Source organism: Manis javanica, chromosome 5 (assembly GCF_040802235.1).
Source record: "Manis javanica isolate MJ-LG chromosome 5, MJ_LKY, whole genome shotgun sequence".
Classification (NCBI taxonomy): Eukaryota; Metazoa; Chordata; class Mammalia; order Pholidota; family Manidae; genus Manis; species Manis javanica.
Window position 1 is genome coordinate 71,330,260 of NC_133160.1, and position 138,076 is coordinate 71,468,335.

The window sequence follows — 138,076 nt, forward strand, 5'->3', positions numbered from 1 at the left end:
ATTTTTCATCAAAGTATTAATGTGAGTTAATTTTTTAATGTTTTTAAATGTTCAATTCTAATTTCTCATATGAAAATATCAACACACAACTTCAGTAAACAAAAGGTCTTTGGAGTCCTGAATAGTTTGTAAAGGGCCAAAAGTTCGAGAATTACTTTTGTGAGCTAACGTCGGTAACGGTGCAATCTAATTCTTTGAGGGACCCTTTGCAGCGTCAGTGGAAGAAGCCAGAATCTGCACAGGTTTCACATCAATCTGCTACACACCGAAAGGGACAGGAAGTGAGGCTTGAAGTGGCGGTGCGAGGTGAGCCAAGGCTGCGTCTCTGGTCTCCCTGGAAACATCCTCCTCAGGTCTTCGGGTACATGACCTCCGTTCCTCTCCGCCTCAGATTGGAGCAGGTTAAGTCGGTGGGCGGCCCGTGGGGAGGGGGCGTGGCTCCACTTTCGTCACGTGGACGTATTGCCGTCACGCAGGCTGCCACTGCTTCGAGACCCCGCCTCTGCGTGTCCCGCAGAGGCGGCGGAAACTGGGGTTGCCCCTCAGAGGGGATGTGAGCGGTTTCCTCTCAGAGGCCTGCGGTCCCGCAGCCTCCGCCCCTCCTGTCCCAGTTCGGCGGTGCCCAGTGCATCCGTGCCGCCGTCATGGATCTGAATTTAAACCGAGCGGATTATTTACAGGTAAGCCCGAGGGGGCGGTGGCTGGTCCGTGACGGTTCACGGGGTCTGAGAAAGAAGCGGCTCTCGCCCCGTGGCGCTGGCGCCTGCCGGGCCCTGAAGGTGCCCCGAACGTCCCGACGCGATCTGGGGCTCCTCCCCGGGGCCGCTCCTCTCGGGCTGCAGCTACCTGTAGGCCTCTAGCTCCTCAGTCCCATCTCTACCCGGGCCCTTCTCCCGAGCGCCCCTTACTTCTTACCGTGCGCTGGACCTCACCTGCCAGATAATGATAAAAGCAACAACCGCCATTTATTGAACATCTAGTTTATTCTAAGGGCTTAACATCCATAAATATTTAGTCCTTATAAAAATTATCAAAATAGGTAATAGTACAGTTGGGAACCCAGGGGTAATTTCCTTGCCAGCGAAAAAAGGATAGAGTTCCTCTTTGAAAGAGTCTCTGATTCCTGCTGGTGTTCTTCCTGTTAACACCATCCTGTGTGTCAGTATTGCAGCCGTACCCTTTCTCTCTCTTTTCTCCATCAACTCTTTATGTAGTCAAATTTTGGAAAATGGTACAAGTATCAGTTTCCCTGGGAACTTTCCACTTTAATATCTTCCATATCCAGCTGGTTACTGTATGTTGCTGCTGCTTTGATTTAAATATCTCTTGAATCTTGAGTCCTATTTTCATTATCTCCATTACCCCTCATTCAGGTTCTCGTCTTCTCTTGATTTTATAATTGAAATAGCTTCCTAATTGGGCTCCTAGCCTCCAGCCTCACCTCCCTCCAAGCTTTCCTTCCTGTCACTTGCTAGATTGCAGTTTCAAAAATACAAATTCTAAACATTACATAAACTTCAATAGTACTCCATAGATACAAAATAAAATTGTATATCTACACTATATGTAAATACTTTCATGATCTGTTGTTTTCTCCAATGCCTCCCCCATTGTTCCCATCCTCTAAGAACCACTAGTAACAATTTCCTGCTGAATAAGCCATGCTGTTGGCATCTTCTGTACCTTTTGTAAAATAATCTTTATCATCAGTTAAATTGGAGGTCATTGCCGTCAGCATGTTTTAGCAAACTCTTACATGTTGCATTTTTAATATAACTGTAACCTATTTCCAAAATTTTTTAATCACTTTACAAATAAACTCCTTAACAAGCATATGAAGTTTTTAATAGAAGGCTTCTGGAAAGTTTTTTTATAAAGTAGCTTACCAGAAATGTCACATTATTTTGGGGTTGACAGTTTCATAGCATAAATTTTACTATTTTTGGTTGTTTCCCATGTTTTGACTTTTGTGGCATATTTCATTAGAAAATAAGTTCATTGCTGATTAATAACATCACTAATTAATTGCAATAAAAATACGGCTCATTGATCTGAATTTGCTGATGTAGTAACTTCAAATAAGTGTATGGGAGAACATTCATTAGGTGTTTCTTTAGGTGGGCGTGACCTCTCAGAAGACTATGAGACTACTTCCTGCCTCAAGACAAAGGGGTACACAAAAGGTACTGTAGAGATACTTGATTTCTCCATTATCTCTAGCTCTAACAGAGGAGAGTTCTGTATTTCCTTCTTTACTGAGAAGTTACTCTTTTTAAAATAGTGGTAAAATGAAAATGAACTTCCTCTCACTTGAAAAGAGGTGGGAATATCAAGGAACATTTACAAACAATTTTATTGGACGTTATTTTTATGTACAGTTAGTAAGTAGTATAAGCAAACTGTTGAAAACCATATTCCATTTTCCTGGTAATAATTCTTTCTCTGTACATTATACCTTTCTCCACTCACATACATTCTTCACTACCAAAGATATGTGCACCTAGCTGAAATGCTCACTTTTGAGTGTGAATTATTCCTATTACCGAATCTTATAGATCCCTAATACCTACAGTGGAAAGTTCTGATAATCCACATCAGAGGCCTTTAACATTGACCACCATTATAAGGATATTAAATTCTGTTACTAACCAACTTAGTGACCCTCCTGGGAACTCACTTACCCTTTCTGTAACTGTCTTCATCTGTAAAATAGAGACAACCCTTGCTATGAATGCTTCACTGGGTTTTGAGTCTGTAAGTCCGGGGAGAGGAAACCCTGGGAGCAAAATACCTCTGAAAACCAAAATTAGTCAAAAGGAGAAATAAAGTTTAAAACCTGTTTATTGCTTAAAAAAAAAAAAAAGAAAGATTGATCCTATGATTTCCACAATTATAATTTCTTAGACTAGTAGGATATATAGTATCTGTGAAATGAATACAGTATTCTGATGTGTTAACATTTTATAAAGATAAATCAACAGATTTAAGACTGAAATTTATGTATTCAGTGTACTATATCAGCACTTCTCAACCTTTTTGGTCACAGACTGCTTTTACATTCTTAAAAATTATTGATGATCCCAAAGAACTTTTGTTTATGTAGGCTATAGTGATGTTTACTATATTAAAACTAAAACTGAGAAAGGTCTTCCAGACACCCAAGTGTTAACAACTTGTTATTACTAGTTGTTAATAGTTGTCAGTTCTTTCATTCTTAAAAATGGTGTTCCTTGAAAAACGTGGATAATTCAGCTCATAACTCAGTTATACAGGTGCCTTTTAGTATGCAAGAAAAGTACTTTATTCATACTTCCTATGTCCTCACACTGAATTTTAAAAAGAGGTACTCAAGTGTCATAATATAATAAGAGTAATCATTTTTGTTACTTCATCAAGGACAGTCTTCTATGACAGTGGATTTTTTTCTTTCTTTTCCAGTAGTGGTGAAGATTATAATAACTACTGGTGTAGTTTGCTCTAGTTGTTCTGGTTCTTGACAGACATCAACAACCCTACCCACCACTGCATCTGCACCATCACTCTAAGTATTAACCTAGTTGAAAAGGAAAATAAAGACTTATTTGGAAAAAGAGTTTTGACCTGGCAAATTTCCTAAAATCTGTTCCCTAGTGGGAAACCTTTTTAAAAGGTTCTCATTGACCCCAAGAGTCCAGGAACCACCCTTTGGGAATCTCTGTAATAGACTATTGTTTATAGAAATTATTGGAATAGTATGTTGTCAGAAAATTCAAAACCTTAACTATTCCTACATATTCTTTCTTCTGAAAAAAAGTTCTGCCAATAGCAGAGATCCATAAATCTCCTGAAAATGTGTGCATAATGTTTGTGAATGTTCATTGTTCTGGGGAAAACTCCACAGCTTTCATCATATGCACAAAAGGGGTTTGTGATCCTTCCCAGAATGTTAAGAATCAGAAACTAAGAACATGGTCTATGAAATATCAACTTTTTGATATTTAAGATTAATTTTATGTCATAACATATGATCAATTTCCTAATGTCCCTGTGTGCTTGAAAATAACATTTTAATTGGGATGAATGACTTGATTGTTCATATACATTGCACACACACACACACACCCCTACACATACAAACATGCACACATATATACATATGTGCATATGTATTAGATCAAAGGTAATTGTTTTTCTAATCTGTATCCATATCTGTTTGATTATATTTATTTCAAAATAATCCATTGACCACATGTGATAGATGAAGCTGAGTGATGGATACATGGGAATCATTATAATATTCTGTCTACTTTTGCACGTTAAAATTTTCCCATTAAAAAGGTTTTTAAAATATCAATAGGTCAGTCATGACCTTATTTGATAATCCATTTAAAAAATTGATCTTAGAATGTTCTTTGCTCCATTTAAGAAAAAAACCTACCTCCCTGCCGTGTTTGTCCCTAGTCTCTTATTCTATTTTCATTATAAGAATAGAATATATGACCAATTACTTCCATAACAACTCTCCATAGCCTCCTCTTTGTTCTTTCTTATAATTCTTTGAAATAATATTTCCTGGATTTTCTGATCTCTACTTTTAAAATGAGAATTTATATATTGAGAATCTTGTTCTCCCCATATAAGCTAATAGGGCCTAATAATAGTCATTTTAGGTTTTCTTCAATCTGTTACAGGTGGTTATTGGTGATCAGGATGGGGTAGTTATGTGCTTTGGCATGAAGAAAGGAGAAGCAGTGGTATGTACAACTTTTTTTTTTTTTTAGGGGAAAAAAGGATTTTCTGAAAGGGAAATGCACTACTTATTAAATATACCTAGGTAAAAATTTTCTAAAACAATGAAAAGTGGGTTGTGAGGATGGTAGTTGTATGAAGAATGAGGCTTCAGGCAGCACGATAGTCATGTGCTAGCTAGCCAAAAAACAACCTTTAACAGCCTTAGGTAATGTATTAGTTTTCTATGCTGTGTAACAAATTACCTCAAATTGAGGACCTTAAAACAACACACACTGATTATTTTGCATTTTCTGTGGGTCATGTGTCCATGCTCAAAGTATCACCTGGCTGCAATGTAGATGCCAGCCAGGCTATATTCCTTTCTCGAGCTCAGGGTCCTTTTCCTAGCCCAAATGGTTGTTGGCAGAATTCAGTTCCTTGCTGATGTCTCCATTTTAGTGCTTGCTATCTGTCATCCAGGGCCTACTCTCAACATCTTGAGGCCCCCCACAATTCCTTCCTGCATGGTCCTGTCACAGGCCCTCTAACAACATGTTGACCTTCTTCTTTAGTTCAGCAGGAAAATCTCTCCCGTCTGCTAAGATGGAGTCTTACATAACATAATACAATATGGAAGTGACTGTTCCATCACTTTTGCCACTTTTATTGTAACATTATCGGAAGTGATTATTGCATCATCATATACACAAATCATTGTTTATAAGTGATAGGTCTGAGATGTGAATTCTTACATTCGTTTCACATTGTATGGAAATTACAAAAAGATGAAAATGGTGAAAAGTGTCAGAAGCATGTTTCCATTATTTATATCTCCTCCCAGATATTTTATTCTCTGTATAAAGTCATTGGAGGGGAAGGGAAGAAATGTGCCAATAATAAAATGGAAAATAACCAGGAAGAAATAAATAATAAAAGTGATGTCCCCAGTTAAATAGAGAAATACTAGGTTATACATTCAGGTTTTCAGTAAGTTCTATAGTCCTTAATTTATACTAGTAAAATTTATAAAAATTGTAAAGAAAGCGAGAGATTCGTTTATATTAAGGTGATTAGAAGTATAAAAGCATGTTCATTGGAACCAGTTGGGGAATCTTGTTAAAATCTAGATTTTATTCATGGGCCTGAGATTCTGCATTTTTAATAAAGTGAGTGATACTAATGCTGCTTCTTAGTGAACCCACTTTGAGGTGCAAGAGTTTAGGTTTCAATGGTGATGTTGAAATATGTGTGTTAATAAATATTCCAAACTTTGAAGATATGTAGTAAGAAAACAAAAGACCCACTGAAGCAAATACATTTGTTTCTACAGCTGTTTCTGTATAGTAGAACTATAGTATTTTGTAAGTTTAAAATCACAGAATTTTTTATAGTAAAGGAAATGCTTACAGTAAATTTGTGTGCTTAATTTTTTCCCCCAATTATTTTTGCAGACAGTGTTTAAGACCTTACCAGGGCAGAAGATTGGAAGATTGGAACTTGGAGGGGTTCTTAACACACCCCAGGAGAAAATTTTTATTGCTGCAGGATCTGAGATTAGAGGCTTCACAAAGAGAGGAAAACAGTTCCTCTCTTTTGAAACAAACCTCACTGAAAGCATTAAAGCTATGTATGTTTATTCTCTTTTTTATTTTTACATATACATTTATAATATTTTGGATAGGTGACAAACATCTACTTGAGTATTGTATCTTAATCTTCTGGGAAATAAAATTGACTAAAGCTACTTTTTTAGTCAGAAATGAATTGATATACAATCAATACAAAACTGGTTGTTGAAATGTTTTTCTCTTTAAGACTCCTATAGTATTTTTACATTTATTTTTGACTAGTTGGTTCAGTTATAATTTATGATGAAACTATAAAGGAAAAAAAGTAAATCCCCAAATATTTACCTTTCTGTTTCTTTGCTGTCTCTAATAGTTCTGGTTTTGAGGTAGCATCATTTTGTTAAAAGCCTGGCCATCAAAATTGGTGACTACCAATAAGGTATAATTTCAGGTGAATCAGATAAAATTCTAAGTGAAAAATAGCTCCCTTAATGGCTTCCTGATAAGTGAAGTTTTGCATTAAAAATTTTAGTTTTTAATTGTTGGGGCTGGAAAGGGCTTTAAAGTTCATCTAACTTACTGTTCCTAAAGCCTGCTACTTAGGAGAATCCCTCAGAAGCTTAAAACAACCATTTTTTGTCCTACCTCCTACCTGCAGAGCCAAAATTATTAGGAGTAGGTTAAAATAAAAAAAGTTCATTTGAATCTGATGCAGCCAAGTTGTATAAGCAGCCAGACCTTGGTTCAAAAACTACTGATTCTGTCCCAAGTCTCTGTAGTGCACAGTTATCCTGTATAATTGTGTATAATGCACAGCACGGGCCCTGATCTGGGCTATAAAACTTCACCTCGATGAGATTCAACAAGAATTAAATAATGGCAAGTGGAAGTAATTTCAGTGGTTTTGAATACAATACTTAGAAGATGCTTTTGAAGATAGGCATGGCCAATGATAATTGTTAAATACTAAAATCAAAGTAATAAGTTATTAGAACATATCCATATTCAGAAAGGTGTGTGGACAGATGTGAGAAAGATAAGGGGTTTCCCATCCAAAAATCTCTTTAGCCAGTTTCTGAGATGTTTTTACTGGAGAGGCAGTGAGGGATCAAAAGGTTCTTTACTTAATTTCTGAAAATTTATTATCTGAATCTCCACATTTAGAAGGTTGTATAGCTTATATCTTGAGACTATACAATAGGGAAACTGACCACTTATAAACTGGTTATCACTCACACATCCTTCCCTGCTTAATGCTTCCATTTATCCCCACTCTTGACCACAATACTGATTGCCAAGTATTACTTTGGACAGTATGATGCAGGTGTGACACGGATGGATTTCAAAATGAAATTTCAGATCTTGAAAAAGATACAGAATTACATTAGGTTGATAAAAATGATAGTAAGAGGTCTGCTGAAATCATGTACAAAGCCGCAAAGTGAGGCCTCTTAATAATTGAATAGAAAATCGCTGAGACCCATAGGATAAGAAGTAATTTTAGTATCAAAAAATTTTTAAATAAGAGTTTAAAAATGGAGAAATAGGAGAAACCTTCAAATAAAATTGTTCTTTTTATGACTACATGGTGATAGCAATTTAAAAGTGAAGGATAATACACTAGTATGTAATTTTTTCAAAAAATCTGAGCTTCTCCAATGAAAACTTGTTCAATCTAAGAAGTATAACACTGTTGTGATTATTGCCTAAATTTTGTTAAATGTACTTTGAAATGAATGTGTTTTCATTCCTTTAAGATAAAACTTGATTGAAATTATTTTTCCCATTGTTTATCAATTAATTTAAAGTAGATTCACTTCAAATAGCCTTTTATAAGCAATTTAGTTTAGTAGAAAGAAAGCTAACTCTAGAGCTAAAAACTACCTAATTGCAATCGACTCTACTGTCTACTAGTTGTCTGCTATTGGGCAGGTTACTTAACATTTTATTATTCCCCTGCAAAAAGGTATAATTATGGTCCCTAGTTTATAGAGTTTATGAGAATTGAGCTAATACATGTAAATCACTTAGGACAATGTTTGGCACATAGTAAACTTTCAAAAGAGCTATTTTTTGGCATATTAATTTTTTTCAGATATAGACAATTAAATTACTGTTATCTTTGTTTTCAGTTTTTCTGAGCTCAGTTTTTGAGAAGTCTGAGCCCTGAAGAGCTTCCTTTTCAGCTTTCAAAATCAGTATAAAACAAAAAGGCTAGAAATTAAATGGTAGAAGTGAAAAAAAAAGTTCTCAAAGTCTGTGATAAAATGATAAACTATAAATGAACTTTTATTTTCATCTCTGAAAAAAATCAGGAGTTTCCTATGTTTATTTCTTAAAATATGGGTATCTTAAATTATTTTTAATGTTCTCAGGCACATATCTGGCTCTGACCTCTTTCTCAGTGCAAGTTACATCTATAACCATTATTGTGACTGCAAGGATCAACATTATTACCTTTCTGGGGACAAAATCAATGACGTCATCTGCCTTCCAGTGGAAAGAGTACTTCGTATTACACCAGTATTGGCCTGCCAGGACAGAGTACTCAGAGTTTTACAGGTTTCTGTTATTTGCATTTTTATAGTTTTTTGTAATGTAAATATTGATGAGAAATGTTTAGGTAAATATTGACAAACAATGTTTACTTGAGACAAATTACTTAGTGATTACTACCACTTTAAATGTCCTACTTAAAATTACTCATGGGAAAAATTATTTAATATTTTAATTGATAAACTTTTATTTTTTTACTTGAGGCAGATGAGATCTTTGGCAAGTTTTTAGAGAGGCACATACAGATACTTTCCCCATTCATAATTCTGAACTAGTACAATTGGAATGGAGTGTCTTTGTTACAGAGAGCCCTTTCCAGCTTTTTTTAAAAGTCTTCCTCTGTCACCCTCCTTTCTCCCAAAAAATCAAATTACAAGAGGAAATTGCACTGAGGAGAGAGTATTAAGCTTTAACAAGGCATAGTTGAGGTCTAGATTGTATCATTTGCCTTTATCCAGCATTTATGGTAATATGAGGAATAGAACAAGCACTCATGTAAGTAAATAAGTAAAAGTTTGTTGGATAAGTGAATGATAGAGGGAAAATCATTTTATTGCCCTTATATTTCTATTAAAAACCATGATAGGCTAAAACAACTGCTTAAGGCCATTGTTATTAGTAATAATAGTTACAACTATGTCTTCTTGAAAGTGACTTTCAAGAAAATACTCAAAAGACACACACACATACCAGGACCCATAAGATAAAAGTTTAAATAACATATAACAGGTGGATTAATTGGACCAGAAATATAGGCTGATGAGAGTGCAACTGAACAAAAAAATTTAGCTGTTTATTCTGTGCCACTGCAGGCTATTTCAACTCTTCGGAATTTCATATCTAGATGACCATTTCTTGGCATCAGCCCTTTTATAGAAGTAAAAATCCAGTGGTTCTATGAAGTCTTTTCCTCCTATGCTGAATTCTAAAGGCATGAATGATCACTTTCTCCCCTACCCTGTGTATACTTATTCAAATATGAGTTGTTTGAATAAGGCTTTTAACAGGAGCTGGCTTAGTCATTGTGAAATTGATCTGGCTGAATTCTAGGATTCTGCTTTGTTTAATAAAAAGAGATCCATATGCTTATTACAGAAAAAACAAAAAAACAACAAGGATTTATGGAAGTGAAAAACTGACATCTTTCTTCTGCCTTACATATCTCTTCCTGAGTCCCCATCTGCCTTTGTAGACAATCCATTCACCCAGATGTAGCCTTTTTTTTACACAGCTTTGTGTGTATTCTTTTGTGTTTATGTAGTTATATGTAGATATCTGTGAATTTTTAAATGTTATTTTAAGTAAAAGATAAAGCATATGGCTCTTTTATATAATAGTATACCATATTCACTATCATTTTGCAAATTTTTTTCATTGAATAAATTCATCATAGATATTTTTCAATGTGTTAAGTAGTTCTGCCTCTTGCTGGAGTAGGCTTTAGAAATACCCAAAGGCAAGGCCAAAATTTTCCTTGGGAAGTATCTTTGAGTCTGTTTAAGTGTTTGAATGTGCTCCAAGTGAAAACCCTCCAACTAGAGCAAACATAGGAAACAACTTGCTCCTAAAAGTTTTGAAAGGAAAATTTACCAGTGTCAAGTTTTCAGGCAAAGTATTTAAAATGAAAAGTATTTAAAATATAGAATATTTTAAATATTTCTCTCCTTAGTCTTCCCATTTTGCATTTATTTTATTTTAAAATGAGTTAACCTATGCAAAATTGCTAATGAATGCAAGTTAATATTAACCAGATTTTTTTCAGCACTTTTATTCTAGAGTTCTTACATGAATATTGTTATCTATGAGTGCCTATACTATTTTAAACTTGTATTCTGTTTTAGTTTTAAAATACTTGTTCTCCTTCAGGGATCTGATGTGATATATGAAATTGAAGTTCCTGGCCCACCTACTGTTTTACAACTGCACAATGGAAATGGCGGTAATAGGATTTCATTTTTCATGATCAAATAAGGGAGTGCAGTATGTTGTTTAAGCCTAGATTTTTCAGGTTTTTAATCATTTAACCATATGTTAAGTGGAGATGGGACATTGAAAAAGAACATGAACTCTAATTGAGACAGTGGTCTTCTGACAACTTGCCAGTAATTACAATAATGAGCTATTTTTGAACTTTGTGGTTTCCTCTTCTTAAAATTAGATGATGAGGAAGGATCTTATCTCTTACAGTTATAAAATTTTGTGACTCTATAACCATCCTCCCAAATGAAGTTTTATGTCTTTTTATAACTTTTAAGTAAGATTTTTTACATGAAAGTAAATTAACATGAACATATTAAAATGATAAAGAAATATGAGTTGTGAGATAATATGCTGATTTTAATTATAACTAGGTGACTCTGGAGAAGACCTTTTGTTTGGAACATCAGATGGAAAACTTGGACTTGTTCAGATTACTACATCCAAACCAATACACAAGTGGGAAATTCGAAATGAGAAAAAGAGGGGAGGTATGTTTTTGATGTAGTTCAGATTGTGAAATTTCAGTGTTTATTAAATAAAATATCCAAAGTTTTTAGTTTATTCTATTTTACTTGTTCATAGTGTATAGCAGACTTTAAATTCACAGAGCCACCTCAAATTTGTTTACTATTTGTTTATGTACCAGGTCTATCATACTTTTGGCATAATTTTTAAAAGTAAGAAATGCTAATAGTAAATTAGGGCTGACAGGCTTTTATGGGCTAATATCCATCTATAATATAATTCTGTGCTCAAATCTATTTTCCATTATTTGATATAGAGAATTAATTGGAATTTGGGAGTACTTGGTGTGAGGCAAGGAAGAAGTACAGTGGGTTAAAGAATATCCCTATTTTCTAAGGAATCTATACATTTCTAAGGGGAATATTTATCTGACTTGGTGTGTAGTGAGGTGGCTATTTATAGGTACAGCATGTTTATTCATCTATTCATTTATGCTTTCACAAATACTTATTTGTTAGGGGAGACAGAGGATAAACAAATGAATAAATAGGGTCCTTCAACTAGTCACCTAAAGAAAAATATAATAGGGTAATGTGTTAGAGAGTCATGGGTAGAAGGGGGAGGGTTACTTTTAGATTGGATGGTCGTGAAAGTTGTATAAGAAGTGAGCTGAGATCTGAACTGATAAGAAAAGGAGTTAATAAAAGATCTTGGGGGAAAGAATGTCCCATGGAGAGGAAGAAATAAGATAAGGGAGAGGACTTGAGGTAGAGGTAAACTGGATTCATTTGAGAAGCAGTGGGAAGACCAGTGTAGCTAAATTCATTAATACGGCATGAGAAGAAGTCAGAGAGATAGGGTAGGGCAAAATTGTGTAGGTCCTTAGGAGCCTTGGAAAGGGATTTGAATTTTAATCTAAATGCAGTGAGAAGTCATTGGAGAATTGTAAGTAGGAGTATGACATGATCTGATTTAACAAAACAAAACAGTGCATGGAGAATGGATTTTGGGAGCAACAAGTCAAAATTGGTGGTATGGAGATGAGTTAGGAAGTCATTGTTATGGTTCTTAGAATTTATCATAACAAGAACATTGTTCTAGGTCTTAGAATTTACTGTAAAGATACTAGCAGACTGGACTAGGTTATTGGTGGTTGGAAATGGAAAGGAGACACATATTTTGGAGATAGAGCTGATAGAATTTGCTAATGGGTTAATCAGAGATGCAGTCTAGATTTTTGACCAAAGCAAATGGGTGGTATCACTGAAATGAGGGGTGACTGAGGAAGGAGCATTATTGATGGGGTGTGATAAAGAAGAGAATAAAGACTTTTGTTTGAGGCATGGAAAGTTTGAGATGCAAATGGATGTCTCAGAGGAGATGCTGAGTAGGAACTTGGATAAATGAGTCTAGAGCTCTAGGGAGAGGCCAAAACTGGAGATAAAAACATAGGGGCCATTGCCATATAGATTATATTTAAAGCGTTGGAAATGGATGAATGTGGATGGAAAAAGAGAAGGACACCTGATTCCACTCAAAGTTTTCATGTTTGTCCATTCTGATTTGATATACATATGTTTTTTCATTCTTACTTGGTATGTACTTGGCTATAATATCAATTTTATTAGTAACTTTCACTTATATCTTCTTTAAAGGTATTTTATGTGTGGACAGCTTTGACATTGTGGGTGATGGGGTTAAAGATTTACTTGTTGGGAGAGATGATGGAATGGTGGAAGTGTATAGTTTTGATAATGCAAATGAGCCTGTTCTACGATTTGATCAGGTAAGTTCATTAAAAAAAGACTATATATACTTATTTTTCATCAAATAATTATAGATATGAGTGTGATGGTTTGGGGTTTTATTAAATGAAATATTAAAGTCTTGGGTTTGACTTAAAAAATTGCTGCTCTGATGTTATCAAATCTTCTTCAGACTACTTACTCTTATGTCTGAATAATGGACTGTTGCTTTCCAGTGGAATAAATATTACTTCTTTATTGGTTCCTAAATATTGCAGATATAAACTATTAAATATTTTGCCTTAGTTTATATAATACATAATAGATTACAGGAGTAACATTTATATGCTTGGGTAACAAATGAGATTGTATTGTTTTAAAGTAGTAAGATTTTAGGAATAAACTTCGTATTGTTAAGACAATACCAAAATTATCCTTAAGCCAAGAGAGAAAAGTAGCAATTTCACTTCTTGCCACCTAAGAAGAAATACTAGATAAGAGTAATTTTTAGTTAACAGATTTTAAATGTAATCAAGCTTGTTTATCTCAAGGTACAAAGTCACATGGAGAAGTATTCTGGAATAAAATGAATCTTTCATTTTCATGAAGTTGTGTTCTCCAGTCCAGGGTTTTCCCACCCTGCCTGCTGCATTGAAGCTGTAAAAAAAAAGCCACAAAATATCAACTTTTCTTTGTCTAATTTCTCTAATAGTGGTACCTCCCAGTCCCAGCATTAACTCCTGATCAGCAAATAGAGATGTTTTCTTGCATAGATAATAAATATTATGTAGATAATATGTGAATAAAAACATTAGATGACTTATTATCTAGATTTATTTCGTATTTGTTCTTACTTTGGTATAAAAAGTCATCTTGCTAATGATGCAAACAATAGGCTTAAAAATATATATAATCCTTCGTTAATGATCTCCTGTTTTTTTCTCATCATCTTTCCTATTTAGACCCAAATCTTCTCTTTTAATTCTGTTCCAAACCCCAGTAATAACATAACATTTTCCTCTTTTGCAAGGTGTGGCATTAAGAAATTCTGTCTTCCTTCTCTTTCATCTGTTTTGTCAGATGACTGAAGTATTGCTTTATAGTCAAGTTAAGGTTGCAAATACGCTGCCTCATCTTAGATTCCGGATGTCACTGTCTCTGTTGTTTTCCTAAGCAAGAGAAATCCTCTGATCTGACACAGTCTGGATTGTCAGATGTTGTAACGTTAAAAAAACATTTTTGATGGTGGATCAGTTGGTGATTTTATGTATATAACTTAGAAAACATTTTAATAGTTCAGTGAAGTTTCTACAATAAAATTTCTTTTATTCTCATCAACATCTTTGGTTATTAAGGTTGATTAGTGCTCCTATCTATAAAAATGGAAAAATTAGGAATTGAACTGATGTTCAACTGAGTGTTACTCTAGCAATATATAAATAATATTCATTTGTGGTACAAGAATAATTTAGAAGAAAAAAGTTCCATTCATATCACGAGATACATTTCCTGTAGAATTTGCTTTTGTGATGATTTACTAAAACTTACATATTTGTCTTGATCAATTGTGTAATACCAGTAACTGTAATGATAGAAACTCCTCTAATGCTTAGATCTTTATGATCGCTGAAAAATTTCAATTGATCTTTTCTTGGTTGCATAAAAGAATTTAAGCATATGAGTACATTACATTAAGATAAATGTATGTGGGAGGAGTGGAATGAAAATAAACATTCAAGGAAAAAAAGGAACAATGATAAATTTCCCACTGTTATAGGATTTGTTTTCCCATTTTTTAGGTCAATGATTGTGTGTATACATTTGTACTGGTATTTAGATTCATTGGGTATGATTATATGATGTGACAGTTTTATTCTAAAATGATAATCTTTAAAACTTCCAGAAATTACATGCTTTTTAACTATTTAAAGTTGTGTTGGAAAATCTAAAAGTCAGCTTAAAAATGTACAGGGGGGATGCATAGTTTTTTTTCCAGAATTACTGTAGTGGGAACTTTAAGAAAAAAAGTCTGAAACTTCTAATGAATGTCAGATCCCCTGGGACACTTACTAAAAATGCACCTGTGAACCTAACTATATGCAAACTTATAATTGACTTGGGTTACTGAATCTCTCAGGTAATTAGCCTCAGGGACAGCTGAAACAGCCTGATTGCAGAATAGCTCAGGAGATTTTTCTTCTTCAGGGAGGGTGAAGAGAACTGGCATTTTTAATGCATCCATTCCTTCCACTTTCTCTATTAAAACAATGGTTCTCAGCCTTGGCTGATAAGAGTTACATAGCAGAGTTTTTCAGACTACCAATCAAAACCAATGCATTTTCTTAAATGAAATATAATAGATTAGAACATGTCAGAGTGTGACACAAACCTTTTATCTGTTGCTGTTCATGAATGTATACCAGTTTGCAATATAAAATTTATTCCTTGCTTTCCAAATAGCTTGAAAGCGACTGACCTAGAGTGCTTATTTAAAATAGATTTCTAGTTGACTCACTCAAGTGGTTATTGTCAGACAAATTTGGGAAGTATTGTTTAAAAGAGATAAAAACCCTGAACCCATCTGAAAAACTTGGTTTCTCTCCATAGTAGTAAATTCCCTAAAGGTTCCTTATAGGCTATCATCTTATCTGTTCATCTAAGAAAACTATTTGGAGAAAACACATGAGAGGTGGTATATGAAATTCAGATAATACATTAAATATATTGAGAGTTTTACTTACATATTTTTTTTGAACTTTATATAAACAAACTATTTTTGCTCATTAGACGACTGCTGTGGCTGAGTGATACACACAAATATATGAGTCATTTTCAATCTTCTTTCCCTGAATTTAAAAACTGGAATTTTCTGCTATTTGTTCAGGATTTTTATCTTTCTGGTCTCAGTGCTTGGACATAATAAGTATTTAATAAATATATGTTGAATATCTGGAGACAGGAAAATAAATTTTGCAACTTATTTTAATATTTCTGTGAAATTTTTAGCTATTAATGAAGTGCTTGATCCTAAATTTATTTTAGATGTTGTCTGAAAGTGTCACATCTATCCAGGGTGGTTGTGTAGGGAAGGATGGCTATGATGAAATCGTGGTATCCACATATTCAGGTAAGGTAAATGGTAATACATAGTTAATAAACAGTTGGAGAAAGACCAATAATAAAAAATAATAATTTAATTAAGTACCTTTGAAGACTACTTTTTAAAAAAAGTTTATTAGTAAGTTACCCTGTAACATTAAAAGCTTTGTTGATTAAAAAATAAGGAGGGAAGGAGTGGGAATTATAAAACAGTTAATATTTGTACAATATTTTTTAAGAGTGATTAGCATGTCTCTAGTATCTTTGAGAATTAAATGATATTCTATGGATTATAAAGAAATATTTACTGAAATTTATGTTTTATTACCATGTACATTTCTTACAGAAACTTGCCTGCTTTTGAGTTGGTCGTTTTTGCATTCTCAAAATAGTCATACAAGAGGATAACTTGCCGTGAAAATAATTTTTGAAAGACAATTCTTATTCATTAGCTGTTTTTTCATTTGTTCAAATGTATTGACCTCATGTTTAAAAACTAAAACTGTAAATTAAGAAGTGAAAGATTTCTTTAATCATAGTATTATAGTTTTTGAGGAAAAACAAAAACAGTATCACAAAATGCTTAAGTAATTTATGATTTGCTTATTTCCTAGCTTGATTTCTTTTGCTTTCTGCTTTGTGTTGTTTTGTTTTTTAAAGAGGAATAAGTCCTACGACTAAGTGAGGTTGGTGGACAAAGGGGCATGTATATTGGGATTTTTTTGAAGACTAACAGCACTTAGTTATGCATGATTGTAATTCATCTCTACAGGCTGGGTTACAGGTCTGACAACAGAGCCTATATATAAGGAAAGTGGACCAGGAGAAGAACTAAAAATTAATCAGGAGATGCAGAATAAGATTTCTTCTTTACGGTAATTTTGGATTTGTTGTTTGCCTTTTTTTTCATTTCATGAAGTGTGTGGTTTTTATTATAAATATTTTATTATAAGGAATTATGCAATTAATCACCTCTAAAATGAAAGTTTGTGAGTTTAAGATAATTAGCATTAAGTGCTGATTAATATTTTATTTAAAGTTTGAAATATACTTTTTGTGTGCTTTATTCTATATTGACTTTCTTAATTCAAGAATTCTATTTTTTCATTTGTGTAGTTAGAGATTAGTGTTCTGTTTCTTTTTCACAAACATCAGAAAGAAACCAACACAAATGGCTCTATTCCTCATTAATTCTAATGTTTACTGTTCCTGTGGACCCTTCTGAATCTGTAACTTTGGCTTATAAGTTTTCTTACTAAAAATTGATAATGTTAACTTCCTTAGACATAGTGATAGCTTTTGTGGCCTGTTCAGTGTGACAAATCCTGTGAAAAGGGACCCCAGCCTCAAGTAAAATTCCTTCATACAGTGAAAAAGTGGGAGTTGCTTGAAACTTTTAATGATTGCTCTCCCTACTTCAATCCTTGCCAACCTCTTGGGAGAGTGAGGGCCATTCTTTTTTGGTGACAGATGAGGGCCATAGAATTTTTTTCTTAATTAAGGTATCATTGATATACAATCTTACAAAGGTTTCACATGAGCATCTGTAGTTACAACATTCACCCATTTTATCCAGTTCCCCCTCCACCCCATTGCAATAACTCCATCAGCATAGTAAGATGCTATAGAGTCATTACTTGTCTTCTCTGTCCTATACAGCCTTCCCCTGCCTATATTGTGTGTGTTAATTATAATGCCCCTTAATCCCCTTCTCCCTCCCTACCCACCCTCCCCAGCCCCTTCCCTTTGGTAAACACTAGTGCCTTATTGGAGTGTGTGAGTCTGCTGCTGTTTTGTTCCTTCAGTTTTGCTTTTAGGTTATACTCCACAAATGAGTGAAATCATTTGGTACTTGTCTTTCTCCACCTGGCTTATTTCACTGAGCATAATACTCTCTAGCTCCATCCATGTTGTTGCAAATGGTAGGATTTGTTTTCTTTCTATGGCTGAATAATACTCCATTGTGTATATGTACCATATCTTCTTTATCCATTCATCTACTGATGGACACTTAGATTGCTTGCATATCTTGGCTATTGTAAATAGTGCTATAAATAGCATATTGTAAAGACATATGCTATTTTAAAGGGTGCATATGTCTTTTTGAATCAGGGATCTTGTTTTCTTCGGGTAAATTCCTAGGTCAAATTATATCTCTGTTTTTAGCTCTTTGAGGAAACTCCATATTGCTTTCCACAATGGTTGAACTAATTTACATTCCCACCAGCAGTGTAGGAGGGTTCCCCTTTCTCCACATCCTCACCAGCATTTGTTGTTTCTTGTCTGTTGGATGTTGGCCAACCTAATTGGTATGAGGTCAAGTCTCATTTTGGTTTTAATTTGCATTTCCATGATAATTAGCTATGTGGTGCATCTTTTCATGTGCCTGTTGGCCATCTGAATTTCTTCTTTGGAGAAGTGTCTGTTCAGATCTTCTGCCCATTTTTAATCAGTTTATTTGTTTTTTGGGTGTTGAGGTATATGAGCTTTTTATATATTTTGGATGTTAACGAGGGCCACAGAATTTTTTAAGGCAGCAAAATGTTTCTTCACAAGCCCACCACAGGTCAGTTCCCCAAAGCTACCTGGAGAACAATCTCTAATATTCATGCAACAAGGATGCCAAGTAGAGTTAATGACTGCTATCTCACATCCTCAGTACAATACCTTATACTTGTAACAAAGTCTACCCCTTTCTCATTCCACTGGAATATAAGGCCATGAGAAGCTTCAGTCTGTTTTGCCATTCAGCACCTGGAACATAAGTACATATGAGACACCTGTAAATACTTCTGGAATAAATGAATCTTTTCCTTTGCTTATTACACAGATTACTCTCTAGACTTTTCCCTCTAAGTTGGGTCTAGCTAAGCCTCATGTTGTTCTGCCTCAGGTACTATTTGCTTCATTTGCATATACCCTTTCCCCTTACCTGGAGTGACTCTAAGCAATGCCTGTATAGTTCAATCTCAGTAGAATCCTCTCCAACACTTGTACCAGTGGCTCATGATCACCTTTATGGTCCCCAAAATGTTAATACTCTGCAGCCTTCTTCTTATTTTTTCTATCTCCTCTAATATCTTACTGAAAGGTACATGTTTACTGCCTTCACATGTTTTGTTCCTTCTCATAAAACCTTGTGTTAAACTTTCCCTGCCCCAGTATAATCAGTTTCTCTTCTGATATGAAACTGTAACCAGATCCATAGATTATTTGCAACCAGCCTTCATACTTACAATTCTTTATTAATATTACTGGTATGGAACTGAGTAGATGTTTTAATTTTTAGGTTGGAAATAAATAATGTGGAATCATTTGGTCAGTCATGGAAGCAAAAATTTTGCTCCTGTTAGTGGTATAGTTCTAGTCCACCCAGTAAACTCCATTTTGCAGAAGTAAATATCTCAAATTTTTATAAACAATACAAGGACTTCAAATGTTTATACTTACAGGTGACAGAATTGTTTATATTTTCCTCTAGGAATGAGTTAGAACATTTGCAGTATAAGGTACTACAGGAGCGAGAGAAATATCAACAGTCTTCTCAATCAAGCAAAGCAAAATCAGCAGTACCTTCATTTAGTGTAAACGACAAGTTCACATTAAATAAAGATGATGCCAGCTACAGTCTTATCTTAGAGGTTCAAACAGCAATAGATAATGTCTTAATACAGGTAAGCAGAATGTCTAATTCCTTTGTTTTATGGCTGTATTTTTTGCAAACCAGTCATATGCACTAATTATTACTGAACACTTTTAGTTTCAGACAGTAATTTTAAATGTCCTTTAAATGTTATATTTAGATAGTAATTAAAGGTTTATCTTAATCTTCCATTAGATAGTTCACTCATAGATTATCTAATTATATCTTTGCTTTCTTTTAATCTTATACATATTAAATAAAAGACTGATGGACTTATGTTTCAAAAAGTCAGAGAGGACATTGAGGACAAGAAAGGCTAACCTTTCTTACTTAACATAGATGCGACTTAGAAAACTGCACCATTTAATGGCCTTATTAGAACTTTTTGTTAAGTTCCAAAAACTACAATGTAACTTAAAGTACAGCTTGCTCATTAGCCACCAGTTTCTAGGTAAGTAAGTAGGCAAAGCATGTAATCCCAAAGGATAAAATCAAGGCCATAATAATGTATAACTCCATTCATCAAAATATTTGATTATTTTTCTTTAAATTGGAAGATATTCAGGAATTGAAAAGGGAAGGTAGTAGGACAAATGGAAAAAAAAGGAAAAGATGGAAAACCCATCAGAAAATGAAAAAACAATACTGATGAGGAAGAGGACAAGGTTTAAAAAGATATGAGGGAGAGATCAAATTGTTAAAATTTAAAGGCAGAACTCTCTCTTAAGTAATGCCAGCCAGCTCAAAGACTGCTGCATCAAATAACTATAGGAGCACCATTCATACAGAACACAATGTGGCAGCACTGTCCTAGAAATGTCTCCAAAGGGGACTAAAAATCATCTTTCTGTGTTACAGGTGAAATTAAAATAGATAAAAAATGAATGGATGTAATCAGAATGGCCATATGATTATTTGCATCCTGTGGTAACATTTTTAGCACTGACAAAAATAGGAAGGTGATACTTTTAAAGGGGTGGTAGAAGATAATATTCTATGATCTCTGGTAATCCAAACTAGAAAAAAAGGTCATTGTGATATAGCCTTTATTCTTTGTTATATTTATTTTCTAGAAGTACATATTATCAAATATAAGTTAAGAGGATTCATACTCTCAAATTAAAAATGAACATAAACTATAAAGAGAACCTTTAGAAAAGTATTTTGTGAAAATGTTTAGTTTTCCATCTGAACCTTTATTTTTTTGATATTGACCATAGAGTGATGTTCCAATAGATTTGCTTGATGTGGATAAAAATTCTGCTGTTGTCAGCTTTAGCAGCTGTGATTCTGAGGTGAGTAAAAAATATAAAAAATTCTTCAAATGCTTTCATTTCTGTTATGTCATTTTGAATAAACCCTATAAATATTACTAGGGTTTTAAGTTCCTTCAGTCTTCCCTTTCATAAGCTTTTCCTCAAAGGCTGCTTCTGCTTTCTTTATCCTCAAATAATCCAGTACTAAGAGTTCTTCCTTTCTCTGATCTGTTAAATCTAGTCAGTCACTAGTTTCTGCCAGTTCTTCACTCCTGGCTCCTAATCCTTTACTCTACTTCATTTTCACTTCTCTTAACTTTCAAAGCCTTCATCTTGCTTGCTTGAACTACTTGTCTACCAGTTTCTCTGCCTCCAGTATTCTCTCACCTCCAGTATTCTCTCTGCCTCCAGTATTCTCCCACCTCCAGGCTATGCTGTGCACTGCCACCTGACAGATTTTCCTGAAATAAAAGCATCACTATGTCATTTCTTTTCTCAAAACCTTTAAAGATTATTTCCTGCTGCATGTAAGTCTAGATTCCTCATTTTGGCATAAAAACTTTACATGTTTCAGATCTTGATTACATCTCCAATGTATTTCTCACCAGCTGCTACCTTCCCTCCCATGTACATTATTTCTGCCAAACTGAAGTTACAAAAATTTCTTGAAGATGCTATTGCTTTTCACACATTCCTACATTTGAACACATTTAATCTGTTCTTTCTTCCTGCCCTTCCTCACTTTTTTGGGCTTCTTGAATCTTACTTAACCTTCATTCAGCAGATATTTACTGAGCACTTACTATGTGCAAAGTACCTGGGAATAGATTGTGTCAGAGCTTTTGAACATGCTTAGTATATCATTTCTTTCTGCTTAGTACTAGCAGACTAGCAATATCAGAGTTTGTTGTGGCTCCTGAAGAGAAATTAGGGTAAAGATAAGGTCTGGAGTAAACTGCCTTGGAGAAGGCAAGCCAGAGCAGGACATGCAATATCATGTCATCTGCAAACAGTGACAGTTTGACTTCTTCCTTACCAATCTGGATGCCTTTTATTTCTTTGTGTTGTCTGATTGCTGGGGGCTAGGACTTCCAGTACTTATGTTGAATAACAGTGGGGAGAGTGGGCATCCCTGTCTTGTTCCCGATCTTAGAGGAAAAGGCTTTCAGCTTCTCACTGTTAAGTATGGTGTTGGCTGTGGGTTTGTCGTATATGGCCTCTATTATGTTGAGGTACTTGCCCTCTATACCCATTTGTTGAGAATTTTTATCATGAATGGATGTTGAATTTTGTTGAATGCTTTTTCAGCATCTATGGAGATGATTATAAGGTTTTTGTCCTCCCCTTTGTTGATGTGGTGGATGATGTTGATGAATTTTCGAATGTTGTACCATCCTTGCATCCCTGGGATGAATCCCACTTGGTCATGGTGTATGATCCTCTTGATATATTTTTGAATTCAGTTTGCTAATATTTTGTTGAGTATTTTTGCATCTGTGTTTGTCAGGGATATTGGTCTGTAGTTTTCTTTTTTTGTGGTGTCTTTGCCTTGTTTTGGTATTAGAGTGATGCTGGCTTCATAGAATAAGTTTGGAAGTATTCCCTCCTCCTCTATTTTTTGGAAAACTTTAAGGAGAATGGGTATTATGTCTTCTCTAAATGTCTGATAAAATTCAGTGGCAAATCCCTCTGGTCCTGGCGATTTGTTCTTGGGTAGTTTTTTGAGTAACCTCCAATTTAATTCCACAAACATATATTGAATGCCTGCAGTATGCAAGGCACTGTGCTGTTTACTGGGATTACAATGATGATACATTTCTCAGTCCTCTATAAGTATTTGTGAAAATCAGGGATATTCAACATCAAACATTGATGTTTTTGTCTTTATAATATAAACATTAGACATCTGCATTGTCAGTTAAATTTTTAGAAGAACAATTAAGTGTTATTAGAGAGACTCTAGATGGAAAGAACATGAGCTTAGAGTCTTAAAGATATGAATTAGAATTCCAATTTCATTGCTTACTAGCTTGTGGGAAATTTATCTAATCCTCATGCCTCAGTTTCTTCATCTCTTACAATTTACTTAGTAAAACTTACTGCACAGGGTTATTTGTAGGAATAAGAAAAATCTTATTTTTTATGCAGTTTTTATTGTTAAAAACATGGATTCATCTTTTTCCTCAACTTTAAATTCTTTCCAGTCAAATGACAACTTTCTTCTCGCCACTTATCGGTGCCAGGCAAATACCACAAGGCTGGAACTCAAGGTAAAATGTTTGAAATTACCATTACTTGAAAGTTTGAACTTCCTTTTTTCCTTGGTATGTCTTACAATATATGATATCATTTCTTTGCATTAAATTTCTTCCTGAAGTGAGTCATTTTGGAGTCATGACTTTTGAATGACCTATTAGATTTTAATTCAGTCCAAACCTCTGTCTCTGTTATTGGCACTTTACCAATCAACTGTACAATTACCAATCCTAAATTTCCTCTAACTAGAATTTTTTTTCCTAATTTTCTATTATGGAAAGTTTCATACTTGTGAAAGTAATGACTGCAGCTTCAGCAAAGATCAGCTCATGGAAATCTTGTTTATAACGTCACTGTGCATTCCAAATTATTTTGAGACAAATATATTTTATAATTTAATTTGTAAATATTTCAGTACATGTGTCTAAAATATAGGAATTCTTTTTTTAAACATAACTATAATATTAGCACACCTAAGAAAAATTAACAATAATTCCTTGATGTCATCATGTATTTAGTGTTTGATTTCATTGATTTTTCTTAAGTGTCTTTGATCCAGTCAGTGTCCAAATAAAGTAATTTGCTTATAAAGTACCTGAGCATTTGCCCTATGTTTTCCTACTATCTGAATTTTTCTTACTGTGTTCTAGTGATGTCACTTATTACCATCTATTCTAGAGAAAACCTTTTAATGTTTTCTTTAGCAGTTTTATTAACATCTTCATTTTTACAATTAAATACTAACTATAGCACACAACTATCTAATTTGTAGTATATAGATTTTTAAAAATATGTTTGACACATTGATGATCTAAAATTAAGGACTGTAAATTTTTTCCTGGTGTTGCTGATGCTCTGAGATTCAAAGTATATTTTTTTCAAGAATGCTGTTACACAATAATTTTCTCACATTGGTTAAGGAAGTCCCAGTTAAATGTAATTTTTTCTCTGAGCAATTTATTTTAGTATGCTAAAAACCCTTTTAATGTGTTTTGAAAGAAAAATTAAAAACTGGGATAAACTGATCTCTGAAGGAATATACATAAGCATATTTTATGGTAACCTAATTAAATATTTTAAATTATATTTTTATTGCTCAAGATTGTGCCAATAAAGTAGGAAGTAGGCCTAAAAAATATTAAAAAGTTATGTTCTTTTTAATTGGGTACAATAATTTTAAACTTCTGAGGAAAGTATGAATATCTGAAAAGAGCCAAAAAAAAACTATGAAAAAGAAGAAAAGGTGGAACTTATTTTGCCATATAGCAAAACAAACTAGTATAATAAAAATAATATAGGGTATTTACAAGGGCTACAAAAAAGGCCATGCAACAAAATAATCTAGGAATGGAGAGGCCAGCACACATTTATGGAAACTTAGTGCATGACATTTTTATGTAGTGAAAATTCTATTCAATTACTGTTTCTTGAAAAATTGGTGTTGGCACAGCTGGTATCCATATGGAAGAAAATTGAGTGGATTTTTATCTTATGCCATATATAAATAAATTCAGATGAATGAAGTACCTAGTTATTTAAAGAAAGAAGGAAATCTAGTTGGGTGAATATTAATAAAATAAAAAGACTGCCTATAAGTTGTTATAAAGACTGTTCAATAAGGAAAATAGGCAAAGGTTACGGATAGGCAGTTCACAGAAGAGGGAATCAAAATAGCTAACAAATATTAAAGGAAAATGTTCTACCTCATTATTAGTTAGGGAAACCCAAATTAAATTAAAATTAAGAAAAAAGTTTCTGCTTGCCCAACAGATAGGCAAAAAAATTTAAAGAGCAATATCACCAAATGGCAGTGATAAGGAAAAGGATGGGTGTTAGAAATAAAAACAAAGATGTCAATGATATAAATAGAATTTATTTATGTGAAATTATGCATTTGTTTTTGTATTTCTGCATAAGAGATACATAAAAAGATGACCTCCAAAATAGCAGGTCTGATCATCTCTGGGTGGTAGAACTTCAGGTGACTTGTGTATTCATCCTAATTTTTCTTTACTGTTTGAATTTTTTAATAATGAATATGAATTGTTATGTAATTAGAAAAAACATTTTGACTTTTTAGTGTGGAAAAAACTATGTTCCAATATGAAACCCTAAAGTATAAGTTTATCAGATATATTTAAAATTTTTCTTTCTGTATTTTTATTCTTTATGTTTTTCTCTATGTTCTCCTCTCATTCAGAGCAATATTTATGGAGTGAAATTTTTAAAAAATCTTGCTTTAAACTTTTATTTATGTCTCCCATTTAGGTAAACCATTGATTTTTTTTTCCCCCCCTCACATGCCCGGAAAAGTGTGAGTTAAAATGTCACTTAAATTAGGAACGCTAACCTTCATAATGCAAGAAGTACTACAGTCCATCCCATGAATTCCAACAGAGTCTCTGAAAGGGGGCTAGACAGGAGAAGCTGGATAGCTTTCCAGCTCTTCTAAAATTAGGTCTTCACACTTTAATGAATTATTACTTTCTGTTAAGTGTTTTGAATTCTGGTAGGATATCTAACCAGCTGTATTCAAGGTAGCTCAGAAGAATTTTCTAATTCAAATATGTCATAATTATGTTGAGTATGCTTCTCTGTTTTCATAGAAAGTCAAGAAATAGGTTCTTGGAAACATTTTTTCTATCGATAGATTTTTATAACAACAGCTCTATGCTATAACATCCCCATTTCTGAGAAAATGAATTATTCCATATAAGTTTCAGTTATTCAGATATCCCTTCAACAAAAATGTCTAAATTTTAACCATTTTTGATGTGACTCTTATAAAATATATTACACACCTGTGTTTTTAGGTGTGATAGGGTAGTATATGAGAATGTGTATTTTTTGGAAAGGCATAGCATTGCTAATGGTAAATATAAATCACCTAAGAATATGTGGTTAGGAAAACTTTTATAGATGGATTAATTTTGCTTTTGACTGCTAGTTCTTTTTTTCTTATTGAAGTATCATTGATATACAATCTTATATCTGTTTCTATGTGACTTTGGATAAATAATTTAATCTCTCTGGGTTTTAGTTTTTGCATCTGCAAATGAGAGGGTTGGTCTGGATAATCTCTAAAGTCCCTTCTAATTCTTAAGTTCCTTTCAGATATGCAACACAGTGGTTCAACAGTCACCCATATTACTAAATCCTCACCCCCACTGGTGCAGTTACTATCTGTCAACATAGGAAGATGTTACAGAATCATTGGCTGTATTCTCCATGCTGTCCTACCATCCTGTGACCAACTTGTATTATGATTGAGAATTTTTGTGCCCGTTTATCCCCCTCACCCTTGCCACCCACCTACCCCAGTTCCTCCCCTTCCCCATGGTAACCACCCATCATTTCTCAGTCTGTGTTGACTGTCAAAATATTTTTAAATTTTTGTTTACTCTGGTGGTAAAAAGTAATTGATAGAATATCATTATTTCCTTCAAAACATTACAGAAGTGATTAAGGCCTAAGTACTTGATTACTTGTGTTGAACATTTTAGAGATAACACTTATGTTGCTAGATTATTCTTATTTTCTTTTCTCTTGTGTTGAATCAGATTCGCTCAATCGAAGGCCAGTATGGCACACTTCAAGCATATGTAACTCCGAGGATTCAACCCAAAACCTGTCAGGTCCACCAGTACCTTATCAAACCCCTTTCACTCCATCAAAGAACTCACTATATTGATCATAACAGGTAAGACCAAGAAGAGGGTAACAGTTTATTTTTAGTTTATTACATGGTACAGATAAACTTGCTAGTATAAATTCTAGTAGCTATTTGCACATTTAAAAACTTAAATATTTAAATGCTGTGGACTAATATTTCTAATAGATAGGAAATTCTTTGTCTTCTTTTAGAGGCTGGTTTAAGTTGGACTTTCCTATCGTTCTCATATTTTATTACCATTCTGAGATTAGTACAGTGAGAGTTCTCTCACACACCCATCCTGAGCAAATACTGTTCAGCATTTGAGTTCTCTGTGAACAGGACCTTATTTTTTTAGCTTCAAACATTATAATTTCCTTTCTATTTCCCTTCAGGGAATACTGGTAGAACAGTTGGTGGTGATAGTCCCTGTTATTTCTAGCTTGCATTCCAGTTTAACCATCCTCCTCCTGTTTGTAGTTTTTCATTTTTCTTTCCTAGAAGTGAGAGACCATGGGCTTAAATGAAAGAGAAGGGAAAGAAATGAACAATTATTGAATACTTTCCCTGGGCTGTGTAATGTGCTAGATGCTTAGGCATTATCATTTAAGTCATACAGCAAGACAAGATAGTAATGTGTCCATTTTACAAATGAGAAATAGAGGCTTTGAAAAGTAAGTAACCTGATGATGTAAGAAACAGCCCTGATTTGAGGCCAAAGCCCATGTTCTTTCCTATCGCAACTTGTAATTTTAAAGATATGTAATTTAAATAAGGTGTAAGGAGATATATTCTTAAGGAAGATTTTTTAGAAAACATTAAAGAGAGTAGATTCTTTTTGGGTGTCTTCCTGTTTAAAAGTCTAAGTTGTTAATGGGAGTAGCATGGTGTGCTGGAAAGAACAGCAAGTGGGAATCAAGAAACTCAGATCATAATCTTATATCTGTTTCTATGTGACTTTGGATAAATAATTTAATCTCTCTGGGTTTTAGTTTTTGCATCTGCAAATGAGAGGGTTGGTCTGGATAATCTCTAAAGTCCCTTCTAATTCTTAAGTTCCTTAATTCTGTATCCTCTTAAAATTCTTTCTGAAGCTTTAATTCCATCAACTTTGCATTTCCTTAACCCTTTGTAATTATCCATTTGACTTATTTTAAATTTATTTTACAACCTTGCATGTGTTTGTGTGTGAGTGTATATGTGTGATTTTTGCAACATCAAAAGTATTATTCCATATCCACGTAAGATAGAAGGTATTATTCCCTAAGTTGTCCAATGGCACACAGCTACCAAATAAGCAACATTTCAAATCCAGGTCTCTTACTTGAAAGTCCAATTCTTGGCCTTCATATTATGCTGATTCTTTTCCTAAGGAGATTCTTGTGTAAGTATGTTTTTTAGTTTATGTGAAAAATACTAGATGAACTTTAAAAAATGAAATCTACCTGAATAAACTGAATTTTATTTTTAAAGCATATAATCTAGAAAAAAATAGCTTGAAAACAAGCTATGTCACTTGACTGAATATTAAAAGCCCAAGTACAGGTAAACTTTTTTTTCATGAAATTGAAGTGTTGTTCATTTATCTGATGGATAAGGTTAATCTGAGAAGATTTAAATGCACAGCTGTATTTGTTTAGCTTTTGTTGCACAATTCTGTTTGTTAATGTGTTGTGTACATGTAACCCTTCATGTATTCCCATACACAAACGTGTACCTCTGTTATTAAATTACAGACCCATGAATACACTGACTTTAACAGGCCAGTTCAGTTTTGCTGAAGTTCACTCCTGGGTGGTTTTTTGCTTGCCTGAAGTTCCTGAAAAACCTCCAGTAGGAGAATGTGTGACATTTTACTTTCAGAACACTTTCCTGGATACACAACTTGAAAGTACCTATAGGTAAATAGAGCTTTACTGGGTAAGGCTGCTAAATTTTCATTTGTTTTAAGGCAGGAATAATATGCAAATAATGTGATTGAAAACCTATCCTGTTCAAGAGAATCTATTAAAAAAGAAGTAGAATTACTGGGTTTTTAAAAATTATTAAAGATGAATATGAAAGATCAGTACCTTTTCTTTCCCAACAATAACCAGTTAGAAAATAGTTTAAGAAGACCCTTTCAGAGTAGCAATAACAATAGCAAAATATCCAAATAAAATCTATAGGAACATTCTTTAGTAGAAATATGCAGAACTTATATGAAGAAAACTTAAAAATTTTATTGACACAAAAGACTTGATTAAGGGGAGTAATAGATCCTACTGTCATCCATATGAAGACATTATAAACATGGTAGGGCAGTCTTTCCCAAATTGATTCAAACATCCTAATTCCAATAAAAATACCAATTGAATTTCTTTATACAAAAATATAGGAAATGGCTCAATTACAGAGCTTAGAACATGCAGGCTTTGGAAGTTATCATGTTAAGAGTTGACAGTCATTATGTTCAGCCATTATGTTCTTTACACTCTTCTCAAACCCCCAGTGTACTCCTTCCCCATTTACTGTCACTTCCCAGTCATCTCACATAGGCTGCCACAATTTCTATTTCTGAACACAGTAGAAGCTCAATTTTCCCTCTGCTTTGTTCCTATCTCAGAAGGTAAAATGACCTACTTCCTGGGTAAGGCTAATTTCTCTACATCTGCTCTTTGAGCTTATATCCTCAGACTTCTTCAGGGTCTTGGCATTCTCATTCTCTCTCACATCTTTAGGTTGTTTTTTTTGTTTTCTTTTGTTTTATAATTTCTTTTTGTTTGGAGGGGAGGGGCCTTTATATCCTTTCCTGTCTCTCTCCTAAGGATTCTTTCTCTCAATTTGAGGTATTATTGAGGTATTCTACTTCCTACTTCCTAGTTGAGACTTTACTATGCTACGTTCTGGAAACAATGAACACATAATTTTACCTGAGACTGCAACCTTTTGGGACCAAGAACTTTCCAGAAATCTAACTGGTTTTAGCATCGGTTCTATGGAAATATTTGACTTTACCCTCCAAGGGAATCTTGTTTGTGTCTAAACCTATAATAATGTCTCCTGTTTTGAAGTACCACAGTGAACCTCACATTTTAATCATAGCAGACAATTCAACATGCTCACAACATACTATATATTTTTATAGTAGCTTACCTTTGCTCTTTACCATTCTGTGTCCTTAAATATTCTTTCCTTAACAGTCAAAACTCAACTTATCCTTCAAGGCCCAACTCAATAGCTACATTTTTTATTCCTTGGTTCTTTCTTGATTTTCTTCTCTGTTCCCATAGCATTTTATTCTTATTTGTTTGAGAAATATAATATTTTTACATTCTATATTTATAACATATAAATACATATATATATATAATATAATTTTTCTGCAAGCTTGTCTTTATAAATTAGACACTAAGCTCCTCGTGGGCAGAGTATATTTCCTAATTGTCTTTGTTTCCTCCAAGTATCTAATAAACAGCTTTGAACATGGTAGTGCTCAGTAGATGCTTTTTGGGTGCCTGAGTAAAATACATAAATATGGAGAAAGTAAAGAAGTGTGTGCGTTGGAGGCAGACATACATACTTGAATACAGGTTTGAATCTTGGCTCTGTGACTCACCAACTATTTGACCTAGCTTGAACACTTAATTCTTTGAGCTTCAGTTCTCTTTTCAGAGGAAGGAAAATAATAGTACTTACTTAATTGAATTGTGATTATTGAAAAAGATGAATCATAACAGTCATTTCACAGTGCCAGCTACTGTGTATTTAATATTAAATGTCATCAGTTAAAATTAAAGACTGGTGAAAATCTCATGAGTTCTAAAATACAGCTGAGATCAAAATGGTAAGTATATATGTTCATCCATTTAGAAAAAAGAACTAGAATTTGCCTACAGCTAGTTAGTATAAATTATTTGTATGTGTAAAAAACAAATAAAAAGGCAACACTGAATACATGAAAGATGGTATATATTAATTAGGAAACTTTGGGTCATCATAAAGAGAAGCCGAATGCAAGCAGCCTTAAACAAAGAAAAGGAATTTATGAGCTCATAGAACTTAAAAAGTCCAGCAGTCGTCTGTCTCAGGCACAACTGGATCAGTGTTTTAACTAATATCATCAAGACTTTATTCCTTTCTATTGCTCAGCTGTGTTTTTGTTTTTTCTTGGCTTTCCTGTGTAGTTCCATAGTGGCCACTAGCACTCCATCTACCTTTATGTCTTTTCAGCTACCATAGAGCCTCTTTTCCCCACTTAGTTTCAGTAAAACTCCCAGGACTAAGTATCATTGCCAAGCCATAATCCACTGTGACCAGGGGTTTGGAATGCACTGCTAAATGCTTCCTCCTGAAGTCCCAGAAGTGGGGCTTAGGCTAGTGCAGTGAAACTACATGGACTGAGAAGAATGAGAAAGGAGTGATACCCTGAAGAAAAAAAGGATTCTGTGACCATAAAAGGTGGCAGTAGATGCTAGATGTGGAAGAAGTTACATTTAGTTTTAATGTCAGCTTCCTTTTGAAGATGTAGTCATGCTGTAATTTATGTGATTACATAAAAGAAAAACATGCTTATATGTAAGTAAGCAATTCTGAATGTATTTTATATATATAAAGGGTTAGCTGTTGGAAATAGTGAGAATGAAGAAAAAAGTTGTTTTCAATGATGGACTTATATAAATTCTCATATCTTTAGAAGGCATATATCTAACATTTTGTTTGTTTTATAAGTATGTTGGGAACTTGAATTAATAGAAAAAGGTTGCATGTTTAAATATGCTTTATATTAATAATGAAATATGTTTACAAAGGAATCTAAAATCAAATGATATCTAAACACTAGGTACCAGTCATAAAATATGTATTTGCTGGACATAGTTACTGTATGTATTTCCATCTAAAGTTGTTCTTTAAAAAAATTGTTAATTCTATAGAAAAGGAGAAGGAGTTTTTAAATCTGACAACATTTCTACTATATCCATCCTAAAAGATGTGCTCTCTAAAGAAGCTACAAAAAGGAAAATTAACCTCAACATATCATATGGTAAGGAAGAAAAATGAATAATTTGGGGGTTTTTTTTGTATGGTTTTTTTTGCTGTTGTTGTTACATTAAGAATGTTTTTATCAAGGTGATTACCTAATTATGCCTGGCTTATTAACTCCTTCTAGAGATAAATGAAGTATCAGTCAAACACACCTTAAAGCTAATCCACCCAAAGCTGGAGTACCAGTTACTTTTGGCTAAGAAAGTGCAGTTAATTGATGCTTTAAAGGTAAGTATATGTATCATGGACTCATTATCATTATATTATTGTGATGGAATTTCTAAAATTGTAAAGTCTTTAAAGTTACACTGGATTGAATTTTGAAGACTAAGATGCTTCTACTTTTTTAATTTTAAATAAGGAATTGCAGGTTCATGAGGGACATACAAATTTTCTGATACCAGAATATCGCTGTATTCTTGAAGAAGCAGATCACCTACAGGAAGAATATAAAAAGCAACCTGCACATCTTGAAAGACTATATGGTTAGTGGACCGTTCCAGAACAGCTTGCCATATTTCTTTTCTGCTAGCTATTTGCAAAAGATCATGTGAGAAAAGATGGGAAGGAGGTGATAGGGAAAGATTACAGCAATCATAAACCAGTGACAACCAATTTATTGCACAGAATATTTTGTTGTTTTAATATTTTTACTTGATAAGATGAAAATAAAAATTGAGACAAGTGTAATACAATAAATTTATCTATATATATGAAGAAATCTGGTGTGACATGAATATAAACTATGAAACATTAAACTTTAGGCCCCATTTCACACAAGTAATTTTCTAGTTTGGTTATGAAATATGAAAATGCAGAATTTAATACTGCTTAGGCAAAATTTAATGAGTGATATATATGTGCTGTGTCAAATTTCAGTTTAAAAGTTGTTTGCTTTGGTGGTGAGAAGTTAGGTTATAAATGTATTGAAAAAGCAAGAACAAGGGGAACATGAGAGGAGAAAAAGAAGAAAGAAGGAACAGCTTAAAAACATTTTTTTGCTGTAAGATCGATTGTGCATAGCACACCTATTTATTTATAACATTTTCATAATTGGTTGGGATATTTAATCCTTAAAATAGCTCTGCAAGGTGGATGGTGTTATCTCCATTTTTCACATGTTTTACTGAAATCTGAGACTAAACAATTTGTTGTCCACAGAGGTGGTTACTGGCAGAGTCTTTATAAGAAGAACCTTCTGGGCCCAAAATGCATGCGGTTTTCGCTATGCCAAGTCTTCTGTAGTGTCAGTTGGTATCATTAATCCATATTGATCCTTAAGCTTCCTAATGAATTTCTGACTTACACCAGGGACTTGCTCACAAACTATAACAGTAATATCTAATATCTTAATTACTATATAGCAACACATGATCTTTTATTCTAACTTAGAAGGTGGGTGGTACAGAACCATCTCTTATCACCAGTTCAAAAATCCAGAAATCTTTGAAAACCAAAGCTTTTTTTTCATAAATTAGTTGACAGCAAATCTGACTTGATCTGAATCAATTTAATGACAAAAATCTCAAACTAGCATGAAGTTATTTATAGTCTTTTTTCTTCCATTTCATGTGAATATTTATCCATATATTTTATTGCATAAACATTACTATGTTTTGTTACCAGATGCTCACTGCCCTTGGGTATTATTTATGCCAAATATTATATATTTCATTTATTATCTTACTAAAATATGGAAAGTTCTGAAACAAATCTTACATCATGGGTTTTGGATAAAGGATTTACAGCTTAAATTATTCCCATTTTACATATAAGAAACTGAAAGGTGAAATTATTTGCCCGGATCTTTGAACCTAGGAATATTTACCTTCAAGTCAAATCTCAAGAATGGTCCAGAGATAGATGGAATATTTTAATTCAAATAAAGCTGTTAGGAACAGAATCTGTGTACCCTTATGTCAAATTAGTCAACTTAGGAAAAATATACTGCTTGTGATTTTAAATATAACAGTAGCAGTTCAAAACTGGCCAGCAGTTGATTTGTCTGAATTAATAGCCTATCACCTGTTTTTAAGAGGGTTATTAACCAAATGATTTGTATTCTGAAACTTGCCTTAAAATCCCAAAATATTTTTTAAAACATCAGTCCTTTTTGGTTTGTGCATTTAAAATAATGGATTAGGTGCTTAGAAGTCTATTCTCAAGCAATCACTCATTTTCATTAAATATTAGAACAAACATTCAGTTAGAATTAATTAATAACATGACGTAAACATTTTTATTTATAGGTATGATCACCGATCTTTTCATAGATAAGTTCAAGTTCAAAGGCACCAATGTGAAAACCAAAGTACCTCTTTTACTGGAGATTCTGGACAGTTATGACCAAAATGCATTGATTGGTTTCTTTGATGCTGCATGAAATATAAACAAGGTAAAGTTCCAAACAGTTGTCTGTTTAAATTACAAGCTAACTTTATAAACTTTTATTTCAAGTGATTTTTAGTATTATCAAAAAATATCAAGATATGGCTTTTTTTAGTAATACCTCTTTCTTTTGAGAAACAGAACTTTTTTAAAATTAGAATTTTTATTTTTAAAACAAGTAGAATGATTATAAGGGATTTTAATGAAATTTTTAGAAGTGGATATTTTAACTTTTAAGTTGAGAAATAGTATTCAGAAAATAATATATTCAAATATTTGACAGGCTATGCACACATACATATGTAAACTCCTTTACAGTTTTCAAAATATTTTTATATACATTACTTAACTTAATCTTCACAATATATATTTATTTCTGTTTTGTCAAAGCATTTAAGAAAGCTGATTCTTAGTGAGATAAAGTGATAAAGAGGACATGCTATTACTTTGTAAAGCTGGGATCAGAACCCAAGTTCTGGTGCCTGGCTTGTGTCCTGATTACTATGTATGCTGTCAACCAGTGGAAATAACATACCAGTTATTTTTTGCAGGAGTTGAGATTGACCTGCAACAGATTTTGCTCTTGTAGGTAATGTTTTGTGTCCCATGTTTATTTTGTGGTAGGCTTGAGTTGGCTTGGTACTGTAAATTGTGGCCAGGGAAATGAACAGAGTTTATACAGATTGGGAGCATCTTAATTTGATGTGCTGTGACCTGTAAAGCTATACAAGTGTACTATATTGAGTAGTAAAAAAATAGTGATGGCCTCTTTAGATTTTCTTGCACTAGTGTCCACTCATTTCCTTTTTATTATATATGTAGGAAAATATGACCTTAAAACTACAGAATTTTGTCCATTAATCTTATTAATTCATATTATTCATATTCAGGGGAATATTGTATTTAAACATTGTCTTAAAATGGTTTAAAGATTATAGTGGAAAACAAGCCATTTGTTTTTAAGAAGAACATACTTATGAACTTGTCAGAAAACAATAATGCTTAATTATATACCCTTATAGTTAATACTGATGTACAAGCCTTTTGTGTATTAAATGTGAAAACTTGTATAAGGCACATATTAATAAAAGTTTTATTTTAATAAGGTCATATTGTTTTTATTTAAAAACCTTCATTTCTAAGTAGAACACATAATTTAAGTCACTAGAATTTCACTGGGTGCTTTTTGTTGGCTGCCATAGTTTGGGGGAAAATAGATAAAAATTAATGACTATAGTTGAATTTCTTGTAGTATATTACTCCTTTTTATATATATCAACAGTAGTTCAAGGTGCTCCTTAATTGCATCCTCATTAGGAAAAATAAACATAAGCCTGAAGAAACATCTAAATGGTAAGAAGACATACCACTTGAGTATCACCTGCTGTGTAATAGACTTATTTAATCGTAACACCAAACGTATGACGTGTAAATATTATTACTCCCAGTTAACAGAGAAGAAAACTAAGTAAATTGATCAAGACTACCGGGCCAGTAAGTGGCTGATATTTTAGACCTTGGGAAACATGTCACTCAAGCTGACGTTCCCAGGGCTGAAGGACGGGGCACCCCACTAATAATTGCTAAAGTTTAACTCAGTTTTCCCTAGAGACCTCCCTTGCCCTGAGCAGAGGAACCGACTAGTGAAATCACCGTAAACTCAGACCCCGCCTCCCCGTCCGGGATGCAGGCGTTGTCCCTTCCGCCGCCGTTCGACGTTTCTCCGCCCCGCCCCTGTTGGGGGGGCTTTCGCTGCCGCTTTCACTACCCCGCGACCGTGTCGCCTCGATTGACGTAAAAAGCACTGGCCCTTTTCATTGGCCCATTTCAATAGTCGCGGGATACTTGAACTGCATGAACAGCCGCCGCTCCGGCGGGCTGCGAGCCTCATCTCGGGGGCGTCATTGACCCTTTACGCCTGGCAGTACCTACTTGGGCTCTTCACAACCTCCTCGGACCTACGCGATCCCGAGGGGGCGAGCGGGCAGGCTGGCTCGGGCTGCGGCGGGCGGCTACGGCTGGAGCATTCCTCGGCGGGACGGAGTGCACGCTGCTTGGCGCCGCAGGCTGATCCCGCCGCGCCCCCAGGAGCAGTGATGTTGGGCAGCTCAGCGGCCCGCGAGGCAGGCTCGGCGCTGCTAACACTGCAGAATGCAGCGCTCCAAGAGGACCAGGAGAACATCAACCCCGAGAAGGCGGTGGCCATCCAGCAGCCCCGGACCCGGGCGGGACTGGCTGTATTGAAGGCGGGGAACCCGCGGGTTCAAGCGCCGCAGCAGAGGCCCAAGACGCGCCGGGTAAAAAGATGAATGAGATACCTGCGAGAGGGTGGGCCGAGCGGGATTTTTGCATGAATTTAGCAGGCAGAGAATAGTGGCTAGAGCCGGTTCTCTGGGCTTTCTTAGGAAGGCCCCGGTCTGGAGTCTTCTTGATCCCTGGTTTTCTTGTGTGTGGGAAGCCACTGATAGTTTCTCCCATTGCTCTCCCAGCCAGCACTGTGCATTAATACTGCCTGTCTGCTGTCTACTGGGAGTATTTTTTCCATAGGTAATGCGAACAAACCAAGCCTTAAAACCCGAGTGTGGCCTTTGCCTGCCTCCGCGCCTTTATTTCCGCTTTTAAACCCCCGGCACTGAAGTAAGACCCCAACCTTCTGCTTCCTCCCATATGGTTAAGAGATTACCTCTAATTTAAGAAAGGATGTGAAAATACTTTGCTTTTGCTAAATTCCGCCATTTTACCGCATTTGCTCTGTTGCTCCACCCTGGGGTGAAAGTAGTGAACCAACACCTTTTGCCACTTCTTTCCTAAACTTGTCATCTTTCAGCTTGCCACTCTATTCATCTTGTGGCCTTGATTGGTTTTGCATAATTCCACTTAGTATGACTGTTTTTATAACCTTTGTAGGAATGTCTGTGACAAATTGGAACATCCCTTCTTTCTTCAGCTGCTCAAACTTTGTTGCCTGGGTTTTGTCCCACAGAGTCTAATTTTCCTTGACAGAGTATTTGGGAGTAAAAGCAGAGGCTGAGATCCAAAATGGGAAGAGAGCAATACTCCATGTAATAGGCTCAAAGCAAGTTATTCATTTGTTTTTAGGTTGCACCTCTTAAGGATCTTCCAACAAATGATGAGCATGTCACTGTTCCTCCTTGGAAAGCAAACAGTAAACAGCCTGCATTTACCATTCATGTGGATGAAGCAGAAGAGTCTCAAAAGAGGCCAGGTGAATTTAAGAAAACTGAATGTGAAGATGTCCTAGCTTTTAATTCAGCCATTACTTTACCTGGACCAAGAAAACCTCTGGTACCTCTTGATTATCCAATGGATGGTAGTTTTGGTAAGTTTTAAAGAACAATCTGAATCAAATCAATGTAATCAGTTATTAAATATTATCTTACATGATCCCTACTATATAATGAATTCAGTTTAATGTAACAAGTTTAGAAAGTGTGCGATTTTAGACCTCACAGCTAATACATGACCTAGTGACCTACCAAAGGACTCAAATCCTGATCGGGTGCTCCTTCTTATACTCTACCAATCACATCAATTTAATTAGATCTCAAGTACTTATTTTAATCTGACCTTGGAAATGTTTGCTTGATTGAGAGAATAAATTTCAGTTGTATTCATAAGAATCAGTTTGTACATACCACTTTATAAATAGAGTGCATTTTGAGGATGCAGCTTTAAATATTGTGATATCCAACATCTCTTCCAGCTTTAAAGTTTTGTGTCTATAAAACCAGTCTGAGTGAGTATCTGATACCAGAGAGGAACATTGTCCTCCTGTAAGTTAACAGTTGAACCATGGCTGTTTGCCCTCAACCACATAAATAAAGCTGCCATAAACAGCTCTCCCTAAAGTTTGCAGTTTTTTTTATCATAGGGCTAGTGGGTTCTCACTGGACAGTTCACTAAATCTAATCTTGTTTACTTTTAGTTCTGTTCTTGAGAGATGGTCTGGTAGTAGTAGGAAGGTCCTTTCATAAAATGAAAATTTGCAATAAATTTTTACCTCAAACTGAACCTTGAAGTGAAAAGAATAATGTATGATATTTACCTCAAAAGATAATTGAAAGTACTAAAAAATGAATCAGTTGTTGCAGTGTTTATTTGAACTGCCCATAACAAATCTAATTTTCTCATTAATATACTTGTTAGCCCTGCTTCTAGTTAATGTTTTGATTGTGCTTTGAATATGTCAGACTTTGGGATCTGCATGTGCAAACTTTCTTAGAGAAAGTCCTAGATATTATCTCAAAACTTGGATTTTAACTGTGCTTACAGAACCATGTCATCTGCTCCAGTCTCATAGAAAAAATAATGATACTTAATGATCCTCAAAATCATTTTCCTGTTAGTGGCCTGTCAGTATTTTTTCTTGTTATTTAAAATCATTCCAAATCTAAGTGGAGAGAAGTACGAAAACCAGAGTAAAATAGTGTATGTACTTTGTCATGAGAAGCTGTTTTTAAGGTGAAATAAATGCTTCAGTAGTGTGGGACTCCTCACAAGAGCAATCACTTTCAACTATTAACTTAAATAGAAAATTAAACAATGAACTTAATCATACCTTTGAATTCCCCCAGAGTCACCACATACTTTGGACATGTCAATTGTATTGGAAGATGAAAAGCCAGTAAGTGTTAATGAAGTACCAGACTACCATGAGGATATTCACATGTACCTTAGAGAAATGGAGGTAAAGGCTCTCTGAATCTATGCTTTATACTATTATTTAATGTGACAAAATTGGGAGGATAATATTTTTAAGTTTTTAATTGCTAGTGATTTACTCTGCCATACGTAATGTTTCTGGCATGTAGCATCTTTGTTGATGATAGGAATAATCTGATTGCAGTTTTAATACTGTACTAAGTAACTTTCTCAACAGGTTAAATGTAAGCCTAAAGTGGGTTACATGAAGAAACAGCCAGACATCACTAACAGTATGAGGGCTATCCTTGTGGACTGGTTAGTTGAAGTAGGAGAAGAATATAAACTACAGAATGAGACCCTGCATTTGGCTGTGAACTACATTGATAGGTTCCTTTCATCGATGTCTGTATTGAGAGGAAAACTTCAGCTTGTGGGCACTGCTGCTATGCTGTTAGCCTCGTAAGTCCAACTTGGTTTGTTGGATTAAGAGCGATCAGTACCTTTCTGTGTAGGGAAGGAATTTTAATTTTTGACCATGTGACATTTTAACATTCTGTGCAAGGCAGAGTTGGTGACTACTTTAGGGGTGGCAGTGTGTATGAAACTGTTGTCTAATTTAGGAAATTAATTTTCCCAGATCTGGATTCCAGTGTACCTTCTTGACTGAACATGGGGACTGGCTACATTTCAATACAGTAGGACAAGATTATGAAGTTGAAACGTGTGGTTCCTTCCATTAAAAAGTTTTCTTGCATATAAGCAAAATCTTATCTTTTCCCTATTAAGCCATAACTAAATTTAAAACTAAAACATAAACATTTATTTCTCTAAGAAAGTTTCCTGTGTTTTCAGTTACTTGGTGAGCTCTGGTACTTTTCCCATCTTGGGAAGTCTATCTCTCTTATTTCCTTTGACTGAACTGGGGAAAATGTTTCAAAAAGCCTTTATTTCTTTGGGTCTTTCAATTGTGTTTACCCAGTCTCTGCTAGAAATGGTCAGGCATTAATAACAACAGGCAGTGGGTGGAGAGTGTAGGTTTTGTATACATTCCGTGTATTTACTAAAGGGAGTTCAGACTTGGGATAAACAAACTTCTCTTAAAATGACTGATTACTTAAAACTTTTCTCATTGTAGAAAATTTGAAGAAATATACCCCCCAGAAGTAGCAGAGTTTGTGTACATTACAGATGATACTTATACCAAGAAACAAGTTCTGAGAATGGAGCACCTAGTTTTGAAAGTCCTTGCTTTTGACTTAGCTGCACCAACAGTCAATCAGTTTCTTACCCAATACTTTCTTCACCAGCAGTCTGCAAACTGCAAAGTCGAAAGTTTAGCAATGGTAAGTTCTTTTCATTTTGTTGAATGAAGATTCTTAGGTCACAGTTAAGGGCAAGTCCCAGTTTCATTATACAGCTTTGGTCAGGGGCTTACAGTTTTGGGGGAAGAATAATATAGTATGGAAGAAAGCCTGCTACTGGCTAAATATAAATTGTGAAAGCACTAAGGGTAGTGGTATGAGGATTAAGTCTTGAGAAATGGTAGCCAGAAAAGTTGTTCTTAAAGTCATTGAGAGGAAAAATGCAGGATGAGAGTGGATCAAAGCACTGAGATACTGGATATGTTTGGAGATGAAGCTATGGAAATTTTTTCCCATGGTTGCTATAAGAGCCTATCTTGAAAACAGGAAAATATTTGGTCAGAAGGCAAGGCTTTGAGATCTGAATACTATAGCTCTTGTGATCATAATATATATTTACCTTTTTCCAGTTTCTGGGAGAGTTAAGTTTGATAGATGCTGACCCCTACCTAAAGTTTTTGCCATCAATTATTGCTGGAGCGGCCTTTCATTTAGCACTCTACACAATCACAGGACAAAGCTGGGTATGTATTATGATGTCTTTGCACATATCTGCCTTGTGATTTAAATACTTGTGCCAGGTAAGTAATTGTCCTATACAACTGATGGCTGTTTCCATGTACTGACCTAGAAAACTTCAACTACATTGTTTAAAGTGCCTTGCCTGTTTAATAGCATTATGTAAAGTGCCTTGCCTGTTTAAAAGCATATTAAAGCATATGCTTGCTAGGTAGAAAGCTTCATTATTACTTACATTTAAAAGGTGTGCTTAAAGAATTAGGGCTCTAAGACCTGTTGCGCTAAGGGAAAGTAGTAACATTGATCAAAGTCAGCATAAAAGAGATGGAATAATGACTCACAAAAACTGGAAGATGTTAGTTGGAGGTTAATACTGAAATTTAAGAAAATTCAAGCTTAATGCCAGCTACTAACTCATTGTATTTAGTGTCTGTTACTAAAAACAAAACTCAATGGTTCTTTACTCCCTCCTCTGTAGCCTGAATCATTAGTACAAAAGACTGGATACACCCTGGAGAGCCTTAAGCCTTGTCTCATGGACCTTCACCAGACCTACCTCAGAGCACCACAGCATGCACAACAGTCAATAAGAGAAAAGTACAAAAGTTCAAAGTAAGAATTAACCTGAATAGATATAAAAGAAGCTTGCTTTTCTAGGTGATCACATGGTTGAGAGATCTTAACATTTTAACTTTATCAAAGGATTCACAAAACAGGCACAGCCTCCTTAGAATCTGTTCTCTTAGCAGGCCATGTGTTTTGAGTAGGTACTAGATGTGCTTTCCTGCATAAAAGGAGCGAGGGGACGGGGCACATGTGCTTGTTCTGGGGACCAATGATTTTATGACCATTCAGTCATACAAATAGCATTTTTGAGTTCCTAGTATAAGTATCAATCCATGATCTCCTTCACCTAAAGACTGTTTACTAAAGATGGGTTTTTTTCCTATTTACAGGTATCATGGTGTTTCTCTCCTCAACCCACCAGAGACACTAAATGTGTAACAGTGAAAGACTGCCTTTGTTTTCTAAGATGTAAATCACTCAAAGTATATGGTGTACAGTTTTTATCTTAGGTTTTAATTTTGCAATCATTCCTGAATACAGAAATTATGGTCAAGTACAAATTATGGTATCTATTTTTCAATGGTTTTAATTTGTATATCTTTTGTATATGTAATTATCTTAGATACTTGGCTAATTTTAAGTGGTTTTGTTAAAGTATTAATGATGCCAGCGGTCAGCATAAGAATAAGAATTAATAAATTGATCTGGAAAACTTGGTTTCTAAGTTAAATTTAATTTGAGGTAAAAATTTGACTTAAGAATTTCACTCAAAAATTTGGTTTACTATATAAGGGGAATGGGAAGGCTTCTGAAATTAAAAAAAAAAAGCAACAAAAGTCCTTATTCATTTTCCTAAGCAACTGAAACAATTTGCTGACTTGAGCATAACCTAGGGTATTTGGAATAAATCTGTTTATCAGTCATGATCCTGCGTTTATTTCAACCCCTGAACAACACTATGAAATGCTTTTCATCAGCCTTTACACTTTACCAAAGGAACAATCACTTAAAACCTGTTATGAAGTTCTCCAGTTTTATCCTAAAGCATAGTGTTAAAAAACTATATTAAAAAGTGACTAGATTTTAATGATAGCAAAATTAAAAAAAAAAGTGACTAGATTTTATAATGGATTTGTGAATTAAAAATACCCAAGTTTATTAGTGCTGAATAAATATCCTTTTAACAGTTACATACACAAATATACAACTTAGTTTTAATTAGTAGCTCTCTTCTTTTTTCTCTTTCTTACTGGCTTTTTGCTTGGTGCTTTTTCTTGTTTTTCACTGATAGTTTGTGTTCTGTGAAAAAAGTATATTAACAGTTTACTACTAACAGTATTAGTACTAGAAGCTGATCCCACAGATGATTTACAACTCATACCATTTTGCTTGTTAAAATTTTCCATCACCAGAATAGAAGGCCTTACTTAATTTTTTCTAGTAGGATGTAACATTTGCCAACTGTGAGAGTTAAAATGCTCTAACCTTGACAGACTTCTAAACAATTTTATAGAATTATGTCCTATCTAATGTTTACAAATCTCAGGTTGAAGAAACCATGGAAGGCTGGATTTCAAACGAAAAAGGGATGTTTTTGTTTACAGTAGGGTAAGATAAGAGTAAAACCAGAGAGCAAGTCTCTAATAATCTTGAGTATGTGTGTACATTGAAATAAACCACAGATTTGTTACCTTATTTTCTTTGGATTCTTGTCTGGTTCTAAAATGATCATTTCTTCTTCTTCACTGTCTGAGAGTACTATAGGGGCATCTTTAAGAAAATGTTAAGAAAGCAATATAAGTTATCTCTTGGAGAATTTCCACATAGGTTTATGTCAGCAGTTCTAAATTTCCATACAAACAGAGCTCAAGCTTCTCTTTGGGTGGAGCCTTAAGAAATATTTTTATTTCTTAAAAATTATTTAATTCCATAATCATTTAATATGTGCTTCTCTAAAGAAGGTACCACAGTTTCTCTTAGAATTTGCTAATTTTGAAGATCTAAATTTAAAATTTCTCTCTATTAAAACACCAGAAGGAAAACAGCTAGGAGCAGAATTGTTGGGTTGAAAGGCATATTTTTGCCAACTGCCCCCAGAAATTCCAAGATATAGTATATGAAGAACCCATTTCCTATATACCCTTAACCAAAGCTGGTATTTTTAAAATTGCCTAATAAAGTAGTCAAAAACTGTCTCATTTTTTGTTTTGAATTTATTTCCTTTATTACTACATGAAATGTGTTCCTGTCCACTTGTATCTCAGAATTATTTTATTTTTCCCATTTTTCTCCTGAGCCCTAGTTATGATATATATAAAATGTAAAATTAACTCTTCCCAGATGGTAGTATGTCTTCATATTTTGAGTTTTCAGTTAATTTCTTCCTTTGTTTGTGTACTTTAGAGAGGCTTCACTTGCCTCATCCTCCCAATTATCTTAGGTACACCTTCATTGTTCAGTTGAAAATACTACTGTTCAGACCAGCATCAAATGTCTAGCTATTAACCTCATTAATCTTAGAAAATTTATTTCACAAGTATATAAAGAGGCATATGCAAGGATGCTTACTGTAGCAGTGTAATACAAAAAAATAACACATTTAGTAATTAGAAATGATTAAACCAACTAGTTACCTTCAACTCTACAGAATTCTATGCAGCACTTAAAAAGATGTGGCTATTCTATATGTCATAACATGGAAAAACTTCCCAAGATTCATTCACAGTTCCTGTGTTTGAGCAGCTTACAATGGTGTACGTAAGAGTGAATAAATAAAGCTGACCCTTGAATAACACAGGATTTGGGGTGCCAACCCTCCATCTAGTCAAAATCCACATATAACTTAAATACTCCCCAAATACTTAAATGCTAATAGCCTACTACTGACTGGAAGTCTACTGATAACAGTTGATTAACACATACTTTTTGTTTTATACTTAATATATACTATATTCTTAATAAGCTTAGAGAAAAATATCTTCAAATTGTTGAAAATCTTAAAAGAAGATTCCAATATATTTACTGAAAACTGCATATAAGTGGACCCATGCAGTTCAAACCTGTGTTGTTTAGTGGTCCAGTGTACATGGAACAGGTCTGGAAGAATACCAGATAGAAGCAAGCACTGGGAAACCTGAATAAGGGTCCTAGTTGATGGATATTTTTCATCTTTAGAAAAAGCACCAGCAGGCTCTCAGTATTGTTTACAGGCAATAATTTTATTCCTTGAAAGGCAGGTAGGTATATGCATTACTCACTGAACAATATCCCCTTCCCTATTTTCTCAGCCAGGTTTAGTAAGTACATCCTTTAGTTCTCTGCCAGCCTAGTTCCTAGATCCATCTTTGTATGATTTCTATTCTAACTACATAAAAAAAATTCATGATTATTTTCTAGTAGGGTCCAAGCAAGAATTTCTCTGAAACAAAAATGTCCACAGCTGAAAACAATTTTTCCAGTTCTACAGCTTTCAGAATGCAAGGAACATAGGATTACCAGTATTCCAGGTAATTCTAGAATTCTGGGTTCTCATACTGTTCTAATATGGTAGTAATATGTGGCTATTTGATTTTATAGTAATTAAATAAAATTCAGAATTCTTCAGTCACAAGCTACATTTCAAATGCTCTATTGGCTACACGAGGCTAATGGCTACTATATTTGACTGTTGATATTAAACATTCTGTTAAAGTTCTATTTGGACAGCGCTACTCTTAATAAACATGATATGGGCTTTATGTTTGAGTCTACAACTAGAAAAGACAGCATTCAGACAAGAAAAAACAGCATTCAGGAATGAGATTGTTAAAAACTTCATCACGTTAAAACTGGCCTAGATATATATATACAAAAAGAACAAAACATTTTTTAATTAAAAATGCCACTACATATGGACACCAATGAGTACCACTACTCCACAAAGATAAGTGTATTCTTTTAGAAAATAACTGAAGTTAGCATTTTGGCCTGAAGAGTGTAGTTAAAATTAATCACAAAATATTTCGCTACTCTAAAAAAGGAACTGCTACCTAAAATCGGTAAGTGAAATAGATATGTATATATTACATAAAAACCATGAAGTATCCCCTACCTTGGCTTCCAATATTGGAAACTTCTACTCCAGTGTCCATTTTGACACTGTCGAGAATGACAGCTTCATCACTGCCACCTTCATTCTCATCTTCCTTGTCAGAGTCTTCAGGATCACCCCAGGAGTTTTCTATTCCCTCTCCAATCTGGGCAGTTCCAGGAGTCCACAGTACAGGTTGAGAAACACTTAGTAAGTTAAAACTGAATAACAGAAATATTGCTATTTGATACAGTGTTGAAAAAGGTAAGAATCAAAGTTTTCTTCCTTTAAAATTCAGTTGCCTCAAATTCTTATGAAAAAATATTTACTGGTAGCCATACTATGGATGGCTGAACAAAGAGGCAAAAAGAAAAAATTCAAACTCAGGATTTTATGGACACACTGGTGAGAAATATCAAGGGACAAACTGGCTCTCAACATACTAGTTGTAATAAACTTGGTGAATAGATGAATAATTTCAAGAACAATGTGTAAAGTGTATAAAGTACTTGACCATGCTATTGAAATTAAAGAACAATTTTCCAAAGGGAAATGAAATGCTATAAATTGGTTCTTAAAAGTAGAGAATTCTGGGTTTCTACAGGATAGCTCAAGAGGTGGTGGACGTTATCCCGATGACTTAATATGACTCATCAATACCTTGCAGCATGAATGTTTTCTCTAACGAAGTACAGTTGACCCTTGAACACACAGGGATAAGGGGCACTCACCCACTGTAGTCAATAATCTGTCAATAATAACTTTTGACTCCCCCCAATTTAACTATTAATAGCCACTGTTGATGGAAGCCTTACCAATAACATAGTCAATTAACAAACACATATTTTGTATATGTATTTTATATGTATTATATACTGTATTCTCAGAGTAAACAGAATTTTTTTTCCAAATTGCGACAAATCTCCAAAACACTTTCTGATGTATTTATTGAAAAAAATCGAAGTATAAGTGAACCTACAAGGTTCAAACCGGTCTTGTTCAAGGGTCAATTGTACAGTGTTTCAGCAAACAAATTTCAGTATGTATAGCCCTAATAATGCCAAAAGTATTATGAAACTTCTTGTTACTAAAAAAAACCACCCAATAAAGATACACTTCTGAAGGAGGTTCAGCTTCAGCAATGATTTCTTCTGCTTTCTCCTCTACATCAGAGGTATCGATAGGAGCCTTTTCCATTTTAAATGCTGTGATTCTTTGATTTGCTATAGACTCTGCAAAACCAAACTTTCCACCTTCTTTCCTGTGTGGAGATTTTTGAAGTGGGAGGGGAATGACACATGGGAGAGAAGACAGGAAGGGAGAAAAAAGTTAACTATTTTATCTTTTTGATGTATGAGAAACATAAGAGTTATTTTACTAACTTAATGTCACCAAGAGAAATAATAAAGTTTTTATTATTACCATTTACTGAACCATGTGCCAGACATGTGCTAAGTGCTTAAAATGTATTATTCTCTAATTCTCAAAGAGCCCTACCAGGTAGGCATTATCACTTCCCATACAGAAGATAGAACTGAAGTGCTAGGTTACAGAAATTGCTTAATAATTTCACAAAGTAAGAAATAGAGATAGTAATCAACCCATGTGTGTTCTTTACATTAAATTGACTTGCTAGATTTTTTTTCCTAAGAAAATGTATATTTTTAAAAGGAAAAATGTAGCTTTTAAATACAGATATTTAAATTGAAAATATAACAGAGGCCAATCAACTTACCAAAAACATTGTTATATTCAATGAGATTAACAGATGAGGAAATATGAAGTGTGAAAATTACATGGTTACCCTTATGCAAAAAAGATCCTTAACAAAAAAATCTATATAAAAATCTATTTAATTTTTTCTAAAAAAAAATTAAACTTACCTAACTTTCTGGTCATTCTCCAAAGCTTTCTGTATTAGCTCTGTAATTTCTGCTACTTTCACACCAGCTATTTTACTACATCTCAAAACCTATTTATAAAAGTGAGTAAGTGAATTCTGTTACTGAAAGATGACAAGCCAAATAGCTTTCTGTAACAAAACTAAAAACATAAGATTAGTTCTTCTACCATTATAATTAAAGCCTGATTTTTTTCTTCAAATATGAAAAAATAATACGTGTAAACACAAATTAAGGCAAGATGTGAGAGTTTTAAAAAGTGTGAAAGACTATCATGTTAAGGGAACAGACCTGAAAATTTTTTCTATGACAATGTAAAAGATACCACTGAAGAAGCCACAGACAGACATTATATGCTCAGGGATGCACTAACTTACTTCCTTTCTGTGTGGGTGATCCACAGCACCAGTTCAAGACATGGCTGTAGTGTCCCCTGGGGAAGCTTTAAAAAAGCAAAGATTCCCAGGCCTCAGGGACCTCATGGATCAATCTCTGGAGACAGGGATCTGTTTATGGTCATGATGCTGGTAATAATGACAATGATGGCAATAGTAGAAACTAACATTTACTGCACACTTAATAATATACTACACAGCGTAATATATCCATATCTAATTATCCTTATATCCTTCTAATAACAAGGTGTCAATAGTAACATTATTCCCTATTTTATAGATAAAGAATCTGGGGCAAAAAGATACCAAGTCATTTGCCGAAAGGAAGTTAGTGTATAAGGCAGAGCTGGAATTTCAAATAAAGCAGCCTCTGTACTACACGCTACCTGGCAATCTGCTTTCTAAAAGCCCCCATGTGAATCTGATATGTAGCTGGATTTGAGAACTTCTGTTCATGTAACCCAACTTCTAAGAGTAAAACTATCTTTTTACCAAATTTCTACTTTTTGACACTCATTTTTTGATAGGGACAGGAATCTCTTTCCTCAGTAGAAAGAAAAAAGCGTTCCTCTATCTAGAAGTAGACTCTGGAGGACGGTACATGGATGCTGCAGCAAGGAAGGATGGAGGATACCTTGTAGCTACCAGTAAACAGAGCATCATAATAGCACTGAAACCAGATTCTAACACATCCTAGAAGCAATTGAAAATATTGTTGGATTTCAGTAAAAAACAAAACCCTCTAAAGAGACCCATTCTTTATGGAACAATAATAAAAGCACTAACTTGATCTTTTAGCAGCATTATCCCACCACTGGACTGGATGGTACAAATCTCTCGATGTTTGTTCATGGCAATTACCAGCAAGCCATCCATTACACGTTCTTCTCGTTCATTGGGATCCACCAATAAATATGTTCTGCAATGCACGTTAAACAGACCAGAACAAATGAGGCTGAATACTTGCCAATTTTAAGATAATGAATGTTTTTAAAAGATGAATTAATAAAGCCAACACAGTGAAGGTCTGAGCCTGTGTATCTGACTAACTTTAATGGGAAAAGACAGAAGAGAATTATATCTTTTGGACACAAAATAAATGCTAAGTGGAAATTGCTAGTTATTACAGTAAAATTGCATTAAGTTCATATTGGTCTTATTTAAATAATACATAATGTAAACCTGATGCTATCTCTTGATTAAATTATTTGTGGCTCATTAATGAAAACTTAGATAACATTTATTTGGTTAATTTTAACGCTTCCCTAATGTCCTGTCCTCTGAAGTTCTAGGCTCTACTAGTGGCTCGTTAAAAAACATGCTATTTCTGCACCGTCCAATGTTAGCCTCTAATCACATGTGATTACTGAGCCCTTGAAATGTAACTAGTTCAATCTGAGATGTACTAAATTATAAAATACTGGATTTCAACAACTTAGTAAAAATAAACGAATGTAAAATACCTCACAAATAATTTTTAAGATATGGATCACATATTAAAATAATATTTAAGGTAGGCAAAATAACATGTATCAAAATTAATTTTACCTAGCTTTTTAATGGGGATACTGGAAAATTCTGAATTCCATATATAGTTCATGTTATATTTCTACTAGACAGTGAGTGCTGTTCTATTTCTAATGCAATTCAATGCTATACTGTTGGAAACTTGAAAGATTTTCTCTAGTTCTTACGCATAAATTATTAAAATATTTATATCTCCCTTTGTTTCTAAAGAAATTTAAGGTTAAAGCTTTCATTTAAATGCACCATTGCATGAACCTAAGACTCCAGGTTTTCTACTGAAGGAGGAAATTGCAGAGTTGTGGTAAAACTGCGGGAGAACTAAAGGAAATGAGATTTTTTTTCCCATTTGTGAACCACTCTCCTGTGACCTACTCCATGTAATAAACTACTATAATATGATCTAAAGTCCTCTGCCTTTCATTAATCCAGTTATTCTCACGTCACTTTCCCAAATTAGAGCCTAGCACACAATTCTCTCAACACTTGTACTTCTCTAGGAAAGATAAGACACTACCATGTGGCAATAAATTCATATTATAAGTATTCCATGAAATGAAAAACATTATTAAGTCTCTTCATTATAGAAGAGTTTGTCACCTCTATTGAGAAAGCTCTTTGCCAACTAATCCCTTACGAAGAAAGGAAAGAACTGTAAGGTGCTTTAATACTGGAGAAGGGGTTTGGTTCATTTGTCCATGGCACATTCGAGTAGGACAAAAAAGTTCCTACCTGCATTTATCACCTTAGCCCATGACAAGGATGAGACTTACCCTTGTTGGAAGAAGGCAAAACTGACACAAATGGGCATGTGGTGGATGCTTAATGGTACAGGATCACGCTCTTCAGGTGTATACTGTTTGAAAATAAAAGTTTGAATAATTATAGTCACTAAGTTCAAAACATACAAAAAAACCACCTTGGACATTAAATATGAAAATAAAAAATAAAACTCCGCTAATCCTCAGTGAGTACCTAGATAAGTCTTTTATAATTACCTATATGACTTTGCCACTCATGTTCCTTAAAACTTTGTCAAAGAACTTTATAGAGGTAAAATTTAAATACCATAAAATCCACTCTAAGTATATGATTCACTGATTATCAAATGTATGGTTATGTAACTACCACCTCAATCCAGTTTTTTTTTTTAACACTTCCATTACCTGTCAAAATTCTCTTGAGCCTGTTTGCAGTGAATTCTCACTTCCACTTCCGGCCCCAAGCATCCACTGATTTACTTTCTGTCTCTATAAAACAGCCTTTTCTGGGCACTCCAAGTAAGTGGAATTAAACAGTTTTTAGCCTTTTGTGTCTCCCTCCTTTCAACTTAGCATGTTTCATCCATTTTGTAGTACCTATACATAGTCTGGCCTTTTCTTACTGCTAAATAGTATTCCATTGTGTGGATATAACATATTTTGTATTTCCATTCACCAATTGATGGACATTTGGATTGTTTCCAGCTTTTGGCTACTAAAATAATGCAGCTATGAATGTTCACATGAAGTTGTTGAGTGAAAATATACTTTCATCCCTCCTGAGTAGATGCCTAGGCATGGAATCACTCGGTTGTGTAAGTGTACACTGAAGTTCTTAAGAAACTGCCAAATTTTTACAAGGTGCCTACATCATTTCACATCACAACTAACAATAACTCGATAGTATTTTTTTTGGTATTATTAATCTACAATTACATGAGGAACATTATGTTTACGAGACTCCCCCCCATCACCAAGTCCCCCTGACATACCCCATTGGTCACTGTCCATCAGCGTAGTAAGATGCTGTAAAATCACTACTTGTCTTCTCTGTCTTGCACAGCCCTCCCCATGCCCCACGCCACATTATATATGCTACTCGTAAAGTCCCCTTTCTTTTTCCCCCCTTCTCCCTCCCTTCCCACCCATCCTCCCCAATCCCTTTCCCTTTGGTAACTGTTAGTCCTTTCTTGGGTTCTGTGATTCTGCTGCTGTTTTGTTCCTTCAGTTTTTCCTTTGTTCTTATATTCCAAATATGAGTGAAATCATTTGGTACTTGTCTTTCTCCGCCTCGTTTATTTCACTGAGCATAATACCCTCTAACTCCATCCATGCTGTTGCAAATGGTAGGATTTGTTTTCTTCTTACGGCTGAATAATATTCCATTGTGTATGTACCACATCTTCTTTATCCATTCATCTACTGATGAATACTTAGGTTGCTTTCATTTCATGGCTATTGTAAATAGTGCTACGATAAACATAGGGGTGAATCTGTCTTGTTCAAATTGGGCTGCTGCATTCTTAGGGCAAATTCCTAGAGGTGGGATTCCTGGGGCAAATGCTATTTCTATTTTGAGCTTTTTGAGGAACCTCCATACTGCTTTCCACAATGGTTGAACAAATTTACATTCCCACCAGCAGTGTAGGAGGGTTCCCCTTTCTCCACAACTTCGCCAACATTTGTTGCTGTTTGTCTTTAGGATGGTGGCCATCCTTACTGGTGTGAAGTGATATCTCATGGTGGTTTTAATTTGCATTTCACTGATGACTAGTGATGTGGAGCATCTTTTCATGTGTCTGTTAGCCATCTGAATTTCTTCTTTGGAGAACTGTCTGTTCAGCTCCTCTGCCCACTTTTTAATTGGATTGCTCGCTTTTTGTTTGTTGAGGTGTGTGAGCTCTTTATATATTTGGATGTCAAGCCTTTATCGGATCTGTCATTTATGAATATATTCTCCCTTACTGTAGGATGCCTTTTTGTTCTATTGATGGTATCCTTTGCTGCACAGAAGCTCTTCAGCTTGATATAGTCCCACTTGTTCATTTTTGCTTTTGTTTTCCTTGCCTAGGGAGATATGTTCATGAAGAAGTCGCTCACGTTTATGTCCAAGAGATTTTTGCCAATGTTTTTTTCTAAGAGTTTTATGGTTTCATGACTTACATTCAGGTCTTTGATCCATTTAGAATTTACTTTTGTGATTGGGGTTACACAATGATCCAGTTTCATGCTCTTAGATGTAGCTGTCCAGTTTGGCCAACACCAGCTGTTGAAGAGGCTGTCATTTCCCCACTGTATGTCCATGGCTCCATTATCATATATTAATTGACCATATATGTTTGGGTTAATGTCTGGAGACTCTATTCTGTTCCACTGGTCTGTGGCTCTGTTCTTGTGCCAGTACCAAATTGTCTTGATTACTGTGGCATTGTATTTGAGCTTGAAGTTGGGGAGCGAGATCCCTCCCACTTTATTCTTTCTTCTCAGGATTGCTTTGGCTATTCAGGGTCTTTGGTGATTCCATACAAATTTTAGAACTATTTGTTCCAGTTCGTTGAAGAATGCTGTCAGTAATTTGATAGGGATGGCATTGAATCTGTAGATTGCTTTGGGCAGGGTGGCCATTTTGACAATATTATTTCTTCCTAGCCAAGAGCATGGGATGAGTTTCCATTTGTTAGTGTCCTCTTCAATTTCTCTTAAGAATGTCTCATAGTTTTCAGGGTACAGGTCTTTCACTTCCTTGGTTAGGGTTATTCCTAGGTATTTTATTCTTTTTGATGCAATTGTGAATGGAATAGTTTTCCAGATTTCTCTTTCTATTAGTTCATTGTTAGTGTTTAGGAAAGTCTCAGATTTCTGTGTATTAATTTTGTATCCTGCAACTTTGCTGTATTCCGATATAAGTTCCAGTAGTTCTGGAGTGGAGTCTAATTTAGGGTTTTTTATGTAAAATATCATGTCATCTGCAAATAGTGACAGTTTGACTTCTTTACCAATATGGATTCCTTATATTTCTTTGTTTTGTCTAATTGCCGTGGCTAGGACCTCCAGTACTATGTTGAATAGCAGTCGGGAGAGTGGGCATCCCTGTCTTGTTCCCGATCTCAGAGGAAATGCTTTCAGCTTCTCACTGTTCAGTATGATGTTGGCTGTGGGTTTTTCATATATGGCCTTTATTATGTTGAGGTACTTGCCCTCTATACCCATTTTGTTGAGAGTTTTTATCATGAATGGATGTTGAATTTTGTCAAATGCTTTTTCAGCATCTATGGAGATGATGATGTGATTTTTGTCCTTCTTTTTGTTTATGTGGTAGATGATGTTGATGGATTTTCAAATGTTGTACCATCCTTCCATCCCTGAGATGAATCCCACTTGATCATGGTGTACGATCCCCTTGATGTACTTTGAATTCGGATTGCTAATATTTTGTTGAGTATTTTTGCATCTATGTTCATCAGGGATATTGGTCTGTAATTTTTCTTTTTGGTGGGGTCTTTGCCTGGTTTTGGTATTAGGGTGATGCTGGCTTCATAGAATGAGTCTGGAAGTATTCCATCTTCTATTTTTTGGAAAACTTTAAGGAGAATGGGTATTATGTATGTCATCTGTGTATGTCTGATAAAACTCCACAGTAAATCCATCTGGCCCAGGAGTTTTGCTCTTGGGTAGTTTTTTGATTACCAATTCAATTTCGTTGCTGGTAATTGGTCTGTTTAGATTTTCTATTTCTTCCTTGGTCAGTCTTGGAAGGTTGTATTTTTCTAAGGAGTTGTCCATTTCTTCTAGGTTTTCTAGCTTGGTAGCATATAGTTTTTTGTAGTATTCTCTAATAATGCTTTGTATTTCTGTGGGGTCCATCATGATTTTTCCTTTCTCATTTCTGATTCTGTTAATGTGTATAAATTCTCTTTTTCTTTTTATAAGTCTAGCTAGGGGCTTATCTATTTTGTTTATTTTCTCAAAGAACCAGCTCTTGGTTTCATTGATTTTTTTCTATTGTTTCATTCTTCTCAATGTTATTTATTTCTTCTCTGATCTTTATTATGTCCCTCCTTCTGCTGAATTTAGGCCCTATTTGTTCTTCTTTTTCCAGTTTCAGTAATTATGACTTTAGACTATTCATTTGGGATTGTTCTTCCTTCTTTAAATATGCCTGGATTACTATATACTTCCCTCTTAGAACTGCTTTTGCTGCATCCCACAGAAGTTGGGGCTTTGTGTTGTTGTCATTTATCTCCATATATTGCTTGATCTCTATTTTAATTTGGTCATTGATCCACTAATTATTTAGGAGCATGTTGTTAAGCCTCCATGTGTTTGTGAGCCTTTTTGCTTTCTTTGTACAATTTATTTCTAGTTTTATACCTTTGTGGTCTGAGAAGCTGGTTTGTAGAATTTCAATCTTTTTGAATTTACTGAGGCTCTTTCTGTGGCCTAGTATATGGTCTATTTTGGAGAATATTCCATGTGCACTTGAGAAGAATGTGTATCCTGTTGCTTTTGGGTGTAGAGTTCTGTAGATGTCTATTAGGTCCATCTGTTCTAGTGTGTTTTTCAGTGACTCTGTGTCCTTATTTATTTTCTGTTTGGTGGATCTGTCCTTTGGAGTGAGTGCTGTGTTGAATTCTCCTAAAATAAATGCATTGCGTTCTATTTCCTCCTGTAATTCTGTTAGTATTTGTTTCATATATGTTGATGCTCCTGTATTGGGTACATGTATATTTATAATGGTTATATCCTCTTGTTGGATTGACCCCTTTATCATTATATAATGTCCTTCTTTATCTCTTGTGACTTTCTTTGTGTTGAAGTTTATTTTGTCTGATACTAGTACTGTAACACCTGCTTTTTTCTCCTTATTGTTTGCATGAAATATCTTTTTCCATCCCTTGACTTTTAGTCTGTGCAAGTCTTTGGGTTTGAGGTGAGTCTCTTGTAAGCAGCATATAGATGGGTCTTGCTTTTTTATCCATTCTATTACTGTGTCTTTTGGTTGGTGCATTCAGTCCATTTATATTTAGGGTGATTATTGAAAGATATCTACTTATTGACATTGCAGGCTTTAGGTTCATGGTTACCAAAGTTCAAGGTTAGCTTCTTTACTATCTTACTGTCTAACTTATCTCACTTATCAGCTATTATAAACACTGTCTGATGATTCTTTCTTTCTCTCCCTTATTCCTCCTCCTCCATTCTTTGTATGTTAGGTGTTTTTTTTGTACGTGTGCTCTTTTGTGTTTCTTTTGCCTGCTTTTGTGGGTAGTTGATCTTATTTTTTGCCTTTAGTTAGTATTTGATTTTTCTGCTTTCTTTGCTGTGATTTTATTTTCTCTTGTGACATCTGTTTAGCCTTAGGTGTACTTCCATCTAGAGCAGTACCTCTAAAATACCCTGTAGACATGGTTTGTGGGAGGGAAATTCTCTCAACTTTTGCTTGTCTGGGAATTATTTAATCCCTCCTTCGTATTTAAATGATAATCGTGCTGGATACAGTATCCTTGTTCAAGGCCCTTCTGTTTCATTGCATTAAATATATCATGCCATTCTCTTCTGGCCTGTAAGTTTTCTGTTGAGAAGTCTGATGATAACCTGATGGGTTTTCCTTTGTAGGTGACCTTTTTTCTCTCTCTGGCTGCCTTTAATACTCTGTCCTTGTCTTTGATCTTTGCCATTTTAATTATTATGTGTCCTGGTGTTGTCCTCCTTGGGTCCCTTGTGTTGGGAGTTGTGTGTGATTCCGTTGTCTGAGAAGCTATTTCCTCCCCCAGTTTGGGGAAGTTTTCAGCAATTATTTCTTCAAAGACCCTTTCTATCCCTTTTTCTCCCTCTTCTTCTTCTGGTACCCCTATAATGTGGATATTGTTCTGTTTCGATTGGTCACAGTTCTCTTAATATTTTTTCATTTCTGGAGATACTTTTATCTCTCTCTGCATCAGCTTCTCCGCATTTCTGTTCTGATTTCTATTCCATTAATGGCCTCTTGCATCTCGTCCATTTTGTTTTTAAGTTCTTAGAGATTGTTTTATTTCTGTATTCTCCCTCCTTAGCTCTTGCATATTTCTCTGCAAGTCCATCAGCATGGTTATGACCTTTATTTTCAATTCTTTTTCAAGAAGATTGGTTAAATCTATCTCCCCAGATTCCCTCTGAGGGGAGGATGTCTGGATTATTCTGGTCTGGATTAAATTCTTCTCCCTTTACATGGTGATAGAGGTAGTCGTAGGCAGTTGGCGCATGTGTCAGCTGGGAGAACCAAGTCCCTCTCCACTTGCTTCTTTTCCTGGGAGAATAGCGACCCCAAGTGGCTTGTGCTGGACAGTTGCACTCAGATGCAGTCTGATTCTTGCCCGGGCCGCTGTGAAGGAAGGTATGCATGGCTGCTGTGGGCGTGGCCAGTCTCAGGCTGCTACTCCGCTATGGTGGGGCTGTGCTGGAGGGGGAATGGGCGGGAGGCTGTTTATCACCGTGAGGGGCCTCAGAGCTGCCCTGCCACCCAGGAGGTTAGTGCGCCTGGAGTTCCCCAGGATTCCCAGCTGCTCAGCTGAGTGCGCCAGGATGCTTCTGTCCAGCTGTGAGGCTCTTGTCCCTTTTAGACTTTTAAATAGATTCGCTTTTCTTTTGTCCCAGGGGTCTTGGCTGTGGGAACCTGCTCACAGGTTTTACTGTTCCATTTCCCTAGTATCCAGCACAGCATGCACTGTATGTCTGCGCTCCCACTGCGGATGACTAGGACTGGGTATTTAGCAGTGTTGGGCTCCCTCTCCCTCCCCGGTCCGACTCCTCCCGCCGGTGAGCTGGGGTAGGGGTGTCACTCGGGTCCCACCGGGCCGCGGCTTGTATCTTACCCCCTTCGCGAGGCACTGGATTCTCGAAGATGTAGATGTAGCTTTGCTGTTGCCCTGTATCTTCTGGTCTCTCTTTTAGGAATAGTTGTATTTGTTGTATTTTCAAAAATATATATTTTTTTGGGAGGAGATTTCCACTGTCCTACTCTTGCCACCATCTTGGCTCCTCTCCAACTCTATAGTATTTTTAATGGCTATCTTTTTTTTTTTGTCTACTAATCACTCACTTTTTTTTTGTTTCCTTATACCAACTCCCTTCTCTGAAGGAACATGGCTGTACTGTTAATATACCTTTGTCCCTACCTCTTAATATTCAGTCTCTCTCCAGTCTAATGCCTGCAAGTAGCATCATCAATAACTGCTCAGAGAATTTAGGCATCTGAGGTTTCCTTTTACAACTTCAGGACTCAAACTACCATGACAGTGCATTTTCATTATTTTACATGCAACTGATATAAACTGAAATAGACACACTCAGCATAAGAGACAAAGTACATACTATAGTCAATCATTTTCAAAACGTGGTCCTTGCACCAGCACCATCAGTACACCTGTAAGGTCAAATTCGTACGTCTTACCCCCATCCTACTCTAAGGGATGCTTAACAAGCCTCCCAGGGATTTCTGGTGGACTTTGCCAGCATAAGCCCAGACATCTCACTGTGCTCAGAATCATGTATTCTGGGAGCTTACCAATGTTACTTCATCTCCTTGGACAGAGACATCAGGTCTTCGGAAGTGACACAAGGCTACAATTGCAGCAATGCTGGCAGCATCTATAATATTTCCATCATGATTTAACAAATGCAGGTCTACACGTATTTGCCAAACCTGAATGTGAATTAAAACAAAAATAAATTCTAACTGATCACATCCAGTGGCTATTTATAAGGAAAAGTTAACAGAGTATGCAGATTCTTCTCTTGATGCTAAAACATACAATTACTCCTTCTACTGTATCAGTAAAAATTTATTCAGAAAAATGGTAGGCCAGACCATCTGATACACCAATAGTTCAGCTTTCTATGTATCATGTGACAATAGTAAACTATATACTGTAAATAAATAGAACTATACCATACTTAATACTAAGATTTCCCTAATTCCAAGATTAATTTTATTTGTATTCTGTCTCCCAACTTAAAAACCTCAAACTTCTAGGTTTTCCTTTACAATACTTAAGATAACCTTATAAGTAATACAAATAGGAAGTATCATATTCAATATGGAATGTGGAAATCTAACTGACTTCTCTGGAGTCAAAAAAATGACCAAAATACCCTCATCAAGAATAAAGTTCTAAAATTACACAGCACAATTTATTGAGAAAGATTTCCAATGCTAGCCTATCACCAACTCACTGTATGGCCCTGTATATGTCAATAAACCTACCCAAATGAAAGAATAAACCCATTCTTCAGTTCTTCATCCATAAAAAAGGAAGTTACCTGCTTCTATCAACTCAAATAATCTAGTGAGAATATATGAAAAACCAAAAGTTCTTTGAATAAACATTTTTACACAAATACAAGTTGCTATTTTCACCAATGTTTTTTGTCCCTTCAAAAAGAGATGACACAAGTTCTGTGGTTAACACTCAGAAATATTTGAAGTGAAGGGAGCCAGTATATAACTGAATTAACTGAAGCTCTGAGAATGAAAGCACAAATACACAGATCCATGAATCAACAATACTCATCCTAAGATTAAGAATTTGGGGCATATTCCCCACCTTTTCACCAGCAACAACACAGAGAGATTCAGTGTCTATACACTTCGAATTTCTTAGACATCTTTCCAAGAGTCGGTTCAACTTCACCAAGAGATCTGACTGCCTATGAAAACAGGAATGAACTAATGTCATAAACTGTAACACCAAGCATTAAAACAATAGCTTGCTGCTGTTATGTTCTCTAGCTAAAGCAGCTTAAGAAAAAGATTTAAATACCTGCCAGGTTCAAAAGCTGGGGCAGCCATCTGAGAGAGTTCAAGGTTAAAAAAAAGAATACCTTCTGTTGCCCTATTGAGTTTTGGAGAAACAAGTTCACAGGAAACCTGTCCAAGAATTCTGCCGAGATAAAATACAGTGTGTTAACTAAATATATATCCTTTTAAATTTAAAAATAAAAAGAAATCTAAAACAGATACCAGTTGATTTTTTATCTTACTGAGTAATAACCCCATACACAGCATGATGTATGATGAAACCATATATACTAGTAGAACATATAACAAAATAAAGCACATATTGGCATACCCAAAGATATGACAGGAAAAAAAACAGCTATTACAATAGTGACTTTCACAGATTAAAAAAACAAATCAATGACCTTTACTTCTCTTTTCTAAAACAAGTATTTACTGATACAAGACGGCATGAAAACTAGAGACTTTGTAAGGGTTTTCATATGGCATGGTTTGCCAGCATTACCTGACCAATAGCCTCACAACTTCCAAATTACTATTAAAAACATAATTCTCATGACACTCAGGAAAAAGAAGAAAGTAGAACTTAATGAAAAGTACAGGAAACGAATTCAGTGCTGGTTGCATATGATTTCTATAGCGGTCAGAAAGAACTATGTGATACTCAGATGACAGAAAATATTTAAAAACAAAGTGTTACAAAACCAAAAAAACCTTATTTTTGGCAGCTAAAGTACTGTTTAGACTTATTAGCTGCTTTGTAAAAAACTGAATCAGTAAGGTACCTTTAAACGTCTTCTTATTAAACTTAACTTGAATCCTTTGTTACCTTGTTTTACCAAGTTCCACAATACAGCACCCATAATCTGTTCCAAACGAGATCCTGATGTTCCTATAATCATAGGTTTGTCTGCCATCCAGCCGCTGTAAGCGCAACATTCATTCGTTTAGTCCCTTCAACGAACACTTACTGAGCAGGTACTTTTTGCCAGGCCCTAAACACTGGAGGAAAGGGGGATCCTAACCCCCTCCCCCCCCCCACCCCAGGAAAGCGGAAACCTGGTGCCGAAGCACTAACAGTCACTTGAAAACACACACTTGAACCAAACAAACCCTGAGGGATGGGGGGCGCACTAGCCATTCCCCGGTGGCTCACGAGGCCTGCGAGGGCCAGGTCTGTGCGTGCAAGCTGAAAAGCTGCTGGCTTTCTACGCAGCGCGAAGTTCCCCGGGACTATTTACCTTCTTCTCTTCGATGGCGCGGAGTAGGAAGCGGCGCTCGCAGTTTGAAAGTGGTGTCTCCTTCATGCTATCGGGTCACGGGACCCACAGCACCCGAATCACCCACCAGCACAGGAATCCACGGATAGAAGTGAATCCGAGCTTCTTCACGCGCGCACTGATCGCTGGCAGCGCAGAAGATTTGCGTCATCAAAGCTTGGCGGCTGAAGGTGGGAAAGCAAAGGCGGCACGGGCGGAGCGGGCGGGGCGGATGTCACTAGTGCGCAGGCTCAAAGCAAGGTGGGCGCGGGCGGAGCTAGCTGAGAAGCAAAAGTCTTTGCGGGCGAGTGGGTAGCAGAATGGTCTGGTTCTTATGTCATTAAGTATAGAGGAGAAAAGGGCCCACAAATAACCATCAGTGATAGATATTAATATCACTATAGCGTTCTCAGACAATCACCTTTTTCTCAGTTCTAGCGGGGTAGGCTAGACAGGTATTATTGCTGTTGTACGAATGAGAAAGCTGGGATTCGGCCACTAGAATGTTGCAGGGACAGAGTTTGGAGCGAATTCAATGGAGATACACCGGAGTGAACGGGCTTAAATGGACAGGCGGGGGAGAAGTGGAGACGGTGAGCTGAGCTGGAATGCTATTGCGGGTTAACGGTGAAACCTCGTGGACAAGAGTTGACGAGAATTGAGACTTCCCACTTTGTAGCAATAGTTTCATAGCTGTCATTGGCTGAAACAAAATTTGCTGTCTGTTTTTCAGTCTCTCCAGTTATTGTAGGCTGATATACTTATTTTTATGAGCGTAGAGGAACCTCAGTGTGTCCGTTCTGCCATCCGCTGGGCTTTTCTGGAGAGGCAGTGTCTAGTAGGAACTGAACTACTTGGGCTCTCTGTGACCTTGGCTAAGTTAGACTGTGCAACTTTACTCACTTGTAAAATAGGAGTTATAAGCCTATTTATTATGAGGGATAAAAACCAATTAATACATGCAAAATGCTTAAAACAGGGCCTGACATGGAGTAAGCACTAGTCAAGAGTTTACATCTTATTATTTTGTTTCCATTTGCTTTAGAGGTGATAGGCACTGTCACCACTGATAGGCCTCTCCTACACAGGTTCCATTTTACATCTTTTGTCTCTTCTCACACGTTTTTTCTACCAGTGATACATTGTACAGTTGACCCTTGAACAACATTTTGAACTGTAGAGGGCCACATATTCGTGAATATTTTTCAATAACTAGATTGGAAATTTGGAAAACTTTTTGGAGATTTGCTACAATTTGAAAAACATTCTCATTTCTATAGCTTATTTCATTGTAAGAATATGGTATATAATACCGATAACAAAATATGTGTTAATGAACTGTTTATGTTATCAGTAAAGCTTCCAGTCAATAGTAGGCTATTGTAGGTTAAATTTGGGGAGAGATAAAGGTTATATGCACATTTTCTGCTGCGGGGTGGAGGTAGTTGGTGCCCCTTACCACCCCGTCTGTACTCTCAGTTTGTACCACTTGCAATCCACGTACTCAGTAAATTACTTACATTATTTATTAAGACCTCCTACGTACCAAGAATAATTCAAGTAAGACAAGATCCTGTCCCTCAGAGAATTTGCATTCTCTGTTGGGGATACAAATAATGAAAAGCTAAATAAATAAAACAGTTTCATATTAAGTACTGAGAATGGGGATGCTGATTTAATAGTAGTTGCAGGAAGAGGTCACTTTATAGAGGGAGCATTTCAGTTAAGGAAATCCTTAGCGATGAGAAGGAGCAGCCACAGAGTTGGGGAAAAGGAAAGGTGTGTCAAGCAGAAGGAGCAACATGAGCCAAAACGTAAATAGGATGAGCTCAATGTAATCTGGAGCCTGGAATTGTTAGGTCCTCGTGCTCAGAGTTAATTGTTTTTCAAAATTGGCAAGGGGATGGTTACAGGGTACAAGCCATCTAAATTCTGTAACAACAAAAGTCCATGTGTATAGTACAGCTTCACGACAGAACTCCTGACTAACTTCATCATTTAATAAATCCTTGGGTTCTTTTATTGGTACGTAGTAATTTTTCTTTCCCTTCGGAAATGAAACAGGCCTTTATTGAATTAGTCTATCCTTTCCTAGAAGGAAGCTTGGTAGTGGAAAAAGAATGGACTTTGGCTTCAGATAAACTTCGGTTCAAATGGATTTGGGGTGAGTTAAATAATCCTGAGTTTTGGCTTCTATCTTTAGGTTGGAAATAATAGTAGAAAATAATAATTTAATAATAATAGAGAAATAATAATTTCTCTGTGTTAAGTAGCCTGAGTGGAAGCATCTAACACAATATGTTGGACATAATAGCTATTGAAACATTAGCTTTCTTCCTTTTTTGGCCTGACGAAGGCTTACCATGAAACTGCCCAAATTCAGATGGCAGGTTGCTGTTCTGAGATGGCCATTTGGTTACCTTGCCTTTGTTTTCCTTCCACTTTTACAGAATTTCCACTCTTTTTTCCTGCTTTCACTATTATATAATTGTAATGTTAACACTGCAGCATTTGCCTTTTATTGGAGTTAATCCAAAGTGTACAACCCATCTATCTCCACTCACATCTATATAACATCATAAAATGTATTTACTTCACAACCTTGTTTTCAGTTAGAAACTTTTGAAACATGCAAGGGACCTTTGTTTCATGTGTTCAGGAGAAGAAAAGTTTGTGATGTTTGAGAAGAGGTTGACATAATGTACACTCTGCTCTTTAAAAAGAATCATTTTGAGCAAGCATATCAACCTGGGTGGTCTGTCTAAATATAACCTGGTTTTCAACAAAATATTTAAGCATGCATCTCCTTTCTTAATTGCATATCTGTACACTTTTATTTTTTAGAGAACTGCCTTTTCCTGACCCCACATGATTCTGGTATGGTTTTGTTAGTTTGTTTATTTATTTATTTATTATCTTAGACCTCATTTTCTTTAATTAAGGTATCACTGATATACAGTCTTATGAAGGTTTCACTGAGCAACATTGTGGTTTCAGCATTCACCCATATTATCAATCTCCCCCAACCCATTTGCAATCACTGTCCACCAGCTAAGTAAGATGCTACAGAGTCATTACTTGCCTTCTCCATGTTATACTGCCTTCCCTGTGACCTACCTATATTGTGTGTGCTAATTATAATGCCTCTTAATTCCCTTCTCCCTCCCTCCCCACTCACCCTACTCCACCCCTCCCCTTTGGTAACCACTAGTCCCTTCTTGGAGTCTGTGAGTCTGCTGCTGTTTTGTTCCTTCAGTTTTGCTTTGTTGTTATACTCCACAAATGAGTGAAATCATTTGATACTTCTCCTTCTATGCCTGGCTTATTTCATTGAGCATAATTCCCTCCAGCTCCATCCATGTTGTTGCAAATGCTAGGATTTGTATTCATTTATGGCTGAATAATATTGCATTGTGTATATGTACCACATCTTCTTTATCCATTCATCTACTGATGGACACTTAGGTTGCTTCCATATCTTGGCTAAGTAGTAAATAGTGCAGCAGTAAACATAGGAGGGCATATGTCCTTTTGAATCAGGGATCTTGTTTTCTTCAGGTAAATTCCTAGGAGTGGATTTCCTGGATCAAATGGTATTTCTATTTTTAGTTTTTGAGGAACCTCCATATTGCTTTCCACAATGGTTGAACTAATTTACATTCCCACCAGCAGTGTAGGAATGTTCCCCTTTCTCCACATCCTCACCAGCATTTGTTGTTCCTAGTCTTTTTGATGCTGACCATCCTAACTGGTGCGAGGTAAGATCTCATTGTGGTTTTACTTTGCATTTCCCTGATGATTAGCTATGTGGAGCATCTTTTCTGTATATCTTCCTTGCCAATCTGGATGTCTTTTATTTCTTTGTGTTGTTTGATTGCCATGGCTAGGACATCCAGTACATATTTCCCTGATGATTAGCTATATGGAGCAACAGTGCCTGTTGGCCATCTGAATTTCTTCTTTGGAGAAGTGTCTGTTCAGATCCTCAGACTATTTTTTAATCAGATTATTTCCTTTCTGGATGTTGAGGAATGTGAGTTCTTTATATATTTTGGATGTTAACCCCTTATCGGATAAGTCATTTACCAGTATATTCTCCCATACTGTAGGATGCCTCTTTGTACTGCTGATGGTGTCCTTTGCTCTATAGAAACTTCTTAGTTCGATGTAGTCCCATTTGCTCATTTTTGCTTTTGTTTCCCTTGCCCAAGGAGATATGTTCAGGAAAAAGTTGCTCATGTTTATATTCAGGAGATTTTTGCCTATTTTTTCTTCTAAGAGTTTTATGGTTTCATGACTTATATTCAGGTCTTTGATACATTTAAATTTACTTTTCTGTATGGGGTTAGACAATAATCTAGTTTCATTCTCTTACATATAGCTGTCCAGTTTTGCCAATACTAGTTGTTGAAGAGGCTTCATTTCCCCATTGTGTATCCATGACTCCTTTATCACATATTACTTGGTCATCCATATATGCTTGAGTTTACATCAGGAGTCTCTAGTCTGTTCCATTCATCTGTGGGTCTGTTCCTGTGCCAGTATCAAACTGTCTTGATTACTGTGGCTTTGTAGTAGAGCTTGAAGTTGGAGAGTAATCCCCCCTGCTTTATTCTTCCCTCTCAGGATTGTTTTGGCTATTTGGGGTCTTTTGTGGTTCCATGTGAATTATAGAACTATTTGTTTTAGTTCATTGAAGAATACCAGTGGTATTTTGAAAAGCATTGCATTGAATCTGTAGATTGCTTCAGGCAGGATGGCCATTTTGACAATATTAATTCTTCCTATCCATGAGCACAGGATGTATTTCCATTTAGTGGTTTCTTCTTTAATTTCTCTCATGAGTGTCTTGTATTTTTCAGAGTATAGGTCTTTCACCTCCTTGGTTAAGTTTATTCCTAGATATTTTATTCTTTTTGATGTAATTGTGAATGGAATTGTTTTCCTGATTTCTCTTTCTGCTAGTTCATCATTAGTATATAGGAATGCCACAGATTTCTGTGTATTAATTTTGTATCCTGAAATCTTGCTGAATTCAGTAATTAATTCTAGTAGTTTGGGAGTGGATTCTTTAGGGTTTTTTATGTACAATATCATGTAATCTGAAAACAATGACAGTTTAACTTCTTCCTTGCCAATCTGGATGTCTTTTATTTCTTTGTGTTGTTTGATTGCCATGGCTAGGACATCCAGTACATATGTTGAATAAAAGTGGGGAGAGTGGGCATCCTTGTCTTGTTCCTGATCTTAAGGAAAAGCTCTCAGCTTTTGCTGTTAAGTACAATGTTGGCTATGGGTTTGTCATACATAGCCTTTATTATGTTGAAGTAGTTGCCCTCTATTCCCATTTTGTTGGGAGTTTTATCATGAATGAATGTTGAATTTTGTCAAATGCTTTTTCAGCATCCTTGGAGATGATCTTGTGATTTTTGTACTTCTTTTTGTTGCCGTGGTGTATGATGTTGATGGATTTTTGAATATTGTACCATCCTTACATCCCTGGAATGAATTCCACTGGATCACGATGGATGATCTTTTTGATGTATTTTTGAATTTAGTTTTCTAATATTTTGCTGAGTGTTTTCGCATCTATATTCATTAAGGATATTGGTCTATAATTTTCTTTTTTGTAGTGTCTTTGCCTGGTTTTGGTATTAGAGTGATGCTAGCCTCATAGAATGAGTTTGGAAGTATTCCCTCTTCTTCTATTTTTTGGAAAACTTTAAGGAGGATGGATATTAGGTCTTCTCCAAATCTCTGAAAAAATTCAGCAGTGAAGCTGTCTTATCTGAGTTTTCTTTAATTAGTTTTTTGGTTACCATTTCAGTTTCATTGCTGGTAATTGGTCTGCTCAGATTTTCTGTTTCTTCTTGGGTCAGTCCTGGAAGGTTGTATCTTTCTAGAAAGTTGTCCATTTCTTCTACATTGTCCAATTTGCTAGCATATAATTTTTCATAGTATTGTCTAATAATTTTTTGTATTTCCTGGGTGTTCATAGTTATTTTTCCTTTCTCATTTCTGATTCTGTTTATGTGTGTAGACTCTCTTTTTTTCTTGGTAAGTCTGGCTAGGGGTTTATCTGTTTTGCTTATTTTCTCAAAGAACCAGCCCCTGCTTTCATTGATTCTTTCTATTGTTTTATTCTTCTCGATTTTATTTAGTTTTGCTCTGATCTTTGTCATGTCCCACCTTCTACTGATTTTGAGCCTCATTTGTTCTTTGTTTTTTAGTTTCATTAATTGTGAGTTTAGACTGTTCATTTGGGATTGTTCTTTTTTCTTGTGGTAGACCTGTACTGCAATATACTTTCCTCTTAGAACTGCCTTCACTACATCCCACAGGTTTTGGGGTGTGGAGTTCTTTCATTTCTCTCCATGTATTGCTTGATCTGTGTTTTTATTTGGTCATTGGTCCATTGATTATTTAGGAGCATGTTGTTAAGCTTCCATGTGCTTATGAGCTTTTTTTTCATTGCATAATTTATTTCTAGTTTCATACCTTTGTGGTCTGAGAAGCTGGATGGCACAATTTTGATATTTTTTAATTTACTGAGGCTCTTTTATGGCCTAGTATATGATCTATTGTGGAAAATATTCTATGTACTCATGAGAAGAATGTGTGTCCCACTGCTTTTGGGTGGAGTGTTCTGTAGATGTCTGTTAGGTCCATCTGTTCTCATGCATCATTCAGTCCTTCTGTGTCCTTACTTATTTTCTGTCTGGTTGATCTGTCCTTTCAAGTGAGTGGTGTATTGAAGGCTCGTAGAATGAATGCATTGCATTATATTTCCCCTTTTAATTCTGTTAGTATTTGTTTCACATATTTAGATGTTCCTGTAGTGGATGCATAGGTATTTATAATGGTTCTATCCTCTTTTTGGAGTGACCCCCTTTATTATTATGTAATGTGCTTTTTTGTCTCTTGTTACTTTCTTTGTTTTGAAATCTGTTTTGATATAAGTACTGCTTCTCCTGCTTTTTTCTCCCTATTATGTGCATGAAATATCTTTTTCCATCCTTCACTTTTAGCCTGTGTATGCCTTTGGGTTTGAAGTGAGTCTCTTGAAGGCAGCATATAGATAGGTCTTGTTTCTTTATCCATTCTATAACTCTTATGTCTTTTGATTGGTACATTCAGTCCTTTTACATTCAGGGTGATTAATGATAGATATGAACTTATTGCCATTGCAGGCTTTAGATTTGTGGTTACCAAAGGTTCAAGGGCAGCTTCCTTACTATCTAACAGTCTAACTTAACTTGCTTATTATGCTATTTCAAACACAATCAAAAGGGTTTTTTTTCTCCTTTCTTCTTCTTCCTCCCCCACTCTTTGTATATCAGGTGTCATATTCTGTACTCTTTGTGTATCCCTTGACTGACTGTGGGTAGCTGACTTAATTTTGCATTTGGTTAGTAATTAATTGGTCTACTTCCTTTACTGTGGTTTTATTTTCTCTGGTGACAGCTATTTAACCTTAGGAGCACTTCCATCGAGAGCAGTCCCTTTAAATACACTGTAGAGATGGTTTGTGGGAGGTAAATTCCTTCAACTTTTGCTTATTTGGAAATTGTGTGATCCCTGCATCAAATTTAAATGATAATCTTGTTGGATAGAGTATTCTCAGTTTAAGGCCCTTCTGTTTCATTCCATTAGATATATCATGCTAGTCCCTTCTGGCCTCTAAGGTTTCTGCTGAGAAGTCTGATAATAGCCTGATGAGTTTTCCTTTATACATGATCTTTTTTCTCTCTCAGACTGCTTTTAGTACTCTCTCTTTGTCCTTGATTCTTGCCATTTTAATTATTATATGTCTTGGTGTTGTCTTCCTAGGGTTCCTTGTATTGGGGGATCTGCGCATTTCTATGATGAGAGATTATTTCCTTCCCCAAATTGGGGAAGTTTTCAGCAATTATTTCCCCAAAGAGACTTCCTATCCCATTTTCTCTCCCTTCTTCTTCTGATACTCCTTTAATGCAAATATTGTTCTGTTTGGATTGGTTACACAGTTCTCTTATTATTCTTTCATTCCTAGAGATCCTTTTTTCTTCTGTGCCTCACCCTCTGTTTTCCTGTTCTCTAATTTTTATGTCATTTACCATCTCCTCTACCTCATCTAATCTACTTTTAAATCACTCCATTGTATGTTTCATTTCCGATACTATATTTTTCAAAGTTTCTCTTTCCTGAAGTCCTCCCTGAGATCTTGAATATTTTTCTGTAGCTCCATGAGCATGTTTGTGATTTTTATTTTGAAATCTTTATCAGGAACATTGGTGATTTCAGTTTCACTTAGCCCTTTTTCTGGCGTCTGAATTTTTGTTTGTACAAAATTTTTTTGCTGTTTTATTTTCTAGTGATTCCTATGGAATAATAACTTTGTGTAGGCAGCACCCTCTAGTGCAAGAGGCTCTACTCTCTTGAGCTGCCCAACAACTGTAGGATAGTGGAGGTTGCAGGCAAGTGGCACTGGTGCCTGCCTGGGAAAAAAAGCTGTTGCGTGCTTCCTGGCTGCAGTGCCTGCCTCCACTGCCAGATCCAGTGGGCCGAGTACATAGGGAGGAGTTTCTGCATTATGGCCCTGTACCTTTCATATGCGAGGCTGCATGCCAGCTGGCTTGACACAATAACGGGGGCAGCAGGTGTGCAGACCGATGCCTGCTGGGAGGAAAGAGTGGCAGGCTGTGTATTGCAGTGCTGGGCCTCAAGGCTGCATTGCCAGCCAGGGGGATGGAGCATCTGAAGCTTCTGAAAGTTCCCAACCTGCTGGGCTGAGTGTGCTGAGGTGATTTTTGTCCACCTACCCTTTCTCCTGAGAAGCAAGTTCTGTGTAATCTTTGCCCTTTTACCACTCCTCTTTGTTTTGGGAAGTCTTTGAAAGTGCCTGCCTTTCTTTTGTCCCAGAGCAACCAGTTGTGCATACCTTTTCTCCACACATGGCTGAAATCTCAGTCTCTACGAGTATTCTGCCTGTCTTTGCTTTCCAACCCCTCTGATCTTCAGAGCATCATGTAATGTGGGTTCATGCACCCAAAGCAGTTCTCCAGGGCTAGGTGTTCAGCAGTCCTGGGCTTCCACTCCCTCCCCGCTCCATTTCTCTTCCTTCCTCCTGTAAGCTGGGGTCAGGAAAAGGCTTGGGTCCTGCTGGATTGCGGCTTTGCTACTTTATCCTCTTCTTTGAGATCTTTTCTTTTCCCCAGATGTAAGCAGTCTGTTCTTCAGTCTTTGAGCTGCTCTTTCAGGTTTAGTTGTATTTGCTGTATTTTTCTGTTATATGTGATTTTGTGAGGAGGTTTCTGCCTCACTTTTCACCCTGCCATCTTTTTCCCCCCTCCAAATTCTGCTATTAATGTTAAAATCAGGTATGGATGTGACCAGGTCCCACTAATCATGGGACCCCATCCCTCTATCCTCATTGACTAGTCACCCAGACACAACCAGAGTTCCTCCATCAGTCTTGACATGTGACCTCTGGGAGAGAGTAGGTCTTTCCTTCTCTTAAAGCACCATGCAAGTTACCAACTCTAAGCACCATGCAGGTCTGGAATTATCAGGGCCATCTTGTCATCACATAGAGAGAATCTATTTGAAGATGAAGCCAAAGTCCTGAAGATCTGACAAATAAGGGAAAGAAGAGGAGCCCTTATGTAAAAATAGTTTGCACCAGCTCTTGGACTTCTCAGTTGGTGAGCCAACACATTTGATCTGGTCTTTTGTTAGGTGTGTCTGAAAGAATCCTGACTAAATATACTGCTATTAAAGTATAATGACCATGTCTTATTAACACCCACTAAGACTGGTAGTGAACCTTGTGAACAAATGGATGAGTGGCTTATTATAGCACAAATGGTGAATAAAATTAATGGGTGGATGAATAAATAAATTGAAGTTTTCATTTTATGTACCATTAATATATCTGCTGTATAATTGTCTATATAGAAATTAGTTTTCCAGAAATTATCCTGGAAAGAAATGTAAAATGTTGTTAAGATGGTTATCTCTGAGTAGTGGGATTCTGGGAAAATTCTCTTCTTCTTGAATTTTTTTATTTATGAATTTCTAAAGTCTACCATAAAACATATGAATAGCTTTTAACATCAGAAAAAGTAAAGTAAATAAAATAAAAGTTTTGTTTTCCATTTATTGTTCTGACACATGTAAAGGAATTTTGGCTTTCAACTACATTTTAACAAAGACATTTGTTTTGTTGTTGTTTTTCAAGACTTAATCTGGAAACCACATAGTTATATGTGAAAAGATTTTTTGCCTTGGCAATTGCTATGGTCTGAATGCTGTGTTCAACCCCACCAAATTCATATGTTAAAATCCTAACCCCCAAATGTGGTGGTGTTAGAAGGTGGGGACTTTAGGAGGTGAGAGTGGAGCCCTCATGAATGAGATTAGGGTTCTTATTAAAGAGACCTACAGAGCTCCCTACCCCTTTCTGCCAAGTGAGGATACAGTGAGGTCTGCAACCCAGAAGAGAGCCCTCACTTGACCATGCTGTCACCTTGATCTCAGACTTCCAGCTAATAGAACCATGAGAAAAGTATTTCTATTGTTTATAAGCTGCCTGGTCTGTGGTATTTTGGTTAGCAGCATGAACAACTAAGACAGCAGTTGAACACTGATAAATCAAGTGTACTATGTACTTCACTTCCATTTTTTTATTCATTTTATAAATAATAAACCCTAGATTATCAAGTTCCTCTCCAGTTTCTACTGAATAGTTAGTTAAAAAAGAACTTCCCTTCTCATTCTTATTTGCTGTGCTCAGGAATCTATATATAATTCTCATCTCTTTTTTTTAAATTTGTTTTTATTTCTTTCCATTCATTCCAAAGTAAATCTCCATTCCTTAGAAATGTCCCTATATTTATTCAAATTTTTCTTTAAAAAATATTTTTTATTGAGATACATACACTAAAATGCATAAATCTTAGTATAGAGCTTGATGAATTTTCACATGTATGTACACTAATGTAACCATCATATAGATCAAGATATCAAACATTCTTACTATTTTTATTTTCCCTTCACTTATTTCACCCATTTCCCCTATCTCTCCTCTATGGCAACCACGAGTCTGTTCTCTGTGACTGTAAGTCTATTTCTGTTTTGTTTGTTCATTTGTGTTTTTTTTTAAGATTCCACAAATAAGTGAATTCCTCATTATTATTGAGCTTTTCCTATATGTTTAGAGGAATAAAAAATTGTCAGTCTTCAGCTTTCCATAAATACAGCAATATGAGGGAGGAGGAGAAACAGAGGTTGTTTTGATTTTCACTGCATCAGGACTGTTGTTAAGTGCATAAACCTGGACCCAAAGAAAACAAGGTATATGGCTCTCAAGCACAAGACTAAACTCCTTTGATCTATTCTCATCTGTGAAAAGAAGAGTCATGCTTTTTGATAAAAATCTGTAGGAAATCATATGACTTAATGTCTAAGCAATAAATATGTTCCAGAAAAGTTCAGTGCCAATTAAATTTTACAAATAAAATCATATCGTAAATAGAATTAGAAACAATAAAGTAAAATAATAGAATTGTTATTATGGGTTTAACTTTTTGTAACTCAAATAACTATTATGGGATGTGTTGTAGGCAAAATAATGCTCCCTTCCCCCCCAGGATGTCTTCATTCTAATCTCAGGAACCTGTAAATGTGTTACCTTGCATGGCAAAAATTATTTTGCAGATGTGGTTAAATTGAGGATTTTGACATGGGAAGAGCATCCGTGTGGACCCAGTATAATCACAAGGGTGTTTATAAGCGGGGGCAGTAGAGTTAGTCAGAGAGAATATGAGAGCAAGAGAATGTGATAACAGCAGCAGAGTTCAGGGAAGAGAGAAGACACTCATACTCTTGGTTCTGCAGAGGGAGGAGCCATGAAACAAGCCAGGAGTGTAGGCAGCGCCTAGAAGCTGCAAAAGGCAAAGAAATCTCCCCCAGAGCGTCCAAAATGAATGTAGCATTGTGAACACATTTTATACTTCTGACTCCTAGAACTGTAAAATAATAAATTTATGGTGCTTTGAGCTATTAACTTCATCGTAATTTGTTACAACAGCAATAGGAAACCAATATAGATTGCCAGATAAAATACAGATGCTGAGTTTACAACTGAATTTCAGATAAACAATCTTTTAGTAAAAGTATGTCCAAGTTGGCACAAATACTGCATGGGACATACTTATACTAAAACATTACTTATTTATATGAAATTCTATATAAATTCTAACTGGGCACCCTGCTTTTTTTTTTTACTGAATCTGGAAACCCTAAACTATTATAATGTGCATTATTTATTCACTTATGTATTAATTTCTATCTAGTTTAGCTTTATATATCAAATTTTCCTAAAGATGCCTGTGTTCATCATAAATTATATTGTTATGGAGAGTTATAATATTTACAAAGCTATTTTTACCTGAAAATTCCTCATTGCAATTTGAGGATATGTAGTTGAAAATACTGGGTGGCAATGGCTCTCTTCTGTGTTGGTAGAACTTTCTCTGGCACAAAAAGGGATCTCATAATTGTAAAGCTATATGGGGTGAAAGATCATCTGGTTCAGGATTTGCAAAGTCAGATGAGTTCAGAGTCCAGACAGACTATAAATGAATGAAGCTTGTCAGTTGTAGGACAATACGAAGTGACCCACACAGCACATCCCCTCTCTAAATGGGTCCCAACATTGTTAAAACCCTCTGAGAACAAAACAAAACATAGCCTACTAGTTTGCTTAGGCCCCCTTTCATAGTCCCCATCACTCCAATTTATCCAAATAAACTTTCATCCTAAGTAAACAGTGTGCTTGCCAACAAATACAGCCTTCTGAGAAGTTCCTTATTTCCTTTCAGCCAGATTGCTGGTCTCAAATTTCTCCTTTATAAATTTCAGAATGTCTACTGAGCAGACTTCAACTTCAGAAATCATGGAAATGCTTGCAATTTTTAAATGTGATTCACTGACCAGCAGTGGCAGTATCAACTAGCGTGCCAGCTGAAAATGCAAATTCTTGGGTCCCTGACGTACAGAGTCAGAAATTCTGCAGAAGGGGCTCTGCTGTGTTTTAACAACCCCTGAACATGGATTCTTATACACACTAAAGTTAGAGAAGCCCTAATCTAAATACCTTGAAGAAAGAGAGAAACCTGGTCTTATCCATAGCTCTGGGTTTCCCGGTCTGTTTTCTGCAAAATGTGCTTGCAGGTGTCATCCAGTCCCCTTCCCCAGGGGCCACTGCTGAGGGCTTACAGATTCCCAGAGTGATGTGGAGGCCTTAAGGGAATTACGGAGTTCCTGCTATGTTCTAGGCAATGCAGCTGGTCTCAGCAAAGTTGTGCTTCCATGTAATAATTTCCAGCTTGCTCCTCACTTATAGGAGATCTAAACCTGAGCTATATTTTAACAGCATGGATTTTTAAAACTTCATGGACATTTTTAAGAGCACAGCAAGAGTGAGGGGAAATGTAGTTCCCATACACTGCCCCACCCCACCACCACAACACACAGCTTCCCCCACCATCAACATTTCCCCATCAGTGTGCTACATTTGTTACAGTTGATGAAACAATATTGATACATCAGTATTAACCAGTGTCTACTGTTTATATTAGGATTCACTCTGGGTGTACATTCTGTAAGTTTGGACAAACATGAGGACATATATCCAGTGTTACTATGTTATAGAAAAGAGTTCCACTGCCTTAAAAATCACCTGCTCTCCACCTATTCATCTCTCCCTCTTCCCTAACCCCTGGTAACCACTAATGTTTTTACTGCCTCTACAGGTTTGCCTCTTCCAGAGTGTCATATAGTTGGAATTCCAGAGTGTCAAATAGTTGGAATATGTAGCCTTTTCAGATTGGCTTCTTTGACTTGGCAGTATGCATTGAAGTTTCTTCCATACTTCCATATGTTTTTGTGGCTTGATAGCTCATTCCTTTTAATTACTGAATAATCCATTGTATGGATGTACCACAATTTGTCTATGCATTCACCTACTGAAGGATATCTGTGGTTTCTTCTGAGTTTTGGCAGTTATGAATAAAGCGGCTATGAACATTTATATGCAGGTTTTTGTGTGAACATCAGTTTTCAATTCATTTGGGTGTGTACCAAGGAGCACAATTGCTGATCATATGGTAACAGTATGTTCAGTTTTGTAAGAAACCTGCCAGGCTGTCTTCCAAAGTGGCTGTACCATTTTGCATTCTCACCAACAATGAATGAGAGTTCTTGTTGCTGCACATCTATACCACCATTTGTTGTCTGTATTTTGGATTTTGACCATTCTAATAGGTGTATAGTGGTATCATTGTTATTTGAATTTGCAATTTTTTAATGACATGATGTCGAATAAATGCAATTCCTTGTGTTGAATAAATACATTTCAACATGTTGAATAAATACATATGCTTATTTGCCATCTGTAAATCTTTGGTGGGATGTCTGTTCAGATCTTCTAACATTTTTTAAATTGAATTACATTTTCTTAATGTTAAATTTTAAGAGTTATTTATATATTTTGGATAATAGATACGTCCTTTGCAATATTTTCCCCCAGTCTGTTGCTTGTCTTCTCATTATGTTGACGGTGTCTTTCACAGAGCAGAAGTTTTTAATTCTAATGAAATGCAACTTACTGATTTTTTCTTTCGTGGATTGTGTTCTAGGTATTTCATCTAAAAAGTCATCTCCAAATCCAAGGTCACCTAGATTGTCTCCTGTTTACTTGCATGTTGTCTACTTTTTCCATTAGAGCCCTTAGTATAATTAAAGTTATTTTAAATTCCTGGTCTGATAATTCCAACAGCCTTGCTATAACTGAGACTAGTTCTGATGTTTGCTCTGTCTCTTCAAACTATATTTTTTGTCTTGTAGTATGCCTTGTAATTTTTTTTGTTGAAAACCAGACATCATGTACAGGATAAAAGGAACTGGGGTACGCTGGCCCTCAGTGATGTGCTGATTAGGTGTAGGGGAGAGGAGAAGCATTCTATAGTCCTATGATTGGTTTCAGTCTTTTAGTGTGCCTGGGCCCCTAAGCTATGACCTTTACAGTGGCTCTCAGTCTCCAATCCCACCCTCCTTAAGTGAAACTAGGAGGCTAAGGGGAGATGGAGTTGAGTCTTTCTCTTCCCTAGGTCACTTAGGCTCTGGTAAAACCCTAATCTTTTTGGTTCTGGTGAAATAGTTTCTCTTGAGGACATGTCTTGTTAAGAAGGACAGAGTGTTGTGGCCCTGCCTGCCCACACCCCCACAGCTGGCATTTTTAACTCTAACTAGTCTACACTGAGCCTCCAGCATTTAATCCATACAGCTTAAGTTTCCTACCACTGACTGCTTCCTGCAGAGGTTTCTGTATGTGAGCTTCACTCTGATAAGTTGTAGTTCTCTTATCTGCCTGTCTGCCTCTCCAAATTCTGTGGCAGAGTTCCTGTGACCTCACTTCTGTGATGAATCTAAGAAGAGTCTTTGGTTTTAGTCTGTTCAGCTTTCTTCTCTTTGTATGGACAGGAATGACCATTTCCACACTGCCTGTGTGCTGGGGCCAGAAACCGGAAGTCTCATGAAGTAAAAGCTTAAAACAGATTTTGTTACCTAATAAACATGCATATAACACTTAGATGCATGCTAGGTCCTGATTAAGCCCTTATAAATATTAATCCTAATAATTAGTGAGGTAGGTAAAATTATTTACTCTGTCTTACAGTTGGGGAAACCCAAGGCACAGAGAGGTTGAGCAGTTTGCCCAGGATCACACAACTAGTAAACTGTAGAATCAGGATTCATACCCAGGCAGTCTGTCTCAAGAGACTATTCATAACCACTACACAGTACTGCTTCTTGTAATTGGAAACCCATTTCTACGCCAGCTTTATGTCCTTCATTTTAACACTAAACCAGTTTATTTCCTTTCTCATGAATATTTTAACTTTTCTAGCTTGATTACTTTGCCATTGACATCTTTGTAGAGAAAAAAGCTGCTAGTATTAGAATATCCAAGCTCAATTTCTTTTGCTTAGACTGGACACACATTTGAAGTATAACTATGAAGTAAGGCTCATTAATGCAAAGAGACATTACTAGATCTAACTGCACTCCCAAAGCTTGAATACAGGCAAGAATGAGATTGGAATTGAGCTTTTATTAGCAAGCAACAGGAGAAGCTGTACATGCAAAAGCTGTGTTGATTCTTAGTTGAAAGACTCTTAAAGAATATATCATATGTACACCCTTAGCCTTCTCCCTTAGCTCTAAAGCCCAGGGATGCTGCATCTATATCATTGATCAAGTCTTTATTCAAATTAATGATTTAAGAGGAAATGTTTCTACTTTACTTCTTGTTTTCCTCTTCCTAAAGTTGTTAGGAAAGAAGGCTTAGGTTGTTTAGTAGCAACTTCAGCAGAAGTGGGAGAATACCAGATGGTGCTGACTCCAGTGAAGTAACAGTGGACAGCCAAGATCAGAAGGTGTTCATGTGAGCATGTCTCTTTAACAAGCAATATAGTATTATTCTGAGGTAATGCTTTGGTGGTAGACAGTCTCTAGGATGACCCCAAGTGATCCCAACCTCCTAGTATTCAGGGCCTTTATAATCCTCTCCCTTTGATTGACTCGCCTCTAAGAATATAATACCTTAACATTGAGGGGATGGCACTTCTGTGATAACAAGAGAATGTAACTTCCATCTTGCTAACAGATACCCTCCCATGCTGGCTTTGATGAAGACAATTTCTATCTTGAGGGGCCACATGGCAAGGAACTAGGGTCTCCTCCAGCCTACAGCCATGTACATATTGAGGCCCACAGTCCAGAGCCCAGATAAAATTGAATACTGTCAACAGTCACATAACTGAGCTTGGAAACAGATCCAAAGTTGAGCTTTCAGATGAGACCCCAGTTCTGGCTGCCATCTTCATTTCAGCCTTAAAATAGACCATTATGCAGACCAAACTGAGCTGTGCCTGGGTTCCCAACTCACAGAAACTGTGAGATAATAAATCTGTGTTGTTTAAGCTGCTAAGAAGCAATAGACAATGAATGCAATTTCTAGCACAAACTCTTCTCAATTAAGCAGTACTTTTGGATTTTATATTTCACTGGCCTGTTCTCATCTCGTTGATGACAGTGCAAAGAAAATCTCCATTTGACACTTTTTTCAACTTCTGAGTTCATCAACATACTGTTAAAAATATTTTGTGAAGGAATTTATAGCATATAAAATGCTAATTCCGCATCACTGAAATGTGCTTTCTTTAGTGACCAGGAAATTTTTTTTTTACATTTTTGTTTTAATTTTGTTATCATTAATATATAATCACATAAACAACATTGTGGTTACTAGATTCCCTATTTTCAAGTCCCCACCACATACCCCATTACAGGCACTGTCCATCAACATAGTAAGATGCTATAGAGTCATTACTTGTCTTCTCTGTGCTATACTGCCTTCCCCGTGGCTGCGCCTATGTTATGTGTGCTAATTGTAATGGCACTTATTCCCCTTCTCCCTCCCTTATCCCTCACCCTCCCAAGTTCCTTTCCCTTTGGCAATTGTTAGTCCATTCTTGGGTTCTGTGAGTCTGCTGCTGTTTTGTTCCTTCAGTTTTTGCTTTGCTCTTATGCTCCACAGATGAGTGAAATCATTTGGTACTTGTCTTTCTCTGCCTGGCTTATTTCACTGAGCATAATACCCTCTAGCTCCATCCATGTTGTTGCAAATTGTAGGATTTGTTTTCTTCTTATGGCTGAATAATATTCCACTGTGATATGTACCACATCTTTTTTATCCATTCATCTACTAATGAACACTTAGCTTGCTTCCATTTTTTGGCTATTGTAAATAGTGCTGCAATAAACATAGGGGTGCATATATCTTTTTGAAACTAGGATCCTGCATTCTTAAGGTAAATTCCTAGGAGTAAAATTCCTGGGTCAAATGGTGTTCCTGTTTTTAGTTATTTGAGGAACATCCATACTGCTTCCCACAACTAGTTTACATTCCCACCAGCAGTATAGGAGGGTTCCCCTTTCTCCTCATCCTCACCAGCATTTGTTGTTCCTACACTTTTCTATGTTGACCATCCTAACTGGTGTGAGATGATCTCACTGTGGTTTTAATTTGCATTTCCCTGATAATGAGCAATGTGGAGCATCTTTTCATCTGCCTGTTGGCCATCTGAATTTCTTCTTTGGAGATGTGTCTGTTCATATCCTCTGCCCATTTTTTAATTGGGGTGTTTGCTTTTTGGGTGTTGAGGCGTTTAAGTTCTTTATATATTTTGGATGTTAACCCCTTGTCAGATATGTCATTTACAAATATATTCTCCCATACTGTAAGATGCCTTTCTGTTCTGCTGATGGTGTCCTTTGCTGTACAGAAACTTTTTAGCATGATGTAGTCCCATCTATTAATTTTTTATTTTATTTCCCTTGCCCAAGGAGATGCTTCAGGAAAAATTGCTCATGTTTATATTCAAGAGATTTTTGTCTATGTTGTCTTCTTAGAGTTTTATGGTTTCATGACTTACATTCAGGTCTTTGATCCATTTTGAGTTTACTTTGTATATGGAGTTAGACAGTAATCCAGTTTCATTCTCTTAATGTAGCTCTCCAGTTTTGCCAACACCAGGTATTGAAGAGGCTGTCATTTCTCCATTGTATATCCATGGCTCCTTTATCATGTATTAATTGGTCATATATGTGTTGGTTTATATCTGGTCTCTATTCTGTTCCATTGATCTATGGTTCTGTTCTTGTGCCAGTACCAAATTGTCTTGATTACTGTGGCTTTATAGTAGAGCTTAAAGTTGGGGAGCATAATCCCCCCTACTTTATTCTTCCTTCTCAAGATTGCTTTTTCGATTCAGGGTCTTTTGCGGTTCCATATGAATTTCAGAACTATTTGTTCCAGTTCATTGAAGAATGCTATCGGTATTTTGATAGGGATTGCACTGAATCTATAGATTGCTTTATATAGGATGGCCATTTTGACAATATTAATTCTTCCTAGCCAAGAGCATAGGATGAATTTCCATTTATTAGTGTCCTCTCCAATTTCTCTCCAGTGTCTTGTAGTTTTCAGAGTATAGGTCTTTCACTTCCTTGGTTAGGTTTATTCCTAGGTATTTTATTCTTTTTGATGCAATTGTAAGTGGAATTGTTTTCCTGATTTCTCTTTCTACTAGTTCATCATTAGTGTATAGGAATACAACAGATTTAGTGACCAGGAAATTTTTTAATGATAGCTGTAAGAGGTTGCCTGAAAGGAAAGCATGGTTTGTATCTCAAGGACTTTATTATAGTTAAGCACTACTGGACTAGAACTTTAGTTTCTATCTCTGGCCATATAAAATGCAGAGAAAAAAATGACTTCTAAAGTACAAATGGAAAGCCTTGACCTACTTGCTTTTACTTAAAAAAAAAAAAAAAACTCAGCCTGAAAGTGTAGTTTGTTGAAAGTCTTTCAGCAATGTATTTTTTATCTGATTTAATTATGCTATCTGAAAAGCCAGAATGCACATTGTAATTTCTGTGAGCACATACCTGTAAAAAGAAATATCAGTATCTGCTTATAAACAGACTGGAAGGGAGGACTGAAATTAATATAAATTATTTATTAAAAATGATGGTGGAAATTTCTTGAAGTTTTGTTTCTGATATTACTGATAAGAATTAGATTGTGTAACAAGTAAAAACCTGTAGGAATTTAGTCATTTATATAAATATTTTTGTGAACATGCTATGTGCAGGCTCCATTCTAACCCCTGGGATAATGCAATAAACAAAATGGACAAAAGTCCCTTAAAGCATATTATAGATACAGGTGGACAGTAAAATAATCAACAAAGAAGCAAATGAATGTCTGGCAATCACAAGTGATATAAAGAAAAAATAAAGCCAGGCGTGGGTGAGACAGTGGTCAGGAGGTTACTGTGTAGAGATAGCATAATCAGGAAGGAAGCCTCTCTGATGAGGCATTTAAAGAAACCTGGAAATGTAGGCAAGGAATGATTAAGTGGGCTTTGGCATTCAAAATGACCAAATACTTGTGAGGAAGGTTGCTGGAAACAGGGTAACTTCTTTGAGGTTCTTTGGCAAGCACTTAGTGCACCTGGCTGTAGTTTCATGAGAGGGAGTTTAATGAATAAAGAGCTGAGGCTCCAGAGCCAGCTGCCTGGTTTCAGTTCCAACTCTGCAACTTAACAGTGGGGTGACCCTGGGCAAGTTGCAAACCTCTCTTAAAATAAGTTCAGCTAATGGCAGAGCCAAAATGGTGGCGTGAGTAGAGCAGCAGAAATCTCCTCCCAAAACCACATTTATCTATGAAAATATAACAAAGATAACTCTTCCTAAAATAGAGAACAGAGGACAAAGGACAATATCCAGATCACATCCACACCTGCGAGAACCCAGTGCCTCGCGAAGAGGGTAAGATACAAACCCTGGCCTGGCAGGACTGGAGCGCCCTTCCCCCAGCTCCTGGTGGGTGGAGAGGAGTCAGCAGGGAGGGAGAAGGAGCCCAGGACTGCTGAACACCCAGCCCCAGCCATCCGGACCAGAGAGCAGACACAGTGCATGCGTGGGGTCCTGGATACTAGGGAAACAGGGTGGCAGGACCGGTGAGCGGGTGCCTGAGGCCGACGCTGGAGAACAAAGAAATGGAAGTGGCCTTTTATTTTTTTTTTGGCGAGTGCTTTTTGGAAGTCTTAAAGGGACAGGGACGCTAATACTAGGGAAACAGGGAAGCAAGACTGGTGAGCGGGTGCCTGAGACCAGCGCCTGAGGACAAAGAAAATCATGCATTTTTCTTTTTTTTTTTTTAAATTATTTATTTAATTTTTTTTTCTTTTGTTGTTGCTGTTGCTGTTTTGGTTTGGAGAGTGCTTTTTGGAAGTCTTAAAGGAGCAGGGCAGGATACTTAGTCCAGAGGCAGGGAATCTGGGGATCTCTGGGCACAATAACCCCTGGGCAGTAGGGAGCACAGAGGCCCCTTACGGAGATAAATAGCCTCCCGGCCACTCCCCCTCCAACGGGGCTCCACCATTTTGGAGCAGCAGCCCGAGCCAGGTCACGCCCACAGCAACAGTGGAGATAAACTCCATAGGAGCCAGGCAGAAAGCCTAAGCCCTGTCTGCACACAGCTGCCCAGCACAAGCCACTAGAGGTCACTATTCTCCCAGGAGAGGAAGGCCACAAACCAACAAGAAGGAAAGCTCTTCCAGCTGTCACTCGTACCAGCTCTGCAAACTATCTCTATCACAATGTAAAGGCAAAACTACAGGCAGACAAAGATCACAGAGACAACACCTGAGAAGGAGACAGACCTAACCAGTCCTCCTGAAAAAGAATTCAAAATAAAAATCATGAACATGCTGACGGAGATGCAGAGAAAAATGCAAGAGCAATGGGATGAGATGCAGCAAATGGCCTGTCACATAATATACTGTACTGTTTTAGTCTGACTAGAGGCACATAAGTCTTGCCACAGCACTTGCCTCCCAAGGGATCAGTGACCAACCATCCATTTAGCATGGTACTATGTCAGTAGCCACAGAGTCAAACCTTGATAGATGGCCCAGCTGTCCATGCAGATAGCTATTGGGGAGGGCTCCTGGGTAATCATGAGCCATACTGCCCACAACTCTGCCCATTGACTGCTCTTCCCCTCACCATCTTCCATCTATATTGTCTCAGTCTTAGGATGGAAAGCCAGAGCCCTCCATTTCAGAGGCTGCCCAAGGCTGGAGCCATCTGTGTACCATGCTTCTTTGGGTATAGGGGCTCTTCCCTCCTGATAAGGGCTGTCCACTACTAATTTGCTCTAAAGCAAATTCTTCCTGCCTTTTACTGGTATATGTCACTGGCCCTAATAAGCATTGGAGTTCTTCACTCAAGGGGATAGTAGAGAGGGCACTACACTGCTGTAGGTACGCACCCCACTTGGCCAGTGTAGGCATCTGTGCCACACCACTCTGTGGTTTTTGGGTCCAGTCTTTTTCCCACACTGTGATGGGACAGGCGGTTCTAACCTGTATTGGGGCTGTTCCGGTGATGGACTCCATAGCCAGCAAGGTATATATGGCAGCCAGTTGTTTCTCTGTTAAGGTGTACCGTACCTATGCTCCTCTCCAGAGTTGTGACCAGAATCCAGTAAGTTGGCAAGTTGATTCAAGCCATTGCCAGAGACCCCAGCCATAACCATCTTTGGTTGCATGAACATTCTGCTCACAGGGCCTTGACACTCAAGGCCTATCTATCACAGTCAAGGCCTGCTCAGCCTTGACTGCCCATTTTGCAGCAGTAAAAGCAGACGCACATGTGCCTAGTTCATGACTGAGGGTTTCATAATTTGTGCCAAGTGTAGGATAAACACTTCCCAGTAGCCTTAAAGATCCAAAAACTCTTGTAATAATGCCATAGTTGTAGGGATAGGGAAGGCCTGGACTTTATCTATGACTGCTTCTGGAATAACTTTAGTCTTACCCAACCAGACAACCCCAAGAATTTGACTGACAAACCATGTCCCTGAACCTTGGTGCTGTTCACAGCCCATCCTTTCTCCTGTAGATGTTGCAGCAATCTAGGTGCTGCACCTTTTAGGTCTGGAAGAGAATCCAATATAAGCATGATATCATCAGTATAATGGTACAGCTGCACTGTTGACATTGTCTCTCATGTTGCCAAGTCCTGGCCTATAAATCCATAACATGGTAGGGCTGTGGAGGTACTCCTGTGAGAGGACAGTGAAAGTCCATTGCCATCCTTCCACATGAAGGCAAACTGTCCCTGATTTTTCTGCTCTATGTCAATGAAAAACAAGGAATTAGCAAGATCTACTACATAAAGATATGTCCTTAGTTCATGACTGAGGGTGTCCATAAGGGCTATAATAGAGGAGATAGTGTGCAGAGGGGGTATGACTTTATTCAGTTCTCTGTAGTCCACAGTCATATGCCAGGAGCCACCTGGCTTTTTCACTGGCCACACCAGGGAATTAAAAGTACTATGGGTGGGATTTATAATACCCACCTTGTGTAGTTCCTGGAGGGTTTCTTCAATTTCTTTATATCCTCCAGGCAATTTGTATTGTTTGGTATTAGTCACCCACTGAGGCACAAGAAAAGCTATGGTCAGGTGCTTAGCATGTCCCCTCAGAACTGCCTTAACCACATGTATCCTCAGTCTGAACTCAACTGCAGTGGTCTGCAACTATAGGCCCTGCAGGATATCTAGCCCCAAAATATATTCAGGGATGGGAGACATACACACAGTATATTCCTTTTGGGGTGGATGCCCTATTCCCAATGGGATTTGGGCTTGTTTCATGATAGACTTGTACCCCTCTGTAACAGCAGGGGTCCCAGGAAACAATAAATCAGCAAGGTCTCAGCTCCTGTGTCCACCAGAGCCAGGACATGTTGTATATTCACTGGGAACCAATGAATTGATATTTCAACATGTGGCCTCTGGGCCCCACTCAGTCCCCTAAAGCAAGTGCCTTGACCCTTCAACTGTATAGTCAAACCATATATCCCAATTGTCTTCCTGTGAGGATCCAGATGGGCTTGGCTTACTCTCCAGCAGAAAGTTCTGCAGGCACACAGGCAGGGCTTGTATCTTTGTCTCCAGATTCCACTTCTTTGTCCTTGCTTTAGCTAACTACCAAGACTGCTGCTTCTTCTTTAATTGTTGCCACAGTTCCAGTGAGATTTTATTTGAGTTTTCATCCAATTTTTCTCTGTCTGATCCTGCCTTTATCAAATCAACCCACATCTGGGTCCTCATAACCTTCAGGGAGTCCTTTAAACTCTTCCTCTGAATAGTGGGCCATATTCCCTTCTGTACTCTAATTCCTTTAGCCTCTCCCAGATCTGCTACCATACAGGTGACCTCACTTATGGGTTGCCCTAAATGAGGGGCAAAAATGGCCATTAGGGGCCAAAGGAGGAACAGAGGAGCCATTTGAAACAGCACATTCATCATCTCTGCAGTAAAAGGCTTCTCATCTGGGCCAAATTCTCCAGATTATAAATGGCATTTTTCATGCCTAACCCCTATAACACTTGGAGTTTGGCATATGCCTGCCCTCTAGCAGGGTAAAATGGTAAATCACCCTGATCGGGCCATACAGCACCAAGTGTGTCCATAAGCCTATCAAGAGGGAGTGATTTTCTGGGGTCTGATGTGCATTTTATAGTTGCTTCCACAAGGCAAGATGAACTGTCAGGGAAACCAGCTTTCCCATTTCTGATCCAGACAAAATGGTGCCATCCACCCCTATGTCCCAAAGACAGGGAGCCAAGCTGATATTGACTCTGACCATTTCTGCTGAAACTGGGGGTCCAAATCCACCAGCTCTGCCTGCATATATGGGAGAAGCATAGAGTGCCTTATGACTTGGGGAGGGTGCTGCACCTCTCCAGGAGAAACCCGCGGGTGCTGCGTCTTTATTTTCTTGACTACAACTGGGTTGGCTTTCAATAGAGGTGGGGCTGGTGCCTCTGGCATTGGCGCCATCTTTGCCCCCACCCACTCTTCAAACCCCAGCTGCTCCTCCATTTCTAGGGCTCTCAGCAGCTTTCTCACCCCTTCCCTGAGTGCCTCCTCTGCTACACGTTTTACCTTTTCTGCAGTGCCTCGTAGCGACACTGTCTCAGTCTTACGCAGCTCTCTTACTTTCACCTCAATGTCTCACAGCTGGCATTCTTGTGCTGCCTCTTCTTTTGCTTGAGGAGTGTGTCCTTCTCCTTCATGGCTTTTGCCACTTCCACAGCACCTCGTAGCCTGTGTTCTTGTGCTGTCTCTTCTTGTGCTACCATTACATCCTTTACCATCACCACAGCACCTTGTAGTTATGCCATCTCAGTCATCAACAAATTTTTTACCTCCTCTATGGCACCTCACAGTTCACGTTCTCGTGCCTCCTCTTCTTGTGCTTCTTGCAGGAGTACATCCTTCTCTTTTATGGCCTTTCTTAGCACAGGTTCCCACTGCCTTGCAGGCACTCTGTTTCTCTAAGGAATTCCCTATTTTGCTGAGGGCCAACTGCTCTGCCTCAGGCATCACCTCCACTTCTCTCCAGTCCTGGGGGAGGAACTCCCTCCTCTAGGAGGTAAGCCACCTTGGACTGCATGCCCATTGGTGCATACCTGAGTGTCTCCCCAATCATAGGGGCAGCCTGCTGAAGTATCCCTCCAATAAGAGCAGCTTAGTCCATTTTTTTTCAGTCTAATTATGCTAAATGCCCCACCTGAGGGTTTTCAGCCCCAGGCAAGTTTATTCTGTGAGACTAAAAATGACAATAGAATATTCTTGGGGTAAAAGGATTTATACTCAGCTTTATTCTCATGGTGGCAGGTTAAGCACTAGAATCCCGTCCACCTCAAGGCAAGTCTGCATGCAGCAAGCTGGTCTCTATTTCAAGGCCTCTCCTCCACCTTGCATCTCTGCAGCCCCACAGCCCTTCAGGCCCACAGCCCCAGAGCACTGGGCAGAGCACTTTATATAGAGTTCATAATAACTTACTACCCACACATGTGCAAACCTATACCTGCTAGCATTGCATGTGTGCAGTGGGCAAGCAGTCCAGGGTCAGGTGAGAATCCTGGCCATGGAACTTGTATTTTCTCTACACTATTGCTCTTATTAAGCTTCCTCTATTATAGTATTTAATCTTTATTAAATGATGTCAATACATGTCACTCTCCAGAAGTATAATTATGTACCTTTAAAAATGTGAGGGCTATGCAGTTTGAAAAAGACAGATGCACCCCTATGTTTATCGCAGCACTATTTACAATAGCCAAGAAATGGAAGCAACCTAAGTGTCCATCAGTAGATGAATGGATAAAAAAGATGTGGTACATATACACAGTGGAATATTATTCAGCCATAAGAAGAAAACAAACCCTACCATTTGCAACAACATGGATGGAGCTAGAGGGTACTTTGCTCAGTGAAATAAGCCATGCAGAGAAAGACAAGTACCAAATGATTTCACTCATATGTGGAGTATAAGAACAAAGAAAAACTGAAGGAACAAAACAGCAGCAGAATCACAGAACCCAAGAATGGACTAACAGTTACCAAAGGGAAAGGAACTGGGGAGGATGGGTGGGAAGGGAGGGATAAGGGCGGGGAAAAAGAAAGGGGGCCTTACGATTAGCATGTATAATGTGGGGGGGGGGCATAGGGAGAGATGTGCAACACAGAGAAGACAAGTAGTGATTCTACAGCATCTTACTACGCTGATGGACAGTGACTGTGATGGGGTTCATGAGGGGGGGACTTGGTGAAGGGGGGAGTCTAGTAAACATAATGTTCTTCACGTAATTGTAGATTAATGATAACAAAATGAATTAAAAAATGTGAGGGCTATGACCTCCAAATTTGCAAACCCAATTTCCTCAATATCTTTCCTGGACCCCAGGAAAGTTTCTGCACAGGAGTCCAGAAATAGCTTCTCAAACACATTAGGTATAACGTACATTGTTGAAACAAAGATATAAGCAAGTGGGTGTCAAGGATACTTTGAAAGCATCTAAGAATGGCAAATGTATTTTAAAACATAATTTTTATAATGGTTCAGGACATGAGCTTTGATGTCAGACAGCCTGGGGTTGAGATCCTGGCTTGAGAAACTGTGATATTTTGGATGCATCATCTTACCTCTGTAAAATGCAGTTATTATAGCTGACACTTATATAACATTCATTATGTGCCAGATATTTTTAAAAGATGTTTACATCTTTTAGCTCATTTAATCTTCACAACCCCTTTACAAGATAGTGACTATTATTATCATCCCCATGTTACAGATGAGCAGCATGAGGCAGAGATCCAGTGCCTTTCTCAAGGTCACCCAGCAATTTAAGTGAGAGTCAGGATTTCAATGGAGGTTGTGTCTTTCAAGTCTGTGTGCTTAAGCCATACACTCTACTGCCTCTTGATAATAAAAATTTCTACCTCATAGGTAAATCTGTATTAAAAGAGGTGGTGTGTAAGCACTCAGCACAGTGCAAGACACAAGGAATTGCTCCATAAATATTTGTTGAATGATTGTCTATACAAAGTTAGTGAATTATATCATAGTAAAGAGAATATTTGCATACTCTGTTAGGATGAATAATTCCATTACTTTTCACCTTTTTAGGTTCCCTTGTATATATTATATCAGCTTTGCAAACCTACTAGTCTAATAACCCTATTTTGATAGGACATTGGATAACCTAGCAAAATTTGTACTAATCATGTTGTATCCTAATGGTCACCTCTTATATTTCTAAATGCTCACAGACCATCTGATTAAGAATCTGTTTTAGAATTTTGATTGCAGTCAGTGTCAAGCTCATCATTTACAGGTTTGCCTTCTTTGAATATTTGGAACTTGGGGAACTTCTGGTTCTCTTCAGGATGAAAGTCTGGTTTATATTACTGATATACTTATTGGTGATGAAGATCATTACAAGTTTTCTATATAATTTTATTTTTTTATTAAAGGAATAGGGTACTGACTAAATAAATGTACCAGAAGAGCATTTGAATCATACAACCAGCAATTCCTATTTCAAACCCATAACTGTATCAAATTGTGGGGTTGATCCAGCATAAAATAAGATTACTCATCTGTTAGAGGAAGTTTTCCAACAGGAAAATTTTCCAACAGGAAAATTTAGGTAGGATATGAGTCATATAATATGACATTCTTCTGCTGTCTAAATAAATCATATTTCTTTTAACTAAACCATATGTTTAAAGCAGTGAAAAAAATGTAAAATTTTTATGCATTGAACCCCTTGACCAATTAGATCTTTTATTCATTTGAATTTCTGAGTTATAGTTGGACTTAAAAGTAGGTCAGTCATTTTCTTTGTAGCGAACCTTTCCAGCTGCATTTCCCCCTTAATAAATAATTTCTGATCATTTAAATATAGCAAGGAAATAAGAGATACATACTTTTGTTTTCTGTTTAGATGGTATTGTTCAAAGCAAAGCTAGTAGTAAAAGTTTTGAAATATAAACTGGATACTCCATGATCTCCCTTCTTAAATTTTCCAAAGGTCACTTGAGTTGTTAGGAGATAAAAAATAAACTTCATCACTTAATTGGTCAAGTTAACATTTCATCTCTACAATTTACATTTTAAAAGATAACTTCCATTGGGAAGTTTCCATACAACAGCTGGAATCTGGGCACCACAGAAATGGATTTACAGCCTTGATCCCAGACCCTTAAGTCATATCCCACCCTCTGTTTTCTTTCCTCCGTGTTTGGTCTGATGAGGGCCAAGGATGAGTTGAGTGCAACTACAAAGGATGGAGGTGGTAAGAGAAGGAAAACAGTGGGTGGGATATGAAGCAGACTTTGATGGACCTTAGAGGAACACTGATCTATTATTTGAGGATTTAAAAATATGTATGAGTATGTGTATATGCATGTATCTTGTGTGTGTTTGTGGAATTTAGATTGACCTATACCTCCTTGTTGTTAACACCAATAAAAATTGAGTCTCTTACTTGATTTTTTTGTATCATTTGTCTTCTTCAGATTCTTTTTCTCCACGATTTTAGTGACCTTGAAATAGTTTCTTTGCTTGACTTCAGTGACTTCTAATTCTCCCAATTTTCTACTGTTTGGCTATTTCTTTTTGGTTCCTTTTGGGGATCCCTCTTACTCATACCTTATGTGTCAGTGTTACATAAGATTCCATCCCAGAAATTCTCACTATAAATGCTCTCCTGGTTTTCCATTTGCATGGTTTCAATTACCAGCCATGAGCTGATTATTTCCAAACATACTGTACCAGCCCAGACCTCTTCCTGACTCTGATGTCTCTAGATGTTCTAAGGACATTTCAGATTTATTGTGTCCACTCACTATCTTTCTTCCCCAAAATGTTCTTCATTATATTCCCTCCAGTGAATGGCAATACCTCAGTAGCCATTAAAACAGGGTGTCATTCTTGACACTTTATTACCACAACCACCCCTTCTCATAAGTCACCAAGTCCAGTTGAGGCCACCTACTAACCACCTAATCTATTTGTTTTCTCCAATCCCAATGTCATGACCTAACTCAGGTCACTGTCATATTTGCCTAAGTTAGGTTATCAGCTGCCAGTGTAGCCTCCCAATCTCTAGTCTTCCTTCTTCCAGTTCATTTTCCGCATTATGTGTGTTCTAAAACACAAATCTAACCATGCTGTTTTGCCTACAACCCTTCCATAACTTCTCGTTGCTTTTAAGATAAATTCCAAGCTCTATTCTGTGGTTTACAATGCCTTTTATAATTTAGCCTATTTCCCCAGTCCCATTTGTAAATAATTCTCTTTATTTGATCTTCAGCTTTATTGAATTACTTTCAATTTCTCAAAGTCACCAAGTTATCTCTCATCACTAGGCATTTGCACTGGGGTTCTCTCTGTCTGAAATACTTTCCCCACATTTTCTGTGTAGCCAACTCCAAACCATTCTTCATATTTCAGCTCAGAGAAAGCAGTAAGTGTTTCCTGAAACCTGAGACTGGGCCGAGTAACCCCCTTGCATCTAGAGCATTTACCACATACATTTAAAGTGGTCTGTTTGCCTGGCTGTGTTGCTCACTAAGCTCCATGAGGGAATCTGTTTTTATTCACTTTTCTATCCACAGTGCCTGGGTCTGCAATATGGCTGGCGCTTAGAAAGTACTGAATAAATGAGAGAAGGGCACAAATAGGACGAAGATGGGAGCATATTTACTGGAACCACAAGCCTATATTGTGCTACCTAGCAAAAGTAATCTTCAGTCACCTTTGCATTCCTATGTTCCAGGCACTGTTTAGAGAACTTCCATACACATAATTTTTACAACAACCCTGAGTAAGTGAGGACTTCGATGCTTAGATAAATAAGGTAACTTGCCAAGGTCAGTGTGGAGAAAGTGAAGATTCCAATGGCCAGGTTGCTTTTAAGATAAATTCCAATCTCTATTCTGTGGTTTACACCTGGCCCTGGTTGGCTAGCTCACTACACACGTGTGGGCAATACATTGTTATTGACTCTATATAAAGAGCTCCACCCAGTGCTGTGGGAGACATGGTGGCATGGTTGCAGGAGAGCAGAGACTGGAGTGGTGGCAGCACTGAGGACAGAGACTGAGACAGCTATGGGGGCAGAGATGCCCAGAGGCAGAGACCAGCTTGCAGCAAGCAGACTTGCACTGAGTGGACAGGATTCTGGTGATTGACCTGCCACCATAGAAATAAAGTTGGGTAGAAACCCTTTTACCCCAAGAATGTTCTATTGTCATTTTTTGGTCTCGTTGAATCCATAGTGAACTTTCCCAGAACTGAAACCCATTGGCAAGACAGTCAGACATTTTAAAATTTGATGCTTTCTCCTCTTTGGTAGGGGAGCTGCAAGTGTTCACTATGTCTAACTAGATAGATTACTGGCCATATTTTGTATAAACATATCACTAACATTATTATGACAGACTTCAAGTTTGAGCTTCAGGTTATCTGCAACAAAGAAAGATTAAATCTTAAGAGTAGAAAATGTCATTTTATTTTAATAAGCACACATTTTTTTAATGAGAAAACTGTTAAACAAGATTATTTTCTAGATTCTTTGCCACCATTATATAAATTATGTGAAATTTTAATGAAACCACCCTCTTTTATTCAAAATAGTTTCAAAGCCTTCTCAAGAAAGGCAGATGGTGTTTTCATCATCTACAATAATATGAAGGATACCAAAGTCAGCTGAGGTGAGCAAAGCACCAAGTACCGTGGAGCCAGGCTATTGATTTAAGATGCATGAAGAAATTTGTTCAGAATTGGGAAACATTACAGAATCCAAAAAACCCCACAATATATTTAGGCATCCAAAATGTATTTCACAAGCTGCTTAGTGCATTCTATTTTTTTACAAGAGATTAGTCAATATTTTGGTAATCAGGTTTTGAGAAGCTGTTTGAAAGTCTGCTTTTCACAGAGAAGGTGATCAAGTGTATATGTTGATGGAATGGTTTTAAATGGCAACACTTTCAGCTTTATCCTAAAGGAACTGAAAGCCAGTTGATTAACTTTGTGTAAAAATAAATCCATAGCAATAAGCACTGGAGAGAATTATATAAAACTTAAAACTGGTGGATATATTAGAGTGGTTGGATTTTTCCCCCTTAATTTTGTGGAGATGGCTGTATGCACCATAGATAAAAGTCAGGGAGTAATACAAGGCCTATCTAGCAACTTGTGCCAGGGGCAAGTTCAAACATCTGTCTCATCTGCCTGAACTCATAGAAAGCAGCCTTGTGGACCAGGAGTAAAGGCTTCACCCTGTGGCCTCTCCCCTCAGGCTATGATGTCTGTTTTGCTCAAAACTTGTGACACCAGTTAACAAGGTTCATTCTGTCCCAAAGCACAAAGCACATGGTGCTCTGTAAAAGCCCTGTGCTCGGTAGCACATGGTTGTGTCAGGTACATAAGCACTCCCAGCAGAGCCTAGGGAGAGAAACAGGGATGCTGGGGCTGAATTCTCTCCCACCCGTCACATGGGCATCACACTTCTGGGAAGCAACAGGGCAACAGCTGGAGCGAGACAGGGCTCTTGGCAGCTGAGCATGGTGTCAGACCTGATTTGGCAAAGCAGAGCACCATTGGTAGTTCCGTTAGGAGTGCCAGGCTCTTCAGAGCTGCCAAGAGAGAATGACTGTGGGTGGGCGGGGAGAACAAAGAGGCAAAGGGAACAACCAAGCCCATATCCAAGGAGCTGTGGGAAGTAGCACTAGAGAAGATGCCCTGAGAGGTGTGACATATTAGTGGCTTTTCTATGTGTGTGGTGGTGGAGGGGGGTCACAATCTGTTTTAAGTAAATTGCAGATGAAGTAAGGTAGGCATGTGTGAGGGCTGTGTACTTGACACTCAGTGATAAACTCCCAGTGAAGTCAAGATGGGCTTCATTCATGGGCTCCCTCTGACTCCACACAGGAGGTTTCAACACCAGTACAGGGCTCTCTGACAGGACAATCTTGGCACAAATAAAGCAACCCATTACAATTACAAAGCTCTTATGACTTCTAGTCCATAAGAGGGCTTCTTCCAGTTTCAGGGGAACATGTTGTTAGAATCCCAGGAATCCACCAGGTTTGTCAAAGCAGATTAAGTAGTCTAATTTACCAGGCACAATCCCTTGAAAATAAACATATTAATACAGATTGCTTGAAATTTTAGCATTTTGTTTTTCAATTTGATTCAATTGATTGCAAAGGACATTAATGAGAAACTATTACGGTAGTTGGGCTTATATTACATAACTTTTGTACTTTGCACCTCTAAACACACACACACATACACACCCCTAGAAGCCCCTGATTAATTCCAACCAAGTATGAAGATAGAGGAAGAGATAATGGTGGGATGTAAGAAAATAAAAACAGTCTAGGATCCTTTTTAGGATGTTTCTATTTTCTTTCCTTTTTTAAATTGAAGTATAGTTGATAATCTTGATCACAATCCCCCAAAAACTTAAAAAAAACTATTACCCCTAAGACAGTTTAAATCGATGTCTAAAATTTTCATTTATAGATTTAAATAGTAGCAAATGATGTTATTTATGGCATATTGCAAACATCTTTATCTTAAAATGAAACTATTTTATCACTCTTCAGTGCAAATAAAAAGACCACAGAAATTAGAACCTATCATCATCCCTTTAAAATATTAATAAGTTGCTTTCTAACAATCTGCAATTTCACATTGTTCCTTTCTCTCTTTCGTCTTCCATTTCTATTTTACTTCTCCACAGACTTTCATCTACTGTAATAAGCTTTTATGTGGAAAGTCTTTTACTGGCAATCTTTATCATGCTTCTTCACGTCAAATATATATATCCTATGACCGTTTATGTAAAACAATTTCTTATGGATTGACTAATCATTATAAATAGTAGTAATATACATTTGATTAAAACAGCATTAATTATAACTCTATCAATAAACAATTATTATATGACAATTAGTTGGCACAGATACCCCGAATGATACACAGAGGAGGCATGAAGCATATTGGGAAGTCTTGTGTTCAAGAGATAGCAAAAAAACATGCAGGATTTCATAAGCTCTCATTTCTCAGTGAGACGTATTTAGGTCTAAGACCTCACCTAAAGCATTGGGAGGGAACGGGGAGACTTATTTGACTATGTAAAAATAGGGGCTTCCGAGTGGTGAGGATGACATTCTTGGAGGAGACATGAAGTAGGAGCTTAGCACAGCTGATACCAGCTGGAAACCCATCACATATATTTGAGCTGGCTCATTGCTAGGCGTCCTGATGGGGTAGGGACAGAGAACCACTGAAACCATTCAGTAAAGGGTTTGTTTCTTGTCACCTAAATAGTAAAATTTATTGTAAATATATCTCCTAGTGAAGTGGATGGGGGAGGATGTGTTACGGTGCCTTGATTATAGTAATTGTTTAAAGGGTTATTTATTTATTTGGCAATGTACAATATTATGACTAGAGATAGGTAAGAGATATGTCTTTCTTGATAAAGTGAGAGGAAATTTGAAAAGAGAAATATGAAAAAAGACCCTTGATACATTACTAAGTGAAAGAAGCCACACTGAAAAAAGCTGCATATTGTATGATTTCAACTATATGAAATTCCAGAAAAGGCAAACCTGTGGAGACAATAAAATGATCAGTGGTTGCCAGGGACCAGACGGAGGGAGGGAGGAACAGGCAAAACGCAGAGGATATTTAGAGCGGTGAAACTATTTTGTATGATACTGTAATGGTGCATACAGGTCATTATACATTTGTCCAGATGCATAGAATATACACCACCAAAAGTGGCCCCTAATGTTAGCTATGGGCTTTGGGTGATTATGATGTGTCAACATAGGTTCATCACTTGTAACAAATGTAGCAGCAGCAGGGGGATGTTGACAGTGAGGGAGGCTCTGTTTGTGAGGGGCAGAAGATGTATAGGAACTCTACTTTTCACTCAATTTTGCTGTTTATAAAACTCTAAAAATAAAGTTTATATAAAAAAGAGAGAAAGAGAAACCCTTAGGTAAGTGATTTTAGGAAAACATACATGGACGTTGATGATCTAGACATAACATGAAACTGAACATGTTCATGGACCCTTTATAAAGTCCTCATATTCCCTCAGGTGTATCTGAAACCTAGTTTCAAGATCTCTGGTCTAAGGTTATGGACAAGTGAAAAGACAAGAAAAATGTAGTAGGAAAGATGGGTTATTTATTGAATAAATGGTTTTGGGAACACAGAGTATTCATAAGGGAAAAAGAGGATAGAACTCTTCCTTATACCTCATCAAAACTTAAATTCAGATGTATCAAAAATTTAAATTAAGAAAAACTGTAAATGTAAGCAAAACAGGATCCAGAGAGTGGTAGATACGATTAGTGAGGTGGCCACTGAAACATACAGCGGGTTAATGTGATCACAGGAGGGCTCACAGATGGCACAGTCATTGGTATAAAGACCCTGATTTGTGAAATATAATAATAGTTAACTTTTATTGAAAACTTTACAATGTTCCAGGCTCTAAGCCCTTCATATGTATCAACCCAGTTCATCTAAATAACAATACAATGTTGAGGGTATTTTTAATTACCTCCAGTTTGCAGATGAGGCAGTCAAGTCACAGAGAGTTGAGGTCACATGCTGGTTCGGAGAGAAGACAGGGTTTATTAAGTCAAGCAGCCTGGCTCCAGAGCCCAGGGACTTAATCACCATACTCTGCTATGAAACAATGCAATGTGCTTCTAAAAAATAAGAGATACATATTAAATTTTGATAAACTTGTGTCTCCTGTGATGAGTTTAAATGATTTGTGCAATTACTTTCCTTTTAGGAAAACTTCAAAGACTGTTTTTTATTTTAATAGTCCACTGGAAAACACATAGGATTATTTTATCCCTTATGTATTTCCCTAGCTGGAGAGTATAATTTTGACATCTTTGCAAGGCTTATTTCACAATTTAATTTCATGGTATTAAAAAAAAATCACATTGTGCAGGATAGTTTTAGAAACACACTGCCATTATGCATAAACTATTTTATAAACATGATTATGAATAGTTTATCATGGAATGATGGGCAAACAATTGTCCTTTAAATTAATATTCTGCTTATGTTGAAGTTGAGACCAAATGCCATATTATTTCCTTGGCAGAGTAACACTGCAAGCCTACTGAGAAAAACAAGAATACTTAATAGCATACCAAATACTCTTGCTTTGTAATACTGTCAGAAAATAATTACTGTGATGTTAAGTAAGATAAAAATAATGGATTGTCAACTGCTTGATAACAAAAATACTCAATATGCTTTAGTACTAAATAATCTTTAAAATCCCATACAATGGAGTTTTATTTATTCTGAAAGAATCAAAATAGTGCATGCAGTTACATTGTACATGAAGTCCTATCCTCAGCAGTTTATGTGGGAGATCTTATTAACACAACAGTCTTTTTCTCACCCTCTCTCTTACTTGGAGATGATTTGGGCTTTATCAGAGAAGGTCAAGGTGTATGTGTAATACTCAGGGGATAAATATCTTCTTGGCAGCTTGTAGGAGAATTCCTTGTAGATGGGGTCCATTTTATTTAAAAGAGAATTTGGTAAACCTATTTAGGTAGAAGCCAACTCAGACTGGTGCTCAGGCTTCCTGTATAACCAAGAAGGCAAAGGAGGGAAAATAATGACTTTGTTGGAGAAGAGGGATTAAAAGGAAATAGCTCCTCAAGTTGCCCAACACAGCCAGTCAGGGCTTTTGGGAACATCAGAAATGTTTATTTTCTGAAATTGATATTTGTTTGCCTGTGTCTAAATGCTTCTTTAAGTCTCCCTTCAGTAAATTCTGCACTGTTCAGTCATGCTTCAGTCGGGAACCCATGTGGTGCTGCTCCATGGTTTTCCCATAATGAGAAAGTAGTTGCTTTTGGGAGTAGCTGATTTGTAGGTTACACCTGAATAACTCTGCTTACTTAAAGTAAAAGGAAAAACGTCATGGCTGAGGGTGAGCAGCAGTTAGCTAATCTCTTCAGTTATGTGTCAGAGGCCTTTCCTGGTGCAAATTGCTTTCCTGAAAGAAGGCACTGTGGGTTCCAAGTGTATGCTGTCATAATAGCAGCTGGGAGCAATTCACCCAGATAATCTCACTTGTCCACTACCCCTGGTTTTGGCAGTAAAAATGGTAAATCATTTGAATTTTGGAACTAGAAAGGACATGGAGATCTTTACATTCAATCCCCTAATTTAGGGAACAGAAGCATAGAGAACTTGAAGATGTGCCCAAAGTTGTGTGGCTCATGCTAGCAGGGGATAGTTGGAACCTAGCCTTTTAAGTTTCCAGCAGCAGAACATCTGAGGACATTTGGAGAAGGAGGAAAAATCATACTGGTAAATATAGCTAAGGCATCAGCAAAATGATGAAACTGGTATGTGGTTGTTTTCTTCTTGCAGCAGACTTTTTATTTTTCATCTGACAAATAGACAAGATAGAATAAAACATGAAGAACTAAAAAATATGTAGGTAGCAGATGCTGAGTTTTGTATATATAATGAGTTGTGTGTTTGTCTCTTCTCGTAGGTGAGAAATGGTTTAACCACTAGCTGTGATGGGTGGAGAAACAAAACTCTTGGTGGTGTATAGTGACAATCACAGTCCCCCAGCTCAGCCATACAACACATGAAGAGATCATGATTATGAAGGGCCACACAGAAGAGCCAGGTGTTCAACAGCCAACAAAGAATATGCATTTTCTTCAGATGTCACAAAGCTTCATTTTCATTACTGAGTAATCACTGTAATAGCATCACTTTTAGTTCAACCAACAGTATCTGTGATGGGGCAAAAGAAAACCTTAAGTCAGCATTAGTATTCTAACACTAGCTTCACAAACACCCTAAACATTCTCTCTTTACAGCACCTCACAGGTCATAGAAAATGATAAGACAATCTCTTTATTGCTGAATTTATAATCTATAGCTTTTGAATTCTTGAAAAATGTTTTAGAGGTTCCTATCTCTATGGTGCCAATCATCTGGTATTTAGATGCTCAGATTCATAAGCTAAAAAAAGCACATATGAGTGAAGTGATATAAAGGGATTTTGCCTCTCCCAAGATAGCAGTCTCTAGTCTGAAGTAATGATTTCAGTGAGGAGGGTTTGAAGGGTCCCTGGATGTATCCACAGTGGCTTCCAGACAGCTGATGCAAAAGCCAGAGGGAGACCTGGGTGAGCAGTCATTTGTTGGCTGGTTAGTGGTAGGGATGATGTTCCATCCAGTATTTATGACAAGAGGCCTTCTAATATGACATATTACCAAGGCAATAATACCAAACCTATACCTTAACCACTGTGGAATTGGCCTCTCTAAGTATCAAAAACCCTGAGGGAAATATTTTTCACAAATATTAAATAACACTGTAGCTTTCTGCATTAAGCATATTTAAGCTCCACAGGAAATAGTTCTTCAGGAGAGATATGTATATGCCTTTCTATATATTTTAGCCAAAGTTGATGATTTTAATGTTTTAGATCATATGGTAAAGCCCCTGCTTTACTCAAAAAGTATAGGAGTGGTGTATGCATATACATATGTATGTATGTGTGTGCATATATATACACACACACATAGATACATATAATGCAATATATATTAGTCAGGGATCTCCAGAGAAACAGAATCAATAGGAGCTGTGTGTGTGTGTGTGTGTGTGTGTGTTTATGTGTGGGATAGTCAGCCTCTTGTCAGAGTTTCAACTTATTGGATAGGTCTCACCCACACTGAGGGTAATCTGCTTTGCTCGGGCTACTGATCTATTTATTTATTTATTTTTATTAAGGCATCATTGATATACACTCTTATGAAGGTTTCACAAGAAAACCAATGTGATTACTACATTCACCCCTATTATCGAGTTCCCCCCAAACCCCATTGCAGTCACCGTCCATCAGTGTAGTAAGATGCCACAGTCACTACTTGTCTTCTCTGTGCTGCACTGTCTTCCCTGTGACCCCACACACACCATGTGCACCAATCATGATACGCCGCAATCCTTTTCTCCCTCCCTTCCCACCCACCCTCCCCCACCCCTCCCCTTTGGTAACCTCTAGTCCCTTCTTGGAGTCTGTGAGTCTGCTGCTATTTTGTTCCTTCAGTTTTGCTTTGTTGTTTTACTCCATAAGTGAGGGAAATCATTTGGTATTTTTCTTTCTCTGCCTGACTTACTTCACTGAGCATAATGCCCTCTAGCTCCATCCATGTTGTTGAAATGGTAGGTACTGATTTATTTTTAATTTAAAAAATTATTTTTATTGAAGTGTAGTTAGTATACAATATTACATTGGTTTCAGGTGTACAACGTAGTGGTTCAACAGTTATCTCCATTATTAAATGCTCACCCCAGTAAGTGTAGCTACCATCTGTGAACATACAAAGATATTACAATGTTATTGACTATATCTTCTATGTTGTACTTTTATCCCTATGCCAGTTTACTGATTCAAATGTTAATCTCATGCGGAAACACCCTCACAGGCACACCAAAAATAATGTATGAACAAATGTGCTCTGGACACCCTGTGGCCCAGTCAAGTGGACAAATGAAAATAACTATTACAGATTACTGTTCAGCCTTAAAAAGGAAGGAAATTCTGACACATGCTACAATAGGGATTGAGAACCTTATGATAAATGTAATAAGCTAGTCACAAAAGGACAAATGCTGTATGATTCCAGTCACATAAGGTACCTAGCATAGTCAAATCCATAGAGATAGAAAGGAGAATGGTGGTCACCAAGGGCCAGAGAGAAGAGGAAACAGGGAGTTATCATTGAATTGGAAATTAGAGTTTCAGTTTTGCAAGATGAAAAATCCTGGAGATAGATGGTGGTGATGGTTATACAACATTATGAATGTGTTTAATACTACTGAACTGTATACTTAAAAATGATTGAGATGTTAAATTTTGTCTTAAGTGTATTTTACCACAACTAAAAATAAAAGGAGACAGAGGATTCTGGGAAGATGGTGCATCTTCACTAGGAATCTGTCTTCCCTCTTAGACAACAGTTACACTGGCAAATCTGATATAACTCTTGGAACTCTGTCATCTGTTGAAGGCTTGCAACTTCCAGAAGTCTCAGATGTAAATAGATCTGAGGCTCTGAGTAGCAGTGATCACATGCTGGGGTAACAGTGATCATGGGCTCTGTGTAATTCCATTTTCTCTTTTGCTTCTTGAGCCCAATTGGCTCTACTCTTATGGTACTTCACCTTCTCCTTTTTGCTCCTTCTACCCATTCAACAGCTTTGTAACCAATTCCCAGTATTAGATTTTCCTACGTTAGATACTGCAGTGGTTTTATTTTCTTTTTTGGATGCTGACTGGTAACACTTTTCTTCAATTAGATTAGGTCAGTTGAGATCATTTGCCCCCTCCTAGACAAAAGAAATCACTATAATCCCTGAATGACTTTTAGCCTAACTGTGACCCACTTTCCCAGAACAGTTTCTTTTAAGTCACATAAGTGTATAGGAAAGAGGTAGATACCTGACTAAAGTTAGGATTTCACTAATAAGGAAAAAAGAGGGATGAGGGGCTTGATAGGCAAGCAAAGGTGTCTGAGGTCATGCAGCTAGCAAGAGAGGAAGCCAGGATACATGTCTAAGTCCACATGATGTGAAATACAGCACTGTACAGTATTGTACAGGGTGGAGTGTATAGAGCTGGGACTTGGACCCAAGTAAGTTCATTGCCAGTCTGTACCACAGTGTCTGCCTTTATATGTCTGGAGGGCAGCCTTGATCCCCAGATCTGGGAATGTAGGCCCTAGTGGTTGGAGTCACCAGATCTTACAAGCTGGCTTTTCATGAGGGGAGTATGGATTATAGACATATTTTACTTTTTTCCAATTGCTTTTTCCCTTGGGGCAGTCCAATTTTAGTCTTGTGATATGCACACGCATGGTGAAAGCCCACAGCTCTGACCATTTTCAGCTCAGAAAGTTGCAAACCTTCCATTAGTGGTGGTAGCTTCACCTCTGTCATTAGTAAAGTTGTGCTGAACAAAGGATATATTGCTCTATAATGCTCAGATTTTTTATTTTGCTACATGACATAGTATTGATCAAGTCTGGAGTCAGCCACAGTCACATTGACTTTTTTCCATTTATTCTGCCAACTTACTGGAAAGAGTCTAAGTTAAATAGTGTTTGGTCATTACCACAATCTGTCACTTAATATTTTTTTCATTTTTGGTCAGACTTTGTCATCTTCTACAGTATTTTAAGGCATTCTAAACCAAGGACAGGGTCTAGAGTTTTCTTCCATGGAATTATTCTTAGTGGTGAAGTCTGTATTTTAAAGGCTACCTATATAAGATGATTTCCTACAGACTTCTCAAATTTTGTCCTTAGATTTCCCTTCCTTCTTTACTTTCTTTCTTCCTTCCTTCCAACTGACTGTAACTCCTATTGCATGAGATTTAAGCAGCCTATGTCATACATTTTACTTAATTCCTGAAGAGTATCTCACTTCGTAAGCATTACGTAAGTGTTGAAATCATTCTTTTGAGGTTGGTTTAGGAAAAGAGGTGAGAGTGTGAAGAGCAAATCCTATTGTCCAGGTGTTATAATAACTGTTGATTAACTTTATGTGACTCCCTGAGGTCAAACAATTCACCTCTCTGGTCTTCTGCAGCAGTGAACATTGTCATAGATTTTCTAATTCTGATGTACAGGGTTGTATGGGTGATAAAGAATGCAAATAAGGGGTAATGTCAAGGAAGCTCAGTTGTATCTCCTAGAAATGAATATAGTGGTATATTTGTGCATGGGGCAGGAGAAAGATAGATGGTGTATCAGAAGGACATGGATGGTATGGCTGGAGTATACTCAGGCCCCGAAGTTGACTCAGGCCCTGACTAGCTAGGACAGAGCCTCTAAGGGCCTGGAAACTTGCACAGGATATGGACCTCACCCTCAGCACATGCATGTATGCTTTAAAGGAAACAGAAATCATCCATCTGTAATCCATTTTCTTTGTGGTACATGGCACCTGAGAAGGTATGCAGTTAATTAAGAACCCATTATTACTAATGATGGTCAACAACACACTTTGAAGCCAGAGCATGGCACAACATATTTCTTCCATTTCTTTTTTGTTCATTTCAGGCCAAGTTAAGTCAGCCTTAGAAAGGTACCAGTCTTCCTACCCTTTTCCTCCAGTCTCCTACCCTTATCCAGCCCTTGTCTTGTGGAAACTGCTTTCATCCTGCAGGTGTTCCAACAGGTAAGTCCATGTAGATTCCATTCCATCCAGGAATCACGACAGATTTTTATAGCTTTTCTTGGGTGTCTTCTTTGTTCTTTAGACTCTTCAGGGAAGCACATTCATAAAACAAACTCATCTATTGCTACTGTTAATTACTTCTCATGAACCCCTTTGATGCTTGTTATGATAAAAGACTCCTGCCTATTAGAGCTGAGGGTGAGGAGGAACGAAGCAGTCAAAGGGATGGGGAACCCTATAGAGACATAAACCTACCCATACATGTCCATAGGCCAGACCCTGGAGTAGCCCTGGGGCTACACCCAATTATTCTGAGATCTGTGAGGAGTTGAAAGGTACATAAAGACTGACTTATGAGTAGTGGCTGTGTTAAGTGGGAGTGTATGTGGTGTCCACTCCGTGGGCAGTGCTATGAGATTGTAATGACACAGCTTCCCTCCACCTTACCAGTTTGTGTACAAGGGCTTTCTTTTTAGATGCTGGGACCAGCCAACCTTTCATCTATAGTGAGTGTTCTTCCTGCCTTATAAATTCTTGAGTTGTCTTTCTATGGATTTCCATTAATATGCATATTTAGGCAGAGAAAGACTGTCTTATTCCTATAGTCATTTATACAATATAAACTGAAATTCAGACCATCTTATGAAATGTATAAATATAACAGGCTGAAAAGCATTAGAAGTATCTCTAATAAATGTAATAAGTTATTTTTTGGACAACATTATTATTTTTAAAAGATATTTTATTGAGAGTAAATATATAGATTTGTGAGTTAATATTTAAAAATCTATTTAAGCTGCTCAGATAAATGTATAATCTAAATAGTTATGGTAGGAAGGCTGAAATGGGTTTGAACTTGGCAACATAAAACTAACATCCCTTGGCCTCTTTCCACAGCATTTTGCAGGCACACACTGGCTCATTTGAAGCTTTGACCTTCAGGATTTCAAAGGAAGGGACTAAGATGTTGTAAGCAGAAGGTATGTGTCACTTGAAATTGGTTTAAATTTGACACTCAACAGAAAAAAGTACGGTCATTAATTTGCTGATTGTACACAAAAGGGCACTTTTCCCTGTGAGGCTGTGTATCATGGGGTTGAGAGTGCAGACTCTGGAGCCAAACTCCCTGGTTCACAGCCCAGGTTGGCCATTTGCTAGCTGTGTGGCCTTGAGCAGGTCACACTGAAGCAGTTCTCTGTGCTTCAGTGTGCATCCTTTGATTGCCTGGATATCTGGATGGCAGTGTGCCAAATGGCACATGTCTTTTCTACCAAAAACATTTTGATTATAAGTGCTTAACATATGCGAAGTATGTAAGTACTTTCTGTCTTCATTATCAGTATTCTCATCTGCAAGCTGACATTAACCATTATGATTGCTGCAATAAGAAGATTTACTGGAAAACCAGTGGAAGCTCACAGAATGGAAAAGGGCAGGAGAGCCAAGTTTGGGAAAAGGGCAGGAGCAAGGATGCCATGGAGGCAGGTAGCAAAAGCTACACTCAGTATTGGTGTGCCCCTCAGATCTCCTCTGCCACTGGGATGCATTGGACCTCCAACATTTTCTGCTGTACCATTTGCCCTCAAGCTTCAGAGTCCAAGAATCAACGATATTTGGCTGAGTTTCTGGAATGCTCTTCCTGCCCTCCGCCCTGCACTGTATCAAAAGTAGATGAAAGATGTCTCTGACCCCCTTGGTTTCCATAGCAGGAGGTGGCAATGGAAAACAGTCACTGAGATCTGTACTAGTACCAAGACTACATAACATAGAGAATTCTACTAGTAGGAACATGTGGTGGTTAGAGTGGAGGTGTGTGGACTCTGAGTAGTCAGTCGCAAATCTCTGCTTTACTTGTATAAGACTTCAAATTTCCTCAGTAGCCTCATGAGCAGTAGTGTGCTGGTAAATGTTTAACAACTGGCTCTCTGGCCTTGATTTGTAGCATTTGAACATTTCTATAGGACAAACACTCCTGCGATGGCCAATTTCAAGCTACTCACATGGCATTTGAACACAGTTGGGAAGAGATGTGCAGTAACATACTATTATAATATTTCAGACATACAGCTACAACAGATGCAGATAACTTCAAGGGCATAGATAATGTGAAATATAGTAAAATGATTAGGAATTGATGAGTTTTGAGCATTACCTTTGTTAACATAATTTATTTAATTATAAGTTTGTATGATATAATTCTTAATAATGGCTATATTTTAACAAATGGCTTGCAAAATTCTTGAAAAGAATTTTATGATCCAGCTCCAGAATGCCACTGCCTATGAAACAGATCAATAATTTACTGAGAGAGAGAGAAAGAGTAAGTAAGATGCTGAGGGGAGAGGCCTAGGACTTGGAAATTTTGTACAGTAGTCTATAACACTGGGGACCCACAGTAATAGAATAAGAATGGTATCTGACATGCACTTAGCAAAACACATTCCTACCCAACATCTTACTTGTTTCTGATCCTTACATAAACCTAAGGAAAAACTAAGCAGGGTGTTTTACAGGTCAGAGAATTGAGAGAGCTGAAGTGACCACTGACAGGTTCAGGGGAGACTAAAATTCCCAATGCACAGCTTTTTCCATACAATCCTCTTTCTTTGAACCTCCTGCCATCACTGGAACAGCCATTTTTTACAGGTAGCCCATTAAATAATATGGGATGTGTTGTATTTATTCAGGTGTAATCAGGATGACCTGAATTCAGCCAGGGAGGTTTCCTTTTATATTCACAAATAAAGAATGAAATAAAGTTGGAGGCCCACAGAATGGGCAGTGATATAACCTGCTGTATTAGCAAGTTTAATAGCCTGACTCCAGCATGGCCGCCAGTGATCCTTCCCCTGGTGTTTATGTTCTTGTTCTTGGACTCCTACATTGAATAGGGCTAAACTGTGTGACTAACAGGATATTGCAGACGTGATGGTATACAACTTCTGAAGCTAGCCATAAAGGGCATTGCAGCTTCTGCCTTGTTCTATTGAGTCACTTTCTCTGAGGGAAGGTAGCACAGCGCTGTGAGGACACCCAAACAGCCCTGTGGAGAAGCCCACATGGGAAGGAACTGAGGCCTCCCACCAACAACCAGCACTACTTGACAGCCATGCAAGTGAGCCACCTTGGAAGTGGATCCTCTAGCTCTAGATAAGCTTTCAGATGACTGTGGCCCTGGCTGACAAGAGACTGTAACCTCATGAGAAATTGCAAAACAGAATTACCCAGTGAAGTACCCCCAAATTCTTGATCCACAGAAATTGAGAGAGATAAACAACATTTATGTGTTTGAAGTCAAGGAGTTTTGGGGATAATTTATTACACAGCAATAGATAAACATTTCTTTAAAATCTGCACCCATGTGGGCTATTAAAGAAGCACTTTAAGCAAATTGTTTTGTTTTGTATTTGTTCCCCCCCACCACCAAAATGAATTCAAGTCAGCATTGTAAAGCTTTTACAAAATAACTTTTGAAGTGCAGTTTATTATTGATTGCCTAAATGACCTGTTGTCCATAGAAAAGTGAACTCGGTATACTGAGTACACCTGCAACTCTGAAGAGCAAGGTTGCTTGAGCTGGAATTCACTCACATTCCATTTGTGTATGTCACACTCCACAGATGTGGAGTCAGCTCACAGCAGTTATCCAATAGCCCTTTAGACCCCCACCTCACCATCACCTTTAATCTGGGGGTGGGGGGGGTCTCTGGTCCAGTGCAGCCTGTCCTTTGGGAAAGCAGGGACAGGGGGAAATAATGAAATAAATTAATTAGGAAGGGAGGGTTAGGGACCCCACTGGATGCTGGAGATGGAAATCATTTGCCAAACATCCCTGGGAGGCTGAGCTGTGGCCTCTTCTCCTGGTGTCCCCACCCGCTGAAGTTCGCTCCTAAAGAAATACACCCACGTTGCCAAGGGCGCAGGAGAGGATCTCTGCGAAGCAGGAGGCTTTTGTGCCTGCTGGGAGAGTCGGAGCCGGGATTACACCAGCTCTTCAGCGCGTTTCCTCCGAGCTGAGGAAGGCCTGGCGCGGACCCGGGAGTAGGCGCCCAAGGCGGGGCGCCCTCGTGCGGGCGCGAGGAGACCGCGAGGTGGGGGCCTGGGAGGTGTGCCTCGCTGCCAGAAGCAATCCGCGCCGGACGCGCACTGCCACCACGCCTGCAGCATGGAGTGGGAGTTCAACTTTCTGCTCTACCTGGCGCTCTTCTTCTTCCTGCTCTTCTTACTTTTCCTGCTGCTCTTCGTGGTCATCAAGCAGCTGAAGAACTCCGTGACCAGCACGGCCGGGGCGCTGCAGCCCGGGCGCCTCTCGCTGCACCGGGAGCCTTGGGGCTTCTCCCGCGAGCAGGCGGTGTGACTGACAAGGCGCGGGAACTGGCGGGAGGGTACCGAGCGGCGCGGGCGCCGGGCTGGGTCTCAAGTCTCGATTTTCTGTCCGCGTGGCCGCGCAGGCTCCAGTACCAGGTTCAGCTGTAGCGCCGGCAGGTTGGTTCGGGGGTGGAAAGAGTAAGCAGAAGGGCGAGTTCCTCCGCGCCTGAAAGAGACTCGGTGCCAGCTGCCCTCTCGGGTGCCAGGGACAGCGGATGTATGGGGTCTGGACTGGCTCTGTGCTCTTAGGGACAGGCCCTGAGCTTTTTGGGGACGGGGACAGATGGAGAAAAGAGGGAAGTTCGGCCTCTGGAGCCCGAATGGCTCTGGGCACGTGCCAGCTGTTCTTCCCAGTCTTAACTGCATTTTAGCTTGCACCCAAGCGATGGAAAACTAAATCTTTAAGAAAATTCAGTCCAGCCTCCTCCAAACAAAATCTAATATTAACCTAAATATCCAAATTATTGAGAGAGTGTGAGCTTTGGGATGGAAGGCAGGAGGAAACAGGACTCAAAATATTCCAAATATCGCTTTAAGTATCTTTTTTTGAGCCTTGGTAGAAGCTAAACGGGGTTCAACTGGCAGTGCCAAGGGAAATGGATTCAGTGGCCCATTTGCTATGGGGAATTTCTTCGTGCCCTTAATCCCTACTCCAGTTCTAGCCACAGACCCCATTTGGTGCCTGCATGTTGCTGCGCCGGGTGGTTTTAGAATCTGAAACAACGGGATGGTGAGCATTAGAGTGAGAGTTATTTGGGAGATGTCGTAGCGTTGCCTTGGAGGGCTAGTGTAAAAGAGGTGTACACGTTGCAGGGTGACAAGAAAAACAGGGACAGGAGGGGGGAGACTGTCATTTTAGGCTACATGATTACAGCATTTGAGAGAAGATTGATGGGCAGGAAGAAGCATTTCACTGGTGCCCTAAGCACACAAACACCCTCTCCAAGGGCAGTGTTAGTTAGGGAAATGACAACTTCATGTTCCAGATGCTTTCTCATTGATTTACGTCGTCTCAAATTCTGGAGCCGACCTGCTGCCCTGGGCTGGTGCGCGGAGGACCACAGCCGTACTTAGAGCCGGCTAACCGGGAACCCTGAGCAGAGAGGACGGGAACACCCGGAAATGGAAGTTCTCTGCGAATGGTAAAGTGGGGACCAGCCTCAGTTTCACTTTGTCCCTGGTTATGGCTAAACTTATGAAGACCCAGGGCCTAAGAAACCAAGAGGTTAGGTGGAGGGAAAGAATGAAGTGAAATAAGGGATTCTCTCCCACTCAGAACCTGTGAGCTTCTACCGTATACCTAGCCAAACTGATTACAAACCCGAAGAATCAATGCCAAGATAGAGAATCATAGAAATTAGAATGGGGTGTGAGGAATGTTTGCAATTCTAATAATCATTCTTCTCTTTTGGAAAACAGTGCAGGGGATCTTGGGGTTGGAATATGTAATGTAGATATAATTTATCTTCAATAAGGGAAGATTTGGTTTCAGTAATGTTAAGGTAAGATAAGCTGTCCATATTATGACTGTAATACTGAAAATATTTATAACTTTTAGGCACAAAGAGAGACCATGTAGAGAGGCTAAAAACGGTGAAACACTAAGCTTTGCCTAAGTTTATAACGCTATAGTGAAATGGAAGACAATTATTTTGATAATTCAGGGAAAGGAAAAAATAGTCTCACTTAGGTGAATAATTAGGGAGAAAGCTTTTGGCCTGAGACATACAGATAATTTCCCACCTGTTCTATGTTAGTTTGGTAGAAGAAACCTGTTAACAAAGTAAGTGGTTTATTTTAAATAAAGTATCATGAACAAATTCGCATGTGTATATAAGACTGCATACACACACTTGTCTTTATCAGAGCTACTGTAGACTTGACTTGAATTTCTAGTTTGAAATCAGAATCAACTGCAGTGATTCTATATTGTACTTTGAAATAGAGTTCTCTAGTTGACACCTCTGTAGTGGCACTTAAGTTATGTATTGTATGGTTAATGTGGACATTGAAGATGAGTGTGGGAATAGTTAATTAGCAATCATAGTTGTTCATATGGATAGAAAACAATCACTTCATACTTTATAAATAACCAGAATGCAGATTATTTTAACCATTTGCTTGACTTCTTATTTTGTCATTATTTCATCTTCCTAGCTGTGCCACTGGTGTCCAGAGGTTTAAACTACCTGTGACTCTTCCAGAGAGGAAATTATAGAGAATCCAGGGTGAGTAGTTTGATGTTATCCCAGTAGAAAGCTGATCTCTTTGCTGGTTCTGCTGACTGTTTCCTATGAAAGGAGTGGTTACTTTTCTATCTTCTGTCCAGTGCCATTTTATAACCTCCTCATAATCTAATTCCTTGGTTACTGAGTTCCCATATACCCAGGCAAAAAAATGAATATTTATTCCTATTACCTGATCTCTGCCTGGAATTTATCCCTAAACTCTGGGAATTAAGTTCTTCACACATTTGGCCTCATAACTTGCTGCTGTGGCTCTCCTGCTTTGCCCTTGCCTTCTTAGAAATGCTGCTTGTTGATACGTGTATACGAGCTGCCTTTTTCCTATTCATTTATTCAATTGCTGTTTTTCCAAAACCCAGCATAGTTTGATGTCCCACATGAGAAATGCCTTTGAACTCATTTATTTTGCTACCTGTATGCATTCCTGAGCCAATGTTCTGACCAGTTGTCTAGGTTTCAGGCTTGTGCAGGTTGACTGCTCCATCCACTGACCACAGCCTGGTCCTGACCGTCACTATATCAAGTCTATTTTTGAGGACAGTGTACATTTGAGTTAGATATTAAAACACTTGAAAGGTCAGGAACATTTAAGTACCTGCTCATTATATAAGCAAAACATGATTATGGACAATTCCTATGTTTTATTTTCAATGAAAGGCTTTTAAGACTCCTCAGCAATGTTTGAAGCTGAGTCGAATTTCTTACATGATAAGGAAATGGGCCATAATTTGATTATTATGTAATATTAGAATTTTTCTCAGGTGTTCTTATTACATTGTTGTTTCTAAATTTCAGTGTTTAAAATGACTTCAAATCCTATTAGCATAATCTTGATTGTTTCACTAATTTCCAAACTTATAAGTGCAATGAATCTGCAGTTCTTCTTGGAAAGATGACCATTTTAAGTTGAATGAGAATGACATCACGATTACACCTGCAAAATCTAAAATGTCTAATAAAGTAGATTCCTGTGTCTGAACTTCAATTTTGGGGCACAGCTGTAGATCCTGGACTGATGCCATCTGGTGAGATTCTACAGAAGAAGAGAGAAAATTTACCCAGAGTGTGCCATGCACCAGCTTTTCTGGGAATGACAAGGTGCCAGGATTTGTTTTTGGTTCACTTGCAGGGGTGGAAACTTGGAACTAGGTGAGTAAAAAAAAATGCAATACCCCATTTTTAGCTTGACATTTTGTGTTTCCAATTTTGCCTATAGTTTCAAGATAAGTGCAATAGAGTTAAAGTTTTTAAATGGCCAAATCTTAAACACTGTAAATGGTTAAACCATTTAAGACAGTGGGAAATGTTTGTTTTTCTAAGTCATACCTACTAATATAGGGACTTTTAGAGTACTAGTGGTACTAATGTACTACATAGAATGTATTTGTAGAGCACTTTGGTTTTAATTTTTATAGATACTCTGAGGTAGTTGCACTTATTTAAGCTAAATCCACAATTAAAATTTTGGATCATTAGGAAATCATTGTCAGGTGTCTACATCTTAAAAATTGAGTTATTAGATCTTTGATGTTGATTTTTTGGTTTGAATCAGTGAAATAAATTCTCAATTCACTGTTTCTTTGCCTACATAAAAAATAAAGTAATTGATGAAATAAATGATATGGTTGATTATCTGAGTAGTTAGCATCTTACCATATAGGAATTTGAGTAATCAGAAGGGAAGACCTGTGTTTAGAACAGTAATCAGAACATAATAAGCACTCAGAAAAAATTTCCTGATAGATTAGGCTAAAAAATACTCTTATTTTCCTTAATAACAGCTATTTTACATAATATGCCCAATCTTTTATTCTATTCTTAGGCTGTGTAGACATAGGTGGGTGGGCTAAAGTTAAAATTTTTATACTCAACTTTTATTTTATTAGTATGACTGTGAAGTTACTTGAACTTATTGAATATGTACAGATTCTTCAAGCAAGATGTTTTTGACTTTCAGATGAAAATTTTGCTTTCTTATTGGGAATCAAGATGGACTGCTCTCTGGATAATAGAGTAGGAAGTTGCTGGACTGCACAGTGGCTTACACAAAGCAGGGTTTTGTTTTGTTCTCATGTAACAAGGAGGTTGGAGGTAGGCTATTGCTAGAGTTGGTTCACTAGCTTCCAGATGTCAGGGTCAAGGTGGTCCCTGAGGTTCCCTTGGATTTTCCTATGTTCCAAGATGGGTGCTGCAGCTGCCCAAAGGTGAAGGAAGCCCAAAAGGAAAACAGGCCATGCTCTTTCTTCAGTCTATTTCCTTTTAAGAGCTTTCTCAGCAGCCCAACAACTTCTGCTTATACCTCATGGGCCAGACTGTCATTGACTACTGCTATCTGCAAGGTTACCTAAGAAATGTCGTTTTTGTAGCTGGACATATAACTGCCTTCAACAAAAGTGTGAGTTTTCTTCATGAAGAAGAAGATGATGGTGAATCTTGAGTGAGCAACCAGTAGTCTGTGCCCTGGCTACAAAATACAGTGGTAACTGAGCATAATGTTTGAAATACACCCAAACTTTAGCGCCTTCACAACTGGCAACCCTCCAGGCAAAACTCCTGTGCTCTGAGAGTAAGCAGAGTAAAGACATGCTAGGTTGCTTATAAAACACTTGCCCTTCTCCCTGAACCAACACACTTGCCCCGCTTCTTTCTAGAGGACCCTAGGAACCTGTACTCTTTCTTGGTGACTGTATCTCTTTATAGAGAGAGGTTTGGGATGGGATAAAGGATGTTCTGCCTTTCTGCTTCTCAGTCTACTTCATTTATCTCCTCTCTAATGTTCCTGATGGATTTTTGGCAGAGTTCTGTTTGGGTGTTTGATCCTACCTTTTATGCAGGGGAGGGTAATCTATGTAAAGAAAGACTACTTTACTCTGTGACTTCATCACCAATCTAGGAATATCCTGAGAGAAGAATTGCTTCTCAAAGCCGCTTCCTTAAACAGCCTACATCCTGGCTAAGTAAAGGAAGAAGAAACACTTCCCACATCCAGGACTATCCAAAAGAATTTTCTGTGATGACAGAAATGTTCTATATCTGCACTGTCCAATACAGTAGCCACTAGCCACAGGTGGCTAGTGAACACTTGAGATGTGGTTAGCATGAATGAGGAAGTAAAATTCAATTGTATTTTATTTTGAACAATTTAAATATAAATAGCCACATGTAACTAGTGGCTATTTTATTGTAGAGCACAGTGCACATCTTTTTCTTTCTTGTGTTTTAAAACTAGCTGGGAAGGGTTTGAGCCAGTCGTGTGCTTGGTGTTCCATAATCTTTACCCTTCCCCCTTGCCATTGAACTTGTCTCCCAGAGGAAAAATGGCATCTTGAAACTAAATTCACATTAACCTCATATTTATACATTGCACAAATTCCTGTAAAAATGGAATGGTCTCCTGGGAATAGATCCTGTGATTGATTTTAGTGATAATTGATCATGGAAAAGTGGTGGTGTTGGTCCACTTAACATTCCTAGTGAACAGTATGTGTTTCTAATTAGAATGAGTCAGCAGAGTTTATTTTGTTCTGTGGTGCAATTCATTCTTAGTTACTTTATTTTTTTAAGATTGTGGCTGCTAAATGATTATTCTGTGTATGTTTTTCAAAATACGTAGTGGTTTATATTTTTTAAAAGGCTGTGAAATAAAAAAAATTATATGTAACTCACTTTTTCTGTGTGTGAATTATTACCCGTACTTTTTAAGCAGTTAATTATGATGAGATTAACAGATGTAAGGAAGTATTCATTTTTATATCAGACTTCCTTTTTAATGGGTATGTTTATGTGCCAATTAATGTTATATTTCAAAATATTAAGTGATTCTTTGACTGTATTCAGAGTTTGGGTAAAATATGAAGGTGGTCATGGTATTGGGTTAATTCTTTTCTCAAGTGTCTGGTTGTTTTTCTACACTGAGCAGCATTTGGATTTCTCTATAAGTGCCCATTTTGGGTTGTTTGTATTTTATTAAGTTGTAGGAATTCTTGATATATCCTAGACACTAATTCTTTATGAGATATATAATTGCAACAATTTTCTCCCAGTTTTTGGCTAGCCTCTTCATTTTCCTAACACTGTCTTTAAAAGAGGTATTTATTTTTAAAAGTTCTTTTTTATATTGAGGTACATGAAATAAAAATGTCTTAGTGTAGAGCTTAATGAATTTTGACATGTATATACATTCATGTAACCATTGTCAGATCAAGATATAGAACATTCTCACTAATTTTTGTACCCCTTCCCTTTTCACCCATCCCCCACCCCTTCCCGTGTGGCAACCATCAGTCTGTTCTCTGTGACTATGAGTCTATTTTTGTTTTGTTTGCTGTTTATTTGTTTTGATTTTTAGATTCCACATATAAGTGAAACCATTGGTATTTGTCTTTCTCTATCTGACTTATTTTACTTAGCACAACACTCTCTAGGTCCATTCATGTTGTTGAAAATGTCAAGATTTTATTCTCTTGGAATAAAGAGTAATATTCCATTGTATATATGTACCATATTTCTTTCATCTATTTATCTATCAATGGACATTTAGGTTGTTTCCATATTTTGACTGTTGTAAATTATGCTCCAACAAACATAAGAGTACATAATTTTGTTTTCTTCAGGTAAATTCCCAGAAGTGGAATTGCTGGGTCATATGGTATTTCAATTTTTAGTTTTTTGAGAAATCTCTGTACTGCTTTCCATAGTGGTTGCACCAATTTGCCATCCAACCAGCAGTGTACAAGGGTTCCCTTTTTTCCACATCCTTGCCAACACTTGTTATTTCCTATCTTGTTGATATTAGCCATTCTGACTGGTGTGAGGTGATATCCCATTGTGGTTTTGATTTGCATTTCCCTAATGATTAGTGATGTTGAGCAACTTTTCATGTATCTGTTTGCTATCTATATGTCTTTGGAGAAATATCTATTCAGGTCCTCTACCCATTTTTTAATAGCATTATTATTATTATTATTATTATTATTATTATTATTATTATTGTTATTATGTGAATGTTGAAGTGTATGAGTTCTTTATGTATTTTGGATATATCTAGCTTAAAAGAGGTATTTTTAATTTTGAAGTTAAATTTATCCACTTTTTTCTCCTATGTTTATTATTTTCTATGTCCTTTCTAAAAGACATTTAACTATCTTTTTGGTCACAAAAATATTCTCCTGTGACTTCTTCTAGACTAGAATCTTTATAGTTTTAACTTTTACTACATTCTGTCATCTTTCTCAAATTAATTTTTGTTTATAATATGAAGTAAGGATTGAGATTCTTTTTTTTTGTTCACATATTATAAGAACAGTTTTTTTTCTCCAATTTGTTGAAAAGACTTTCCTTCCCCCATTGGATAGCTTTGATATTTTCATCAAAAATCAAGTGACTGGTAAGTGTGGGATGATTTCAAGGCTGTCTATTCCATTACATAGGGTTATCCTTATACCATTACCACACTGACTTGATTACTATAGTTTTATAGTAAGTCTTGGTATTCAGTGAAAAATGTTATTGAATTTAACTTTTACAATAAACTGCTACTGAAAGCTGAGTCTACACACAAAAAGAGGGTTGAGTAATTTCAGCTGAAAATGGTTAAATTCAAAAAGAAAACCCCATCCTGATTCCATGCTTCCTTTATTTTTGCTCTTATCTCCTCACACAATCTGAATCTAGAGCTGTGGTAGCACTTGGTCAAAAGGATGTCCTCATAAAGCTACCTATCCTGATAAGTAAGAAATAAGCTTTTCTTTGTATTACAGTTGAGAGCAAACTACTTTTTAAAAGGGACTTTTTAGTAGAAAACTGAAGCGATACAGTACAAATTTAAAAAACCCAGAAGCTTATGAGTTGTTAGAATTCCATCTTTTTTACCAATGTAAGTATAGTCACAGATTGAACTGCCTTGATCAAGTATCAGACATCCATTTTGATGTTTTCACCTCAGTGGTATCTGATAGTTAAGTGGTTGGATACCTGATCATGCTTTTTAGGAATTTAGCAGGGGTGGTTTGGCATCAAATCAGGTCCTGTGCCCCACTTTCAGTTGTGTGCAGTTTTCCGTGATGCTACTTCTTGTCCTTTACACATCTTCACTTGGAACTCACTACAAAGTTTCAACTCATTAGAGGAAAAGTGAATGGGCACTTCCATCCCACTAGTCCAATCTACTCCCCTCCTCAGAGCTATTGTTAGCAGTTTGACATATAGCTTTTAAAATTATTTTCTGTGTATTTGCTGTACATAGTTATTTGGTCACACTTACTCACATATGTATGCACATACACAAAAAGTTTTTAAAAGCAATATAGATGACATCAGACTATAAACATTGTGCAATTTGCTTTCTTCTCTAATATGTTGTGGCAGATTATATTTTCCAAAAGATGGCCACAGCCGTGTTTCCCATCTCACATTTTACAATGTAACTTGGACATTGAGAAAGGGCAGATTAGTGTCCTCTTCCCTTGAATCTTGTGACAAGACAGGCTTGTGACAACAGAGAGTGACAGAAGTGACATTGTCTGGCTTATGACACTAGGTCAGGAAAACCAAAGCAGTTTCTCTGCTGTTTGATGAAATACCTACTTTTGGAGCTCTGAGTCATCATGTAAGACTGGAATATCCTGAGGCTTTCATCATTCTCTGAAGAAACTCAGGCAAAGGAACAGGCCTGTGTAGGTGCTCTAGTCTAGTGCCCCAGCTAACAAACAGCCCCCAGCTGGGGTCCTCGCAGCTGTGGTTCTGGACCTCCTGGAGCGGAGACCAGCTAGTTTCACTGTGCCCTCTCTGAACCCTATTTGGTTTAAATCACTAAGTTTGGCAGAGTTTGTTACAGCAGTAGTAACTGGAGCATATGTCTTTAAAAATTTTAATGAAATTAAATGATTTAATGAAATTAGAATCAACTTTATTTAAATTGTATAGAATCATTAGCAACTTATTTAACAAACATACACTAGTGATGAACAGTAAATTTGTGGCTAATTCTTCTATATATTTTATTCATAGACATATGATTGCTGGGTCACTGGTTTAGAAATCTCCAGAGTCTGCTTGATACTGTTAGATACTGACAATCTCCAGCCTAAATGACTGTGCCTTTATATATCCATCTACTTCCCCACACTATTTGGTATTATGGGTGTTTAAAAAGTTTGCTCTCATATTGAACAAAACACTCAATAAAACCTTATTGGTTTGATTTGAGTAATTATGGGGTTTGTTCCTCTTGTTTATGCTTAATGGCCACTTTAATTTCCTTTTCTCTAAGTGCCTATTCATATCCTTTAACTTTTTTCTAACAGGTTATTTTTTAAAAGTAATTTATATACAGTAGTGATATATAATGACTATATATATATAATGACTACATATATAAAATCACTAAATGTATGTACATATATACATGCAATCATTAATAATTTGTCAGTTGACAGTTGAAATTGTTTTCTCCTGGTCAGTTCTGTGTTTTTGTTTTTATTTTATCTTACTGAAGCTTAAAATAATATATGCACTGTTTAACTGCCATAACTATATTCTGTAGGACAATTGTCCCCCTCATTTTATCTTCATTCTTCAAAAATTTCTTAGCTATTTTTGTGTATATGTGTGTGTATTTCATGAAAGTTAAGAATCAATTTGTCAATTTCCATTAACTAAAACAATTTGGGTGGGGATTGCATTGAATTTACACATTAATTTTCAGGAAGAATTGGCATCTTCTTTTGTGTCTACTAGGAATGATTTAAGTTATTTACGTCATATGGGAAATCTTGATACTGCTGCTTAAGTATTTGATGGATTTGATTTATGATATATATAAGGGATATTTAGTAGTTATTGCTTGTAAAAGAAAGCAATTGATTTTTATATATTCATCTTGTATCTGGCCCCTTATTAAATTCTTCTGTTTATTGTAATAATACTTTTTCAGTGATTTTCTTGGATTTTCTAGATGGTCAACCATATTGGGCAAATACTGTTTTGTTTCTTTACAACCTGCATTTGTGCAATTTATTTTCTTTCTTCTCATATTACGATGGCCAGGCATTGCTGGTGATAATGAGCATCCTTGTCTTCTATCTTATTCCTAATTTTAATGATTATACTTCTAGAGTTTAACCTTTAAGTATGATATTTGCTACAGCTTTCATATATGTTTCTCTTCATTTTCCAATGGGAATGCTTCTTGTTTTCTTTAGTGACTTGTTTTCTATTACTCACCAATATGTTGTGAGCAGCTTTCCAAATCCAAACATATATAGATAAATAATTTTAAGGTTTGCATAATATTTCATTGAATATATATACTAAAATTTACTCACCTACACCTCTACTGGTAAACAAACACATATATAATAAATATAATAAATATAAGTATAATTAAATCATTTGTATATATACACATATGTATAATCTAGATTGCTTTGAATCTCTTTGTGCAAACAACTTTCACATTTGTTTGATTCTTGGCAGTTAAAGTTAGTGGAGAAATCTAATTTTAATGCACATTTTTTTACAAATTGTTGAGGGCTGAATTAGCCCCCAGAATGGATTAACCAATTTATATTGCCATCAACAGTAAATGAGTGTGTTCATTTCCCTCTACCCTTGCCAACTCTGCATTTTGAGTCTTTTTAATCTACAAATATGATAGGTAAAAAAGTGATCATTTGTTGCATTTATTGGCATTCATTTTATTATCAGTATGAACATTCATAATCTCTCTTTGTTCTTTCCTGGGTTCCTATTCATATCTTGCCCACTTTTCTATTGGGAATTCTTTAGTTCCTTATTGACTTTTTTTGATATTTACTTTTCCTTCTCTTGGAGAATTTTATTCTATTCTATTTATAGATAAGAACATGGTGAAATCTGCCCCCTTTCATAACTGTCACTGTACATTTTTTTCTTTTTAATTGAAGTATCACTGATATACAATGGTATATTGTTTTCAAGTATACAACACAATGGTTCAACAGTCAGCCATATCATTAAATTCTTACCCTCACTAGTGTGATTACTATCTGTTAACATAGGAAGATGTTACAGAATCATTGGCTATATTCTCCATGCTGTACTATCATCCCTGTGACCAACTTATATTATGATTGAGAATTTTTGTGCTCTTTTACCCGCCTCATCTTCCCCAACTACCCACCCCAACCCCTCCCCCATGGTAATCACCACTCACTTCTCAGTGTCTGTTTTGTTCATTTTATTTTGTTTTGGTTTTAGAGTCTACAAATAAGTGAAATCATGTGGTATTTGTCTTTCTCTGCCTGGTATATTTCGCTGAAAATAATATCCTATAGATTCATCCATGTTCTTGGAAATGACAGGATTTTTTTTAATGACTGAATAATATCCCATATGTACCACATCTTTATCCATTCACCTTTTGATGGACACTTTGGTTGTTTCCATGTCTTGGCTATTGTAAATAATGTGGCAATAAACATAGGGGTGCATATATATTTTCAAACAGGAATTTTGTTTTCTTTGGGCAAATTCCTAGAGGTGGAAGTACTGGTTCATATGGTATTTCTATTTCTAGTTATTTGAGGAACCTCCATACTGCTTTGCACAGTGGCTGCACCAATTTACAGTCCCATCAACAGTGTAGGAGGGTCTCCTTTTCTCCACATCCTTTCCAACACTTGTTATTTCTTATCTTGTTGATATTAGCCATTCTGACTGGTATGAGTTGATATCTCATTGTGGTTTTAGTTTGCATTTTCCTGGTGATTAATGATGTGAAGCATCTTTTCATGTGCCTGTGGGCATCTGTATTTCTTCTTTGGAAAAATGTCTTTTCAGGTCCTCTGTCCATTTTTTTAACTGGGTTATTTGTTTTTTAGGTGTTGAGTTCTTTATAAATGAAGATATATGTTGGATGTTAACCCTTATCAAATAAATAGTTTATAAATATATTGTCCCATACTGTAGGTTGTCTTTTTGTTCTGCTGATGGTGTCCTCTGCTGTACAGAAGCTTTTTAGTTTGGTGTAGTCCCACTTGTTCATTTTCTATTTTGTCTCCCTTGCCTGAGGAGATGTGCCCAGGAAAAAATTGCTTATGTTTTCTCCTAAGAAACTTATGGTTCCATGTCTTACATTTAGGTCTTTGATGCATTTCAAGTTTGCTTTTGTGTGTGGAGTTAGACAGTAATTCAGTTTCATTCTCTTGCATGTAGCTGTCCAGTTTTCCCAACACCAGTTATTGAAGAGGCTGTCTTTTCCCGACTGTATATTCATGGCTCCTTTATCATACATTAATTGACCATATATGCATGGGTTAATATCTGGGCTCTCTATTCTCTTCCATTGATCTGTGTGTTTGTTCTTGTGCCAGTACTAAACTGTTTTGATTACTCTAATTTCCATCTCATTGACTGTCTCCTGTACTTGCAGCAATCTATTATTCATTCCCTCCATTGTATATTTCATTTAAGTTACCATATTCTTCAGCTCTGAGTGGCTCTTTTTCAATTCTTCTGTCTCTTTGTTGAAGTCCTCCCTGAGATCACCAATACTTTTCCCCAGATCAGTGAGCATATTTATGACCATTACTTTGAAAACTGTATCAAGAATATTAGTTTCATTTAGCCCTCTTTCTGTTGTCTTATCCTGTAATTTTGTTTGGAACATATTCCTCTGTCTCCTCATTTTGTTAGAATTTCTGAATTTCTTCCTTTGTATTAGATGGATCTTCTATGCCTCCCGGTCTAATGGCTTTATGAAGAAGGAGTCCTGTGGTGCCCAGAAGCTCAACATTCTTTACTCTCCAGTGGCTGATTCTCCTTTGGGGTGGATCCCCAGTTGCTCTGGGTGGGGCCACCTTTCCCTCTGTCTGCTGGCCCTGGTCTATTTCAGTCTAGTGGATGATGGTTTGCCTCAGCAGTCCCTCTGTGAGCCAAGCAGAGGTTCTTGTGCTGGGATAATTGTGTTGGGGGCAGTCATGCAGCTCTGGGGTGGGTGCGTGGCAGGGGAGCACATGGTGGCAGGGACATGCACCACCAACCTGGGCCAACCATGAGGAGAAAGGAGCACTTGGAACTGCCTCCCCATTTGGATTGAGACAGGGCCAAGAAAGCTGGAAAAGCCTCCCTCTGCCCACCAGGCAGCAAAGTCTTCCTCTGCCAGCCAGGGAGCAAAGCTTTGTGCTGCTGGACCACACACTGGGCAGGCAGGTGGGTGCACAGGGGTGTACCTTGGGGCAATGCTGCAAGCCACAGGGATGGAGTATTTGGGGCTCTTGTGAGCACCTGACCTTTTGGGCTGAGGGAGGGCTGAGGAAATGTTATCTACTTGCCCTTTCTCCTGTGGAGAGAGCTCTATCCAACCCTCGCCCCTCTGGCAACTTTTCCACTGCTGTTAAATCTTCCAAACTGCCACCTCTGTTTTTAAGTCAGTGAGATGGACAGAGAGTGCCTGTCCTCCACAAATGGCAGAAGTCTCAGCCTTCTAGAGTGCTCCAACTCTCCCTGGTGTCCAGCCCCACTAATCACCAGAGCCTGATGCAAATGTGGACGGACTCGTGTTCCCAGAGCAGAGCTCTGCAGGGCCAGGTGTGTAGAATTCTTGAGACTTACCCCCTCCCTGCTCCATTCCTCTTCCTCCCACCTGTGGACTGGGATGGGGGTGGGGCTGGGCTCCCAACAGATCATGCTCCACCACTTTACCCTTCTCTTCTCATTTTCCCCAGGTGTAGGCAGTCTGTTCTGCAGTCTTCAGTCTTCTTGTTCAGGGTCAGTTGTATTTCCTGTAGCTGCTTCCTTGGTGTGTGGTGGGGAGAAGGGCTCTGCCTTGCCTTCCTACGCCACCATCTTTTTTTCTCCCCCTTCCATTTCTTCTTCATGGTTACCAGATATGGTTACCTTCTAGACTTATGAAATCTATATTCATGCATATATATTTATATATTTTTTTATTTACATAAGTGAAGTCACAGTATATGCACAATTGTTTTGCTTTTAAAAAATGTAACTATTACTCCCTATTCATCTATTCAACAAACACTTATTCAGCACCCGTCATGTGGCTGGCACAAACTAGTTATTTAGAATATATTAGTGAATAAAAAAGATAATTCCTTCCCTCATGGAGCTTATTTACATTCTACGTATAGGGCTTCCTCTTTTTAACTGCCCGATAGTATTCCATGTGTAAAGGAAGCATAATTTATTTATCTAGTTCTTTCTTAATGGATATTCAGTTGTTCTTAGGTTTTTGCTATTACTAACAACACTACATAATCCTTTGATATAAATCTTTTATCAGTATTTCCTTATGTATATATAGGATGAAAATCCTAGATGTGGAATTTTTTGTCATGTGGATTATGTAAAATTTTTTTGTTACAACAATTTGATCATATATAAAAGTAGGATATTGCTTCAAAATTTATTCTCAATGATCTTTTTTAAATTGTATTTATTTTTATTTGTTCTGAATAATATTCCATTGTACAGATATACTGCAATTTATTTAGCTATTCACTGTTCAAGGACATCTTGGTTGCTTCCAAGTTTTGGTATTATGAATAAAGCTCTACCATTCTGTTTACTCTCCCCTGGAGGCCCTCTAATTTGATAATATTCCACTTAAAAGTATTGGTAAGCAGGTCCTCTCATATACTCTGGTAGAAGTGGGAATCTGTACATTGGAGGGCAATTCAGCTGTATCTATTAACATTTAAACTGCACATAAGCTGTAATTCCAACTTTTCCTATCTCATAGAGAAGCACCCAGACATACAATAGGTTACATTATGCATCTGGCATCAGTCCATTTACAGTGGGTCAGCAGCTGGAACTAAAGGAAGCCAGACCCAGTGGAACACAGCAACGGGTAAGCCTCCAGGGCACACAAGAATTAGAAAGCAAGACAAAAAAACTAACTTAGAAGCCTCATCATATGGTCCAGGCCAACACAGAGATGAGTAGAAATAGGATGTGGATCAGTGTTTTGCTTCAGGCATACTAGATGTCTGGTTGGTGACAAAAGCACTGATTGCAGATTCCACACTGCCAGCACGACCCAGCATGCTGAGGTGGCTGGCAGACTTCCAAACCCGGTGGGGACAGTAGATTCCAGACAGGAAAGACTGGGGTTGAAGGAACTAGAAACCATTGACCTACATCTGGCCTATTATCTCTACCCCTGCAACATGTGAAGTATGATTTAGTGGTCTTCAGATGGCTTCATTTCTTAAGCTCACAAACCACAGTTTTAAATACAGAACTGATGTGGATCCACATTAAGCCTTCCTTCATAATTTCCAGACTCCTCTCCTCACCCTGCCCACTTTACTTACTTTTTGAAAACAGGATCATTTGCCAGCCTACAAACACAGTTTCGACCCTGTACTCTGTGATTGATCTGTACCCCTTGCAGCCTTGGTGTGAAACCACCTCTGCCTTGGCTTCTCAGAACTCAAGCAGGAGAAGGAAGGCATTTGGGCAACAGCTGTCCTGACAGCTAAAATCACCAGCCACTGCTATACTTGTCTCTGTGCCAGTTTTTCCTCTGAATTTAACTGCATTTTTATATCTGATGCCTGGCCAGGATACGTATCTTGTAAGAATTTCACTTTTCTTTCATTTTTCTTCTAACTGAAATGATCTCAAAGTGATTCCATTCTGTAGTTTATGAATTTCCCTAAGCCTCTATTGACTAGCTCTAATCTGTTAAGAAAGCAGTGCTTAAAAACTTAGATATTGAAGCCAGTCTCTGGCACTTAACAACCTACTTCCACCACCTCTGTGTGCCTCAGTCTACTGCCTGAAAAACAGTAATAATAATACTTGTAACATACTTTGAACATGGGTGGCCATATGTGACATACACTAAGGGGTGCTCAATGAATGTTAGCCAGTGTTTCAATTAGACAAGATATGCTCTTCTATCACTAGTTCTATATGTTTGTTCCATTTCTTGATATTTTGTTTTGTCTGACACAGTATTCATCTCCTTTTGCTAAAATTTCAAGTTAAATTGATTTATAACCTATACTTTGTTCATTTATATATAAAAATGTGAGTTCATGGTACTATTCCCAGTTCAATTCCTTGTTTTCTTCCAAGATTTATTAATCCACTCCAATGCTGTTGTTCTTCTCATGTCACACCTAGTATTCTCTGTATGTGTGCAGTGTCGGTCCCTCCCTACTTCTGACAAGGGAGGAGACGGGACGAGATATCAAAGATCTGAAAGGACCAGCCAGGGGACTCGAGGCGTAACAGCGCAAGAGTGGTGCTGAGAGCGCACCCTTCGTATTTATTGAGCAAATACATGTTAACAACAATAGAATTCTTTGTGGGGGACTTAATAGACAGCCATTAACTAACTGTAAACTTAATCCTCCGCAGTCTCCAGTCTCCTGGGGCACGACATCTTACAAGGTATTGAAGCAATAGCAAGGGCAATTAGGTCACAGAAACTGTTTTGGTCTTGTTTGTTCTGTTCCTGATCACTTATCAGGAATTACAGGAAAAATAATCAAGACATATATGATTATACATTTGATTTCTATATTAATCCCACAGTGTAGCTTTATTGGGTCATTTTTTTCTTCCCTACAGATTTTGAGTTGACACTTCCCTGCCAAATGTATTCTTTTCAGCCCATGGTAAAACACTCTAGCCTCTGCAGGAGTCCACTGTCCCAGAAATCTAAATTCATCCCTACCCATAAAGAAAGCTGGCTGGTCACTTCTCACCTCCTCCTTTGTCTTGCAATATCACATCCTTTTGCTGGAAGGAAAGATGAAAACATATCCTGTGCTATGGAGTCCTTCAGAAATTTGACATGCACTGAGAGGCATTTTAGAGAGATCCTACTATATTCTATATGCCCAGATGAGCCATTAGATGTTAGTAGTGCTAAGAAGATTTGATCAATGTCAGCAGACTCTTTGACCTAACTTGAATATCATCAAAGCCAAAAATATATTAGCGCATAGCTAATGAGTAGCTAGGCGGTTGGGGAGGAGAGACATGTAAGCTTGAACTATAAATATTTCCAGTATGAGCTCTCTGATGTTCAGGATGGTCTGAATGGTTATACTCTCATTATGTTTGTGTGATTTCTGCCCAGCAAGGTGAATGAAGATGCCCCCAGGGTCGCCACACATGCAGCCACTCCAGCCTGGGTTCTGTGATGAAGAATATGGGGAGCATTGAAAGGTTTTTCACATTCATTATAACTAGAGATTCTATTCTGTGTAGAGAGTCTCTGAATTATAATAGAAACCTTTTCCATACATCTAATTCTTAACTGGGTCCTTTCCCCTCTAGGAATTTATGCCATATAACAAGATGTGAGCTCAGACCTCAGATGTAAGCTTCTCTCCACATTTATTAAATCACATTGAGTTCTTAGCCTCACTCTTTGTTTTCATATGTGGAACTTCTGTCCTGGGAGAGGGAGTCTGCCTATTGTATTTCATCTTACCTCTCAGATATGCCCTCTAAAACCACATTTCCCTTCAAAAGTGGAGTTTGAGATAGTCTCTTCATTATTTCTACCACATGTCTTCGCTTGAAGTAATGATAATAAAGGCATCTCATAATACCAAGTGTTTACCATGCAGCAGGCATTCAGTCCTGACAGCATCCCCAAGGAGGGTGCCCTTATAATACCTGGGTCATCTTCCCTGCACCTTCTTTCCTGTTCACACCTGGCACCCATAGAACATGGCGTCCCCAATTTGCCCTTAGCTTTGGTCCCTGGGGTCCACCATTGTGGCCAGAGGATGCTGCGGCCACATTTTGGGGAACACATGCCCAACCTGACTTAAACTCTTTATTGGGCACATGAGCTCTTATGGCCCCAAAGTGGGAATATTGAGATTGTAAAGAACATTCCAGAAAACTGTGTTTTGAGGAGCTCCACCTCAAACAGTTTGTATATGCTTTCCATGAGTGAAAATGCTTATCAAAATCAAAGCTAAACTTTTGTAAAATCACATTTTAGCTACTTGAAGATAACAGAGGGTGAGGTATATCAGGAACACTGCATTGTTTTGAAGATTTTCCTAGATGTTATAACTACACACACACACACACACACACCCTTTAGCACAAACATTCTTGGATTTACAGTTTTATTATTAGTTCTGATGATTTCCATAAACACTTAGATTAACATTTCCTAGGCTGGTGCTACTCAAACTTGCTCCCAGTGGCCAAAGCAAGAGAGTGTAAGTGTACTCCAAGATCTGTGGGCTAGCCTAAAGTGGCCCCTGGGAAAAATGCCTTGAAGAGTTAGGTTCCACTTTATAAGTTGTGTGGATTTTGCTTTCTAATCCATAATATGTATCGGTGTTTTTCATTATAAAAGTAACATTAAGTAACATGGCAAAGGCTGGGAAATGCGGCATGCTTACCCCACAGTCAGTATGGGAGCCTGGCATCTGGAGGGCCAGAATGGACGAGACATGAAGGTGTCTTTCAATGTGGAGAGCGCTTCCATATGTGTCCCTTGGGACTTTCTTCTGTTATCTTCTCTGGTGTTTGACCCGTTTGCTGCTTATATTGTTTTTCATTCTGCATCTTGGCCCTTCATATTTGTTTTGATTGACATTTTGGCTATTTTTCAAACAAGTGTGGTCTAAAAAAAACAGGGATCAGTTTTTAGCCTGTCTTCCATTCCTGGGTTTTCCACTTCCTCTCATCATATCTCCCAGGCTCCTTTCTAACATAAACCTTTGATTAGACAACTTGAGTTTACCTTAATTCTTTCACCCTCTCATTTTAATACTGTTCACTTTGTAAGATTTTTCTGTTGTTGTAAAAATAACTAAATAATATATGTCATAGCCCCACATCTTTTTCCAGAACAAATTTAAAATACTTCCTATAAATACATACAAGATCATCACAAACAGCTGAAGGAGAAAAGCATGACTAATAAAAACCATGCTATTAATAATATTTATAGTAATACTATTAATGATGATGATGATGAATAAGAGTGGTAAACACAGGAAGAAGCCTGGGAGAATGTTAATTTACATAGTCTTGCTTAAAGGCCCAGTCTTTATCTCCAGACATCCTGAATTTTTGCCAAACTTGGAGAAATAACTCTGTTGGCTAGAAATATGTTTTGGTGAATTTAGAAGTGCCTTGCTGACTTACTGTTTTATTTTAAGCTCTCTTTTACTACCCCCACTGGGACATTTGAGGTGAGAAGTGATGTGATATGACTTAGAAATGACCAGAATCACTGTGGCCTCATTGTGAGGACAGAGCCAAGTGAGGAAAGGTGAAAACAGCCATACCAGTCATGTAGTCACTACACAATGAGGCCAGAGATGGTGATGGTGGGAGCAGGGGGGTGACTATAGGGTGGTCTCACAGATCAGAGCTTCCTGAGACACCAGTCAGTTCAATGCCAGAGGGCCTCTTGGAATTGTATGATGTGGGAGCCCTGCGTGAGTGAAAATTCTTGCTGCCAGATTTGTTGATACAAAATGTGAGAGGGAGAGAGGTGTGTGAAGGATGGCCTGCAGTTTGGGGCCCGAGCAACTGGTAAGTTGGGGTTACCACCAATTGAGATGGATAAGACAGTGAAGGAGCAGGTTGAGGGGTGGGAGCAGTAGTAGGAACTCAGTTGTAGACACATTAAGCTTGAGATGCCTGTTGGACATCCAGTGAGCAACTGGATATGTGAGTCTGGAAACCATGGGAGGTGTTCAGAGCTATTATTTTAGGAATCATTAATGTACAGATAGCATTTAAATCCATGAAAATGAATCAGATGGCTTAAAGCTAAAAGTGAGAATGAACGCGGTCACCTAAGCTGTGTGTGGGGGTAGGAAAAAATAAAAGAGACTGAGCCAAGCCAAAGACTGAACCTTATGCACTCCATGCTCAGAGTTTGGAGAAATGAGGAGGATCCAGCAAAGGAGATGGAGCAGGAGTGGTCAGAGAGATGGGAGAAGCTGAGCCAGAGAGCTGTCCTACCAGCTAAGTGAAGAAAGTGCTTCAGGAGACACACAAGGAATAAAGCAACCAGACATGAGGTCTTAGGGGTTTTACCAGAATCGGGTCCTTGGGCTGTTTGAATTTCCACATTTACCAGCATGTGGCTTTGCCAGGGAGAACTGGAGAACATATGCATCCTTTGCATCCCTTTGGAACACTGTCATTCTAGGGGCAGGACCCATGGTCTTAATAGGCAAAACTATAGTTCTTTCAATTCTGTCTTTCTTAAAACACCTTTTTTAACAAATTTTTGGACTCTTGCCTAGAAAGCTAAAAAAAGCCAGAAGCTGTCTGTTGCGCAAGCCTACAGCCTAGCACAGTACATGAGAAGAATGTGTGAACGTACATTGCTGAATTCACACTGTGCCACTGCTAAAGCCATGCCCAGAAGCAGAAGCAAATAAAGATAATCCGGAAATTCCATTTGTTACCAAGAGATTCTGAGAATGCTTTTGTTTTCTTAAGACTACTGAGGAGAGGAAGGTGGCAAGAGGAATTTTAAAGCAAATATTTTCAGTAGACACAAGTATTGACATATTTTACTATTAGTTATTTCAAGTAGAAATGTGAAATCACTTTTTAAAAATATAGTGGAAAACTACTCTTTCCTTGAAAAGAATATAATATTTGTGGAGAATATGGGTCAGTCCTCTTTTAAAATACTTCCTTCTAAATTCTGTGTGATTTTACTCATTTCAAATATATTTGAGGTGGGGGAGACATGGAGAAGAATTTAAATGAATGAATATCCAAAGCAGTTTAAAGTGATTAAAAGTTTCCTTTTCCATAGAAGATATTTTTTAAATGTTTAATGCTGATTGTTTCAAATTTGAATGTTAGTCACAAGGAAAGCTTTGAAAATTTTGTATGTCTGAGCAAATTTCCTTTTAATATTAAAAGAAATGAAATTTTTGATTTTTTACTTTTGAATAGTTTTTTATGAAAAAGAAACTACCATACACTTCTAGCATATTTTGTTTAGATGGATATTTATGAAAATTAAAGCTAATTAATATCTTCAAACTCTGGGTTTAAACATTAGCAGAAATAAGTCGATGTTACAGGACTGTTGTCTCAACCTGCATACTCTAGGACCCAAGTACCTTCGAGAGCTTTCTCTTGTGTCTCAGTAAGTCTCTGGGTTGAGCCAGAACATGATTCTTCTTTAACTTACGTGTGTAATTGAAGAAGAGGGAGGGGGTCTCTTCCCATTACGATACCATGAGAAACCACTTGGGGGCGACATCTCACCACAGTCTGGCTACCTGTGTGCCCTGCCTAAGGGGTGGGTCCCCAAAGCCCCAAACCTTGGTGTGGAGAAGGCAGCCCCCACAGCAAGCTCTTTTTTGCCATCCCGGCCCTGAGGCTGCTCTGCTTGTGAAAACAGTTCCTTCACCTGCCGCTTGAGGCTTCTTGTTCTATAGCAGAATTTTTCCAAATGCTGATGAGTTATGAGTGAGTGAAAGAGGGAGTTATTACTAATTACACACGGACAACAGGCATCACCTGGGACAAACCATATGTTCACCCACTAGTTGAAGATCAGCATGAAAGAAAATGAAATGGAATCAGAACAGAAAACATCAGTATGTCACATAGTGTAAGTAGTGTTCTACGAAACGTTCCCCACGAGATGGTAAAACACTTTTCTTACTGGAGTCAAGGGCAAAAACATTTGAAAATCACCTCTGTACTGGGCTGAGACTGGTCTGCAGAGGGGGCCTTGGGAAAGGTCACAGTGCGGGCCTGCTTGGTGGTTCTGCCCACCCCAGCCTTCTCTTGCCTTAATGAAGGCCCTCAAACAATGCCACTCTTACAACTAAACTCTTCCCACTTGAACCCCAGCACTGGGTCTGGATTAAGCCAAATCCCCCCCAAAATGTGGCTTTGCTTAAAATATTTCTCTTGTCTGAAATCCCTAAGGAATAGAAGTGGTTTGTGTATCATACATGTACGTAAATGTGAACTTCTGTGAAGTAGAATCTGATAGAACTATTTTTTCTCTGCAAGCTCCTTGAGAAAATATTGCCAAACCTGACAGATAGAAGCCCTCAGTCGCTGCTTATTGAACTCTACTGGGCTGATGACTGGATTTTTCTCTCCTGGTGGTCTTGTGAAAACTTAACCATGTACTATTTCATAGGTGGTGTCACTGCTCTCCTGTGGACCTGCTTCAGGATTTCCTCTCATAATAAGGATGGGCCTCCAGAAGGAGAGGCTGTCCACTCTGGAAAGAGCATTGTGATGGGGGCAGGTTCAGCCCCCCATCACATACAGCAGGCAGCACTGTTACTCAGTGCCCAGTAAGTGCTCAGCAGTGTCGACTGTTGCTATGAAGTAAAGTGACGGCAGAACAAAACAAAAAATATTGACCGTTGGCTCTTGGGTTACTTCACAGAAGGTGGCAGGGCCTTTAAGACTTAGCTTTGTGGTTCTGTTTATTAATTAAACCATTAGTGAGTTGATTTTTTTTAAGTGATACCATCAGTTCTCAGGCCCCTTGCCCAGCCTGCTTTTTCCTGTGTTCTCTGTGCCCAGATAATGCAAAGCAGGCTTTTTGCAGGTGGTGAAGCCAGAGCGGTCTCATTAGCTCCAGTGCTGATTCCTCTGCAGTTGAAATGTCTGTGGTCTGGTTCAAGGGTGCTCTTTCCAAGCAGATGAGCAGGGATTCTCAGCCTCAACACACTTGATGCTTTGGGTGGGATAATTCCTCATTGGTCGGGGGCACGCATTGGGGGGTGTTTGCAGCATCGCTGTCCTCTATTCACTAGATGCCAATAACATCCCCTCACACCCTCAAGCTGTAACAACTAAAAATGTTTTCAGATTTTACCAAATGGCCCCTGGGATCAAAATGGTTCTGTCAAGAACCACTGAGATAGATTAAAGACAAAAGCCAAGATAATACTACTAAAACACACCAATCTTAAGTGAGTGAATTGTATATATACATACACACATTTTTTTAGGACTTATCAAGTAGACATGTTTAAGTAGTTTTGTAAGGTTTATTACTGTTGTATCATGAATAATATAATTTAAAATGTTTCCCCTTTTAAAATGCAGCAAGAATCAAAAAACCACTCCCCCATGCTTCCTTCACAGTCCACGCACAAGCACTGCCTTCCGCTCACGGTGTGCTTTCCTTCGTGGGCGAGCGCCTACTCACTCTCCATCATGCAGCTCAAATGTCATGTCCTTTTAAAAGAATCCCATGTGTTCCAGTAACATTTTATATATATCGTATATCACCATTGTTACATTTTATTACAGTTATTTATGGGGTTCTGTCTCCCCATTTAAGGTGGAAACTATATCTTACTCACTTTCCATTTCCAGGCCTTGGCCCAGAGCCTGTCACGAAACTTCTCCACAATAAACGCTTAAGGGCTGATTGTCCTGGCAGTGTGGAAACTGAAAATGTGAATTTCAATCTCTACTCCTATTAACTACGCATCTTTAGACAAGTAATTTAACTCCCCAAAATTCAGCTTCTTCACCCATAAAATGAATATAATAGTGTTTACAGTTTGGTGGTTAGTGTTGTGATTAAAAAATACCACGTTTTATTAGTGTCTTTTTAGGAAATGAGCTGTGGTTGACATTAGGTTAGAATAAATGAAATCCATTCTTAAAGTTTTGTACCTGGGCATAGCATAATTTTTTTTTTCTGGTATCATGAATCTACAATTATATGAGGAACACTATGTTCACCAGACTCCCCTCTTCACCAAGTCGCCCCCACAAACCCCATTACAGTCACCATCCATCAGCATAGCAAGATGACTTAGAGCCACCACTCGTCCCCTCTGTGCTGCACAGCCCTCCCCATGCCTCCCCCCACACGATACATGCCAATCCCAATGGCCCCTCTCTCCCTCCCCCTTATCTCTCCCCTCCCACCCATTCTCCCCAGTCCCTTTCTCTTTGGCAACTGCCAGTCCATTCCTGGGTTCTGTGATTCTGCCGGTGCCCTGCTCCCTCAGTTCTTTCTTTGTTCTTATACTCCACATATGAGTGAAATCATTTGGTACTTGTCCCTCTCCGCCTGGCTTATCCCACTGAGCACAATACCCTCCAGCTCCATCCATGTTGCTGAAAATGGTAGGATTTGCTCTTTTCTTATGTCTGAATAATATTCCATTGTGCACATGCACCACACCTTCTCTATCCATTCATATACTGATGGACACTTAGGTTGCTTCCATTTCTTGGCTATTGTAAGTAGTGCTGTGATAAACATAGGGGTGCATCTGTCTTTTTCAAACTGTGCTGCTGCATTCTTAGGGTAAATGCCTAGAAGTGAAATTCCTGGGTCAAATGGTATTTCTGTTTTGAGATTTTGAGGAATCTCCATACTGCTTTCCACAATGGTTGAACTAATTTACATTCCCACCAGCAGTGTAGGAGGGTTCCCCTTTCTCCACAACCTTGCCAACATTTGTTGTTGTTTGTCTTTTGGATGGTGGCGATTCTTACTGGTGTGAGGTGATATCTCATTGTGGTTTTAATTTGCATTTCTCTGATGACTAGTAATGTGGAGCATCTTTTCATGTGTCTGTTGGCCATCTGAATTTCTTCTTTGGAGAACTGTCTGTTCTGCTCCTCTGCCCATTTTTTAATTGAATTATTTGCTTTTTGTTTGTTGAGGTGAGTGAGCTCTTTATATATTTTGGATGTCAACCCTTTATCGGATCTGTCATTTATGAATATATTCTCCCATACTGTACGATGCCTTTTTGTTTTATTGATGGTGTCCTTTGATGTACAGAAGCTTTTCAGCTTGATATAGTCCCATTTGTTCATTTTGGCTTTTGTTTCCCTTGCCCGGGGAGATATGTTCATGAAGAAGTCACTAATGTTTATGTCCAAGAGATTTTTGCCTATGTTTTTTTCTAAGAGTTTTATGGTTTCATGACTTACATTCAGGTCTTTGATCCATTTCGAATATACTTTTGTGTATGGGGTTAGCCAATGATCCAGTTTCATTCTCTTACATGTAGCTGTCCAGGTTTGCCAACACCAGCTGCTGAAGAGGCTGTCATTTCCCCATTGTATGTCCATGGCTCCTTAATCATACATTAATTGACCATATATGTTTGGGTTAATGTCTGGAGTCTCTATTCTATTCCACTGGTCTGTGTCTCTGTTCTTGTGCCAGTACCAAATTGTCTTGATTACTGTGGCTTTGTAGTAGAGCATGAAGTTGGGGAGTGAGATCCCCCCCCACTTTATTCTTCCTTCTCAGGATTGCTTTGGCTATTCGGGGTCTTTCGTGTTTCCATATGAATTATTGAATTATTTGTTCCAGTTCATTGAAGAATGTTGTTGGTGATTTGATAGGGATTGCAGCAAATCTGTAGATTGCTTTGGGCAAGATGGCCATTTTGACAATATTAATTCTTCCTAGCCAAGAGTATGGGATGAGTTTTCATTTGTTAGTGTCTTTTTAAATTTCTCTTAAGAGTGTCTTGTAGTTTTCAGGGTATAGGTCTTTCACTTCCTTGGTTAGGTTTATTCCTAGGTATTTAATTCTTTTTGATGCAATTGTGAATGGAATTGTTTTCCTGATTTCTCTTTCTGTTAGTTCATTGTTAGTGTATAGGAAAGCCACAGATTTCTGTGTATTAATTTTGTATCATGCAACTTTGCTGAATTCAGATATTAGTTCTAGTAGTTTTGGAGTGGAGTCTTTAGGGTTTTTGTGTACAATATCATGTCATCTGCAAATAGTGACAATTTGACTTCTTTACCAATCTGGATTCCTTGTATTTCTTTGTTTTGTCTAATTGCCCATGGCTAGGACTGCCAGTACTATGTTGAATAACAGTGGGGAGAGTAGGCATCCCTGTCTTGTTCCTGATCTTAGATTAAAAGCTTTGAACTTCTCACTGTTCAGTATGATGTTGGCTGTGGGTTTGTCATATATGGCCTTTATTATGTTGAGGTACTTGCTCTCTATACCCATTTTGTTGAGAGTTTTTATCATGAATGGATGTTGAATTTTGTCAAATGCTTTTTCAGCATCTATGGACATGATCCTGTGGTTTTTGTTCTTCTTTTTGTTTATGTGGTGGATGATGTTTGTGGATTTTCAAATGTTGTACCATCCTTGCATCCCTGAGATGAATCCCACTTGGTCATGGTGTATGATCCTCTTGATGTATTTTTTAATTCGGTTTGCTGATATTTTGTTGAATATTTTTTGCATCTACGTTCATCAGGGATATTGGTCTGTAATTTTCTTTTCTGGTGGGGTCTTTGCCTGGTTTTGGTATTAGGGTGATGAAGGCTTCATAGAATATGTTTGGGAGTATTCCTTCCTCTTCTATTTTTTGGAAAACTTTAAGGAGAATGGGTATTATGTCTTCTCTGGATGTCTGATAAAATTCCGAGGTAAATCCATCTGGCCCGGGTGTTTTGCTCTTGGGTCGTTTTTTGATTACCGCTTCAATTTCATTGCTGGTAATTGGTCTGTTTAGATTTTCTGTTTCTTCCTTGGTCAGTCTTGGAAGGTTGTATTTTTCTAGGAAGTTGTCCATTTCTTCTAGGTTTTCCAGCGTGTTGGCACATAGGTTTTCATAGTATTCTCTAATAATTCTTTGTATTTCTGTGCTATCCGTTGTGATTTTTCCTTTCTCGTTTCTGATTCTGTTGATGTGTGTAGATTCTCTTTTTCTCTTAATAAGTCTGGATAGTGGCTTATCTATTTTGTTTATTTTCTCAAAGAACCAGCTCTTGGTTTCATTGATTTTTTCTATTGTTTTATTCTTCTCAATTTTGTTTATTTCTTCTCTTTTCTTTATTATGTCCCTCCTTCTGCTGACTTTAGGCCTCATTTGTTCTTCTTTTTCCAGTTTCAGTAATTATGACTTTAGACTATTCATTTGGGATTGTTCTTCCTTCTTTAAATATACCTGGATTACTATATACTTTCCTCTTAGAACTGCTTTTGCTGCAACCCACAGAAGTTGGGGCTTTGTGTTGTTGTTGTCATTTATCTCCATATATTGCTTGATCTCTATTTTAATTTGATCATTGATCCACTGATTATTTAGGAGCATGTTGTTAAGCCTCCATGTGTTCGTGAGCCTTTTTGCTTTCTCTGTACAATTTATTTCTAGTTTTATACCTTTGTGGTCCAAGAAGTTGGTTGGTAGAATTTCAGTCTTTTTGAATTTCTTAGGCTCTTTTTGTGGCCTAGTATGTGGTCTATTCTGGAAAATGTTCCCTGTGCACTTGAGAAGAATGTGTATCCTGCTGCTTTTGGGTGTAGAGTTCTATAGATGTCTGTTAGGTCCATCTGTTCTAGTGTGCTGTTAGTGCCTCTGTGTCCTTACTTATTTTCTGTCTGGTGGATCTGTTCTTTCGAGTGTGTGGTATGTTGAAGTCTCCTGAAATGAATGCATTGCATCCTATTTCCTCCTTTAATTCTGTTAGTATTCGTTTCACATATGTTGGTGCTCCTGTATTGGGTGCATATATATTTATAATGGTTATATCTCTTGTTGGACTGACCCCTTTATCATTATGTAATGTCCTTTATCTCTTGTTACTTTCTCTGTTTTGAAGTCTATTTTGTCTGATACTAGTACTGCAACACCTGCTTATTTCTCCCTGTTGTTTGCATGAAGTATCTTTTACCATCCCTTGACTTTTAGTCTGTGCATGTCTTTGGCTTTGAGGTGCGTCTCTTGTGAGCAGCATATAGATGGGTCTTGCTTTTTTATCCATTCTATTACTCTGTGTCTTTTGCTTGGTGCATTCAGTCCATACACATTTAGGGGGATTATTGAAAGATATGTACTTTTTGCCACTGAAGGCTTTAGATTTGTAGTTACCAAAGGTTCAAGGTTAGCTTCTTTACTCTCTAACTGTCTAACAACTCACTTATTGAGCTATTATAAACACAGTCTGATGATTCTTTGTTTCTCTCCCATCTTATTCCTCCTCCTCCATTCTTTATATGTTCGGTGTTTTATTCTGTGCTATTTTGTGTTGCTTTTGACTGCTTTTGTGATCAGTTGATTTTATTTTTTGCCTTTAGTTAGTATTTGGTTGGTCTGCTTTCTTTGCTGTGATTTTATTTTCTCTGGTGACATCTATTCAGTCTTTGGAGTGCTCCCATCTAGAGCAGTCCCTCTAAAATACCCTGTAGAAGGGTTTGTGGGAGGCAAATTCCCTCAACTTTTGCTTGTCTGGGAGTTGTTTATGTTTAATTCCTCCTTCATATTTAAATGATGATCATGCTGGATACAGTATCCTTGGTTCAAGGCCCTTCTGTTTCATTGCATTAAATATATCTTGCCATTCTCTTCTGGCCTATAAGGTTTCTGTTGAGAAGTCTGATGATAGCCTGATGGGTTTTCCTTTTTAGGTGACCTTTTTTCTCTCTCTGGCTGCCTTTAATACTCTGTCCTTGTGCATAGCATAATTTAGACTGAGGATTCCTAGGGGAAATTTTATATATTTTTATTTGATTATGACTATGTAATAATTTAACAATGACTTGCATTAAAATATTTTTTTAACAAAATTGTATACTTCAACTCCCAAAAGTATATACAGGGGACTTCATTCAGAGCTGGAGGGGAGGCCTAAGAACTGCCATCATTTGGATATTACTGTTCTTGGGGCCTCATTAGCAGTGACGAGGGCTGCTGACACTGGCTTATATCCTTGTAAGTAGGGTGTTGCCACTGGGAGCATTTAATCAGATTCCTGTGATTCATCTGCTTTCTTCGTGTTCCATTGGCAGGCACCTTGGAACAGAAAGATCATGGGCTCTGGGGCCAGAGGATCCACTTGTTAGTGTACAATCATTAGCAAGTGTTTAACCTCTCTGAACTTCATTTTCCACATTTTTTAGCAATGGGAATAATAACAGTACCTCTCTCACAATTGTTCAGCAGATTGTTAAGGTACTGAAACTGCTCTGTAGGATACTACCATGGTGAATACATGTCAGTATACTTTTGTCCAAACCCACAGAGTGAACGGAACCACAGAATGCAAACTGCGGACATTGGGCGATTACGATGCATCAGCATAGGTTCATCAGCTGTAACAAACATAGAGTTCTGGTGGGGGATTTGATAAATGGGGAGGCAGTATATGGGTGGGATCAGGGAATATATGGGACATCTCTCTTCCCCTCTGTTTTGATGTGAACCAAAAACTGCTTTAAAAAATGTCTTTAAAAAAGAGGTCATGTAGATAAAATACCTAGTACATGCCTGGCACATACTTGCCCGATGTTAGCTACATCTTGTTCACACATGACAGAACACTTCAAACATCACCCTCCACGTGGTCCATGTCTGGCTTTCCTCCTTACCATCAAAACCTCAGGTGCAAAGAATCATGAACTCATGTTGGATATTCTTCCAGTACTTTTAATAGGGGTATTTTTGTTGCCTAGAAATAACAAACACTATAATAATAAGCAACCACAGTGAATATGTACTAAACATTAGTGTGCCTGCATTTTTCTATGTGCTATGTATATACTAACTCAACAACCCTATAAAGGAAGTTCTGTTATTAACTCCACTTAAGATTAACAGAGGTGCCAATGGGTTAATTGTGCAATGACCCAGAGTTGAAAAGTGAGGGAGTCAGAATTGAAAAACATGGACACCTGCCACCAGAGTACATCTTGTTAATGACTGGGCCTAACTGTCTGATGGCTGATCATTTGTTCATTACTCAGCAAACACACATTGAACAGTTATTTTGCTCCAGGCACTGAAACTCTGATGGTATAAGACATACTTCCAATCCTCAAAGAGTTCAAAATCTGGTGTGAACACGTGAACAGGTGATTTCCATGTAATGTGATAAGAACAACAATAGAGGTCAGTGTTAGGTACAATGGAAGAATCAAAGAGGCAGTGCTCCATTCTCCCGGTAACGTCCTCCTGCAGGAAAAGGGGGCCCCTTGAATGAATGAAATAGACAAAGAGCCTCCTGCTATGGCAGTGAGTACTCAGCGGTTGGTGTGGCTGGTCAGATCAGTAACCCCTGATATACTTAGTCTGAAACCTACTTAGAGATAATTCAGGTTGTCATTAGTCACTTGGCACATTATTTTAGTACCTGGATTTTCTTCTGTGTCTGGGAAAAGAACAATAAAAAAAATTATATGACTCAGAAGCTAGGCAGTTGCTTATATGTGTTCATAATCAATAAAACTGATAAACCGTGAAGCAGATACTCAACTTGTTCTACAAAACTAAGCAAGTGCTGGGCTTTGATGTTGATGTTCTATGATGAGACTGTTTTCTGTTTTAGACTGCAAGATTGTGTTCTTGAGATTTGTTCTTAGTAGGAGGAAACTAGAAAGAAGCATTCCAGATTATGTGCTTCCTCTGTGAAGCCACTTTCTATGCTAAATGCTAGTTTTCTGAGGTATTAGAGAAAATGTGAAATGGCAGGACTCCTTGGGAAGGCTGCCCATCAAGAATATTTGTGCTCTTCTCATTTTCACTGATGGCCTGGAAGAGAACTATTATCTCAGGGAAAAGCCATTGTTCCAGGAAGCACTGTGGTTTTTAACCAATCCATCACTTAAGGGATGGAAAACCATATGCTCAGTGTTCTCCAGCTGAAGGGAAAAATGAACTCCCCTAGATTCTAGAGTTACAGTTTGGCAAAACAGATCTTTCCCCACCAAAAAAAGTTGTGAATTCAGAGGGGACCTCTTACATAGATCTCCTAGGAAGCTGGGTTAAAATATGTACGAAGAGTTTTAAGCATTAAAAAAAAGCCACTAAAAGCTAATTCCAAGCATGGTGAAAATGCCTTCATTATGAAATGATGTCCTGGATTGTGAAAGGAGATATTCCACAGGGATGTGATGGTGAGACTGGAAAGAGAAGGGGCTGTCAGGGGGCCAGGAGGCCTGCTGAGGAGTGGAGCTGGGCAGAGCTGAGGCTTTCTGTTGTAATCACAGACTCTAAGCCTTGAAGAGGGCTTTTACATGATCTAGATTAGTGCCTCCCAACCTTTTTTTCCCTCTGCCCTGAACACCTGCCAAACACAAAATATTCTTAGTAGAAATCATTGCAAGGCTGTGTATCAGAAACTCAGGGTTGGATGGGGGGCAGTTGGCAGAAAAAGGATAAGGTGGGGAAGGGAAGCAAGGCACTTTTAAAAACAAACCAAGCAGAAGGGGATTGAGGGGTATTATGTTTAGTACATGTGGTGTGGGGGATCACGGGGAGAACAGTGTAGCACAGAGAAGGCACATAGTGAATCTGTGGCATCTTGCGGCACTGATGGACAGTGACTGCATTGGGGTATGGGTGGGGACTTGATAATATGGGTAAAAGTAGTAACCACATTGTTTTTTCATGTGAAACCTTCATAAGAGTGTATATCAATCATACCTTAATAAAAAATTAAAGAAAAAAAACCAAGCAGGTGAGTGGGAATTTACCTCCTCAGCCATGAGGAGTCAAGACTGCTCCAGTGAGTCACTGTCCTTGGGGTCATCTGTGCCTAATGCCACCACTCCTCAAAGGTTACACTGTACATTTCTACATCTTTGTAGGCCCTAAGTTTGTTCCCTGGGATTTCCCACAACATGTCTACTATCCCTTTCTACATGACTGTTCTTCAAATATTGGGAGTCAGATCCACTCTAAGACTTCTCCTTTCTAGATTACACTTCAGCTGTGTTTTTGTATCCATCCTACACTGTCTTCCCTCAGTACCACAGTCTGTGCCCAATGATGCCAGGTAACTTGAAAAACAAATCTATGATTCTGTTTCAACTGGTGGTAATAAGTTACTCTTAAGTCTACAGTCACAAAACAGGAACAGAATTTAGAGGTTAGCTCAACCCAAAAAGTGGAGGTCCAGTGTCACACAAGTTGTTGGTGGGTAAATTATGACCAAAATGCAGGTTTCTGAATACTTAGTGTTAGCAGGGCATGTGGCAGATCATGTTCCTGGGAAATATTTTAGCAGGCAGCAAATCAAAGAGTAACCTAGGATAAACTAAC

General features: G+C 37.5%; 4 protein-coding genes across 9 annotated transcripts; 3 read left to right on the plus strand and 1 right to left on the minus strand.

The window, feature by feature from the left end:
* The first annotated feature begins 471 nt into the window (after window positions 1–471).
* On the plus strand, window positions 472–37,570 carry BBS7 (Bardet-Biedl syndrome 7). Of its 3 annotated transcripts, XM_073237095.1 has the most exons (20): window positions 473–680; window positions 2,118–2,183; window positions 4,671–4,733; window positions 6,162–6,337; window positions 8,654–8,840; window positions 10,701–10,773; window positions 11,186–11,302; window positions 12,935–13,065; window positions 16,067–16,151; window positions 16,896–16,998; window positions 19,605–19,797; window positions 20,987–21,061; window positions 23,227–23,292; window positions 26,839–26,978; window positions 28,667–28,831; window positions 31,844–31,953; window positions 32,080–32,183; window positions 32,317–32,440; window positions 34,205–34,350; window positions 37,443–37,570. In XM_073237095.1, exons 1-19 carry the CDS (start codon window positions 645–647, stop codon window positions 34,336–34,338), a joined length of 2,148 nt encoding a protein of 715 aa, XP_073093196.1. In that variant the 5' UTR covers window positions 473–644; the 3' UTR covers window positions 34,339–34,350; window positions 37,443–37,570. The 3 variants fall into 3 exon arrangements, with proteins under 3 accessions (XP_073093197.1, XP_073093196.1, XP_017520795.3); XM_017665306.3 differs by lacking the exon at window positions 37,443–37,570 and having other exon boundaries at window positions 34,205–35,449; XM_073237096.1 differs by lacking the exons at window positions 28,667–28,831; window positions 37,443–37,570 and having other exon boundaries at window positions 472–680; window positions 34,205–35,449.
* Window positions 35,608–42,378, plus strand: CCNA2 (cyclin A2). The gene is made up of 8 exons (XM_017665304.3): window positions 35,608–36,640; window positions 37,443–37,683; window positions 38,939–39,051; window positions 39,244–39,467; window positions 40,144–40,351; window positions 40,780–40,893; window positions 41,367–41,500; window positions 41,845–42,378. The coding sequence occupies exons 1-8, from the start codon at window positions 36,440–36,442 to the stop codon at window positions 41,891–41,893; spliced, it is 1,284 nt and encodes a 427-aa protein (XP_017520793.2). The 5' UTR covers window positions 35,608–36,439; the 3' UTR covers window positions 41,894–42,378.
* Window positions 42,379–42,568: 190 nt separating this feature from the next.
* On the minus strand, window positions 42,569–60,291 carry EXOSC9 (exosome component 9). Of its 2 annotated transcripts, XM_017665303.3 has the most exons (12): window positions 60,123–60,291; window positions 59,711–59,805; window positions 58,904–59,023; window positions 58,688–58,790; window positions 57,649–57,786; window positions 50,118–50,200; window positions 48,607–48,739; window positions 47,408–47,496; window positions 46,639–46,785; window positions 45,546–45,730; window positions 43,147–43,225; window positions 42,569–42,754 (listed from the first exon to the last, which is right to left on the minus strand). In XM_017665303.3, the coding sequence occupies exons 1-12, from the start codon at window positions 60,186–60,188 to the stop codon at window positions 42,670–42,672; spliced, it is 1,323 nt and encodes a 440-aa protein (XP_017520792.1). In that variant the 5' UTR covers window positions 60,189–60,291; the 3' UTR covers window positions 42,569–42,669. The 2 variants fall into 2 exon arrangements, with proteins under 2 accessions (XP_017520792.1, XP_036856895.1); XM_037001000.2 differs by lacking the exon at window positions 59,711–59,805 and having other exon boundaries at window positions 60,123–60,262.
* On the plus strand, window positions 60,187–111,741 carry SMIM43 (small integral membrane protein 43). 3 transcript variants are annotated; one of them, XR_012131599.1, is made up of 9 exons: window positions 60,390–60,733; window positions 62,236–62,304; window positions 101,349–101,466; window positions 102,364–102,446; window positions 102,807–105,951; window positions 106,821–106,976; window positions 107,992–108,062; window positions 109,079–109,229; window positions 110,038–111,741. XR_012131599.1 is itself a non-coding variant. In XM_073237097.1 (5 exons), the coding sequence occupies exons 1-4, from the start codon at window positions 60,187–60,189 to the stop codon at window positions 102,437–102,439; spliced, it is 408 nt and encodes a 135-aa protein (XP_073093198.1). In that variant the 3' UTR covers window positions 102,440–102,446; window positions 102,807–104,857. The 3 variants fall into 3 exon arrangements, 1 of the variants encoding a protein (XP_073093198.1); XR_005056681.2 differs by lacking the exon at window positions 102,807–105,951 and having other exon boundaries at window positions 60,489–60,733; XM_073237097.1 differs by lacking the exons at window positions 60,390–60,733; window positions 106,821–106,976; window positions 107,992–108,062; window positions 109,079–109,229; window positions 110,038–111,741 and adding an exon at window positions 60,187–60,331 and having other exon boundaries at window positions 102,807–104,857.
* The last annotated feature ends 26,335 nt before the right edge of the window (window positions 111,742–138,076 follow it).

What these genes read in the sequence shown, in the direction of transcription:
- BBS7 (XM_073237095.1), top strand. Translation starts at nt 645, where the DNA reads ATGGATCTGAATTTAAACCGAGCGGATTATTTACAG. An exon ending in CTGTTCTACGATTTGATCAG is followed by an intron (nt 13,066 to 16,066) that starts GTAAGTTCATTA and finishes AATTTATTTTAG; the next exon opens with ATGTTGTCTGAAAGTGTCAC. An exon ending in AATAAGATTTCTTCTTTACG is followed by an intron (nt 16,999 to 19,604) that starts GTAATTTTGGAT and finishes ATTTTCCTCTAG; the next exon opens with GAATGAGTTAGAACATTTGC.
- EXOSC9 (XM_017665303.3), bottom strand. Translation starts at nt 60,188, where the DNA reads ATGAAGGAGACACCACTTTCAAACTGCGAGCGCCGCTTCCTACTCCGC. An exon ending in CCAGCTTTTGAACCTGGCAG is followed by an intron (nt 58,791 to 58,903) that starts GTATTTAAATCT and finishes CTGTTTTCATAG; the next exon opens with GCAGTCAGATCTCTTGGTGA. An exon ending in GAGAATGACCAGAAAGTTAG is followed by an intron (nt 46,786 to 47,407) that starts GTAAGTTTAATT and finishes ATCTCCACACAG; the next exon opens with GAAAGAAGGTGGAAAGTTTG.
- CCNA2 (XM_017665304.3), top strand. Translation starts at nt 36,440, where the DNA reads ATGTTGGGCAGCTCAGCGGCCCGCGAGGCAGGCTCGGCGCTGCTAACA. An exon ending in AAGTCGAAAGTTTAGCAATG is followed by an intron (nt 40,352 to 40,779) that starts GTAAGTTCTTTT and finishes ACCTTTTTCCAG; the next exon opens with TTTCTGGGAGAGTTAAGTTT. An exon ending in GAAAAGTACAAAAGTTCAAA is followed by an intron (nt 41,501 to 41,844) that starts GTAAGAATTAAC and finishes TCCTATTTACAG; the next exon opens with GTATCATGGTGTTTCTCTCC.
- SMIM43 (XM_073237097.1), top strand. Translation starts at nt 60,187, where the DNA reads ATGCTATCGGGTCACGGGACCCACAGCACCCGAATCACCCACCAGCAC. An exon ending in TCGGTTCAAATGGATTTGGG is followed by an intron (nt 62,305 to 101,348) that starts GTGAGTTAAATA and finishes TGTTCATTTCAG; the next exon opens with GCCAAGTTAAGTCAGCCTTA. An exon ending in TCCTGCAGGTGTTCCAACAG is followed by an intron (nt 101,467 to 102,363) that starts GTAAGTCCATGT and finishes CTCTTTCCACAG; the next exon opens with CATTTTGCAGGCACACACTG.